This window comes from Emydura macquarii, unplaced genomic scaffold, assembly GCF_026122565.2.
Source record: "Emydura macquarii macquarii isolate MOO-44397 ecotype Brisbane River unplaced genomic scaffold, CSIRO-AGI_Emac_v2 contig_1781, whole genome shotgun sequence".
Classification (NCBI taxonomy): Eukaryota; Metazoa; Chordata; order Testudines; family Chelidae; genus Emydura; species Emydura macquarii.
Genome location: NW_027131918.1, coordinates 55,273 through 195,797, shown reverse-complemented (window position 1 = coordinate 195,797; position 140,525 = coordinate 55,273). Strand labels below are relative to the sequence as shown.

The window sequence follows — 140,525 nt, the reverse complement described above, 5'->3', positions numbered from 1 at the left end:
TGCAGTAGACTTGTCTAGAGCACAGCCCTTTAATCTTCCTTGCTCATTGCCACCACGGGCAATCTCTACTTCATTTACGTCTTCACGGTCTGCACTGTTCCCCAAGAAGAATTTCTTCTCTGTGAGGGTCCTCTGAATCTCCTAGATTGTGACCAGTGTCCTTTGGCGTCTTCTGCCAAGCTCCTCACGGGTTCGCTCTCTTTTCGCTTCCCTCTCAAGTCGTATTTTCTCTTGCATTTGTTGGGCTGCGCCTGCCACATACAGCCATATTCCAGGCATTTCTTTACTTGGCCAAGGCCCTGCTCAAAAAGGGGCCGGAGCCATGAGGCAGAGAGTCACAACTAGAACAGGACGGCTCTACACGCGACTTCCAAACAAAGGTGTTTAAATATAAAGAACATAAGAACGGGCCAACTGGGTCAGACCAATGGGTCCACCTAGCCCAGCATCCTGTCTTCCCACAGCGACTGATGCTGGATGCTTCAGTGGGGGTGAACTGAACAAGGCAATTATCGAGCGATCCATCCCGTCATCCAGTCCCAACATCTGTCAGTCAGACGTGTGGGACACCCGGCGCATCTTAGCTAATCACCATTGGTGGGCCTATCCTCCATGAACTGCCCGAATTATTTTTTGAACCCGGTTATGCTTTTGGCCTTTGCAGCATCCCCCGGCAAGGAGTTCCACAAGTTGATTGTGTGTGTTGGGTGAAGAAGTATTTCCTTCTTTTTGCTTTAAATCTGCTGCCTGTTCATTTCATCGGACGACCCCTGGTTCTTGTGTTACGGGAAGGGGTAAATAACACATCCCTACCTACTTTCTCCACGCCATTCGTGACTTCATAGGCCTCTATCACACACCCCTCTCCCCCCCATCATCTCTTTTCTGTGGCCTGGTCTACACTTACCGGCAAATTCAGCGGCAGTCGAGGAGATACGCAAGTCACGTAGAGTAACTTGCATATCTCCTGTCGACTTCCTAACGTCCATTCTGTGCACCGTCTCCGCTATCCCGTGCCGACAGGAAATGTATCCCCATCGGCGCAGTGTTACTCTTTTTCCAGAGGTGGTTTTATTAAGTAGACTTCAGGGTCTTCACTTCCGCTCAGTTGATCCCGAGAAATCGAGCTGAAGATAACAATCCCAGCCTTTCGAATCTCTCCTCATCCGGAAGCTGTTAATAGCTGTTGCCCTCCTCTGCCCTTCTCTCCTTTGAGAGATGGGGGCGCCCAGATCTGCACGCAGTATTCAAGGTGTGGGCATAGTATGACATTATGATATTTTCTGTCTTATTATCTATCCCTTTTCTCCTGGTTCCTAACATTCAGCTTTTTTGAGAGCAGACATTTCCATAAAACTATCTGCAATGATGCCCAGATCGTTTTCCTGAGTGGGAACAGCTCAAGCCGGAAAAAGAGAAACGTAAGTGAGAGCGTCTGAGCAATGAATTCGGGGCTGACTGACAAAAAACCTCTGCCCATAACACAGCAGCGACGACGCAAGACACAGAGCAGCGCATCGGGGCTGAGGGGGAAAACGCACGCCACACCGAGCGAGACAATGCAGTGACTCATGCCCCCTGTGCTGCTTTTTTATTGCATAATAGCACAACGCCAACGCTGCTGACGCCACACAGCGCCTGTGTTGGGCCAAGAAGACGGGTTAGACTCAGGGGTGGAAGTACCGTCCCAATTCAGGGGGCTCCCCAAGGGGTTTGCGGTGGCCAAGGGGGGGCGGATGGGTCATAAGAACGGCCGTACTGGATCAGACCCATGGTCCATCTAGCCCAGTGTCCTGTCTTCCACCGGTGGCTAATGCCAAGGGCTTCAGAGGGAATGGACAAAACAGTCCATCATCGTGTGATCTCTCTTGTCTGCTCCCAGTTTCTGGCAATCAGAGATTTAGGGCCAGCAGGAGCATGGGGTTGCATCCCTGATCTTCTGGGCGAATAGCCATGGATGGACCTATCCTGCAAGAACGTCTCTCCTTTTTTGGACCCAGTTGTGCTTCTGGACCCTCGCAACATCCCCGGGCGAGGAGTTCCCCAGATACTGTGCATTGAGTGAAGACAACCTTCCTTCTGTTTGCTTTAAACCTGCCGCCTGTTTCATGTTGTTGGGTGACCCCTGGTTCTTGCGTTATGGGAAGGGGCAAACAATGCTTCATTCTCTGCACTTGTCACAGTTTTATAGACGTCTATCACATCTGCTTTTCCAAGCGGGGAAAAGCCCCTGTCTTTTTAATTTCTCCTCCTCCGGACACTGTTCAGGGCTGCAGGGGTGGGATGTGAGGCTCTGCCCAGTGTACAGGTCCTGGTCTGGCAACGGCCCTCGCCCGGCTGGTACCTGTGCTCAGCCTGGATGTTTGACGTCAAGCCCTGATGCCCAGGGCCGGGACTGTGGGATCTGGGCCTGGCTTCCTGCTCTATTGATGCCACACCTGTGACCCCGTCTTGGAGCCTTTCACTCAAATTTGGCCTGGCCGCCACCCTCTGTCATTTCAGGGGCTCTCGGGAACTGGGGCAAATTGCCCCCCGCCCCATCTCAGCCCTGATGGTCTCTGATCATTGGCGCTGTCCGTGTCCCGTTATTGTGCTGCCATTTGGTGCTGCTTTGTGCTGACGGTTTCTTTCTCCAAAAGGTCTCAGTCGTCCGTCCCCCCTGCACCCTTGGGGGGGCTGGCCTGGCTTCCAGGCACAATGTCCCCCGGGGGGGGCACAGAGGATGGCAGCAAAATCTCAGAATACAGTGACAGGTGTGCACTGAAGGCAGAAATCTGGGACAAGTGGAGAACGGGGAGGGGGCGGGTGTGGAACCAGCTCAATGAGTAGGGCTGGGGCATATACTGCACCAGCTGTAGCATTGGTGGTTCAGTGGTAGAATTCTCGCCTGCCACGCGGGAGGCCCGGGTTCGATTCCCGGCCAATGCAAGAGTAGAGTTTTTTTTTTAAATTTTCCCACTGAAAGTGACAGGGTTGCTCAGAAGCGGCTCCTTGCATCAGTTCAGAAAAAAATTCCTGGGGGGGCGCAAAGTTGTGTGAGTGCTTAAACTATTATAGGGGGTATAGTGCATCCTATAAAGACTTGGCGAGGGAGAGACAAAAAGTGGAAGATATAGAAGCATAAAACGTTTTTTTTTTTGGGGGGGGGGGGGAGGGATAAACCAAGGAGGGGGGGTCAATTTCCCCCCTTGCTCCTCAGCAAATGATACCCTTGTCCCCCCACCTTGGGGGCTTCAGGTGTCAAAATTGGGTCACTGTGGAGCAATCTTATCACTTTCCACAGCGGCTGAATCAAAGGGGTTGGGGGAGGGGGGAGAAATTGACACACAAGTGTTTGGCAGACTTTCCCAGGTTCACACTGCTGGGGCTTGGGGCGGGGAGGAATCTGGAAACTGGTGCTGGGATGTTGCATATAAGATTGTCTATTTATAGGGTACCCCCTACCCCATGGGAATCCAGCCTTGCCCCACAAGGATAGATCCCACCACAGGGATACATCTGCAACTTGGTCCACAGGGTTTGGCTGTAGAAACTTTACCTGGGGTATTGGTTGCCCCTTGCAGTCTCTCTCCTGGTGAAAGCTGGCACCCTCTGGTGTTATTACCATGGGGAAATGAGATGATCAAGGGAACACGGGGTTGGGAAAGAAAGTGAAAAGTTAAGAAAGAAAAATAAAAAAGCAGGAAAGGAAGACAAATACAAACAGGAAAGAGAGAGGGAAAGAAAAAATCAAGGAAAACAGAGAAAATAATTGGAAGGAAAGCAAGAAAGAGAAATTAAAAGAAAGAAAGAAAGGGGGACAATAAGAAAGAAAAACAAGAAAAAAACATAAGAAAAGGAAAGAACCTCTGGGATAAGTGGAAACAGCCAGTGAGATTTAAACGGCCTTTGTAACTACTGAAATGTGTTTCCTGTCATTTGGTGTGGAAACGTTTTTCAACTCTTCCGGGGAGCGATGACTTTAGGAGGGAAAAGAAATGAGAAAATGACAGCGAGGCGTTGAACAAGAGGCAAGAATTGTGCTCCTGGGCACCAGTTCTTCTTTAGCCGGGCCCCTTTGTAAATGAACACAGCTCAGATGTGCGCCTTGCAACCCATCTTTGTAATGCTACCAAACCATTCTAGCTTCAACCTGAGCTCCTTCCACGGGTGTTAGGCCCAGAAATACCATCCCGGGTATTATCTTCTTCTCCCAAAGGGCTTCTTTGCACCAGAGAAAAGATTTTTTTCCTCGGGTTTCCCTCCTGTACTGGGGAGGCCGGTGTCACTGGTATCAACTGGGGTTAGGTTCGCCAGGGGAAAGGCGTTTGATGTATCAGCGCAGGTGGATGATAATCGGATGAAATCTGGTGTGGGAGCTGATTTTCCTTCTAAGTTTTCTTCAGGAAGCAATTGATGGGTGGGATGCAGGGCCGGCCTTAGGGGAAACGGTGCCCTGGGTGAGCTTGTATTTTGGTGCCCCTGGCCTCCCCACCCATCCCCCCTGCACCCATTTCTCCCACCCGTGGGGTGGGAGATTTTAGACCTGATAGATCTTTCAGTGCATTTTCATTGGTTTGGGGCAGTGATGAGAGAAATAGGGGCCAAGGGAGGCGAGTAGCGTTCACTGAAATCACTTAGGCCCCCCACCCCAAGGAATAATAATCATAAGAGACAAACCCTGCAGCAGCAAGGTGAGAAGCACTGAAAAGTAGGACCTACGGAGAGGCTAGAGGGTGGAGGGCCCCTGATCATGTGTCATTAAGAAAGGGAAAATAAAAGAGTGAGATGAACATAGGGGGCAGAGCTATTGTCAGGCCACAAACTTATCTAGTTCTTTTTTGAGCCCCGTTATAGTCTTGGCCGTCACACCATCCTCTGGCGAGGAGTTCCCCAGGTTGACTGTGAAGAAATACTTCCCTTTAGGCCTGCTACCCCCTGAATTGCCTTGGGTGACCTCTAGCTCCTGTGTAAGGAACACGGCCTGCTTTACTTCCTCCACACTGGTGGAGGAAACCGTAGCCTCCTCACCTTATGTCGGACTCTCTGGAAGTGAATAAAATAAACCAAAATTAAAAAAAAAAATGAGATCCTTGATGCATTGGCCGGGAATCGAACCCGGGCCTCCCGCGTGGCAGGCGAGAATTCTACCACTGAACCACCAATGCGCTGAGGATACCGTTGTGTTGGCTGTTCTGTCCCCTTACAGATGTGGAACACATCTGGCTGGCCACCCTTACTCTGGCTCTGTTTTTTGCTGGGAAACACGGGGGCTGAGCCCCGGGCAACAGGCGCAGGGCAAAGAGTGAGGCCAGGCTAAGGCCCACGTGTCCCCCCCCACGAGTTAGCGAGGGAGGCGAGTCTTGCGGGGGGGCGGGGTTATAACCTGGCCCCCGCCAAGAACATTTTCTCTCTTTCCATGTCTTTTTTCCCCATCTGCCAGCTAATTTCTGCCCCATAATCATCGATGTGATCCCGGCCCATCCATCCACCCCTTCCCCACATACCGCCTCTATTTACCCACCCCTACACTTCCCCTTCCTCCATCCAGCCCCCAGCCCCCCCGCACCTCATCTCTCTAGCTCTGGCCGTTCCAAACTTTCCCTGCTCCCTTCTGGTCTCCAGGTGTCAGAGCTGGGGGGGAACCAGCCCCCCCCCTCCCCGCCCCATCCATCAGTTTCAGCCACGTTAGTTCCGGGCGGCTGGGATTTCTCAAGCCATAAAAACCCAAATGGCATAACTCCAGCTTGGAGCGGAGGGGTGAGAACTTCCCCCGACACCAACAGGGCCGGCGCAGCCGGTTGTCCCAGCCCCTCATAAACTCATCAGGAAGCCACAGGTGAGAAAGAAAAGGGATTTTCCCAGGAGAGTGTTTTTTGTGTGTGTCACATCCAGCCAGCGAGCGAGCTGCCGCCCCCACCGCTGCCCCCAGCATCCCGCCAGCTGCCGCCCCCACCGCTGCCCCCAGCATCCCGCGAGCTGGCCATCCAGCCCCGCGCCCCCCGCCCCCGATGTCACTGATGTCTGCTCGAAGGACCAAATCTGCGCGCCTATTTCCCCTGCCTGTTTGATCGCCCTGTCTGATCAGTTTCTCTAGTGTTGTTTTTTAAGCAGAAGGAACCAAAGGCTGGATTCCAGATGGTGACGCCCCCCCCCGCCCCCCTCCCCATCCTCTCCAGCAGGGGGAAGCGCTCCCCCCCCCACACACACACACAAGAGAAACTTTGCGCATCCATTGGGGAAACACATTTCCCCCCCCCCGCAATCCCTTCGTCTCTGCCTCCCCGCCCCCGACGCACCCCATCTCTGCCTATCGACCCCACCCCCCAGGCGCCCGCTTCACCCCTGCCGACCCCATCTTCCCCCCCACCCACGCACCCCATCCCCGTGTGGCTGCCTCTTCTCGCTCCGGGGAGCCCTCCAGGCCAGCCCCTCTGGACCGGGATTCTCCCGTGTCCCTTCCCTACTCAGAACACCCCCCCACACCCATCGACTCCGGTGTGGCGCCAGCTGTGCCCCTCCCAGAGCAGCCACATCTGTCCCGTGCGCTCCGGCGCTTGGCACCGCCATTCTGGACAATGCGCTTTCTGGTGACATAAGGATCCCCCCCTCCCCCTCCTCCTCCTCCTCCAGGCCCCAGCCCTGAGTCACTATGGGGCGGGGGGGCGGGACCCGGCCCGTGCCGGACTCGGGATCAGTTTGCTCTTCACACCCCCCGGGGGGATTTTAACACTTGGAGCCCAAACAACAACAAACCAGCAAAGGGACGGTGGTGAGGGGGCAGGGGGCAGGTGTCTGGTGCCGATGCGGGGGGGGGGGGAGGGAAGGGAGGGGTCTGGCCGGCTCGCTGGGCACCTGGGGGGTGGGGAGGGGTGGGGGGTATAAAAGAGGGGCTGGCAGCGCGGTACCGCCTTTGTTTCCCCCAGAGAAGGAGCCGGGCCATGGTCACCAAAAGCGCCTCGGAACCGGCCGCGCTGCGGAAGGTGCGCTGGGGGGGGGCAGGGATGGAGATGGGGGGTGCCGGGGGGGGGGATGAGGCACGCAGCGGGAGGAGGGGTGCGGGGTGCCGGGGGGGGAATCTCCGGGGTGGGGGTATTTGGGGAAGTTAACGGGGGGGTGAAGTTGGGCACTGGAGGGGCAGAGGCGGGAGGCAGATCTCGGGTGGGGTGCTGGGGAGCTGTGGGGGGCAGGTCCAGGGTGGGATACCCGGGGGGGGGTGCGGCGTGTGTGCGGGTCTACGGTGGGACAGTGAGGCGCGGAGGGAGCGCAGCGGTTTGCCCCTGGGGGCGCAGCCGGGTGGCGAGGCGCACGGTGGGGGGCTGGAGAGCTCCGGGACAAAGGGGGGGGGAGGGATCCGGGCGCCCCCGTGCCGCGCGGGGGGGCTGAGTGGTTTTGCACCCTCCCTTGGGGCCTCTCTGCCAGATGCTGAAGCCTCTGGCGGAGAAGCGGAGGCGGGAGAGGATCAACCGGAGCCTGGAGGATCTGCGCCTGCTGCTGCTGGACCGGACCCGCCAGCAGGTCAGTGCGCCCCGGCCCCGGCGCGCCCCCAGCCCCTGCCCCCGGCGCCAACCCAGGGTCCCCCCAGCCCCCGTCCTGAGCCCTCTACCCTGCCCGGACACCCCCTGTCCTGAGACTCCTAACCCCCCCAGACACCCCCCCAGAGCCCCCGACCCCCTCCTGACACCCCCACCCCGAGCCCCCAGACACCCCCTACCCTCAGCGCCCCCTCCCAGAGCCGGTCCCCCTCAGGCCCCCCCCCCCCGCCCGTCCCTCCCCCTCGGTGCCTTCCCCCCCCCCTCCCCCGGTCGCCTCAGCCCCGTCTGTGGCCTCTTGTGTTGCAGACGCTGCAGAGCCGCAAGGCGGAGAAGGCGGAGATCCTGGAGCAGGCGGTGCGCTACCTGCGGGGTAGGGCCGGGGGGCTCCGCGCGCGTGGGCGTCCCGTGCACCCCCCCGCCCCTGGGGGTGTGTGTCTCGGCCCCCCATCCGTGCACCCCCACCCCGGTGTGTGTGTCCCGGCCCCCCCGTGCATCCCACCCCCCCGTGTGTGTGTCTGCCCCCCGTGCATCCCAACCCCCCGTGTGTGTGTCTGCCCCCCACCCGTGCACCCCCCGTGTGTGTGTCTCTGCCCCCCGTGCACCCCCTGCCCTGGGGGTGGGTGTCTCGGCCCCCCCGTGAGCCCCCTCAGGTGTGTGTGTCTCTGCCTCCCCGGAAACACCCCCCACCTCTGGGTGTGTGCGTCTGCCCCACTCGTGCACCCCCCTGCCCTGGGTGTGCGTCTGCCCCCCACCCGTGCATCCCCCTGGGTGTGAGTGTCTCTGCCCCTCCCATGCACCCCCCAGCCCCGAGTGTGTCTCCGCCCCCCGTGCATCCCCCCCATCCTGGGTGTGTGTGTCTCTGCTCCCCTTGTACACCCTCTTGCCCCTGGTGTGTGTGTCTCTGCCCCCCCCTTGCAGAGGACTACCCACCCTCTCCCCTGTGTGTGTGTGTCTCTGCCCCCCCGTACAGGGCTACCCACCCCCTCCCCCATGCATGGGTCTCTGCCCTCCTTATGCCCGGTGCTGACCCCCCCTTCCCTGCTGTCTCCCTCCCCCCCCAGGAGCCGACCCGGCAGGGGAGGGAGACCCCCTCCAGCGCTGCTACCTGCTGGGCTTCCGGGAATGCCTGCTGCGCCTGTCTGCCTTCCTCCGCCACACTCAGCCCTGCCTGCAGGGTCGCCTCCTGGACGCCCTGCACCGCTACCTGGCTGCCAAGTTGCACCCGGCGCCGGAGCCCAGCCCACCGGAGCCGGGCTGCAGGCTCCGGCCTGGCCCCCCGCCAGCCGCCTGCCCCTCTTCGCCCCTGGAGCCACGCCATGAACCCTTCCGCCAGGCCGGGGCCCCGGAGACGCCGCGGAGTCCGAAGGCCGAGGTCGCTGCTTCGAAACGGGAGTCCCCGCCACCGGCCTTCTGGAGACCTTGGCCGTAGGCCTGGCCACGCAGACACTGTACATAGCTCTGTGTATAGCCGTGACCCTGTCCTTCCGGCCTGTATATAATATAAAGTTTATCTATATTGCCCGTTGCGTGCCAGTCCTCTGCCCCCGCAGGCCCTATTTCCTGGTCCCTTTCAGTGCCAGCTTTTCTGTCTTTTCGGTAGAGCCAGGGGAAACTTTTTCATCCGCCACATCTTTCCAGGGAAAAAAATGCAGATTCAGTGACACCAAAACTTTCTGGAGCAAAATGCAGCTTTGGTGACACCAAAACAGCTCGTGAGTCTGTAGCGGTGTCGGTGAATTATTCGTTTCAGAGGGTGTGTGCATGCTTTTGGGGGGGCAGCGGGGCTGAATCTGAAAGCAGCAAAATGTTTCATTTTGCCGTTCTCAAAATGCAGCATTTTGATTTTCCCCGGAGAACCGACTTTCTGTTTTGACCTGTCCTTTGATTTTATTTCAGAAAAGAAATCCCCCAAATGTTTCAATCGGGTTGAACATTCTAAAAATGGAGCAATGTTGAATTGTGATATCTTCGAAACAAAGCCTTTCCAGTCACTTTGCCTTTGGAAAGTTGCTTTGGTTTGATTTTTAAAAAATTCCCTCCCCATGGGGTCAAAATTCTGAAAACGGGGAAACGCGTTTCCTGGCAGCGTTTCGAATCTGGCAAGAACCAGCTTTTCGCTTTGAAATTTGCTTTCCTCCCTCAGTGTTTAAACAACATTAAATTAACGTGAAATGTGATTTTGTCAAAACAAAAATTCTTTTGATTCCCTGAAAATTTCACAAATTTTCATTGTTACTCTGACCCCAAATGATTGGGTTATTTTTTTTTTTTGGTTGGACTTTTTGAAATTGCTAAGGAACTGAAAAAAATCCATTCTTAGCAAGGCCCCAATGAGCAATCTCCATCTTTTTCTACTTATTACCACTTCGCCTCAATTAGTACTGCATGCCGCTTTTGTTAAAATCCAGTTTTGCATGTAGACGCTCTGGGCGTCTCTTCCAAATTGTGCTGCTTTTGCTGTCGTTTGTTGATGCACAGACGCTAGCTGGAAGCCAGGTTTGAACTGAAAGGCGTTTCTACCTTTCCTCCATCGCTGGCAATTTGAATTTTTCCATCCATCAAGATGGGCTGTTCTGCTAAGTGAGCTGCTCTGATTCAGCCAGGAATGAATTCAGGAGCTGTGCTATACCGTAGGTCAGATTAGACGCTTTCCACCACCGTGTCTGAGTTCACGTCCCCCAGGTGGAATACACTCTGTTGGTGTAAGCACTTTTATACCGGTATTAAACTGTCTACCTTGGAAGGGGTTCGTTAAACCAGAGCACATTTGTCGGCCGACCCTGTCCCGATAGTTTAAGCCTGGCTGACAGCAATGTGTGTGCAGCAATCTGTGTGCAGCCATGTGGCAAATTCAACTTTTTTTGGCCCAGATCAAGCCTAAATAGATCAGAAGGAATTATTATCCTGGCTTTACAGTGGACAAACTGGGACACCGAATGTAGCAGCTTGTGTCTGGCCTACATTTAAAAGTTGGGGCGACACAGCTACCGTGCCCTGGTAGACGTGGCTAAGTGGGCAGCAGAATTCTTCCATGGGTCTAGCTACCACCATAGTCATGCCAAGGGAGTCTTGGCAGACGTGAGAATTGAACGCAGATTTTTTGAACATCGTATTGTCATTGCTGTGTGGTGCTAGATGTTGGAGGAACACCTCTGCAAAGACACCTCTGCAAAAAGCCCATCTTTGATGGTTAGCGACAACCCCACCTAGTCCAGATGTCCTCCCAGCGTGGATACTTAGGCAAGATTTGCACAAGTGACTCGCCGGTACCATCTTAATTGGACCAAATTTTCAGATGGCGTTTTCTGCAAATGAGGCGTTTTGGGAGGTGAATCAAATTGGGCTCTCCAAAAATGTAGTAACAATCGGCAAAAGGAATATTCTTAAAATGACCAGCTGCTTTTGAAAATCAGAGCCCGGATCTTAGGGCGGTTCTGAATGGAGCGGCGTGATTTACAGATTTTCCCGTTAGCCGGCCAGACTGAAAAATTGGGGCGAATAATCATCATGAGCTGTCCCCGTATGATTTTTTTATTTGTTGTTGTTTTTTTTTTTAAATTTCAGCCAACCGAAAGCAGAAAGAAACCAACCAACCAAATTATTTCAGGTCCAGTGAAACCTTTTGTTCAGCTCGGTTCATTTTGGAGTTTTTTTAAAAAATAAAATAGATGTAAAATTCGAAATGAAAAGTGGATTTGAATGGAACTGTTTTGTTTTCACACCATTGCCATGAAATGTTTTGATTCCCCCTCCCCCCCCAATCAAAACAATTTGTTGAATTCGGCATAAATTCGCCAAAATGTTTCACTCGACCCTGAGCTGCATTTTTCCGTGGAAAAAAGTGTCATCTGAAGAATTTCTCTTAATGTTGCTCCATTTGCCCACTTGACGTTTGCCAGAGAATTCCAACTCCTGGCACCCACAAAATGCCATGTTTGCCCAGTATCTTTAAAGCTAAGAAAATCTTGGGTTCTTTAGGAATCTCAGTGGTTCTTTTTACAGGTAAGTAACAAAGATACCCTTGAAAACTGACTCTGGTGTGATTTGAACCCACAACCTTTGTGTGGCTGTTGTGTAGTCTAGAAGGCCAATGCACTATCCATTGCACTACAGAGCCAATGATTGTGTTAATTCAGAGGGGTAGCTGTGTTAGTCTGTATACAGCAAAACCAACGAGAGTCCTTGTGTTAATTCAGCTTTCGCCCACTGGATACAGGCTTTCTCTGACCTTTGATCCCTGCATGTGTGTCTTACATCAGACTCTATTAAAAGATCCGTGTTTTATAAACTATCATCTTGAATTCTATCTGTGTAAACCACCCAAAAGTTGTCTGCTTGTCGTGCGAGGCCGAAGCTTGAAGGAAATTGTCACGTTCCTGTAAAAGAGGAATATTTCCTCCAAATATTCTCCCATCCCTATGTTGTGCATGAAGAAGAGGTGCATGTACTGTCGTGTGTGTTAGCACGTGTGTGTGTTTTACATCCACGTGTGATGTGTGTGGGAGCCAGTATTTCTGTTTTGTCAGAAATTCTGCAAGTTCAGGGGGGGAAACATTCATTCCGAAGGGGAAAAACAACCGCAACAACTAGAAATTCCCCGTTTTAAAAGAAATGTTCAGGGGAAAATAAAATCCTTTTGGAGCGCTCAGAATGTTTCATTCTGGTTTCACCGCTTACAATAGATCCTGGTAAATTAAAGTTCAAACTGAAATACATTTTGAAACACAAAGTCACCCCAGAATTAAAAATCGAAACTTTCCAGGCTGATGATGAATGAAACTGATGATTTTGATTGTCTCGCCCAAGCAAAACGTCACCCAAACGGCCGTGTTCCCGTGAAACGTTTCGCTTTTGATGAATTGGCCATTTTCCAGGGGCAAACTGCTAGGTGTCCTTTGTGTGTGTGTGTGTCTCTCTCTGCAGTTGTGTCTTTCTAGGTGTCCTTTGTGTGTGTGTGTCTCTCTCTGCAGTTGTGTCTTTCTAGGTGTCCTTTGTGTGTGTGTGTCTCTCTCTGCAGTTGTGTCTTTCTAGGTGTCCTTTGTGTGTGTGTGTCTCTCTCTATGCAGTTTTGTCTTTATCTCTATATTTGAGTCTTTGTTGGCATGTTTCTGTGTGTGTGTGTGTGTGCTTTTAACTTACTGAGTGCCCAGTATGGGAAAATGGTGCTGTATTAACGAAACTGATGATTTCAGTCTTTTATGGCCCCATTTATTCCACTCCAGCCGGTTCTGAGACCCCCAACACCTCATGTCCCTTGGGAAGCAATCTTTAGGCCTGGTTTACAATAGAAAATTAGGTCAGCGTAACAGTGAAAAAATCCACCCTGTCCTTGTGCAGACAGTGCTAGGAATTTTTCCTTTGACCTAGCTGGGTGAATTACCTACGCCGATGGGGGAATCTCTCCGGTCAGCGTAGGCAGCTGCTTCTCTGTAGCATGTTAAGTGCAGACAAGCCTCCGGTCACGTAAGTCGTATCATTCACAAAAGCACTACAGAAGATTCCTGCTTCGGTCCAATCACCAACTCCAGCTGTGACTGGTGAGATCGAAGAAAGGCTGAGGCAGATTCTTGAATTTTGTGAAGGTTGGGCTGGGTGAAATTTTTCAGCTGAAACAGTTTTTTTTGACATGGGGGAGGGAAGGGTGAAAAATATCATGACCTTGTGTCCGTTTCGCCCACTTGTTCATTGAGGGACAAGACAAACAAAAGTGGAAATGATCAAAATAAAACATTTTGATGGTTTGAATCGAAACATTTCGATTTCTCCCATGGAACCGGCTTTTCCATCGGCACATTGCCTTGTCATTTATTTGTTTTCAAAAAAAAAATGTGAAAAATGTTACTGCTCAAAGTCAAAATTGAAATGTTTTGTGTCAGGCTGAACAAAACATTTCATCCAGGCTGAATCAAACCGGTTTTTCTTGTTTTGATTCGCCGCAGCTTGACCCAAAACAAATTTTTTCCCCCTAGTTTTTGGAATTGCCACTGAATCAAAATTTCTATTATTCACCCAGTTCTGCTCTACCCTGATGGGATATAAGGGCCTGTGTGTTTGTGACCATCATGTACTTTGTATAATTAATGGTTCTATTTACTAATAAACATAATCGATGAAAAGTTGACAGAACTGAATCACATTATTTTCCTGTTCCTCCACTTCCACTTCGCTTTTGGGGGTAGGGGTGGGAAAAAGACTGTGAAATTTCAGCCCCATGCCTGGTTTGTGTGTGTGTTAGTCTGTATGTACGTGTGTGAATGCATGCGTGTGTCTTTGTGAGTGTAGGCGTTTGTGCATGTCTGTGCACTGTTGTTGTTTTTTAAAAGTGGCTGGTGGGGAAATCTAAGACGGCTGGATTAGATCCTGCCAGCCCTCCCGGCTGTCCTGCTGGTCACAACCATGGGTCTTTCAGCCTTTCAAATCAGAGCCGCTAGGCCAAGCGTGAACTGGGGCAAACACTCTGCAGCTGCGTGCGTGTCACAGGAAGACCACGTGTCCCCCCCCTCACCGGGGATGAGATCCACAACTCAGACCCTTCCGTGCGAGCTCCGTGTGAGCCCCTGGACTAAATCACCCCAGCCAGGGCTTTGTCAAGCTGCACCTTAAAAACCTCTAAGGATGGAGATTCCACCACCTCCCTAGGTAACCCATTCCTATATGAACCGTCTGCTAAAAGTTTTTTTTGGAGGGGGGGTGGAACAAAGAATCAAAATCCCCGGAAGATACTTGGTTCTACCATGATCTGGACTCAGACCAACAGATTCAAAGTCCAGAGCATTAAACATTACATAATAGAACCACTTAGTAAGTAAATGATTCGGGGCACGGAACCACTTCTAAGTGGGGAGAGGTTAAAAAGATCGGGACTGTTAGCTTAGAAAGGAGACGACTGAGGGGGGGATATGAGAGAGGCCCATAAAATCAGGACCGGTTGGATAAAGTAAATAAGGAAATGTTATTTACCCCTTCCCATAACACGAGAGCCAAGGGTCGTCCAATGAAATGAACAGGCAGCAGGTTTAAAGCAAAGAGGAGGATGTTCTTCTGCAGCCAACGCACCATTAACCTGGGGAACTCCTTGCCAGGGGATGTTGTGAAGGCCGAAGGTATAAGTGAGTGCAAAAAAGAATGAGCTGAGTTCCTGGAGGATAGGTCCATCCATGGCTATTAGCCAAGATGGTCGGGGAAGCAACCCCATGTTTTGGGTGTCCCTTAACCTCTGACTCCCAGGAGCTGTGACTGGCAGATGGGGTGGATCACACACCTGTTGTTGTCCTGGTCTGTTCATTCTCTCTGAAGCACCTGGCACCAGCCAGCATCAGAAAACAGGGCACTGGGCTAGGTGGACCCTTGGTCTGATCCAGTGTGGCTGTTCTTATGATGTTTCCAGGCCAAACTGAATTAAAAGGTCATAATATCGCCAAATAAATTGGGGGTCTAGGTCTGGGGCTCCGTCAGAGTGCGTTGTTTGGCGGCCCTGGTGGGATGCCGTCGACACGTTGAAAACAAAGCCCTCCCCCGCGATGGAGAGCGGGGGAAATTGTTCCCCCATCGTCGTTCCGGGTCAAAAGGCAATTTGGGATTCCAGCGTGTGACCCCTGTGTCCGCAGGGGTTCCGTGGCCAGAAGCGACCTGCACGGTCAGTCTGACCGCCTTGCAACAATCATGGAGGGGTGCGTGTGTGTGTGTTTAAATCATGGCACGGGGCGAATATCCTGGTTGCTGTGCAGGCGTGATTTACGCAGAGCAACCTTTCGTATGGCACAGGTCCTGGGCGTGCCCTGAACTGGTGCCTGTTTGTAGCCATGCACGTGGGAGATTTGAAACCCCTGACGGTGGGCACGGACCGATAGGCTGTCTGGCCTACGCCCCAGCCCCTTGGAGCGACCCCTTTAGTGCATCAGGCTTTAAGGACCCATACAGCTCCTGCAAGACTCTGACTCTGGGCCTTCAGACAATCCCTCTCTGGCTCCTGGTGTGTGTGTGTGTGTGTGTGTGTGTCGTATACGAGTCGGTGTGAGCCAGTCCTCAATGACCCACTCATACCACCCCAGACAGGCAGGCGCCCCCTTCCACCCGTCTTCTGCCACAACAGTGGTTTTTAACCCTTTACGCTCCTGTGCACAGCCACGCGCCACGCAAAGGGAAACTGAGGCGCGTGCCGGCTTCAGAAAAACATTAGCCAAATGCCCAGGATTCAAAGGTCAGAAGGGGCCCGTTGTGAGACTCTAGCCCGACTGCCTGTCTCACACGGGCCGCGGGGCTTTCCCCGATGAATCCCTGCTTGCGCTGGCGCAGAGCATTTGCACCAGGAAAAAAAAAATTGCATCTTGATTTCAAAACTCCACCCCAGCGTCTGGGACACTGGGCCGGTGGGTCCATCCCGCGGGTTTTGCAGCGTGCGCTCTGCGTCCCGTCTGCACGTGTCTAGCCTCGACTTCCGAAGGCTGCCTCCTGCTGGCGAGCGCTTGGCTGGGCGGCGCAGCGATCCGCCTAGGGGCGCCTCGTCACCGGGCAGGTCAGGTCAGCCTTCGCCGTCTCTTTGTGACGCTCGCGGATCGAGCTCCTGGGTTCTCCCCCCCCCCAATGTAAGCATTCCCATGGACACCCTCCAACCTGCCCTCAGATGGGGCGACGGGCTGTACTGAGCATGCGCAGAAGAACGGAGCATGCTCAGTAACATTTTCTGAAGCCACTGCCCTCACCCTGCCCTCGCTCGGAGTCAGACTGCTGCCCGCTGTTCAGAGGGGCTAGACAGGGGCGAAGGGGCACCCTGGAGGGGGATGGGCAGGGTGTAATCGGGGACACAAGGTTACTGGTCTGTGCGGTGCAGCCCATGGAGGCGGGAGTAGGAGGGGAATCAGCCGGGGTTAGCCCGGGGGGGGGGGGGCATTGTCAGCCTTGCAGAGGCAAAACCCCCGCCCAGTGAGGGGCAGAGGGGGTCACAGTGACCCCCTGGGATGGGCCACCTGTGACCTGCCCTGTCTGAAAACTAGAGCGGGGGCTGGGGGCTGTTTTGTTTCTGCTCTCACCCGCGGCTCTGTCTCAGGGAGACTCCGCTCTGAAAGGCCCAGGCATCCCGATCCTAGACACATCGCGCTGCAGGGGGACTGATTCCGTGAACCAGTGCCGCACCTTCGCCGTGTGCTCTTTTGGGGATGTTCTGTTGTATCGTTCCTCCTCATACCGTCACCACGTCAGCATTTACCCGTGGCATCGCTCTGTGGGTGCATGTCAGCGAGCCATGCGTTACTTCTTTTCATTGCAAATACTTCTCCTGAATATATGTCTTTAAAGAAGTGCTATCATTTTTGCAAGGATATCTCTCTTTTTATTATTGTACTCTTGTTCTTACTGTGACTTTTCATTCTACTTTTCTTAACTCACTTTTGTAGCGCAAGATTCTCCTGTTGGATCATGTTCCAGGATGACTGACTTCCAGTCCTGCTGCCAACACTTCTTCTGCCATCCTTCCAGCAATGGGGATTGCCTTTTGCAGCTGTTTATTTTATTACTGCTTTTTCGCATACTTTTGACTGCGAGCCAAACTTAATGATCAAATATTCCAGAAGTATAGTATTGTGATAGCTTGTGGACTATCAATGACCATGTGTAATCTTACTGAACCCATATTCTTGACTTACAGTAAATATCATATGAAATCTGACATGCAAAGTCTCTCTTGTACAGTCCTGGTTTGCGACGATAGATAACAATGTGTATATGTCTGTGTCAGCTTTCTATGGTGAGTTATAAACATGTCTGAGTAACCCCCAAGGACATCACTTACATTCCTGTCGCCCTAACCCTAAGCCATGCTTATTTCTAACTTGGTGTGAGCTGCAGGGAGCTGCCCCTGAATGACAGACACTTCATGCTCACTACTATTCCCAGTGAATGGCAGATTTGTCCCTCCTTGTAGTGACTCTCCACTGATTTATGCAAGATTGAGATAAAGAAGCCTGGAAGGTGACCATACTGGCAAAATCACTGTTTCCCTTCCTGTTTTCTTCTCCATCTGCACTGTGTCGAAGGGGGGGAGGAGAACGTTACAAGAATTGACCAAAATATTTAAAAATCATATTAATGCATCTCGGATATGCCACGTCAGGTACTGTTAGAAAGCATGTACTGCGCTGATAACGATGGTAATAGTTTTGTCCATGTGTTAGATCTGTCATGCAAGTTATGTACGTATTTGATGTACCTGTGGTTCTTATTATGCTGTCTAAGACACACCCCAGACGGAGACGCAGCAGGACAATACCCCACCTCATGGCCCATCAAAACCTTTGCAGAAGCAAAGGGCCCAGGAAGAAAGGAAAGCCATACCTGAAGACTGACCAGGATTGGCCCATGTGACTCTGCACTCAGTTGCAGTTCTTGTACCATTGAACAAGACAGCCTGAGGGAGGGCATATAAGCCCAATCAGCAGCGACCATTTCCTCTTTCTTCCTGTCCATCTGCAGGCACACACCTCCCTTGGGATCAGGTAATGCATGTATACTAGAGAAATCATATGAGCTTTCAGCTGCACAATTCTCCCATAGGTTTTCTGTACATGGACTTAAAATAGTCTTTCTGGTTTTTATTTGCTTTAATCCTTTCTCATTTCTCTCATGGTTTCTTTCTTTCTTTTTACAGTACATCTTTTCCTTTAGTTACTAAAGGATTGGCTGGCAGCGTGTATTTTAGGAAAGATCCAAAGTTATATTTAAATGGTGCTGGGACTGACCCCTTCAGGTCACAGGGATCCTTGTTATTAAACTGCATGGACTGCATAGACTTTCATGACCTGCATAGACTTTCATGACCTTGTCTCTGCCCTGCTGTCAGTCTTTTCTGGAGCTGGGGTGGAGACTAAAGTTTGTATTTTTGCTGGCCTTTGTTAATGTGCACATTGACCATTGCACCCTTTTCTGTTGAGGAGGAAATCCTGGTTCTAGAAGGCACCTGACGACTGCATGAAGAAGATCCCTTCCAGCACACACCAGCCCCTCTGAATTGACTGAGGACTCCACAGTCAGCTCTCATCGTCAGGATCAATCCCGGCGTTTGTGAGTGCACCACCACGTAAATGCATTTAAAATAATTATTTAAGAAGATTCGCCATGCTCAGTGGTTGGCGATAATCCTTAAGAACCACGGCCTGCCCAAAACAACCTGAAACCATATAGGCATTCATGAGTAGACGACATTGAAGTGGGCACCACACATGGAATGCCTGTCTTTCAAAAATCTGGTTTGTTTGTGGGTGACATCCCCAGTGTCAGGGGGGAACCATCCCTCTGGACCATCAGTGCTCCACAGAAGCAGGTTCCAAAAGCCCCCATAACCTAGGTTTTCTGTATGGTTTCAGTATTGCGTTGTAAGCATGCAATAGAACATATGTAAGGAAGATTCTTACATTTAAAAAACCTATTTTGCTGAACAGATGTGTTTATCATTAATGCATTTTCAGCTGTGAGACTTATAGTGTTGCATATTTAGCTGTTCTGTTGTATGCTCACTACGTTTTGTACGAAGGCAGCTGTCAGTGCACAATGTGCTCCTCAGAGACTATTTTCCTCCAAGGGACTGTTAGCAGTGCTATTACCAATGACACCAATTACAACTATGACACTTGCGCTAGCACCGTGCAGGGCAACTACGCAGCCTGGTGTTTTGAGCCACAGCCCACCTATTTGAACAGGCCTCTTTGCCACACGTCCACAAGATCGCGATGAATGGACAGAGACTGCTTCCCGGTCTTCACTGTTTATCCTCCCACCACCGATGAGAAAAGGTATGCCGAAGCTGCAAAGCATACACCACCACAAGGAAGCGGATCCACGCTTCAGTAACAAGTTGGGCACAGAGAACTATAACATACACTGTGTTTTATGTTGATGCTTCCCTCAGTTACTTAGCATTCTCCACTTAAATAAGTATCCTGGCATGCCTAGTTCTCATCAGCACTGTGCCCTCTCCATTCCTGGACCTTCACAGAAACTTAATGGTTCCTTTATGCTTTCAAAACAGCTCCCAGGCCTCTGTTCATTTGTATGCTGACCTTTGTATGTAACACTGGGTTTCCTTTTCACAGATTCTGTACCACTGACGGCAATTGTTATCTTCAAACCAGCTGTCCAAGGCAGAACAAAGTTACTCTGCTCAACATCAATATGGCAGGTAAGAAGAGGGTTTACTGTACAGATGTGACAGGATAAATGTTGTGGTGGTGACCTGCACTCTCCACATTTTACTAACTAATGTAAGGTTGAAATGAGGGGTAGTGGACTACATGCTCATAGAATCATAGAATCTTACAGTTGGAAGGGACCGGACGAGTTCAGCTACTCCATCCCCCAGATCAAAGCAGGACTGACCTCAGATAAATAATCAAAGCAAGGGTTTTGTCAAACCGAAGGTTAAAAACATGTAGAGATGGAGATTCTACCACCTCCCTAGGTAACCCACTGCAGTGCTCCACCACCCTCCTGTTGAGAAACTTTTACCTAATGTCCAATCTAGATCTCCCCCACTGCAACTTGAGACCGTTACTCCTTGTTCTGTCATCTGCCACCAGTGAGAACAGCCTAGCTCCATCCTCCCTGGAACCCCCTGTCAGGTACTAAAATCAACCATCACATCAGCCAAATCCCTGAGCACCATCAGGTGCATTGATTCTGGCACCATGACCAATCTTTCGGAATAGTGTTGGACCTCTGCCTTCAGCACTGCGGGATGTTCACCTCCTTCCCATTCTGTGTCGCCCCGTGCAGTGGTGTGTGACCTGACCTTGGCTTTGAAGACAGAGGCAAAGAAGGCATTGAGTACCTCAGCTTTATACACATCCTCTCTCACTAGGTTGCCTCCCCCATTCAGTTATGGGCCCAAACTTTCCCTAATCTTCCTCTTCTTGGTAACATTTCTGTACAAAGCCTTCTTCTACCCTTCACGTCCCTTGCAAGCTGAATCTGTAATTTTGCCTTGCCCTTCCTGATTTCCTTTCTCCATGTTCGAGCAATATCTTTAAAATTTCTCCAGCCATCGGACCAAGCTTCCACTTCTTGTCAGCTTCTTCTTGGAGTTTCAGTCAACCTAACTGTTACAGGGCAAGCAACTCTGAACGCCTCCCATATTTGCTGTTCTTTCTAAACATCTGGATTCTTTTCTCAGGTGTCCTCAATAAGGTTTCTTTCCAATACAGCCAGCTGTGTTGGATTCCTTTCCCCCTCATATTAGCCTCCAAGGACATAATACTAGCCTCCCAGGGGATCCTAATTACAAATCATAGAGTAACTGACTCTACAGTCAGAAGGCAACAGTACGATCATGTACTATGACCCCCGTCACTGAGCAGGCCACAGCACCTCAGCCACCCATTGTCAGAAACATCTAACCCATGAATGTTCTCTTACAGTGCTTAAATCAATGTTGTCAGGCCGTAAGGTACAGGGAAACCAACAGCCTATGATACCTGTGTACGATACAGAGGAAGGAAAAGAAAGACACAGTGTTTGTCACTCTGATGGTTACAAGTCTGTCTGTAACTTAAAGTCTACAGGTTCCCATGCCCACTGTACACAGATGTCACTCTAACCAAAGTTTCACATCACTACTTTCCAATTATGTCTCTGTTTCTGTTTAATACATAACATATTCCTTTCTAACACAGCAAGATTCGTTGCCTGTTCTGTTTCATATACCGATATACTGTGACCGTATTTGCTGAGCATCTTATAGCTCACCTCAGCATTGGGAATGAAATATCATCTGTACTGATCAAATACAGCCTTACTGTGTATCACGCCAAAGCTTGAACTTTATGGAAATTATTCCCTTCTGCATGTGGTTCCAGAGGGGTAGCCGTGTTACTCTGTATACAGCAAAAACCACGAGAGTTCTGTGGCTATGTAAATACTAAGTAATTTCATAATAGCTGACATAAGCTTCCTAGAGACTTCAGCTTTCTTTCTCAGCTGCAGTAATATATCAAATAGGTAACAGAGATGCATCATATAGTAATCAAAGCACAGTGAGAAGAATGGGGGAGAGAAAAGGGGAGAAACGGGGGGGGGGGGTGGTACTTGAGGACTGAGGACGACTATTGAGTAGGAGGTAAGAATAGGTGAGAAAAGGAATTTCCTCCGATACTGAGACAGCCACTCAAGGGCTCTGTTTAAACACAGTTTGAATGTGTCAATGTTGCGGATCATTTCTAACTCAGCAGTTTCTCTTGGAATTCTGCTTTTCTAGGTTTTTGGAAGAAGTACAGCCACTTTCCGGTCAGACACAGAATGTCCTTGGGAATTGAAATGGTCTCCCACTGATTTATGGTTGTTTTCATTTCTCATGTCTGATTTGTGTCCATTTATCCTTCTGCGTAGTGACAGTCCAGTTTGGCCAATGTACATGGCAGAGGGACATTGCTGGCACACGATGGCATATATAACATTAGTGGATGTGAAGGTGAATGAGCCCCTTATGGTGTGATTGAGGTGGTTAGGACCTGTGATGGTGTCACTAGAGTTGATGTGTGGGCAGAGCTGGCAATGGGGTTTGTTGCAGGGACAGGTACCTGGGTTAGTATTCTTGTATGGTGTACAGTTGCTGGTGAGTATTTGCTTCAGGTTGAGTGGATGTCTGCAAGCCAGGATGGGTCTGCCGCCCACTGCGTAGGGGAGAGCCGGATCATCTGCTCGGATAGTTGCAGATCTTTCATGATGTGTTGGAGAGATTTTACGTGGGGACTGTAGGTGATGGCCAGTGGTGTTCTGTTCTTTTCTTTGTTGGGTCTGTTCTGTAGTAGCTGACTTTTGTGTACCTGTCTGGCTCTGTCAAGATGTTTCTTGATTTTTCTACGTGGGTATTGTAGTTTTACTAATGTTTCATACAGATCCTGTATGTGTTTGTGTCTGTCTAACGGTTCAGACCAAATCCGGTTCTGTCTTAAGGCTTGACTCTACACAATGTATCGTGTTCTGTGTTTTGGTTGAAAACCGGAGGCATGAAGATATGTATTGCGGTCACCTGGGTTTCGGTATAGGGTGGTATTAATGTGCACATCCATTTCTTTTTTTTTTTGTCTCCATGAAGTGGTTTTCTTGTCTGGACTGGTCCACGCTGAGGTTGATAGTGTGATGGAAATCACTAAAATCCCCGTGAAAATCTTCAAGTGACTCTTTTCCGTGTGTCCAGATGAGCAAAACGTCATCAATGTAGCATAGGTAAAGAAGAGGTGTTAGGGGACGAGTTTTGAGGATGCATTGTTCAAGGTCAGCCATACAAATGGTGGCATACTACGGGGTCATGCGGGTGCCCATAGCTGTGTCACTGACTTGGAGGTTCCAAATTTGAAGTCGTTGTGGGTCAGGACCAAGTCTCTAGGTTCAGCTGTCAGGTGTCACATATCATTATCTGGGACACTGTTTGGGATGGCTTGAAGTCCATCTTCATGTGGAATCTTACTGTAGAGAGCTTCCACATCCATAGTGGCTAGTATGGTATTTTATGGGAGATCCGTGATGGATTGTAGTTTCCTCAGGACCTCAGTGGTATAAGGAAGATAGCTAGGAGTGCTGGTGGCAGAGAGTCAATTTAGCCTGATAGACCTGCATTGAGAGTGCCAATGCCTGAGATGATGGGGTGTCCAGGATTCCCAGGTTTCTGGATCTTGGGTAGCAGATAGAATTACCCTGTTCTGGGCTCAGGGGGTGTGTCATCGTAGATTTTATCCCTCTTTCTTTAATAAGTTTATGAAGTACATGTTTTAGTTTATGTTGGTATTCTTCAGTGGCATCGAACAGTAGTGGCTTGTAGATAATGGTGTTTGAAAGTTGTTTGGCTGCCTCCTGTTCATAATCAAATCTATTCATGATGACAACGGCGCATCTTTTGTCGGCCTCTTTGATTTTAATGTCAGAGTTTTCTTTTCGGCTGTGGGTGCCTTTGCGTTCAGCAAGGCAGAGGTGATGGGAGAAGTGGTGTAGTTTGTCGAGCCGTTTGAAATGTAAATCCACAAACTCCATGGAAAAACTTGCACAGATACAGACAGACATACAGATACTATCCAAGTGCAAAGAAATGGACATCATATCAATCCATACCATATTGTCATCAGGCCTCAAATGCCAGACTCAAGCCGCCCCCCGTTTCCCCCTCACCTCTCCACCACTGTTCTCAATGTGCTTGGATTTCTATAAGATGCCTCCCTGTTACCTACTCTGTGTATTACGGCATCTGAGGAAGAGAGCTGAAGTCTATGGAAACCTTATGTCCGTTATTATTAAATTAGTTATCTGTATCTGTTATCATTGTCCAAGCATTGTACAATGTGCCTTCCCTTGCTTATATGTCAGTACTGTACATGTCATTCATAATAGCACAAGTCTGCTGATGAGATGGATAGATCATAGATTTAATACAATATGCACCTGTTCACAATTTAATCCTTTATTTCAATGAACACTCAGGAACATCCTTTGAGGAAAAAATTGCGAAGGTTTTCGCATATAAGACCACTAAGAAATACCCAGAAGGGATGAGTAAAGGACAACGATTTTGTCTGCGTAGACTTGGTGCAAAGTTCTCCTTGGAAGGCAAGTAATAAGTTCTCATGTGTACTACACATACCTCTGACAGGCCAATCATTGTTCAACATACATTCCCGGTACATGTACCTGAATACCTATGTAGGGGATGGAAAGAAATATGTGTTAACTGCATCATCTATTCTCCATCACTGCTACGCATACCCACATGAAACACTCAGGGGTCATCCGCTGACAACGAGACTTCAGGGGGATGCGGGTGGCGGATATCAACTTCTTGGAAAGCGTTGTGGCAGCAGCCCACTGCCCAGCCGGCCCAGCTCACAGCTTTGTGGCGTGTGGCAGCAGCCAGCTTCTGTGGAAGGCGTGCGCCGCCATTTCACTCACTGTTTCTTCTCCCAGCTGTGATGCGGGTGGTAGGCGCCCTCTTCTGTGGGAGCTGAGCTGTATCCACCCGCTTGATGCACTGTCCCAGGTACCATTTGTTAGCTCAATCTTATCCTCTTCTGTTTAGATAAAACGTTTGCTGTGATGATGCTACATTCACTGCAGCACTAACAGGTCTATGTTTGTTGATTAACAGGAGGAACCCTTTTTCATTCCTCAAAAGGAAGAAAGGTAGTTGTTGTCCACACCAGGAAGGAAGCGTTTGATCTTTTTACCCAGTATCATGACAGTCCACATGGTGGACATCAAGGAATTCACAAAACTAGACTTGCTATGGGCTCCAGATACTACTGGCCAGGGATGACCAATGACATAGCAGAATGGGTATGTTCTATAATATCTCAGAAATATGAGTTATGGAATTAGAGCGAAAAATGCAAACTGTTTCTGTACATGGGAAATGAGGTTACTGTCATCATACTATTCGATCTATGTAGGTTGCACAGTGTCCGGATTGCCAGAGACTGGGAAAGGTACTGACTGTTGATACCACCCTGAAAAGCATTAAGGTAAATCTTTCAGAGTGCTCATTCTGTGGATAACAATTGTTATATGGCCTTTCATTGTCATTCTGGAACTAAGATTATTTATGACAACAGGCTCTCTGGGATATACATTCCTGTCCATGTCCCTTAATAATCATTCTCACATCCTTTCTTAACAGTGTCCGACAGTACTCGGTATCATGAGTCCTGTTCCACATTTGTGTCCGAAAACACCTTGTTTATTATGCAACGTGTGCTATGAATATGGATAGCGCAGATAAATATAATTTTTTTTTATAAGCTGTCATGGGATCCCTGTTACACTGGGTTTTATTATCTTTTCTCTTCTCCCATTCATGCCTTCGTTTCCGTTTTCCCACATCTCATATCTTTCCTTCCTGCTTTCTCTTTATGTTGTCACAGTGGTACAGAACATTACGCTTGAGTGGCTCTTTGAACCACATAACTGTGTTCAAGGAGCATAGTGAAAATGGGCTTCTCCAAAACGGTCTGTACCATACATAAAAAGTCTGACTCACACCTGTTCCTTTGCACATAGGTTACTCGTCAGTGGGAAATGCTTGGAATGGATTTAATAGGGCCAATGCCTGAGACAAAGAGAGGATACAAATATATTCTGACAGTGGTCGATTATTTCTCAAAATGGGTGGAAGCATTTCCACTTCGAAATAAGTCTTCTTCTGTGGTGGCAAGGAAGATATGGAAATTGTGCCTTAAATATGGATGTCCTCGTCGGATTCTGACAGATCGCGGATCAGAGTTTAATAATACGGTACAGATATCTTTCAGGAGCTCTTCTTACTGTGTATTAAAACAGTCTTCCATGTCTCTGATGCTTGATGATGAAGAATACTTTTGTTTCCCTGATAATATTTATGGAATGTGGATTGGTCATTGAAAGATTGCGTAACCAGCCACCTTTTCTTGGGCAGGCAACGGTGTGGGTAAAGACATTCCCTGTTCTCAGCACGTTCTGAGTTCTACTTCCAGGGCGAGCTCATATCCATTGCAAAGTACTTGACAGTATGCCAACGTTCAGCGCTAACCGCAACTTTTCTCTACGTATCAGACCACATACTCTGGAAAGAACTTTCAGTTTTTACATCTTAGCTGTGATTATTTGTGCGTACTTAGTTACTTGTCCTATACTGTGCACTGTTGAATACTGACGTGCAGTATTTCACACTGTAATATTATGTATCATTTCGGTTTTACTTTCCATGCCATGCAAGGTTTCTCTGCCTTTAATCCTTGCGCCATGCATGACAGGGTCCCTAAGCTGGCGAAGGCCGTGCGGGAACCGCTGGTCTCAGTCGCACAGAGTTCCTGGGGAGCAGAAAATAAATCTTACGTCCCAGAGTAAGGGTTCCATATGCACCCTCTGTCCCCACAGTTGGTGTTGGCCTCATGAAGTGCCTGAGGGTAATTAGGGTCTCCGTTGCCACAATCAGCTGCATTGGACTCCATATCTGAAACACATCTCGAAGACATTCAGTTCCTGGGAGGTAACCATGATCTTTTATATCCTGTGACAGAAAGTTATTTATCCACAACATGTTATTGCCAGATATACTTTTGACAGCACGAATAGGACAGCTAAGCAGTAGCAGATAACAGCTATGCGTACTAGGAAAAGTAGCATTCCTTGCAGTGGGTGTATATTTACATAGATTTGTTTAATATTTCTCTTACAGTTGAACCTTGAACTTTGCAATAGATTTAACATTCAGCGTAGCTTCACCAGCCCCTATCACCTTCAAACAAATGGACTTGCTGAACGCACGAACAATTCCATCAAAACGTAAGTTTAGGGAATGTAAGCAAGAACAGTGCCAAAGGGAAGTCGGACGGACCATGCGAGAAGGTGAATCGCACCATTCAACATTTACACAGTCTATCTACTGTGTCCCAATGCTGTAAGGCAAACACTGCACAGCAGCTGTGTCCTGACAGTTCCTCGGGAAACATCTCGGCTAGCACACCCATAAAGCACATTCGGTTATTGTGTACAGTAATGATGTTCTTATAATGTATCCTTCGTGCACCACTTCGGTTATGTATACATTGAATCCAAAAACAGTGATTTAACCCTTGCTTTATCTGACAAATACATCAAACACCTTTCTTAACAGAGGACTGGCGAAGTGTGTTGGCGATAAACTTAATACTTGGGATGAGTATCTTCCGCCCGTTCTGTTTTCACTGCGCTCCAAACCCAACATGAGTACCCAAATGTCACCAATGCTAGTAATGATGGGACGGGAAGCGCTATTTCCAGACCAAGTTCCAGATAATTTTACGGTACGTGTATTTGATATCCGTAACTTTTCTTTCAAAAATGTTACTGTGTGACTATGTGTCTTAGTAATAGAACACCATGACCCTTATTTTTAAAAGGTGCCCGACGTCATTGAACCCAGTGAAGAAGAGATACGGCAGTCCATGAAAGATTTTCTATCCCGAAAAGAAGCGGATGCTGCACTGTGCTTGAAAAATATTTCGAAAGCACAGGAAAGACAACAAAGGCAGTATAGTAAAAGACAAATTTCAAAATTCGGAAAAACAACATTTGAGGTTGGGCAGAGTGTTCTGTTGCAGAATGCAGGAAGGAAAACAAGAAAGGGAGGGTCGCTGGAACCTACCTATCGGGGACCATACAAACTTACCGGTGTAGTGGGTAAAAGAGTGACACTGGAAACCATGTTTGGGAAACGTTTAGGAACCATGTACAGTATATGCCACTTGAAAGCCTTTAAAGGACCTGCACAAGTAGTCTCAGAGAACATTTCAGAGGACAACGTCGAAATACAAACTGCTGTTGATGGCATTCCAAAAAACAGTCCCCCACAAAACTTGGTTGAAAACAGTGATGATGAATGTCACAGCAGTGCTGACTGCTTCAAAAGAAGCATTGATGTACTCAAGATGGAAGAAGACGAATGTGGAGTGAAAACAGTTCAAATGGAGGAGGGCTGTGATGGAGATGAACCATCTATGGAGGTTTGGAAGACAGAGAATGGTTTCAGAAAGGTAAGAACTGGAACCAATAGTTGAAAAGTATTTTAAAGTGAGCTTGATTGTGTGGCGGGTGGTGTACGGAGCTGAATTCAGGGTGGCTTCTGAGCTGTGGCCGTTGTGGATTTCATGGGGGGGTTCCCTTCCACAGCTCAATGTCTAAATGACCTAAATATTACGGACGCCTCAGAGACACACACACACAGACACACACCCCATGTTGGAGCAAATATGTAAGTTACGTTCGGTTTTTTGGAAAACACGAACTAAGATGATGGAGCAATCTCACAAGACTTGCACACACACCCCACCCAATCCCCTACCTCAGGCTCAGTATTCTTGTATTAATTCGAGTACAGGACTCTGTCACCAGTGATGAGAGCAATCTCCTCAGTAACAATTACACCTATAATAAATATTGTTTAGGGAGTAGTACCAGTCAAGAGAAATTACATTTATCATTATCTGGTCAGTGATTTCATATTCTCATTATTACTTATCACAGGTCCAGTGTGACTCTTGTAAGAGGTGGGCACATATTCCCTGCATTCCTGGAGGAATAAATGAAGAAATCCTACATGATGAGCACAAGGAGTACAAGCGCAAAAAGTGTGCATAGTTCAGATGTTTAAAAGAATATTACATTGTATAGCTGTTGTTTTAAAATACATTTTTGAGTTCTGTAAGAGTGACATCTCTGGCATATCAATGGAGAATAGGAAAGTTTGATGTTACTGTCCAAGCCAGTAGAGGAAGGAAGATGTTCATAACTCTGATTCATATGTTTACGTACCTGTTTTTGAATACTTTTTTAAGAACTCATTGTTCTTGATTCTATACAGTTGTGTACAATAATAAAGTTTAAAAAAAAAAATTCTTGCTACTATAGGGGAAACTGAAACTTCGACATGGGATAAAGAAATAACAGGGAATAAAAGAATTGTAATAAGACAAAAGGTCGGCTGGGGGGGGGGGGAGAGGACTCTACTGGAAAGAAAGCATGTAACACAATCAAGGAAAACTTTACAATTAACAAAATATACAATAGAATGTCTCTGGATGGCAACTCCGCGCTTCATTAATGGCAATATAGCGGTAGGGATATACTCCCACCCACCAGACACTATAAAAGTAAAGAACGTGATAAAACTTTTGGATTACAAGTACCCACATATTGCGTTTCTATGGGATACATAGATAAGATTTCCATAAACCTTACATGTAAGCTTCTTGTGGCAGGTAGTCGTGAAACACACTAGAGGAGGCAAAATCTGTGCTCTAATAGTAAGTGGAGCACTGATGTGGAACAAGAAGTTAATATAGACGAACTGCTTGGAAATAGGGGCCAGAGCATCATAACATGAAACACCCCTGTGCGAATTAAAGACACCGTAACAGAGGATCAAGGTAAATACATACCACAAATGCAAATACAAAGAAAAGGGAAAACTGAAATCCTATTGAGGAAAATGGAAAGGAGCTTACACGGGGGCAAGTGACGTGTACAAATACAATTGGGAAGGAGAAATAGGAATCTGAAGAATAGGTCAAATAAAAAGAGAAGAAAGGAAAAAATTATAAAGGCTAATATCAGAAGCGGGGGCACATCTTTTCTGTAATTGTGTGTGTCATCGCTTGCTGAATGCGGTGCTCACAGGTTTACTCGTCCTGTTGTGGGAAAAAGTGTGTGCGCTCAGATTGGGTGACGGGCTGTACTGAGCGTGCGCACAATGCGGTGCTCACAGGTTTACTCGTCTGCCCTCTAAATGCCAGAAAGAGCGGGGGCACCCAATCTGAGGGCACACACTTTCACCTGACATTTCCAGCGTTGCCCTTTTCACAGAGTTGCCGCTTTGTTGGCTTAAAAAGCCAAACCCTGGCAAAACACCCCAGAGGCCTTCATAGCAGGGGTGTGAGGTGCACTCTGAGAGATTCATCCAGCCCTTGTAAATGCTGTGCAGAGCCACTGATCAGGTGGTTCCATGGTGTAATGGTTAGCACTCTGGACTCTGAATCCAGCGATCCGAGTTCAAATCTCGGTGGAACCTGGCCAGGCCTTGCTTTTGTTCTAAGAATTCATGTTTTGTCTCTAGCTTTTGTTCTAAGAATTCATGTTTTGTCTCCTTTTGGGCAAACCTTTCTTTGCTTCCACGAGTCAGTCTCTTCCCTCCAAAGTTCACTGCCTCGCACTTCTAGTCCCTTGGATTTTCTCTCCCCTGCTTTCATTTTCCTTTCTCTTTTTTTTTAATCTTATAGCCAGACGACAACAGTTTTTCTCAATTATATTAATTTTTTCTCAATTATGTGCATCCTAAAGCGACTAAAACCAACGAGAGTCCTGTAGCACTTTAAAGACTAACAAATTTAATTTCTGCAGGCATAAGCTTTCGTGGGCTGCAACCCAGCGATGAATATATCAGAAATTGATAGCTATAGAAGATGCCATCAGAAATAGATTGATAGATGCAAAGAAAGAAAGAAAGAATCCCCCCCCCCCTGAAGAGATGCATTAGATGCTGATGGACAGAATAGATGTAATTAGAAAAAGGTTAAGGGCATAGATTGATAGATAACCGTACCATCAGAAATAGAGAGATCTATGCCGCCAGAGACAGACAGACAGATAGAAAATTAAAATATAGAATAGATGCTGACAGAATAGATGCCATTAGAAAAGATAGATAATGAGATAAAATATCATCAAAGCAGATTGATATATGACATGAAAGAAAGAAAGAAATATTGAGAAAGAGAAAATTGAAGAAAGTAAGGACAGATTATATGCTGATAAATAAAATAAACATTAGGAAAAGGCAATTAGAATAAATGCCATTAGAAAAGGGTAGACAGATTTCATCGGAAAAAGACAGACCATAGGCCATCAGGAGAGAAAATGGAGAGATTAGCTGCAGATAGAGAAGTTGTCTTTAGGTGAGGATCGCTGGAGGGGTAAGTCACTAGCTACGCCTAGATCTAGACAAGAGAGATTAGACAGACCAGGAGTGCGCTACCTTTCCAGACTACGGGGCCCCTTTCGGAGGCTGATTTCTCTTGTGTATCCCTCCACCTTTTGCCTGGCTTAAAAACAACTAGCATACAAAAATCGGACGTAAAAAATGCAAAAGTGTCCCAGCGTGCTAGTGCTGACAAAATTGCATGCTTTGTCTGCAGGACATTTGACACTTTGGAATTAATTCTCAGCAGCTACTGCCTGAATCATTCCTCTGCTAATCTTCCAGCAGCTTTATCTTTGTGAGCCCGGATAGCTCAGTCGGTAGAGCATCAGACTTTTAATCTGAGGGTCCAGGGTTCAAGTCCCTGTTCGGGCGCTTGCTTTTTTTTTTTTAAATTCCTTTTCATCAGCCACATGCTGACCCCCTCCCCATAACTGCGGCATTTTGGGTTGTGTGTGAGGAAGAAGCCACTTAGTTGCTAGAAATGGCTGCTTATCCCTGTGACTGATCACAAGGTGTGTGTTGCAGACAAAATAGGGAGGTGATAATATATTTTATTGGAACAACTTCTGCTGGTGAGAGAGAGATGCTTTGGCTCTAAACAGAGCTCTTCTTCCGGCTGGTGTGGTGAAATAAGACGGAGGTCTGGGGTATGCATGATACGACCTATGTCGGTTTCCACATGCTTGCAGTAACTCAAACAGGAAGCCATGCAAATGATCACAGAATCTATGAATTCTAAGAGGCACAGTTAAGTCACCATAGGTATCAAGTCTCTGCGGCCTGGTATTATTTTAACATGGGCCTAGGAGGATTATTCTGGTTGGAGAATGCCACTTCCATCCCATGGGAAATGCTGTGATATCAAAATTTGCTTTTGGCCTGAAGCACAGATAAAAAGTTGATTTTTTATTTTTGCAGAAGGGAAATTCTGGGGGGAAGAACCAGAACAACCGGTTTAGAGATAATGAATGCAGAGCTGTGCAAATGACTGATTTTTTTCCCTTCACTAGGTGCACCGAAAAGAAAAATAGGTTTGGATCAGCCCAAAATGAAAAGTTTTGGAATTTTTGTGGATCCCGCCCAAAAAAACCCCCAACAAATTGTGTTGTGTCAAACATTTCGTTTCTGAGTTTTTAAAAATGTGTTTATATGTTTTTAAAAAGAATCTTGGAGTAAATGCAGAAAGGAAAACTCATGCTGAATACAAAAAATATCAAACCATTTCCTTTGCAAAACAGTGAAACTGATTTTGTTTTTAACCAAAAACTAACCCAACAGGGCGAACTCTGTTGGTGGACCCAAATCTGCATTTTTTTTCAGTGAAAAAAAGATACGGCTGAAAATTGTTGCCCAGCTATAGCTGATCAAAACTAACGTATTGCCAGTTTCGTTTTATACACGGCATTTAATGTTTTATATTAGAATGTTTTGCCATTTCAGTTTGATAACAGCAAACTATTATAATATAATTTTAAAATATTAAATAAAACATATGAAGAATATAAGTGTTAACATTAACAAATATATATAAACACACTAATATATAGTCTATAGTATATATGAATGTAGTAATATGCATCAATATTAAAATTAATTATTATTTAAATTAAAATTAATTAAAACATTAAAATTAATATTGTTTTTAATATTATACTAAACAAGGGTCTGAACAAAATACAAGTTTCCAGTTTTTTCCCAGTTGAAACTGACACATTCCCACTAAACGGTTCGATTTCCCCAAAACAGCATTTTCCATTAGAAAAATCTTCAAACTGTTTGACCACTGTATTTTTCCACCAGGGCAGGTCAGAATCAGCCCAGGAGGTTCAGCCTCCTGGGTCTGTGGAGCACTTCAGATCCACGTAGCTCTTAAGCAAACGCAGTAACTCAGGAAGCAAACCCACTTTCCAGGTCTGCTTGAATCAATTCCACTAGTCACGGCCTGTGTCAGGGCACAAGGTGGTCACCCAAGACAGGGAACCCATAGTCGGTAATAACTTTGCTGTGAGGGACTAAGGCACCTAAATCACTACTTCCCAGAGAGGCGCAGACCTCCCCATTTATCTCAGTGGGGTGTTAACCCTGGACCCTAATGATGACAATTTCTTAGATTGCTGAATTTTTGCATATGACCTGTCAAAAGGGGGCCTGACCCGACCGGGGGCTTTCCGCGCATGACGAGGAGAATTACTGATAATGATGACGGACATGTCTTTGTGGTTTAACTGGCCTGTTGCTGGCCATTTTGGAAGAGATGCCAGCTCATGGGTATTTCTGGGGCTGGCAAATGGCTGCAGATTGGGGTTTGTCCAGCACCTAGCACAATAAGGTCTTGATGTCAGACAGCGTGTGCAATGAGGTGTGCCTTGGCCTATAAATCAAAAGACTCCTGGTTCAAATCTGAAGGTACACGAAGCACTTTGACCCTTCCTGACTTCTATGACCCCATGATCTACCACCAGCTCTGCTTAGGAGGTGGACTGCCTTTCCCCCCCCCTGCATGGTCACATCCCATCTCAGAACAGGGCTTGAGGGACAGGCACATTCAGAGCCCCTTGCTGGAGCAGTAGTATGGGCCTTTTCCCCCACAACCTCTCCTGGCTTAACCGTTGCATCAAAGTGATTTATCGCCAAGCCTGTTTGCCTTGTCCTCTTCCTTCCCCCCTTGTCATAAATGTCAGTACGGGAATGATTTCCCCAGCCACCCCTTATCTCAAGTCAGCTGGCCTGGGACCGCCGCGGGCTTTTAACTGCAGCGGAGACGACATAACCTGGCATGCTAAAAATTCTTGCCATTGTGGGTCTGGCACTGTTACGTGACATTTAAAAACAGGGCCACTGTATCTCAACAAATTCTCACGAGCCCAATTTCTAACACCGACATGGCATGATCAGTGCAATAGGGGAAAGAAATCTAGCTAGCTTCAAGACTGAGCTTGATGAGTTTTGGAGGGGATGCTATGATGGGACAGCCTGATTTGGCAATTAACCGATCTTTGATGCCTGGGGGTAAATATGCCCAATGGGCTGTGACAGGATGTTAGATGGGGTGGACTCTGAGTTACTGTGATAATTCTTTCCGGGTGTCTGGCTGGTGAGTTTTGCCCACCTGCTCAGGGTTTAGCTGATTGCTGGGTTTGGGGTCGGGAAGGAATTTCCCCCCAGGGCAGATTGGCAGAGGCCCTGTGGTTTTTTTTTTTCCTTCCTCTGCAGCATCGGGCATGGCTCACTTGCCGGTGGATTCTCTGTACCTTGAAGTCTTTAAAGCATGATTTGAGGACGTCAATAACTCAGTCATAGGTGAGGGGTCTATTACAGCAGTGGGTGGGCGAGGTTTTGTGGCCTGTGTTGTGCAGGGGGTCAGACTAGATGATCATATTGGTCCCATCTGACCTTAGTCTATGAGTCTATAAACAGAGCAAAGGCCTGCCGGTGACTGGTCCCAGTCTATACCCCCAGCTCCCCAAAGGCCTTTTGAAAATCAGTGGGCATCAGGACCCTCAATAATTTTGAGGATCTGGGTCTAAGTACCCACCTGGCGATAACAGAGGGCTCCCCAACGTACCAATCAGCGGTTTATCAGTATCCAAGGGCTAGACGTTGAAGCTGGACGAATTCAGAGTGGGAAGAAGGCGCAAAGTTTCAGCCAGCGGGACAACTTCCCAAGGGGGATCTCCAACACAAGCGATTTTCAAATCAAGGCGAGATGGTTTTGTCCTGGCGGATCTGCCCTCGTCCGACCAGGAATGAATTTAGAAAAGTCCCATGGTCTGGATTATATAGGAGATCAGACCACTAGATGATCACTTGTAATCTAGGTGGTCCCTTCTCACCTTAGCTAGCGCGTGGCTGGCTCTCTCTGCTATGACTCTGTGCTGTTGAGAATGTACGGCTTTGACCCAGACCTTTGTTTCCTGCCGCGCTGGCTATTGTCTCTGTGATGCAAATTAAAAACGACTGGGAACGGGGGAGGCGTTGGAGTGGTGTTGGCACTGGGCCCATTCTGCTATTCAAGTGGCAGGTCCGGCGATATTAACAAGAAGCTGAGCAAGTTTTTCCACCTCGCTAACCATGACACTTGTTAATAGAGAGTGGCCGTCCAGTGCAAAGAGCGCTGGACTCAGAAGGGCTGAGTTTTTATTCTTGGCTTTGCTGAGTGACTTGGGAAAAAGACTCCCCACCCCATGTCTCACTTTTCCCATCTGTGAAATGGGGATCAGGATATGTGTTTTGAGATCTTTGGATAAACCTTGGTGCTGTTATAATCCCTGTTAATTGGTGAGGTTCTGGGGGATTCTAGAGGAGGTGTGTGTGTGTGGGGGGGCCTAACAACCTCACTTGCTTGAAGATAAAGTTTGAAAAGTTCAGCAGGGGGATCACCTGTGATGATCCAGGAGATCTCTTGCAGTTCTATGTCTTTGCCAGAAACAGTGAAAACACACTGAAAAAAATCCCAATTTTCTTGAAAACTTTTGATTGGGAGCCCATCCCCCCAGACATTTTAGTTTCTGAACAGTTTTTTCATTTTCTAAGTCATTCCCCCTCCCCCCACACACTTTGCCACTGGGAAAAGAAGAAACAAACAAACAACAAAATCATCAATGAAACACTGGAAAATGTTCACTTGCAATTTTAAAAAAGCAATGACATTTTAATTTTTTAGACAATCCCTCTCCCCCTGCAAAAAAAAAAAATTCCCCTGAAAATTTGTACTCCTGAAAAAAAGACTGTTTTTCATTTAAAAAAAAAAAAAAGTTTTAAACAAATAAACAGAAAAATTCTACTGGTGCTATTATTTTGGTAAAAGCCGCTCTGAAACGCAGAGCTATGAGGGCAAAGAGAGAGCGAAAAGAACAGCAGTGCCAGAGGGAAAGGAAAATAAAATCTGGGAAAGAAAAGGAGAAGTAAGTGAGATGGGGGAAAAAAGGCTGCCCCACGCTTTTGAAGTGATACTATTGGAATCCAAATGTTTTCACCTTTGAAATAACTCAGCCTTCTCTGGTCATCATCAGCTGGCTGTGTTTGCCACCTGAAATTTATTTCCATAAGTGACTGGGATAGAGATATGAAAAATGGTGCAAGTCCTGGATTAGGGAGAAGGGTAGGATGGAGAAAGGGTGAGGGGCGTGAAAGTTTTGGAAGTGATTCTCTCATACAGCGAGCAAGGCTCCCGCTAACCCAAACCGCAGCGAGTTAGAGGTGTATTGGGGGCAGATAAACAGACAGATTTGCCTTGCGAGAGGACGACACACACCCTTGAAATGAAAGGCCTGGTGGCGAGCTCCCTGGTTGGGTAAGGTTGAGCCAGTGGGAAACAGCTTGGTAAAGCAAGAGCGTCTTGGCGAGGGTTATGATAAATCAATAGATGCCACGCACCCCGACTGGACTGAACGACACCAAGCTCCAGTCTGTAATTACATGGAGCGCTCCGAGTCCAGAGCGACACCTGGATCCGAAACACAATGGGCAATGCTGGTCCCCAAACCAACCTCTCCACACTGCCAGCCCAGGGCTTTATCGGGGTCATTGCGATATTTGCTCTCATCCGGAAAGCACCAACTGAGCGTAACTGGAGTCAACAGGGCCAGATCCCAGTTGGTGTAAAAGGGTCTCGCTCCATTCGAGTCAATGGGGCCAGATCCTGGCTGGTGTCAATGGGTGTCTCTCCAGTGAAGTCACTGGGGCCAGATTCCAGCTGGTGTAAATTGACCCCAGCTCCATTAGGGTAAAAGGAGCCAGATCCCATTGAAGTGCCACCAACTGATCCTAGCGCAGTGCTCACCCCAGCATCCCGAGCCGCCTTTAGGCCTGGCTCTCCAGGTAGGTGCACAGCGCATCCCTGATCTGGGCAGCCGCCCCGCCAGCCTCCCCCTCCACCTCTGGCGTCTTCTCGGGCTGCTCAAAGCTGGCACCCAGCCGCCGGGCCTCAGCCCCCCAGGCCTCGTCGAAGACCTCGTCCTTGCGCTCACAGATGTTGTGGAGGATGCAGCAGGCCGAGATAAGACGGGGCAAGTTGTCCACCGCGCAGTCGTTGCGCGTGGTCAGGCAGCGCCAGCGTCCCTTCAGTCGGGCCACGGCCTGCTCCACCGGCTGCCGGCACTGGCTCAGGGCCTCATTGAACCGTTCTTGGGCCCCGCCCGCCTCCCTAGCGTAGGGCGTCATGAGCCAGGGCAGGAGAGGGTAGGCCACATCCCCCAGGACCACCAAGGGCACAGCCACCCCCTCGACATCCAGAGTCTCCAGGGGGAAAAGGGCCCCGTCCTGGCCTTTCTTGAAGAGGGTGGATTTCCGCAGGATCCGGGCCTCGTGGGCTTTTCCTGGCCAGCCAGTGCTGATGTTGGTGAAGCGGCCCCGGTGGTCCACCAGGACCTGCAATGCCATGGAATAGTAGCCCTTGCTGTTGATGTACTCCGAGGCCTGGTGCGGTGGACACTGGATGGGCATGTGGGTGAGGCCCAGGGCCCCGGCGCAGTGGGGGAAACCCAGGGCCGCGAAGCCGGCGGTGATCTCCCTGGTGTTGCCCACCTCCACCGTGCGGCGCAGGAGGACCCGCTGGATGGCCCGGCACACCTCCAGCACCACGGCCCCGGCCGTGGAGCGGCCCACCCCGAACTGGTTGCCCACCGAGCGGTAGCAGTCGGAGGTGGCCAGCTTCCAGAGGGTGATGGCCACCCGTTTCTCCACGCTGAGGGGGACCCGCATGCGGGTGCGCTGGCGCTGGAGAGCTGGCGCCAACTCAGCGCACAGCCCCACAAAGGTGGCCTTGCGCATACGGAAGTTCTCCAGCCACTGCTGGTCGGCCCAGGTCTCCAGCACGGTGCGGTCCCACCACTCGGTGCTGCGGGGCCGGACCCAGGGGCGGCGCCCGGCGGGTCGCTGGCGGGGCCGGGGCACTGGGACGGTGGCCCGGCTGTCCTCCTTGGGCGACTCGTTCCCCGACGCCTCCTCCGACTCTTCCTCCTCCTCGGCTTCCTTGAGTCTCCGCTCCAGCGCCTGCAGGAAGGCCCATCCCCGGCGGGCCGAGGCCGCTGCGGAGGCCTCGCTGCGAGCACGCAGGTAGCCCATCATGAGGGTGCCCGTCTGCACCAGGGAGAGAATCACTGCGCCCCTCCGTGAGGTCCCCATGCCGGGCAGGGAGGATCCTGGCTTGCCAGCGTCGGAGGGGGTGGCTTGGGCCCTGCTCGGTTCAGTTCAGTTAGGTTCCCCTCTCCTGCTTCCCCCCAGGCCGAGCAGGCGAGTTCCCACAATCCCCGAGCCGGGCCCACAATGCAGTAGGCCGGGGGTGTGGTGCCAGCAATCCCCGGCTCCACACACAGGCAGCCCGTTGGATGGAGCAACACGGCCCCAGTGTGGACACTTTGCAGAACTGCACCGACAGCCGGCGGCTTAGGGCAGCCCTGCACGGGCTGACGAGACGGTCCCAATATCAGGAGCTTTGTCTGATATATGCAACTATGCCTCCCCCTTTAAAAAAAAGCATCCTGATTTTTTCACGCTTGCCCAGGAACTCAACCTCATGCATATTAACATACCGGCTAGAGACCCAGAATTATCTCTCTTTCTGGGGGCCGTTAAGCTCGGCGAGTTTCCTGCCGCAATCCAGTGTCTCGTGCAAAGGTGTGTCCACACTGCAGGGAAAAAAAGGTGTGGTCTTAATCCAGATTTAAAACAGCAGCGAAGCCCCAGCACACCCCGCTGCTCTAGCGATTTCAACATGAGTTGAAAGCCGACTGTTCGTTGCTATTTTAACCCGAGTCGTCGCAGAGACTCCCCATTTCTTGCCCTTCAGAATGTACTCTCAGCGGGGGCTTGATTTCAGTCTGTACGGATCTTTGTGGGGGGCAAAAAATGTGTTAATTGAAGGATCCTGAGTCCCGTCTAACACCGTTTTTCTCGATCTTAGGAGATCAACTCATCCAGATATTTGCCCGGTTTTATAACCAGATACTTAAAAAGCCCTAGTGAAGTCAGTGCAAACTAAAATTTCATGCAGACGACGACTGGTTTCTCCTCTCTATATACTGTGCACTGAACTGTAAGTACAATATTGACCTCCCAGTTGATTTATTTGATAATGATATGGTACAAATGAGAAAGGCGGCAGTTTTTCCAGTCACCGCGAGCTGTGACACTTTTGTATTTTTGTGTTTGATTTTTGTAAGCAAGTTGTTTTTAAGTGAGGTGACACGGGGGAATGCAGGACAACTCAGACTCCTGAAAGGGCGAAAGTAGGAAAAGTTGACAGCGACTGATCTAACAGGATCGGATGGCCTGAAGTTGGAAGGAGACAAATTCAGACTGGAAATTAGGGTGACCAGATGTCCCCATTTTATAGGGACAGTCCTGATATTTCGGTGCTTTTACTTATATAGGCACCTATATCCCCCGTCCTGATTTTTCACACTTGCTGTCTGGTCACCCTACTGGAAATTAAGGGGCAAATTTCTAAAAGCCGGGAGAATTAACTCCTGGAATGCCTGATCAAGAGCTGAGAGTGATTCTCCAACCCTGGCAATTTTTCAATCCAGAGAGGATGTTTTTTCCCCCTAAAAGATTTGCTCTGGTTTCATCAGGAATTAATTCAGGCAAGCCCTGTGTTATACAGGAGATCAGACTAGATGATCCCAGGGGTCCAACTTCAGTTTATAATCTCCACATTTTTAAATCCTGGCACCTGGTTTCAAATCTGTTCTTTTCTCCTTTGCTTTTGAATTAACCCTCTTAATCTTATTTAATTGCAATCATTATGCAATTTTTCCCATATATTTAATAATATTTTAATCCCAAACTGGGCATCGGAGAATTATTGATGACAATTGTCCCCCAGTCACAGGCTAGGACAATCCTAGGAAGGATAAATTCATCAGTGTGGAGTTTCCGATGGTGTTTTTCAGTCAGACAAAAGGGCTCTGTGGGAAACCGATCGCAGCATTTTTATCCACTTCCTTTTCCGTGTTTATGGTCTGGCAGAGCAATTTGCTGGTCGGTTCTACTTCCTGCTACGCACTATTTGGTAGGGGTGGGGAAAGGGGCATAAGTTCTCATGTGCAAGAACTATCCAGTCGGATGTCCCCAGAATCCTTCTGTGGGAAGAGGCCCGCAGTCTCTGAGCATTAATTCAGGGATTTGCTCTCTGCCATAATCATCAGCATCCTGGTCTTTGAAGCCTGTATTCTGAGTCCAAGTCACAGTGCATGAACTGGGTTTTTCCCCCCCCAACAGCTCTGCTTTCACTCAGACGAAGTTACCCTTGATGCGGGGCTCATGGGGTAAAAGTGGGTTATGCAGGACGGCAGCCCAGATTTCCACCGCGGTCCCATCTGGCCTGAATATCAATGAATTTTGTAACTAAAAGAATCAACACATCGGACTATAATTTTGCCTTTCCCCCCCACCCCACAAGCGGTCACAGAGATGAAGGTATCTATGGCTGATGAAGGGCTAAAAATGATCATGCATGAAGAATACTGCTGCGTGACTTTATTGGGCTAATTTTTTTGGGGGGGGGATGGGGGGTGAAAAGAGCAGTTTCATCCACACTGAAATGTTTCATGAATTTGTGTTGATGCTGTCTGACTGTCCATTTGGGAGGGGGGATGTCCCACAATATTTTATTTCAACTAGCATGACCAGATAGCAAGTGTGAAAAATCGGGACAGAGGATCGGGGGTAAGAGACAACTATATAAGAAAAAGCCCCGAATACTGGGTCTGTCCCTATAAAACAGGGACATCTGCTCACCCTAATTTCAAGGCTTTTGCAATGAAACATTTCACTTTTTTCCTTTCAAAACGTTCCTTTGCTTTCATTTCATTTCTTTTTTTTTTTTTGCAAAAAAACCTCCAAAGACCGGTCCAGATGGAAACAAAACGTCACCAGTTTGTTGAAACGCAGCGTTTTCTTTGAGCCAAAAACAAACTTCCTTTTCTTTTTGATGCACCAAACAGGCTTGTTTTCAGTCCTGACGTAAAACCGATTTTTGTTGCTGACACGATCAATTCACAGAAGAACTAGTTGTGGAGTCACCTCTTCTCACCAGGTCTTCTGGGCAGGGAATACCCTTTTTGTTCTGGTTTTGTACCGCCACCAGCGCAACCGGGCTGGCCCAAGACCGGCTCCAGTAGCCCAGCGGTTCCCAAACATTTTCCCTGCATGACCCCGTTTTTCAGCTGCGTTGTTTCCCCCGGACCCCTAGACGGCATGGAAGTTGCTGTTGAAAAACGGTGCCCTCCCCGCCGTGTGACTGCACACGCACAGTATGTGCGAGACCACTCCCCACACGTGCGAGGTCACGCCCCGCCAGGAGACGGACGTTTCGCTTTCCAAAAACGGCGCCCGCTGGGCTGCCTCATCTCACACACGTGCGAGGTCACGCTGCCTGCAGGGTGCCGTTTTGTAGAGCAAAATCGCGTGCGAGGTCACGCTTTGTGCGGAGGAGGCCCGTTTGTAAAATGGCATTGTCTGCATGCTCAGGATGGCTGTGACCCCCAGCTGCTGATGAAGCGACCCCACGTACGGCCACAGCCCAAGTTTGGGAACAGCCCCAGTAGACGTTGCTGCGATAGAAATAAATACTAGTAACCAGCGGGATTAAACCCATTCTTCCAAACCTTTTCCCTAGCTAGCTGCATGTGTCTGGGTAACTCACTTCCTCGATCAGCACTTGTTTGTTCTGACAGTGCAGCCTTCAAGACTCCATTAGTACGTACGGGTTTTTAAAAATTTCTTTCAGAGACTCCAATGCCTGAAGGCACCATCATAATCATGCGCTTCAACCTCCTGCACATTGCAGGCTGCAGATCATCCCCCCCCCCCGCTCTGGTCATACACCCCTCATCTGCCTGAATTACTGATAGCCTCAAATCATGATTTGAGAATCCACCTGTGACCCGTCCGTGCCTAGGGCAGCCACCTGAAAATGCCGAGATCAGGGCAGGTTGCAAAAGGAGAGCAGATTCTCCTAACACTGGTGGGTGACACTGAATTTAGATTTCCCAACCAGCCACAAACAATGCTTTTGATTTCCTACACGGGTTATCAAGAAGCTAAAACAAAAATACACACAGCCCCTTTACTGCATTTCAGTTTCTGGCCCCCAATCAGCCACTAGGTCCAGTAAAGAGACCAGTTATTTAAACTCTCTGCTCTTTACCAAAAGGTTTCTCCTGACCCCAAAGGATCAGCCACAGCACCAGAGCAATGTAAGTTTGGATCTTACCCAAAATCCCACGCTGCCAGCCAATCCTTTAGTAACTAAAACTAAAGGTTTATTATACAAAGAAAGGAACAAACTGTAAGAGAAATGTTAAAGGATTAAAGCAATCAGACACATGCAATTGATTTGAAAGTCCATCTATATCAGGTTTTCAGTACAATTGAGTTTGCAGGCTTGTATAGTCCCTCTGGTGAACCTCCAGTACCTGGCTGGGTCTCGGTCCTTCATTTCACAGCTTCTGTTGCAGATGAGTTGATCCAGAGGTAGGTGAAGACTGAAGAGTGAATACAAAAAAAAAATGGACGTGGTGCAGCTGCCTTTTATGTCCCTTGGTCTGTGCCATGCTGCTTGTGGAAATTTCCAGGAATAAAATGGAGTCCAGGGTCACATGATTAAGTCCTGGTGACTCATCAGGTGTGTCCCTGGCTTCTCCCCCTGGGTCCATCGCACCTGTGCGGTTTCCTTAATGGGCCATTAAGCAGACTAGTGCTGCAGCCATCCTGTCTGGGGTGTCGCCCAGACACACAGCACAAGTTGACATACAGATACAGCAAACATGTCCCTAACTTCCAATACACACATAACACATGAGCAGAAACATCATCATCTTACTTTGCAGTCTAGCCTTCCTAGAGGTACCTGACACTGCCCATCTCCCAAGAGTTATGATGATTTTGACATATCGATGTTAAATAATATCCTAAATGTCCTCCTAATCCAGCCCGCGTCACACGATCCTGCATAGGGCTCAACGAGTAGTGATCAATGGCTCCATGTCTAGCTGGCAACCGGTCACAAGCGGAGTTCCCCAGGGGTCGGTCCTGGGACCGGTTTTGTTCAACATCTTCATTAATGATCTGGAGGATGGGGTAGATTGCACCCTCAGCAAGTTTGAGGACGACACTAAGCTGGGGGGAGTGGTAGATACCCTGCAAGGTAGGGATAGGATACAGAGTGACCTAAACAAACTGGAGGATTGGGCCAAAAGAAATCTAAGGAGGTTCAACAAAGAAAAGTGCAGAGTCCTCCACTTAGGAAGGAAGAATCCCATGCACAGCTATAGACTGGGGACCGACGAGCTAGGCAGCAGCTCTGCAGAAAAGGATCTGGGGGTAACAGTGGATAAAAAGCTGGAGATGAGTCAGCAGTGTGCCCTGGTTGTCAAGAAGGCTAATGGCATATTGGGCTGCATTAGGAGGGGCATTGCCAGCAGGTCACGGGAAGTGATTATTCCCCTCTATTTGGCATTGGTGAGGCTACATTTAGAATATTGTGCCCAGTTTTGGGCCCCCCACTACAAAAAGGATGTGGACAAGTTGGAGAGAGTCCAGCGGAGGGCAACAAAAATGATGAGGGGGCTGGAGCACAGGACTTATGAGGAGAGGCTGAGGGAACTGAGCTTGTTTAGTCTGCAAAAGAGAAGAATGAGGGGGATTTGATAGCGGCCTTTAACTACCTGAAAGGGGGTTCCAGGGAGGATGGGGCTAGGCTGTTCTCGGTGGTGGCAGATGACTGAACAAGGAGCAACGGTCTTGAGTTGCAGGGCGGGAGGTCAAGGTTGGACATTAGGAAAAAGTTTTTCACTAGACGGGTGGTGAAGCACTGGAATGGGTTACCTAGGGAGGTGGGGGAATCTCCATCCTTGGAGGTTTTTAAGCTGAGGATTGATAAAGCCCTGGCTGGGATGATATAGCTGAGGTTAGTCCTGCTTTGAGCAGGGGGTTGGACTAGATACCTCCTGAGGTCCCTTCCAGCTGTAATATTCTATGATTCTACACCGCCGTTTACTCTTCATTTAAACCAATGAACGACCTGCACCCCAGGCTGCAGAGGAAAGCAAAAAAAAAAACCAAAAAAACCCCAGGGTCTCTGCCCCTCTGATCTGGGGGGAAAAATTCCTTCCTGACCCCAAATATGATAATCAGTTCAATGCAGGCCAGCATTTTTTCAGATTCACAGAGCATCCCACTTCCTAGGTCGACAGGGCCCATAAGCCAGGCCAACTCGCCCTGAGCTGCCTGCATAGGTTGATGTCTTTATGAACTAAACGAACAGAGAGAGAGAGATGGGTTTCCTTCGGGGAGAGAGGGAGGGTGTTTCTGATCCGTGAGTGCAAGGAGACACTTGGAGATGTTAATCTTTCTCGCGCTGTCGGAGTCTGTGATGCCACTTGGTTTACCGAGCCATTAGCTCAGGCTGTCAGCAGACTCAGGCAGCATCGGTGCATCTGTTCCGCCTGGGTCACGTTTGCCAGCTTTCCTGTGGATCAACAAAGGCCAGAGACTTTCCTTTCCCCTTTTCAACAGCAACCTGAAACTCTAGCGAGCAAGACCAACAAACTACCACGAGCAGAGCTGGGCCCTGCTGGGTGATTTTGAACATGTCACTTTCTCCCCTCCCCTCCCCCCGTGCCTCAGTTTCCCCAGCTGTGAAAAAGGGCTATTGCTTCAGACCACCTTTTTAAAGTGCTTTGAGATTGGCTGCTGAAATGGGCTCACTACGTGTTAGGGATTATTAACATGGGCAGGAAAAATTGTTACTGGCCCAGATTACCCTCCGGTATTACCTCTCACCCCACTCAGAAAAGAGCCAACTGGACTAGAGAGGGGGCCAGAAATGATGAGACGCCTGTGTGACGACAGACAGAATAGGCCAAGGAGTAACATTTTCAAAGTGCCTAGGTGACTGAGGAGCCTACAGTCCATTTTCAAAAGAGACTTGGGCATCTCGGAGCCTAACTCCCATGGGCTTTTGATGTGTCAAGGATCAGGGTGGGGGCAATCATGCCTAGTGGTCAGAGTCCAGGAATGGAGCTGGAGGAAAGATACAGAGCCAATGGGCAAAGCCAGAGCTGGAGCAAGATCCTCGGAGTCCCGGCCAAAGGCTGCAGCGAGAGTCAAAGCTGAGGCAGGCGACCTTTGTACTTTTCTGTTGAAGCGTCGCCCATTCCCTTCAGAAACACAGTCTTCATTTTTGAAATGTCTTCCTCGAAGAAATGGCAGCCTCTGCGTATTTGCCCCACCGAGATTTGAACTCAGATTTTATGGGTCGGATGGCTAACCACTGCACCCTGGAAGCAGCTGTGGGTAGGTAATTGGGTCACATCTGATTTTCTGTGAGGGACAAAGGTGGGTTTAACCAACCACACAACTACCAAACTAGGATAGGCTCTTTTTGAGTCAAGAGGGGAGCCATACGGAGTTAGTAGGGCTGTTTGGAAATGGATTTCCCGTCACGAGAGGGTGGTTGAAGACCCAAGGAAACAAGAAAATGTTTCAGACCCTGAATTGTGGGGGGAGAAATTTGAATCTCCAAGTAGTTCACAAACAAAAGTCATCCTGGAGCCATCAAAACGAAACCCTTTCCTCGTGGCTTTTCTGGAGGAGGCTTTAGCTCAATACATCGATGGTCCTGTGGTGCAGAGGAACTCAGGCCAGGTGATTTAAGGGTCCCACCTAAGACAGTTCAATAAATATAAATCAATGTATCCACAAAGGTTGAGAAGTGCCTTTTTTTGGGATGTGGTCCTTCTCTCTGAATCACGTGACTCCGGGGTCTGAGGCTTTATGGAACCGTGCCTAACTTTGGGACAGGAAACTGTGACAGATTCCCAGGACTGGCTGGGTATTTGTATGAAGGGAGGCTCACCTCCCTTTGGGTGAAATGGATTTAAAAAGGGTCCTGCCAAAACCAGAGATCACCAGTATAACCAAAGCTTGAGATCGCTCATATAACATGCTCCCAACTGAACTATTTCAGCTAGCCTGTAAGTAGCATCTCAAGAGGCAATGGCTAAGAAAGAAAAATACCCCATCAGCTGTTCCTCTGGTGTTCTCTTTCCTTCTCCATGTTTATGTTCTCTGGTTCCCTCCTTCCTGTCTAGTTTCTATTTACTGTTGACTAAAATTAAAGGTCCTGCCCTTTATAATGGTTATTTGCATCTTTGTCTGTTCCCTCCAGAAACACTGAGCATAAAGTTTTGAATTTTCTTAATGGCAAAAAATTCAGCCTTTGGGAATTTCCCCCCTACCCAGTTTCTGTGAACTTGGAGAGTTGTGCAAATTCAGCCAGGTTTTTAAACCCCAAAAAAGGCACCTGTGAGGTTCCACTGAGATTTGAACTCAGATTGCTGGATTCAGAGTCCAGAGTGCTAACCATTACACCATGGAACCAACTACATAGAAGTGATTTCAGCATGGTCAATTTCCAGTGAGGTATCCCATGTGGTCACAGCCAGCTTCCAATGCAGCTAGATGGCATGTTTAACCACCACAGGTTGGTTCATCTGGAGTCAAGAGAGGAGCAATGGCGTGAAAGATGGTTGGCAAATGGTGTTTCTCTCCCAGGAAAAACATCTTTTCCCCTCCATTGTGAATTGGGATGAAAAACCCTTCCCAAAAAGTGTGTCGATCAAATAATTTTGCTTTGCTTTTCACCCCTTTTATTTTAAATGGTTTTTACTGAGTTGAATCCAGAGGGGAGCTGAGTAAAAATTGAATGGGAGAGGCCCGGGGTTTTCAGTTTGTTTAAAATTTCCTGAGAATTCATCAGTGTTCATGATAATTAATAATAATAGTAATAATAATAATAATAATCATCATAAGGATGAAAATCTGCAAATAATTAATGTCACACTTATTACAACAATAATAATTAAAAGAAGGATGAAAATCTGTGCAAATAATTCATGTCACAATCTTCTAGGCAAACACCGGGGTTCAGATGAGGGGACAGGAGGGTGGAAATAAAGCGACAAATAGAGAAAAGTGCGTGTTTTGAAAGTCAAAGCAGTTTAATGTTGTGGTTTATTTAACACGCTCACAGGTTTGCATGGATCTTCCACAAGGTTGTTTCACTTTGACAGTCTTGTATTTACACTTAGGCTAACTTCTTATAAACACAAACAATCTGCCACACCTTGTATTTAGCTACATCCGTCCTAGACCGGAAGAAGATCTCTGCGTCGCTTGAAAGCTGTCTCTTTGACCGCCACAAAATGGTCCAAGAAAAGAGGTTACCTTCCACTCCTTGTCTATTATCAGAAACCCAGCTGCCTACCGCCGTGTATCGGGTTTTCTGAATGTAATCAGCATTTTCATCCACTGGAGTGGGCCGAAATTCACATGACAATCAGAGGAAACTAAAAATGAAGGTTCTTAATATATAGGGCAGGTCAGATGAACCCAAGTCACCAGACTTTATAAACCTAACTCCGTCCCCCGCAATTTTTGTAGCAAATTTCAAACGACCAGGAGATTTTCCCCCCTGAACTTTTGTTACATTCCATTTTTTCCCTGTAGGTTTAGCCTCCCTCCCCCTCCCACCCCCAAAAAACCCAAAAAACAAAAACCCTGCCACTGCATTAATTAGTCTGAATTATTTAGAAACCCACAGAATCAGGAGGGGTGTTAACGGTACTCCAGACGTCGCTTGCACATATGCTGCGCCATGTGCCGAAATCACAGACGGGGTCATGAGGGCTGGATGGTGATAAATAATTCCTGGAGTCCCCCTCCAAAAAGAGATGAAAATGAAACATTTTCAGTTCTTCAGTGGAAGCCCCGAAATCATCGACAACAAATATCCAATGCCCCTCCACGAAGCACAGAACACTCAAAATTTACATTGAAACCTTTCACTGGCTCTCTCCTTTCGTAGGTATTGGTGCTTTTTTAACCCACCCCGAACCACCAATCAAATACATAAATAAACATATACACCCTGGTTTCGTTAGTAGGAAAAAGGATTTTTTTGTGCGGGGTGGCTAACAACATAACAAAACATAAACACGCATACAAAAACCAGCCAACCCAAAAGCCCCCCCCCCCCCGAGCCAAAAAAACCCAACTCCCCCCAACTCGCAAAGTTATTGGCTTTTTCCCCCCTCCCCACCAATGAAAACTTGAAAAATTCCCACCCTGTTGCTAAAACTGTTTTCAGTTGGGGAAAAAAAAGAAGTTTTGATGGGCGTGGCCTTACCTCCTGTGCTTTGGGTGGCTAGCTTGCGTGGAGGAAGATCGGGGCTAATTATTTGACAATGAAAATCCATAGATTCAAAATTGTGCTCTCAGACCTCCTGCGTAATGCAGGCCGGAGAACTGCCCCGAAGTAAAAGCTGAAGCAAATCTTTTAGAGAAACAACCAGTCTTGATCGACGAATTGTCAGTGATGGACGTACTGGGGACCAACGGGCTAGGCAGCAGTTCTGCAGAAAAGGACCTGGGGGTTACAGTGGATAAGAAGCTGGACAGGAGGCAGCAGTGTGCCCTGGTTGCCAAGAAGGCTAGCGGCATATTGGGCTGCATTAGTAGGAGCATTGCCAGCAGATGGAGGGCAGTGATTATTCCCCTCTATTCAGCACTGGTGGGGCTGCACCTGGAGTATTGTGTCCAGTTTTGGGCCCCCCACTACAAGAAGATGTGGACAAATTGGAAAGAGTCCAGCGGAGGGCAACAAAAATGATGAGGGGGCTGGAGCATAAGACTTATGAGGAGAGGCTGAGGGAACTGGGCTTGTTTAGTCTGCAAAAGAGAAGAATGAGGGGGGATTTGATAGCAGCCTTTAACTACCTGAAAGGGGGTTCCAGGGAGGATGGGGCTAGGCTGTTCTCGGTGGGGGCAGATGACAGAACTAGGAGCAATGGTCTCAGGTTGCAGTGGGGCAGGTCTAGGTTGGATATTAGGCAAAACTTTGTCCCTAGGAGGGTGGTGAGGCACTGGAATGGGTTACCTAGGGAGGTGGGGGAATCTCCATCTTTAGAGGTTTTTAAGCTGTGGCTTGACAAAGCCCTGGCTGGGATGGTTTAGGTGGGGTTGGTCATGCTTTGAGCAGGGGATGGACCAGATACCTCCTGAGGTCCCTTCCAACCCTCATCTTCTATGATTCTATGGAGAATTGACCATGACCTTTGGGGGAAATTGTTCCAGTGATTACATTTATTCTCACCGTTAAAAATGTATGCCTTATTTTCCGTCTGAATTTGCCTAGTTTCGGCTTCCTTCCAGCCCTGGGATCATGTTGGACCTTTGTCTGCTAGACTGAAGAGCCCGTTATCAGATACTTGTAGACATTTATAGACTTGGATCAAATCACCTCTTCACCTTCTCTTTATTAAGCTAAATAGATGGAGCTTTCTGACTCTACCACTCTGCGGCCGGTTTTCTAACCCTTTAATCGTTCTCATGGCTTTTCTCTGACCTCTCTCCAATTTATCTACCTCCTTCTTGAATTGGGGGCCCCAGGACTGGACCTAGGATCCCAGCAGTGGCTGTGATTAAGAGGTACAAAGTCCTCCTGGCTTCTACTCAAGATTCCCCTATTTATATTCCCCAGTATTGCGTTAGCTGTGTTGGTCCCGGCTCATGTTCCCACTGATTCTCCACGGCTGAAATGAAACAGGCTGGAAAGCAGCAGCAACATGGACCGGAAAAAGCGCCCCCAAAATGACAGCCAGGTTGCACTAGAATTCGACAGAAGATTGAAACCCCCCTGCAATGGTTTTCTTGCATTCCTGCACCAAACCACAGATGATCAGAACTTTCCCTTGGATCAGGCCAATTGGATCATAGTCCAGTAGCTTTTAAGGAGGTACGTGGGAAGCCGGGCTAGCCTGGGGCCCGTTTATGACTGGCCTCATGGGTTTTTCTGTTCTCCAGCTTGTTGGTGGTGGGAAGATGTCGGCTGAAATTTTTTTTTCTCCTTGGACGGCCACCCATGCAGTGATCTGGTAAACTAGCCGCGGCAGACATCAGGCGTGGGAAGCATTTCAGGCCCGGCCTGCTGAAACCACAGAGCCTGGGCTGGGACTCATCACCCAAGGGCAAGGCTGGTCAGGGGAAAAGCAGTCTGGAAGCAGGGCGGGGAGGGCAATCTGTGCCCCGTACCAGCCCTTTTCATGGCCCTGCATCGCCAAATCTGTTCCAGCTCCGGTGCCAGACACCTCCTTTCGTGCCGTCAGGGAAAGGGTAGGTCCGTCTTCCTCTGCAGCACACTTCTCCGTCCTCTTTCGCGCCTTTCCTCAGTTCATTGTTCAGATTTCACTGGCGCCCTCACCCCCCCTGTTTCCTCAGCTACTTGGCCAGCCTTACAGAGAAGAGTCATTCCCCATTCCTGCCCTTGAAATGCAGCTGTTTCTGGGGTGGGGCACGGGGGTGGTTTATACAGGGATCCCTCGCCCAACACCGAGATGCAGCCACCTCTGGGGCAGGACGGCTGTTTATACAAGGATTCCTTGCTCAGTGCTGAGATGCAGCTACCTCTGGGGTAGAGTGGCTGGTTACACAGGGAAGCCTCACCCGATACTGAGATGCAGCCACCTCTGGGGTGGGTTGGCTGTTTATACAGAGGTCCCTCGCCCAGTGCTGAGATGCAGCCACCTCTAGGGCGGGGCAGCTGGTTACACAAGAAACCCTCACCCAACACTGAGATGCAGCCACCTCTGGGATTGAACAAAGCAGCTTTTTAAAAAAGTTCACAGGAAAACCAAGTTCAGGCCTGAAAGAGGGTAAGAATATTTTGGGGGGGGGGGGGGGGGGGGCCTAAGTGAAAATGTGACCCACTGACTCGAACTGGAAATCCAGGAGGAATTCAGGGAGGCTGATGAGTGTCGCCACAACTGGAATCTGCCTCGCTCCCAGCAGCCCCGCACCCCCTAGCGCCACCCTGGGTCCTTGGGGCTGGCCCTGACTGCCAGGGGAGAGCGCTCCCGCCCCGCTCCCTGCAGCACAGCGCCCCCTAGAGCTCTGTGGGGATGGGGAGGGCGGGATGGGGGGACGTATTGCAGGGCTGGGCTTGCTAACACTGAACCGAGAGCAATGGGGCAGGCAGGGCAGTGGGGGGGGGGAGGAGAGAGGCATGCTGGAGGAGGCACAGGCTGAGTTCCTGGGGCCCTGCCTTTTCAGGGAGGGACAGGCAGCGTGTGGGGGGGGTGGGGAGGGAGAGCACGCCAGTGCGGTAACGGGGGGCGGGGTGGAGGGAAAGCCTCACAGCTCCTGCCCCGCCAGGCATGCCCCCCAGGCCCTGACTTTGGCACAGTAGGGCTGTGTCAGAGATTCCCCCCCCGCCCAGTGGGTTCCCTGGCGGGATTCAGATCTTGGTGTGTCCCCCCCCCCCCCCCCCGCAAGGCGATTCTTTTCTGGGTGTCCCCGGGAAAGTGGCTCCCTGCCTGCTCCCCCCACACACTTTTTTGGGGTGGGGGGAGCACTTGTCTTTTTGAAACAGGCAGGCCCATAGGAACGTGCAGCAAGCAGGCAGGGGCGGGGGAGGGGGGGACGTGAGCCAGGCACAGCATTGCTCCTTGGGGGGGAAAAGATGCCCTGTGCTTTACCCCACCTGGCCACCAGGTGTCCCTGCTGGGGAAGGGGGAGACACCCTGTGCATTACCCTACCTAGCCACCAGGTGTCCCTGCTGGGGGAGGGGGTGGGAATCCTTCTTTATGCTAATTGACTAGAAAGCGCAGGGGTTCGCGTAGCAAGAAGCAGGGGAACAGGCATGGGGTGCAAGGGCCTGGGGAGCAAGGATGGGGGGTGCAGGGGGCGGGAAGCCAGGGCTGGGGTGCAGGGCGTCCGGGACCCGGGAGGGGGGGCCCAGGAGAGTGGGAAGCCGGGATTCTATTTCACCCTCCTAGACGGGTGTTTATTCCGTGCTCTCTCGCAAAGCCCGTTTCCGTTGGGCCCGAAGCAGCGTGACTAACGCCGGTCACGAGTTGTTTGTTCTCTGCTCCTCTGCCCCTGGGGGGGTGGAGGGGGGGGGGGGCGGAAGCGCGTGCATCGCAACGTCTCCTTTGCATAGGTTTCCTTTTCTCCTGGTTATTTCTCTCCCGGTCCCTGTTGCTGTGTGGTTACGGCTTAGGAGGCAGGTCACAGAAATGGGCCCTGCCCGTGGAGTGGAAACCCAGGAGGGGTTTGTGACGGCCCTGAGTTTCTGGGGATGTGTGTGCGGAGGTCATTTCCAGGTCTCAGATTGGACCCGCAGAAGGGTCTGTCTGCGGCACAGACAAGCTTTACTCTTATCCTTGTGCGTCTCGCTGGTGACCACGCTCTTTGTCCCTGGTTTCTAAACTTTCCTTTAGGCATCCTTGGGTCTAAGCCATGGAGGATAAGGACAGAGACCTGGGGCTTGATTCGAAATTCGGTGGGGAGCCAATGCAGAGAGCGGAGGACGGGGGTGAGGGGCTCATGGGGAGCCTGGCGTGTGGAGGAGACATGCCGCACCGCTTTGTGCTCGCTCGAGGTTCCCAAGTGAAGTGGGAATTGTGTTGCTCTTCTCCAGCCCAGCGGCGATGAAGGCAGGCGTAACTGAGGCATGCACGTTGTTTACCACGATGGGACGAAGTCTCCGAGCGCAGTGGCTCTCAACCAGGGACCCACGTCCCCCTGGGGGTACGCAGAGATCTTCCAGGGGGCACACCAATTCATCTAGGCATTTGCTGAGTTTTACGGCTGGCTACATGAAAAACACGAGTGAAGTCAGCGCAAACTCAGATTTCACGCAGACCTGTAACTGGTTTCGACGGCTCTATATGCTGCCTGCCGAAATGAAAGTACAATATTTATATTCTGATTGATTTCTTTTATAATTAGGTGGTAAAAATGAGAAAGGAAGCCATTTTTCAATAATCGTGGCCTGTGACACTTTTGTATCTGATTTTTTTTAAAGCGAGTTGTTTTTAAGGGAGGCTAAATTTGAGGGATAGGGGACAAATCGGACCCCAGAAACGGCTCCGATAGTCTGGAAGGGTTGAGACGGTAGAAAGCCTCACCTAAACCTGCTGCCTGTTCATTTCCTTGGGTGACCCCTGCTTTGTGTGTCCAGCAACGGGGTAGAAATAACTCCACTTTCTCCGCCCCATTCAGCGTTTTACAGAGCTCTGTCCTAGCCGCACAGAAGAGCCCAGCCTCCGCGAGAAACCGAAGAGCGCCCCTAGACAGCGGGCTGAGCCGACCGGTCTGTGGCGCGAGAACCTTCCGCCCACGGAGACTTCCCTCCGCCCATCGGCCTCCCCTCTGCCTTGCCCGGGTCCAACGTCATCTGCCTTCGTTCATGGGTGGATTTCCCAGCACAGGGCTGCCTTGGTGGTGGTGGCGGTGCGGTGGCGAAGACAGCCAGAGCTGTGGGTCCCGTATGGGTCGGTTGGCGTTGGAGCCGGTTGCCGGAAAGGACCAGAGAGAGAACTGAGCCTTTTCCCCACCCCCATCGCTTGGTAGCCTGTTGTAGCTCATGCGCCTGGTCCCCTGACGCTCTCTCACGGCCAAGAGCGTCGGGCCCTGCAGCAGAGGGCTGGACCAACGGGACTGGACGTCTGGCTGTGCCGTACCCCGGCTGCCCCCCCAGCGGCCCCTCGTGGCCAGAGGACGCTCTGCAGCAACCCGCTCCCCTTGTCCCCTTCTTTAAGGACTTGCACGGTTCAAACCCTGTTCGAACCATCCCCGTAAGGGGTCCCGTTTATAGAGGCTCCTGGCCCCATCCAGTTTGCCTAAAATAACACAGAACAAACTCTCCCCACTGTCTCCCCCCAGTTTTGGCTGGGCACATCCCCCCTCGTCCCAGAGGCGCCGTCTGCTTCCCATGACCTCCTGGCTGCCTTTCAACCTCCTCCGTCAGCCTTGCTCGCTAGGCCCCTGCTCCTTGTGTTTTTCCCCTGCTGACTCAGGGCCCTGCAGACGCCTTCTTGCTCCTGGCAGCGCGGCTCCTGGCTCGCTGCTCTCTCCTGCGCTTCCCCCTTCGCTCCAGCGTCCTGGGATCAAACTTGTTCAGCCCAGGGGTGGCTTGTTCTCTAACCAGGACCGGCTTCGCCCCAGATGCTCCAGCCCCACTGAAGTCCTTGAGCCACTGACAGCCGGAGAGCGGCCGCCCGCGCCACGAAGGGCGTGTTCGCACCCCAAGAACTGCCTCGGCCTGAGTCACGCCGGCCAGGTCGCCGCTGGGGTGATGGCGTCGCTTTGGTGCGTCCGCCCAGCGCGCCTCGTCAGGCGTGCTGGTGTCGCTTATCGTGGCGGGGCAGGGCACGGTGGGCAGCTCCGGAGACAGTCGTCTGTCTGCCCCGACGCCCCCTCGATCTGGCTACGCTGACCCTTGATGCCACGCTGCGCGGGGAGGTGGAGTTCTTCAGTCTACAATGGTGTAGTTCAGACTCTGCCATGCTAGCTCTGTAGTGTAGACCGGGCCTAAAGCAGTTTCAATCCCGCGTCCTGCCAGAATCCAGATCATGCCGGCTCTAGGATTTGGGCTTCAGTTAGATGCCGTGTAGCTGGCTTAGCTCAGGAAAGCGAGGTTTGACCACAGGGATAATTGGCTGGGACTGAAGTATCCAAGGTTGGTTGGTGTGAGGGGGACGTCTGTATTGTCTGTGAAGGGGTTTAGGTGGCTCAGAAGGGCTAATTGAAAATGGAGCTCATCTGGGCAGGGATGTGTGACTCGTTCGTGCCCAGGGTAGCCACCTGAAAACGCCGAGGTCAGGGCAGGCTGTGAAAGCAGAGCAGATTCTCCCAGCACTGGTGGGTGACACTGAAGTCAGATTTCCCAACCAGCCACAAACAGTGCTTCTGATTCCCCACACTGGTTATCAAGAAGCTAACACAAAAATACACACAGCCCCTTTTACTGTATTTCAGTCTCCGACTCCCAATCAGCCACTAGGTCCAGTAAAGAGGCCAGTTATGTAAACTCTATGCTCTTTACTAAAAAGGTTCCTCCTGACCCCAAAGGATCAGCCACAGCACCAGATCAATGTAAGTTTGGATCTTACCCAAAATCCCATGCTGCCAGCCAATCCTTTAGTGACTAAAACTAAAGGTTTATTATAAAAAGAAAGGAACAAACGATAAGAGAAATGTTAAAGGATTAAAGCAATCAGACACATGCAATTGATTTGAAAGTCCAGATACATCAGGTTTCTAGAATTGTGGCGTTTGCAGGCTTGTACAGTCCCTCTGGTGACATCCAGTATCTGGATGAGTCTCGGTTCTTTGTTTCACAGCTTCAGTTGTAGATGACTTGATCCAGAGTTAGGTGAAGTTTGACGATTGAAGACAAAATGGATGTGGTTCTTTTGCAGCTGCCTTATGTCCCTTGGCCTTTGCCATGCTGCTGCCTGTGGAAATTTACAGGAATAAGATGGAGTCCAGGGTCACATAAGTAAGTCCTGGTGACTCATCAGGTATGTCCCTGGCTTCTCCCCTTGGGCCCATCCTACCTGTGAGTTTCCTCAATGGGCTATTAAGCAGGCTGGTGCTGCAGCCATCCTGTCTGGTGTGTCGCCCAGAAACACAGCACAAGTTGAAATACAGATACAAACATCTCCATAACTTCCATTACACATGTAACACATGAGCAGAAACATTATTATATTAGCACATTACAGCCTCTCTAATGGTACCTGACACGGCCCATCTCCTATCAATTATTATGATTTTGACATATTGATGTTAAATAATATAAGAAATGCCCCCCCAATCCAGCCAGCGTGACACCCCCAATGCGAGATTGATGTAGGAGGTTGTAGGAGCTCCCGAATACACCTCCAAGGTCACCCTAATCCAGCCAGTGTCACAGGGTAGACAGGGGTTGTATAAAGCCAGAAAGGGCGAGCAGAAGGGGCTGCAGAGAGGCGATCTGTGGGTCTACTGAGGGGAGAAGGAGAAAAGCCAGGAGAGAGCAGGAACCCCTGGGGTCTTGGCCCTGATGGATGGAGTTTACCCAGAGGCGAGGAGAGAAGAAAGCCAGTGGAGGGCAGAGTAGGAGGACATCCAGGGCGGAGTCCATGGTTGTTGCCCTTGGGTGCGGGTTGTTGCGTCCCGGCGCCGACACCAGATTAGTGGGAGGGCCTGGGTTCCCCGACCTGCCCTTGGGGAAGTGGCCCAGTCTTGAATAGGAGGACTGGCTGGAGTGGCACACGGACAGCTGTTCCAGTGAGACTTCGATTTGGCAGAAGGGAAAATTGGATAGCCACAGAGAGAAAGCACTGCGACTCCTGGAAAGCAAGAGGGGCTGTGGCATGAGGGGGTGAAGAAAGAAAGAGTCAGATCGGGCAGAGCTGAGCCCCCCCACCCCTCCCAACGGAGCCCCAAAGAAGCACCACGGCGGTGATGAGCCCTTGTGACAGTCAGACGGTTGCGGGGCTGTAGGGGGAAGAGACGATGCTGTCTCTGAAAGAAGCGGTGCCGCATCCGGATGGGTGAACGTCCCGCCCTGGGAGAAAGGCCGGCAGGGCCATTGGTCGGTGGCTGCAGGCAGAGCGGATCCAGGAGGCCTGAGCAGGCTTCGCGAATATGAAGCGAAGCAGGACAATGGTTCTCCAGTCCACCCGGCACTCGGCGCCGACGCGGGCTGCACCAATCCGATGGGATGAAGCCGTTAACCGTCCCGTGCCCCGACTCAGCCTTCGTCTACCCTTCCTTCTTCACCGCAGCCCAGATGCCAAGGCCAGCCTGACCAGTGCCACCTCCTGCCCGTCGCAGGCCACAGAACCTCGCCCCACCACTTTGTCCAGCTCCGGGAGGCAGGAAACCCAGGAGACCCACGTGGGTGAGGGGAAAGGCCGGAGCGCTTTGGGGACCGGTGTTTCCACGGCCGAAGCCAACGTTGAGTGGCCAGTACCTCAACGCCACGTCCTGCGGGCGGGGGACAGTTGTCCTTCAGCCAGCTTTGGGATTTGTTGGAGGCAATGAGACCAGTATTGTTGGTCTTTCCTGTGGCCCGAGCGCTGAACGGCCTCTGCACGCGGCTCTAACGCACCGTTCGAGACAGACGCTGGCTTGTGATGTTCTCTGCTGTGATATCTAGGCTGACGGTCCGGTCCAGGGTCTGACTGGCTAGGTGGGTTGGAGTGGAGGTGACCTGGGAAAATCCTAGGGCTTGCAGACACTTGAATGCTACGGCAGCCCAGCCGGTGCGTAGGTATTGCACCTCTCCAGGTCTAGGACCAGGTCTTGGCAACACAGACAGTGTCAGGTGCTTTGACACAGACGAAGGGCTGGATTGTTTGCTGCTTGTTAGCAGCTGAGCGGGTGATGACCCGCATCTGCTTTAATTTGCTCTGCTGCCGGCCCACGTGGGTCATGAACTCAGGCCGTGTTTTGATGGGTTCTCCCCCATCCCTGCTCCCCAGACGCCATAGGATCATAGAAACGTAGGCCCGGAAGGGACCTCACTAGGTCATCTCATCCAGTCCCCTGAACACAAGGCGGGACTGAGTAATTACTAACCGTCCCTGCCTGTCTCTGCTCCCCAGCCTCCGTCACCACCGTCGCAGCTCAGCTGTGCCACGTGGCTGCATGTCTGTCTCGTGGTGCGTGTTCTCCCCAGAGGGAGACGCGGGAAGCGCGGCCTCTTTGGGTAGGTGGCTTTTTTTTTTTTTTTTAAATAATAATATACCGGTTGCCCTGTGTTTATATAAGAAATGGCTGGGAAATAGGGGAGAGGCTGAGAGAGTAACCAGCCCGGGGCAGAGGTGGACCATGGTGCTTAACGCTTGGCTGGAATGTGCCCAGACGCCATGGTGATAGGCGTGGCAGACAAATGTATAAATAGACTAGAACAGTAGGTTGGGGGAGAAGCGATGAGGGTGCAGGGACAGGAATTGAGGTGTCGGGGGTCGGGGACCAGGGATGGGGGGGTGCAGGGGAAAGGGATGGGGGTGCAGAAACGGGGTGCAGGAGGGTGGAGGGGGCTGGATTCAGTACATGCTACACAGAGACACTTGCAGTTTCCCTGCTAGACACCCGCAGATGACTCTACGCACTGCTAGACGCACACACCATGACTCAATACCCACACTGGCACACTCAGCCCTGTGTCTGCACATCCACCTCATTGCACCATGTGTGCACACACTGCTGCATGCTCTCGCACACCAGCCAAATCAGCTGGGAGGAAGAATTTAATCAGAAAAATGTCCATGATAACTGAGAATCACTTAAGAATGCCTTAGCAGATGTCTCAAAAGACACAATCAAAGAAGAAGTCCGTACTGGTTAAAAAACCTAACGTGTTTAAGAAGGGAAGTGAAGGCACTATAAAAAAATAAAACAATATATACAACAAATGAAAGAAAGGAGAAGTTGATGTAATGAATATAAACCAGAAGTTATTAATGGTAGAAAATTGATAAGGGAAGCAAAGGGCACAAGGAGAGCTCTGTGGCCAGTAGAGTTAAGGACGATAAGGAGTTTTAAAAATATATTAGGAACAAAAAGAATCCGAACAATGGTACTGGTCCATTACTAGAGGGGAAAGGTAGAATTATTAATGATAATGCAGAAAAGGCAGAAGTGCTCAATAAATATTTCTGTTCTGTATTTGGGGAAAAAAGATGATCTAATCTCATCTAATGAAGATGATAACACTCTTTCCACTCCACTAGCATCTCTGGAGGATGTTAAACAGGAGCTACTAAATTTAGACATTTTTAAAATCAGCAAGTCCAGAGAACTTGCATCCAAGAGTTTTAAAAGAGCTGGCTGAGGAGCTGATAGTGGTTAATATTGATTATCAATAGACCTTGGAGCAGTGGAGACGTTCCTGAAGACTGGAAGACAGTGAATGTTGTGCCAATATTTAAAAAAGGTAAACAGGATGACCTGGGCCTGTCAGGCTGACACAGATCCCAGGCAAGATAATGGAGCAGCTGATACAGGATCTAATGAATAAAGAATGAAAGGCAGGTGAGATAATCAGTGAAAATCTATGTGGGTTTATGGAACATAGATTTTGCCAAACTAATTTGCTAGAGATTACAAATTTGGCTGATAAAGGTAACAATTTTGCCATAATATACTTAACTTAGTCTTTGGAAGGTGTTTAAGTTGGTAGCGCAGGACCTTTTGATTAAAAAATTAGAATGATACAAAATGAACATGGTGCCTGTTAAATGGATTAAACTTTGGCTGATGGGTAGGTTTCAAAAATTGAATTGTATATGGTGAATTGTCAGCGAGCAGGTCTCGTTCCGGTGGAGTCCTCCAGGGGCTGGTTCTTGGCCCTACACTATCTCACATTTTTATCAAGGCCCTGGAAGAAAACATAAAATCAGCCCTGAAAAAGTTGGCAGATAGGATGAAAATGGGGAGAATGATACATAACAACAAGGACGGATGCAGAGCGAGCTACACGGCTCGGGAAACTGGGCGCAAGCAAAGAAGACGCGTTTTAATAAGGCTAAATGTAAATGTAGACATCTAGGAACAAAGGACGTCAGCCAGATGGGAGAATCTGTCCTGGGAAGCTGGGACTCTTGCCAAGATTCGGCGCATCGGGGTGGATAATCCGCTGAATGCGAGTTCCCAGTGCGTAAGGGCTAATGTGATCCCAGGATGCACAAACAGAGGAATCTCGAGTAGGAGCCGAGGGGTTATTTCACCTCCGTATTTGGCACAGGTGCAACCATTGCTGGAATCCGGGGTCCAGGTCTGGCACCCCCCGATTCAAACGGGATCTTGAGAAATTAGAGAAGGTTCAGAGAAGAGCCACGGGACTGATCAAAGGCTTAGAAAAGCTGCCTGGTCATGACAGACGCAAAGAGCTCGACCTACGGAGCTTAATGAAGAGAAGGTGAAGGGTGACTTGATCCCCGTCTGTAAGTATCTACACGGGGACAAATATTTGATGCCTGGCTCTTCCATCTAGCAGGCAAATGTCTAACATGCTCCAACGGCTGGAAGCTGAAGCGAAACAAATTCGGACTGGAAATAAGATAATGATTTTAACAGCGAGCGTAATTAACCATTGGAAGAATTCGCCAAAGGTTGTGCTAGATTCTCCACTGCTGCCCATGTCCCAGTCAAGATTGGCTGGTTTTCTAACAGATCCGCTTTAGGCTTTATCTGGGGCAAGTTCTCCAGCCTGTGTTAGACGAGAACATCACATGGGGCCCTTCTGGCCCCTATGAATCGATGACCCTCGAACTCTCCACACACGCCCAGACCCGGAGCAGCCATTCAGAAAAGCTCAAGGGGAGTGTGGGACGTGGTGTTAGCGCAGGGCGCATCGCCTGTGATTGTTTTATACCCTACAAAGCTGGGTGGGGGAAGCCAGTGGAGCGTACAGAGCTTGGAACGGCGAGGGGGGAGGGAATGGCACCCGTCTCGTCCCCCCAGCGCCTTTCCTTTTCCAGCCTTCCCAAACTGAAGAATCACCGGCCAGCCCCTGTCCTATGCCGGCCCCCTGGGCTGGCAGAGCTTGTATCCAGAGCTTTCATCCCTTCAGGATGCAGGCGGATAAGGGCCGGGCTTCTCCGACCCAAATAAAGGCGAGGACCATCCAGCCCCCTGCCCGGAGAGTCGCTATTCCCACCCGGGGCTAGGAGAACAGCAGGAGATAGTTGGGGTCCCCGTTGTGCACAGATGCCCTGAGTGTGATTGAGACTCCCACGGTGACAGGTGCTGTACAAACCCTGCCTGAGACTGGGGCCCCTGTTGGGTCAGACGCAGCCCAGACCCAGCTGAGATCACGGCCCCCCCTTGGCTGACTCTGTCCATCCATCCCCTGCTCTGTAGCATGCCCTGCGCTCTAGGTTTCCCCACGCAGACTCTTTGGGCGCAGGTCAGCTCGCTGTCTGTCCCGGGGTAGGGGAAGGTGCCCGGCCTTCGTCATGGGTGCAGCAGGTGGTTTGGGTGGCGTGGAAATGACAGGCGGGGTCAGCCCGGGGCACGCTGCTCCCCGCCTCCTCCACTCACGCCCGGGACCCATCCCCAGCCAGCCGGTGAATAAGCAGAGCTCACCCAGCCACGTCCCGGGGCAGGCCAGGACAGGCTCACACAGACACCGTCGAGACAGGCTCCCCCCGACTCTTCGCCCCTCTGTGGGTTGCCTGGCGGCACGTCCGGGATCCCACTCCGCACTCGGGAGCAGCCCAGCTCCCTCCAGCCCCTGATGGCCGTCTACAAAGTCCAGGTGGCCACCGGCCGGGAACCGATTGCCGGCACCTTTGACTCCATCTCCATCACCCTGGTGGGCAGCTGCGGGGAAAGCCCCAAACATGGGCTGGACCGATTCGGGGTCGACTTTCAGCCGGGATCCGTGAGTATTTGCGGGAGGGGTTGGGGGGGGTCCATGCTGCAGGAGTGCAGGGGAGGGGGGAATGGGGAGCCCATCAGAAACTCCCCCTCCCTGGTTCTGTATGGACTCAGGGAGACAGAAGCAATGCTTTGGGGGCTGGGCCGGGGCTCAGGATGCCTGGGTTCTTTTCTTGTCTCGGGCCCGGCAGCCCAGGAGAGGCTTGCTGAATCTCTCAGGCCTCAGTTTCCCCCTGTGTACAATGGGGCAGGAGAATAACCCTGCTCTCGGCTCCTCTGGTTTGAACCATGCTTGAGTCATAAAACGAGACGTGCTGGAGCCCCCGTCTCCATTTGAGCCCGGCTGATGAGGGTCCAGAAAGCACCAAAAGAGAAAAGGAAGAAAGGGAAAGGGGGGAGGCAGCGCCCCAACAACAAGGGAGGCAGGGACAGGAGGTAACGGGCTGTGGTGCCTGCACCCCAGCTTGACGGGGGAGCCCCTGCTGGAGTCCTGGTGCTGCCGGCTGGGAGGGGAGGGCCTCTGTGGGAGATTGGGGGGCAGGGGATGCAGGCTGGATGTTGGGGCTTTCTGTGGGGCGGTCTGGGGCCCGCAGGGCTGAATGATACCAGCTGGCCCTGTGGTCTCCAGGCTGCATCCTGACCTGGCACCGGGGGCCTAGACTTTGGGACTGTCTCTCATTGTACGTTTGTGCAGCCTCTGGCGCAATGGGGGACCCCGATCTCCGTCAGTGTCTGTGCAGAGCCTGGCGCAACGGGAACCCTGATCTCGGGCAGGGTTTGTGCATCCCCTGGCCCAACGGGAGCCCTGATCTCGGGCAGGGTCTGTCCAGTTTCAGATGCAAAGCAGAAGCCAACCTTTCCTTGATGGCTTTTCCACAAGGTGGCGCTGCCGGCCTCTCAGATCTGGTGTATTAATGTAGCTTCAACAATTGGGCTAAAGTTATTAACATAACCTCATCATTATCTAATATTAAACCACGTTAAACGAGGTCCCAGGTTTACAGAGACCTTGGCCTGCTCAGTGCGACAGCAAATGCACTCTTATTTCTTTTTTTAACCTGATATTAAAGATACAGCAAAGAAGGAAAAAAACCCATGAAAGCGACTGAATTGTAAAGTATTAAGTCAGGCCTTGATTCTGACGCTGTTTCTTGTCCCTTTTTGCCTTCAGCTGGAGAGAGCATTAGAAGGAAAAGTCCTGCTCCTTTCACGGTCTCTCCAAGGAGGTGATAACCGTCCTTTTGGGGAGAAGAGAATTGAGATGGGCTGGTGCTGTTGTTAGACTCTGTTTCCTCCCAGGTGGAGGTTGGGCTTCAGCTGGAGCCGGTAGAATTGGGGATACCAGCTGGGTCCCTCTCTCTGGCCCAGTCTGGTCAGGTCATTTTTCAGGGACAGGAGGATAAAGACCCGAGATCCCCGGTGACTGTGGGGGTGGTGGTCACCCCCAAATCTCATTCTCCAGGACCCAAGGAAGGAGCGATGGGTGGAATCATCCATCCCCTCGTTATTTCGTCCCCCAGTTAGGGCCGAAGTTTCGACACACCACTTGTGCTTCATTAATTTCCGGCTCCACATCAGCTGTGTTTAACAAGCATAAGTTCAACCCGTTGTGGGTTATATCAAGGGTTTGGGGGTTTCGACTCATGCAACTTCTCGGTCTGGTTTTCTTGCACCTGTTCCCAGCCCTGGCTGTTGTTCCAGGTGACAGTGTGTGACCCGTCCCGTGCCCAGGGCAGCCACCTGATAATGCCAAGGTCAGGGCAGGCTGTAAAAAGGGAACAGATTCTCCCAGCATTGGTGGGTGACACTGAAGTCAGGCTTCCCAACCAGCCACAAACTGCGCTTCTGAATCCCCACAGAAGCCAGTGCACAAATACACACAGCCCCTTCACTGCATTTCAGCCTCTGGCTCCCAAATCAGCACTAGGTCCAGTAAAGAGACCAGTTATTTAAACTCTATGCTCTTTACCAAAAAGGTTCCCTCTGACCCCAAGGGGTCAGCCACAGCACCAGATCAATATAAGCTTGCATCTTACCCAAAATCCCACGCTGCCAGCCAATCCTTCAGTAACTAAACTAAAGGTTTATTGTAAAAAGAAAGGAAGAAACCATGAGAGAAATGTTAAAGGGTCAAAGCAAATCAGATACATACAGATGATTGAAAGTCCAGATACATCCAGTTTCTGGGAGAATTGTGGAGTTGCAGGCTTGTACAGTTCCTCTGGTGTGCACCCAGTACCTGGATGGGTCTAAGTCCTTCGGTTCCGTTGCAAAATGAATTGATCCAGAGGTAGGTGTGTGTCTGTAGCTGAACAGGAACAAAGACAAAATGGTTTCTGTGACCTGGCCTTATATACCTCCTGGCCCTGGCCATGCTGCCTGTGGAGTTTTACAGGAATCAAAATGGAGACCAGAGTCACATGGGCAAATCCTGGTGACTCACTAGGTGATGTTGCTTGTGGAATTTCACAGGAACCAAAATGGAGTCCAGAGTCACATGAGCAGGTTCTGGCGACTCATTGGTGATGCTGGCTTCTCCCCCTGGGTCCCTTGCACCTGGGAATGTCTTAATGGGCCATTAAAGAGGCTATTGCTGCAGCCATCCTGTCTCAGGTGTGTCCCAGGCAGCACAATCTGAAATACAGATATCTCAAATAAATCCATAACTTCCATTTCACATATTACACATGAACATGATCATCTTACTTAGCACACTATAGTCTTTCTAACAGTGCCTGACACGGCATATCCCCCATGAATTATTATGATTTTGAAATATTGATGTCAAACAATATAACAAATGCCCTCCCCCCCAATCTAACCAGCATGACACCCCCAATGCAAGACTGGTGTAGAAGGGAGAAATCAGAGCTCCTGAATACACCCCAAGGGCCCCCTCATTCAGACAGCGTGACAGGTGACATCGGATGAACTCACATTCTCTTCTTTAGTTAAAACTCGCAATGAGGGACAATTGGCCGGCCCTGTTACCACCACGGGCCCCCAATAGGCTTGGAGAAGCTCTAAGCCAGCTCTGATTGGCCGGAGACTTCACGTAAATATATCCGGAGTACCCGTTGTGAGAGAAGTCGCGTGGGATGGGAAGGCGGAGGGAACGAAGAGCTCTTGGCTGTCACGCCTGGTTGTTTCTTTCACACACTGAGTGCCAGGCTGGGTGGTATTTATCTGCATCAAGCTTGCCTCCACACAGCGATAGGGTTTATCAGAATGGATCAGCTGCGATTCTGGGAGGGCTGGCAAAGAACTTAGTTAACACCAGGGCAATAATTGCAACATAGGGGATCGGGTCACCAGCCGGCATCAATGGGTGTTTCTCCATTGGAGTCAATGGGGTCAGATCCCAGCCGGTGTCAATGGGCGTCTCTCCATTGGAGTCAACGGGGCCAGATCCCGGCTGGTGTCAATGGGCGTCTCTCCGTTGGAGTCAATGGGGCCAGACCCCAACTGGGTTAAATGGGGCTGAGGATCTGGCCCCATTGGCTCCAGTGGAGAGACACCCGTTTACACTAGCTGGGTCTCCGGCCACAGCAAAGAAGAAGCTGTCCCCATAGCCGTGCCTGAGCAATGCTGTCCATCCCGAGTGGCTGGGACAGGCAGCAAACGCACACGCCATGCACGGCGCTCTAACCCTCCCTGTGCTCTGTCTCCCCAGCTGGGGGAATACGAGGTGCCCTGCGCACGATCCCTGGGGCCGATCGTGCTGGTCCGACTCCACAAGGAGCCCTATTCCTTCTTTCCCGAGAACATCTGGTTCTGCAACTCTGTCCGGGTGACGTCCCCCGAGGGCGAGACCTACCACTTCCCTTGCTACCAGTGGATTCATGGCTACTGCACCGTGGAGCTGCCGGAGAGCACAGGTGTGACCCACTGGGGTGCGCCCGGATTCCTGGGTTCTCTTTCTGCTACTTGCTGACCACAGGCAACTTACCGGCCCCCAGCAGAACATCTGGGGTGGCTCCTTGATCTATCCCAGGCCTGGTGCCAGCTGGTGCCATCAGGAGAAACCCACTGGCCAGTTTATCTGAAGCCTGGTCTGCACCCAAGTCAAGTGGGTGATTTTCAATCCAGTTTAGCTACGCTGGTGCCTCTTTGTGTGTGGACACACGTCAGCCGGTGTCACCCTGCCTCTGACAGGTTTAGCTAATGGCTAATTAGCTAATTTCCAGATGGCTGGTGTCACAGGGCCATGAGAGGGGTCATTGACTGAGCAAAGCTAAATTTTTGTATCAGTGACAATTGGGAAGGGGTGAAAGGTACCACAGCCATTAACTAGCTAGCGAGATGGGTGTGTATGGGGTTACATAGATAGATAGATAGGTAGGTAGATAGATAGGTAGATAGATAGATAGATAGATGAGGGGGTGTATGGGGATAAAAAGAAAGAGGGTGTCTGGGGTCAGACAGGCAGATAGAAGTTGGCACCGAAGGGCCCTGTAGGGTCAGAGGGTTTGGGACACATACCCCAAACCGGGGTGTGTTCAGATTTCAGAGTCTCTCTCCCTTGTCTCCAGCCAAAACCCCTTGTGACGACGCCCATCCCCTGCTCCAGAAGCAGCGGCGGGAGGAGCTGGTGCTGCGCCAGGACAAATATCGGTGAGTTGGGGAGAGGCTTAGGGCAGCCCCGCCTCCCAGAGCAATGAGCCCAGGCTCTCAGCAAACTCAGGCAGCAGCGCGTTGCCGGTTACAATCGGGGCAGCTCCCCCCCAGAGTGTTGGGCTCAGGCTCTCGGCTAACTCAGGCAGGAGTTGCTGCATCCCTTACACCTAGCTCATGTTTTCAAGCCATTCTGTGCACCCTAAGGGTTAGAAACGAATGAACCTGTACCTGTTCCTGAAGCAATGGGTGAGCTCACGGGGCCCTGAGTCTCTAGGCTTGTTGCTCTCATGGTTCTGCCATGGCTCACTTCCCATCACTCTGTGCCTCAGTTTCCCCACCTGTCAAATGAGACTAATGATGCCCGCCTCTTTGTTAAAATGCCGTGAGATCTGCTGGAGATGCTCGCTATTCCTGGCTCTCTCCCCCTGAGCAGGTGGAAGGAATACATCCCTGGCACCCCCTGGTGTGCCGACGTCGACAGCGCCATGACTGCCGAGTTCCACCTCCAGTATTCGGTCCCCAAGGCCAACGCTTTCTTCGGGCGTGGGGCGACGGCGTAAGTGTCCGTGTGTGGGGGTGGGGTCGTGTCTGATAGTCCACTTCCTAGGGAGCTGGACTGGCTCACCAAAGGGATGTAGGTGCCTAAATCCCTTCGGAGTCAAGGGGAGTTGGGCACCTGCGTATTTTTCAGACACTGAGCTTTTGTGTCTGTCATTAGGAGGTCCAGAGATTATCTAATTAGCTGTAACTCTGCCCCAGCCTCCACCTGACCCTAGTGTCACTGAAGGGGAGTGTTTCTATCTATCTGTCTGTCTGTCTGTCTATCTGTCTATTTAGTAGCGACAGGGCCAAGGACACTCTTACGGCACTTGCTGGATCCCCGGATCAGCTGGGCCCATGCCCATGAAATGTCTTTTAATGCAGGCCCATGAGTCTAGGCGCAAGAGAGGCGGGGCAGCCCAAGAGAACTGGGGGCGGGACCCGGAAAGCAGGGAGCCTGCACAGGGACTAGGGGGGGTCTCCCGACGCGAGGTCCTGGCCATGCTGAGGTTAAAGGCTGATGTAATCTGTGGGTGTGGAACCAGACAGTCGGAGCCGGGAAGGGATTTGCTCCGTCCCTGGCACTGGCGAGCGGGATCTGGGGGCCAGGCTGGAAAGAGGGGTGGATGCACAGATAGAGAGACAGATGGATGGGGTGTGTGGGGCTGGAGACCCATAGGGGGGCATGTGCGGAGAGGCAGACAGTGAAGGGGGGACAGACAGAGGGGTGTGCGAGGGGATGGATGGACAGGGGGTGCACATTGGGATGGACAGACAGAGGGGCGTGTAGGGGACAGATGGAGGGGGTACATGGGGACAGACAGAGGGAAGTGTATGGGACAGAGGGGAAAGTATGGGAATAGACAGACAGAGGGATGTGTAAGGGGCCAGACAGACGGAGGAGGTACATGGGGGTCAGATCCAGAGAGTGGGGTGTATGGGGACAGACAGATAGCTGTGTGTGGGGATGGAGAGACAGAGGGTGCACATGGGAACAGACAGACAGAGGGGAATGAAGTGGAAATGGACAGACAGACAGAGGGGTGCATGGGAATGGACAGACATAGGGGGGTGCCAGACAGATGTGATGGGGCAGACGGACAGACCGAAGGGGGCGCATGGGGCTGGAAAGGGATGATGGGGGCAGACGGACAGACAGAGCACGGTGTCTGGCCCAGGCAGAGGGTGCCCGTGGGGCAGACAGCGGGAGCCCCAGTCCCCCGGTCTCCGAGCGCGGCTCCCTGTCCCCGCAGGCTGCTGGAGAGCAAGGTGAAGGGGTTCCTGGACCGGCCGTTCTCCTGGGAGAAGCTGGCCGACATCCTGAAGGTTTTCTGGTTCTACCACAGCCCGGTCTCAGGTCCGTGCTGCCCCACAGCTCTGGGGTCTCCTTCTCCGGTCCTCCCCGCCCTTCCTCACCCGTGGGGTGGTGGGCCCATGCCCCCCATCCCATGCCAACTGGCCCTGCCAGCCTCTGCCCCACCCCAGGGCTCCTCTCAGGACTAGGGGCACAGGGCCAGGGGGGGAGGGGTGTGGCTGGGAGCCCACGGGGGAGAGCATATGGGGGGGGGGGGTCAGACACTGCGGAGGAAAAGCCCAGCTGACCCACAGCTCCCCCCAACCCACCAGCCCCTGCTCCCCTCCCAGAGCTGGGGAGAGAACCCAGGAGTCCTGGCTCCCAACACCCCCTGCTCTAACCACCAGACCCTGCTCCCTTCCCGAGGCGCTAGGGTACAATTTAAAGGACCAGCGTGTGTCTGCTGCGTCCCCAGAGTACGTCACTGAGCACTGGCAGGAAGATGCGTTCTTCGGGTACCAGTATCTGAATGGGGTCAACCCGGTTCTGATCCGGAAATGCACGGAGCTCCCACACAACTTCCCCGTGACGCAGGAGATGGTGGCCGGCTTCCTGGGGGAATCCACCAGCCTCCACAAGGAGCTGCAGGTAACACCCTGCGTCCCCACCCCACAAATAAACCCATTTCACTCCTGCAACCTCTCAGCTCCCTTGGGGCCTGGCTGCTTCCCAGCCCCGCAGAGTCCAGCCTGCCTCCCCGAAGCCCTGAGCGCCTGCTGGTGGGAGCCTGGTGTTCGCTTCCCAACCGAAATTGTTTGTAGCATGGCTGGGTGTGAATAAACAGCCCCCCTTGTCCACCCCAGAGCTGGCTGCATCTCGGCGCCGGGCGAGGGGTCTCTGTATAACTGGCTGCCCCACCCCAGAGGTGGCTGCATCTGCACAGTGGGTAAGTGAGCCCCGCACAGCGCTCTGCGTGCTGAGGGCTGGGGCACGGCTGAAGGGAAGCTCGCAGCACTGGGCGGGCACTGACCGCGCCCTGCTCTGCCTGGCAGAGAGGGAGCCTCTATGTGGCCGATTACAAGCTCCTGGACGACATTCCTGCCACCAAGGTGAATGGGCGGCAGCAGCACATCTCAGCGCCCCTGTGCCTGCTGCACCAGAGACCCTGCGGGGAGCTCGTCCCCTTGGCCATCCAGGTGAGGAGCCTCCCCCCATTACCCTAACCCGGGGGGACCGGGCTGGACGGGCCCATTGTTTTGACGCCGGTGGGGGAGGTACGGGGCTGGATGGGACCATCAGTCTGACTTGGGGGAAGGGGGAGCCGGGCTGGATGGGCCCATTGCTCTGACCCGGGGACGGGGGAGGGGGCGCGGGTACTGGGCCAGACGGGCCCATTGCTCTGAACCTGGAGGGGGATACCAGGTTGGATGGGCCCATTGCTTTGATCTGCAGGAGGGGGTTCCAGGCTGGATGGGACCATCACTCTGACCCGAGGGGGGATACCGGACCCATTGCTCTGACCCAATTCCCCCACAGCTCAGCCAGCGCCCAGGCCCCGACAGCCCCATCTTCCTGCCCAGTGATTCCGAGTGGCTCTGGACCCTGGTGAAGACCTGGGTGCGCAACGCCGAGTTCCTCCTCCATGAGGTCACCTCCCACCTTCTCCGGGCCCACCTGCTGGCCGAGGTCTTCACCGTGGCCACCCAGCGCCAGCTGGCCCTGTGCCACCCCTTGTACAAGGTGAGGGGGCGGGTCATGGGTGGTGGGGGCGGGTCATGGGTGGTCGGGTGGGTCCCTGATTGACTGGAAGCATCGACCAATGGGACGGCGGGGACCCGGGGTAGCCCCATGTCCGCAGATGCTGGTGAGTAGATCAAGGGTGCCCAGCGCTTGCTGTGCCCGGCTGGGGCGTATGCCCGAGTAGTGCCCAGTGTATGTCCGCTGTGCCCGGTGTGTGCTCCAGATGTGCGCGGCTACACACCTGTGTGTCTCTCACATGCCTGGCTGCATGTGTGTGTGTGTGTTCCAGACATGCCCGGCTGTGTATGTGTGCGTATATTGCAGTCGTGTCCACCTGTGTACATTTGTGTGGTCCAGAGGTAGCCAGCTATTTGCACATGTTCCTGAGCTGTCCAGCTGTGCACTGTGCATGTGTGTGAATTCCAGAGGTGCCCAGCAGAGTGTGTCTGTGAGCTCCAGAGGTGCCCAGCGGTATGTGTGCGGACCCCAGCTCTTTGCTCAGATCTCTGCTGCCTCCTGCCCCCAGGCTCCATGGCCAGGATGGATCAGATGCAGGATGCAGTGTCTCTTCTCCACTCACTCGAGTAGGGACCATGGGGCGGGGCAGGGTGGGAGGACCTGGCCCCTCCTCCCCAGCAGTTTCATCCCCCACGCCTCTTCTTTTCCAGCTCCTGATCCCTCACCTCCGCTTCTCCATCCACATCGACGTCCTGGCCAGGACTTTTCTCGTCAGCCCCGGGGGCGTATTTGATCGGGTAAAAGGGCGATTATTATCTCCTACCAAGACTCTGAGCCCTCGCTCGCCTCCGCTGCTTTTCACCAGTAGATCTCAAAGCACTTTCCAAAGGGCAGCAGGGGCGTGCGTGTCATTTCAGAGATGGGGAAACTGAGGCAGAAAAGGCGGGGACTACTTTGCGCAGCACGCCTTTGGTAGAACCAGGGCTAGAACTGAGGATAGCTGGGCACTAGCCCCTAGGCCAAACTGGCCTGGGTAGCCCCCACTCTGAGAAATAACAAACCACTTTTTATGAGGAGCTCAAATCAACTACATGAGCAAACGGCAGAGGGCAGCTCCCCCATGGCCCCCCCCCCCCCCCGCCCCAGCATGCTCAGCCAATCAAACATGCTGCCGTTTCTGGCCTTTTAATCAGGGCGTGACACATCAATGAAAAGTTTTGGGATTTTTTTCCACTGAGAAATGGCTATTTGGTGAAAAAAGATTTGCACCTAAAATGGACTATTTTCAAAAAAGTGTTTGTGACGTTTTCATGGCATTTTCCCTGCAGTTTTCCCTCCCTAGGTTTCATTTTTTGCGCTTTCTTTCTTGTCACTGTTTCCTTTCGCTTGTTTTTCCTGAGTATCCCCCCATCTTTTTCTTACTTTTCCTTATTTTCCCATCTTCCCTCTTCATTTTTCTTGATTTTTTCCCTTTTCTCTTGTTTCTTGTTTTCCTTTTTTTCTTAGATTGTCTGGGTTTTTTTTCTTGTTTTTCCCATTTTTTCTTGGGTTTCCCCTTTTTTTCTTGTTTTTTTTTGTCTTTTCATTGCATTTTTCTTGTTTTTTCTGTTTTTTTCTTGTTCCCCTCCCCGTTTTTCTTGTTTTTCCCATTATTCATCTTGCTTTGTTTCTCCTTTTTTCCTCCCTTTTTTTCCTTCTCTCCTCCTTTCCCCCAGTTTCCTTTTACTTTCCCTTTTACTTTTTTGGAGGAAAAAGAAATTCAGTCTCCACAAGATATTGAAGGTTTGATTCCCAGCACCCGGGGAATTAATGCCACCCCAGTGTATTGCACCCTCCCATGGGGCGTGCAGTTCCGTGGTAATGACTCCCAAGGGGCCTGGTCTGGGTCTATATTCCACAGGCCATAGCGACCGGGCGTCAGGGACTGGCCGAACTGCTCCGCAAGGGCTTGGAGAACCTGACCTACACCACACTCTGCCTTCCCGACGACATCCAGGAACGCGGCGTCGCCTCCGTACAGAACTACTACTACAGGGATGATGGGCTGAAGATCTGGGCCGCCATAGAGAAGTGAGCGGGATGCTGTGTGGGGCAGGAGGAGGACGGGATGGGGTGGGGGGTGCTGTGAGGAGAGAGGTGAAAGTGGGGTGGCGGTGCTGTGTGTGGTTGGGTTGTGTGCAGGTAGGGAGAGGTGGGAGCAGTTTGGATGCAGGGGATGGGGTTAACCATTAGACCTAGTGGAATCATAGGGGCAGGGGAAAAAGTGATGGGGCTCTGAGCGTGTGGAGTGGGTCAGGGGGCAGAGCCCCCTGAGAATCCAAGTCTCGTATGGAAGGGAGCCCGTGGCAGAACATCCTTTTCCACCCGGCAAAGATGGGCCCATTGACAACTGAAATAAGATTTCAATCTGGTTTAGTGGCAACCCCCCTACCCCCACCCCGCCATGTGGACGCTCTTAATTCACTTTCACTGAATCTTCTTTAACGCGAGCCCAGTTGAAGAACAGCCAAAATGAGGCCGTAACTCCAGGCTTTGTTGTCACTTCAATGGACTTGCTTTAAATTCACGGCTGTGGTTAATACGGGGCAAGTCTCCATCTAGAGGTTGAGATAACATTTCCCAAAGCGCCCGCACGGTCAAATAAATCAGGGGTTTTTCAGTGGGTTGGCAATTTTGGAAAGTTAAGGTTGGCCCAAAACCAACAATTGTCAAAATGTTCAGCCCATTGAAAAATCACAAGAAAAGAAACTCATTGCAGGTCAAACGAAACATTTTGTTTGGTGTAAATCGACCCGTTTTGTTTCCATGGGGAGCATCCTGAAACAGTTTTGATTTTTTGGAAATTAATTTCAATGACACTTGGAACAATAAATAAATAACATTTTTGCGGCGGTTTCCAGATATTTTGTGGTGGTGTTTGATTTTCAGAACAAAATTCGGCAAAACCGAATTCTTGCGTGAAATATTTCAGGGTCGCTGCAACTCCACTTTTGACCCCAGAAAGTTTCAGCCCAAACCAGGAGTGCTAGAAGGTCCCTAGAAGTGGGGGCCCCCCTCCCTGCTCCACCTTTCCCCTCAGGCCCCACCCTGCTCCGCCTCTTCCCCTGAGGCTCCGCCCCCACTCGCTCATCTCTGCCCCCTCCCTTTGCTTACCCTTAAAGTCCCCATATTGCAGTGCTAAATATCGTTCTTAATTTAACCCCTTGTGTGCCAAAGTCACTTTAGAGAACGGCTCCTAAATCATTGAGGTGCTTGGAAACATTTGGCCTGAACTCTAAAACAAATCTCTGAGGTTGAAGTGTAACAGACAAGGTTGGCTCCCCGGCACGTCTACAGGTAGGAAGAATAGCACTGGGAGGAAAATGCCCAAGGAGCCCAGGACTGGTCAGCGACTGGGTATGAGAGGAAACTTCCACGTGGCAATTGGAGGGAGGAGACTCCTCCCGCCTGTCCTAGCGGACAGCGTCTCACTGTGGACCCCGGCATCCCTGGCTGACCAGATTCCACTTCCCCTCTCCCAGCTTTGTCTCCGGCATCGTGGCGATCTACTACCGGACCGACCTCTCAGTGCAGAGAGACCACGAGCTGCAGGCCTGGGTGGACGAGATATTCACCAAGGGATTCCTCGGCCGACGGGCATCGGGTGAGAGCGCACGGGGGCCCGGGGCGGCTAGCTGCCGGCCAGCTCGGGGCCTCGGGTCACGGCCCAGGAGCCCCGGCCCCTTTCCAAAACCAGCCTTCATTCAGGTGTCTCCAAAACACTTGTGAAAATATCAGCCATGGTCCCCGTGGGACCCCTGCCGGGCAACCATTGTGCAAGAAAATTAGTGACGCTGGCGTTGCACTGAAAGGCGTCACCCCCTGCCAGAGGGTTGGAGGCCTTCCCAGAGGAGCCCAGGAAGGGATGGGGGAGAAGGGGCAGCTGTTCCATGCTCACCCGTCCATCCCTCCCCGGCAGGCGTACCCTCTGCTCTGAGCACCGCCGCGGAGCTGACCAAGTACCTGACCATGGTGATCTTCACCTGCTCTGCCTATCACGCCGCTGTCAACGCCGGGCAGGTGGGTGAGGGCCGCCCGCCCTGCGCTCTCTTGGAGGGGTGTCCCTGTCCTTCCCCCTTTCCCTCTTCTTACACCAGTGCCCCCTCCTCTGGGTCAGAGCCTGTCTTCTTTGACCCTACTGGGTACACCCCATACTTTGGGGGCAGAGCTGGATCTGGGATGGGGTGGCTCACGACGAGGTGTTACAGTGAAGTAAAAGGAGCTGGGAGCCAGGACTCCTGGGTTCTTTCCCTGGCTCTGTTGTGCACTTTGCCAATGTCCCTTCCACTCCGCGACATTTTTTTGGAACATTTTCGTTTCCTTTGTAATTTTCCCAATTTGGAACAAAATGAATCAAAATGAAAATCCCTGACAGAGCTCAGGGCCCTGTAATGCCGGGCGCTGCACATACCCCCGCCAAGATCAGGGCTCCCATTGTGCCGGGCGCTGCACCGGCTCCGACCGTGATCGGTGCCTGCATCATGCCTGGTGCTGCATGGTCCCATCGTGAGAGATGGTCCCTGCCCCCTGGACCTCACCATTGAAATAGACAAAAGAGAAAATGCGAAACATTATCACCTCCCTTGGGTGGGTGGGGAAACTGAGGCACGGCGCCATGTGGTGCCTGGCCCATGTTCACATGGGGGCGTTCGTGGAGGTGCAGGGATGAGAAGGTAGGTTTGAGTCCCAGCCACATGTCCCCGCTGCCTCTGCCACCCCCTGCATGGGGCCCGGGTGATGGGCAGGACTCCTGGGTCCTCTCGTGACTTTGCTGGATGAGCTCCCAGGCGGGATCTAACCTCCGGCTTCCCCTTTGCCCAGTTCGAGCTGGCACTCTTCATGCCCAACTCTCCGTCATCCATGCGGAAGCCACCGCCCCAGACCAAAGCCCAGGTTACCCTGGAGGAGTTCCTGGACACCATCCCTGAAATGAACACCACCAGCCTCATCCTCTCTGTCCTCTGGGTGCTGCGAAATGAGGATCAAGACATGGTGAGAGCGGGGCTGGCGGAGCAAGGGGGGGACACCCTGCATAGGGGGTGTCTTTCGCATTCGATTGGGGGGGTGTCCTCCCCTACCTGTGAAACACCCATGGAGGGGACAGATCCCAGCTGGTGTCAATGGGCGTCTCTCCACTGGAGTCAATGGTGCCAGATCCCAGCTGGTGTCAATGGGCATCTCTCTGTTGGAGGCAATGGGGCCAGATCCCAGCTGGTGTCAATGGGCATCTCTCTGTTGGAGGCAATGGGTCCAGATTCTCCGCGTGTGTTTATCAGGAGGATGTCCACTGGAACTGCTGCTGATTCACACTAACTGAGGACGTGGACCCAGGAATTTAAGCCCCTGTTCCTCTTACCCCATCGGGGGGCAGTGGGACATGTTCAGGGTGATGGCAGCTGTGTGGGCGGGGAGCAAATGCCCCCAAAGTGACACAGTGGGATTATTGTTTAGAGGCTGGAGGCCTTTTCAGAAGAGGTGGGGAGAGGTCCTTCCCCATTGGTCCAGGTTCAGTCACCATTCACACATAAAGTACTCTTCATTTGTATCCGTAGACCCTGAGTATGGTTATCCCTTTCTGACCTGAGTGGTCTAGCCCAAATTTGGGACTCTGCCATTAAAATAATAGAATCGTAGGACTGGAAGAGACCATGAGAGGTCATCTGGAGGTCATGAGAGGTGTCTGTCCAAGCTACGCTTAAAAATCTCCAATCACAGAGATGGGTGAAGCATGTGACTTTCTGGTTTGCTAGAGAGACAAGGCGGGTGACTATATTTAATTGGGCCAACTTCTGCTGGTGAGAGAGACAGGCTTTTTGAGCTCCCTTACCGACAGATGTTGGTCCATTAAAAGATAGTCCCTCACCCGGCTTGTCTCCCTCATCTCCTGGGACTGACCCAGCGACAACACTGCCTACAGTTTTTGTAGGTTGGCGATTTAAAAAAGCTGATAAAAAAAAATTCATTTTGGGTCCAACGAAACATTTTGTTTAACCCGAAAGTACACACCGCATTTTGATTCTGAGCATTTTTTTGATTGTTCGACACAAAAAGCCACTTGGAACCGAAACATCAAAATGGGTTGAATTTTCTTTTTTTTAGTTAACCATTTGGCAAAATGGATAATTCTCAAAACAAAGGGAGAAAAATAGTTTTGGTCAAAAATTTTTACTCCACATCTGGTGTGGGTTGTTTCCTCGAGGAAGAGAAATTGGTGACGGATCCAGATGTTCCTTTGCCGCATCCTGTTTATTTGCAAAGTCTGTAGGATTCAAACAACCGGAGGCAATTTAGTTGCTTGCAGTCCCAAGCCTCCTTTCAGCTAGCACTCAGCCCAAAAGCTCTCTCTCTCCAGGCTTTGTCTTGGGCCCACACCCCCAAAGCTCGTTCTAGCTGTCTGCTTGGCTTTCTTCTCCTTCGGTGTCTGTTTCTGTGGTGTTTGTCTCACACGCCCAGCTCCACCAAACTGTGCCCCAGCTCTTGGCTTTGCTGTCTCAATGCCCAGGGAAATCTTCTGATCTCTGCTCCAGTCTTGGAGTAATAATCAGGCAGCCCTGCAGCTGTTCCCATGTTGAGGGGGCCCGGCGAGTTTGATGCCTCCATATTCACCACTCTGCCCCCATTCCCTTCCAGAGACCGCTGGGGACATTCCCTGAGGATCACTTCACCGAAGACGGGCCCATGCAGCTCATGGCTGCCTTCCAGGATCGCCTTGCCGAGATCTCCCGGGAAATCGAGGAGAGGAACCGGTCGCTGACTCTGAGCTACAACTATCTGTATCCCCCTAACATAGAGAACAGCACAGCCATATAACACCCAGAGACACCGTAAGAAAGCTGATTTCCTCAAAGTACCATGTTCTGCTCAAAACCAGGGGGCCTCTTTAAGGTGCATCAGAAAGAGAGGCCCCAGTAGGTTTTCCAAGTCTTAGAGTCATAGATTCCACGTTGCGATCACCTACTCTGACCCTCTGTATAGCATGACAGAAAACTTTCCCCGAACAATTCCCCTTTGAACTAGAGCATCCCGGTCTCATTTCTCTGCGCCTCGTTTTGCTTGAGAACGCGGCTGCTTGGAAAAGCGCTACAAGAACGATTCAAAGGCTAGAAAGTCTGCCTTGAGCTCAGGAACTAAATAACGAGACAGTTCAGCGTGGACTTGTTTATGGACAACAAGTAGCTATGCAGGGAAGAAATTTCTAATTGCAGAGGGCTCTTTAATGGAACAGGCGAAGGCAGAAAGGCAGACAAATTCAGACTAGAAATAAGGCTCCGCCTCTTCCCCCAAGGCCCCGCCCCTGCTCTGCCTCTTTCTCTGAGGCCCTGCCCCTCCGCTCGCTCCTCCCACTTGTGAAAGTGATGGGGACCTGGTCCCACCCCTGTTCCAGCACCTCTGGCTACAGTTGGCCCCGCCATTATACAGGAAAGCAAAATGAGATGGGCCACAGAATTCTTCACTTCCCGTTGTGTGACGAGACTGATTGCTCTCAAGGATGTAGTTGGAGCTTTGTAGTTTAAAAGCTGCTGTGTGCTCTAGTACAGAGGCTCGCAACCTTTCCAGGCTACTGTGCCCCTTTCGGGAAGCTGATTTGTCTTGTGTGCCCCAAGTTTCCCCTTGCTTGAAAATTACTCGCTTACAAAATCAGACATAAAAATACAAAAGTTTCCCAGCATCACGCTATTGCTGAAAAATGGCTGACTTTCTTTCTTTCTTTCTTTCTTTCTTTCTTTCTTTCTTTCTTTCTTTCTTTTTCTTACTTTCACTATATATAATTATAAAATAAATCAATTGGAATACAAGTATTGTACTTACATTTCAGTGTGTAATATATAGAGCAAGATAAACAAGTCATTGTCTATATGAAATTTTAGTTTGTACTGACTTTGCTAATGCTTTTTATGCAGCCTGTTGTAAAACCAGGCAACTATCTAGATGAGTTGATGTACCTCTTGGAAGACCTCTGTGTACCTGCATGTATCCCTGGTTGAGAGACACTGCTTTAATGGATAAAGCAGTCTCCTGGGACACAGGCATGCTGTGGTCTGTTCCTGGCTGTGAACGTGGGCCAGTGGTTTCACCCTCTCTGTGACTCGGTTTCCCCATCTGTAAAATGGGGATTATGAGCCGGAGGTTCTTTGTGAAGCCCCTTGAGATGTTGGGATGAAACGTGCTATAGAAGAGTGTGATATTATTAAATCAATTGCTCAAAGCGAGAAGCTGCCCACGTGGGTTACAGAGAGCTGGGGAGGTGCCGCTACTGAAGTTTTATCAGGGACCGGGACGTGGGCGATCATATCTAGTGGCTGGCGCCAGTGTCAGTTGCCAGGAATCAGACTAGGAGTCGGAGGCCAGATTTTCAGGCCAGATGGGACCATTATGATTATCTAGTCTGACCTGTCGAGCACAAGCCATGGAACATCCCAGATATAATTCCCAGAGCAGATCTCTTAGAAAAACATCCAATCTTCGGTTAAACATTGTCACTGATGGAGAATTCTCCATAACCCTTGGTAAATTGCTCCAATGGTTAATTACACTTTCCATTAAAAATGTATGTCTCATCTCCTGTCTCAATTTGTCTAGCTTAACTTCTAGCCATGGGGTCACATTAGACCTTTCTGTACTAGACTGCAGAGCCCATTCTTAAATATCTGTTCCCCGTCTAGGTGCTTATAGACTGTGACCAAGTCACCTCTTAATGCTAGAGCCGAGGCTCAGAGCTGAAGGTAGAAATTGGAGCTGAGGATCCGAGCTGCGTGACCCAGAGCGACGCAAGGCTCAGGCTGAGACAGGAGCAGGGCTTGGTCCGATGCATGAACAGGGTTGGAGCAGGACTGGAATGAGGCAGGAGCAAGCAACTGCTGCAGTCGGGGCGAGTGCATTGAGCAGCCATTACCCTGCTGTGATTGGTCTTAACAGCAGGCCTGCTGATCCCCTCAGCCAATCAGGCAGTTGGCCAATCCAATGGCTCAACTGGGGCCTGTCTCGGTCCATGGTGGTTACGTTAGCAATCTGGCTGCAGGCGTTACTGCTGACAGATGCACCGGTCACTAGCGGGGCAGCATTGCGCACCAGCTATATATGTTCTAGATTGTAGATGGCCTTGCGGTAACCCACGCTGGCGGCCCGGCCTGTGGGAACGAGGTACTAGAAATGGCATGTAATGGCGGCTGTCCAGCTTGAAAGACAACGATGGAAGAGCCGGGGCAGTTCAGCAATTGCGTGTTGTCATAGGGGCCCTAAAAAGTCCAATTCTCAAGTGAGAGTCCTTCTCGTGGAAATGCGGGGCTGGAATAGACCTTGAGAAGTCGTCAAGTCCAGCCCCCTGCACTGAGGCAGGACCAAGTCAAACTAGTACATCCCTGACAGGTGTTGGTTCAACCTCTTCTTACAACCCAGCAATGACAGGGATTCCACAACTTCCCGTGGATGCCTATTGCAGAGATTAACTACTCTCAGAGTTAGCTTAGCTACCCTTAGAGTTAGAAAGTTTCTCCTAATATCTCACCTAAATCTCCCTTGCTGGAGATCCAGCCCATTGCTTCTTGTCCTACCTTCAGCCGACATGGCGAACAATTGATCACGGGCCTCTTTAGAACAGCCCTTAATATATTTGAAGACTGTGATCAGGTCCCCCCTTCAGTCATCTTTTCTCAGGATTAAACATGCCCTGATTTTTTAACTTTTCCTCCTATGTCAGGTTTTCTATACCCTTTTATCAGGCTGGTTCATAGAATCATAGAAGATTTGGGTTGGAAGGGACCTTGGGAGGACACCAAGTCCAACCCCCCTGCTCAAAGCAGCGCTAACCCCCAAGCAACTGCTTGCTTGTCTCTGGCTTCTCTCCAATCCATACACATCTTTCCTAACGTGGGACACCCAGATTTGGACAGAATACTCCAGCTGACGGCTCCGCAGCGCTGAGGAGAGCGGGACAATTACCTCCCATGTCTTTCATACGACACTCCTGTTAATATACCCCTGAATGAGATCAGCCTTTTTCGTAACTACCCCAAGCTGTCGACTCATATTTAATTTGTGATCCAGTATAACTCCCAGATCCGTTTCAGCAGGACTGTCACCTAGTCAGTTACTGTAAAGTTAGTGAGCTTTCTCAAGCACGCTGGTTTCAGGAACTTTGGTTTCCTGCTTGATATTCAGAACATGGCGAAGACAGCGGTAATGGAGGTGTTGGTCCAGGTCTCCCACCGAGACAGAACTCACATTTGCTAGGCCCGTATCGTGGTGTTCATCTTAGTTTCTCGTTATTCCACATGCACTCGGGAGCTGGCTGAATGTGGCAGCTGCCTTTGCATGGCGAGAATTATGCTTGTCATCTAAGTTATCCGATACTCACCCTCTAGTTGGCGTTCACAAACTGCAACGCATCTTTGCCGGCATAAAGCATCAGCTCGGGTCAGTTTCCCTTATGGAACAGCAGCAGCAAGTCCCCATGAGATGGGAGACCATGCTGAAAGGTTGGCTGCCCAGACACAGTGGCGTGGATCATGACAGAAAGAGCTTAACCAGCCGTCGTGGCTGCTATTCCAGCCCCTCCGACGCCCAACTGTTCAAAACAGAGAAAGTAGATAGTAGAACCACTGTTCTCAGCACTTCAGAGAGCAGTCATGTTCAAATCCCCAGTCAGTTTCCAGTGTTCTCACCCTGTCCTTTACCCCAATCCATGAACATAAATGCTCGCCCTAAGCCTTAAAACATTCACCCCAACCCCAAACCTTGCACCCTAGCCCTGAATCCAAACCTGAATCCTCAGCCCTAGGCGGTTTACGTCGACCTAACTCTGGGAGCATCGACACCAAAGTTTTGCTCTCGCCGACAGAACTCGCCCACCGCACCAACTTAATGACTCCACCTCCCCGAGCGGCGTAGAGTCAACCTCAGGAGGCCCACACAGGGTCAGTGCAGACACAGCATTGCTGATTTTGCTGGGGGGGCCGTCCAACCAGTGCCCTACCGATTGGAGCAAGCGCTTCTGGCGAGGACGGCGTCACAATGGGTAGACGCATGCAAACGTCATAATCACTGCGGTGGCTGTGTGCCATCATCAATTAGGTCAGCTGAATTTTGTAGAGTAGACATGGCCTAGCCCCTAAGTCCTACACATAAACCTTAAAACTAGAACCTAATAGTAACTCTAAACACTAAACCTCATCCCTTAAACTTAAAGCCTAAATTAAAACCCGGACCCCAAATCCTAACCATACAATTGAACTGCCAACCCAAATCCCCTAACCTGAACTATGCCCGGAAATCTTCACTCCAAACCCTGTTCTTAAAGACCAGCTCACGACTTCAAGCCATTTTCTATGGCAAACTTCCCCGCACTGCAGCGCCAAGTCTGGCAACCAGCCATGGCATGGGTGGCTCATTGGCTGGAAAAGAATAGGCTTGTTGGTTTGCATTCCTTTCATCTTGACAATCGGGAAGAGTGAAGCGTTGGCGGCATCCTCGTTAATTGCTTTGTTGGCCTGGAGCTTCCCGTGAGAATTTGGTAGAAGGCAAAGGAATGACATTGCCTCTTTATAAATCCACGGCACGCCCACATCTAGAATCCTGCATGCGGATCTGGTCTCAAAAAAAAAAAGATATGTTGGAATGGGAAAAGGTACAGAAAAGGACAGCAAAAATGATTAGGGGTAGGGTTGAGAAATGCAAAGTAATGCACATCGGAAAAAGTAATCCCAACTATACGTATAAAATGATGGGGTCTAAATTAGCTGTTACCACTCAAGAAAGATCTTGGAGACAGCGTGAATAGTTCTCTGAAAACATCCACTCAATGTTCAGCGACAGTCAAAAAAGCTACCAGAACGTTGAGACTCATTTGGAAAGGGATAGAAAATCAGACAGAAAATATTGTATTGCCTCTTTATAAATCCATAGTACAACCACATCTTGAATATTGCATGCAGATCTGGTCGCCCTACCTCAAAAAAGATTTATCAGGATTGGAAAAGGTACAGAAAAGGGCAACAAAAATGATGAGGGGTATGGAAAAGCTTCCATATAAGGAGAGATTAATCAGACGGGGACCTTTCAGCTTTGAAAAGAGATGACTAAATGGGGGGATATGATAGAGGTCTATAAAATCATGACTGGTGTGGAAAAAGTAAATAAGGAAGTGTTATTTACTCCTTCTATTAACACAAGAATTAGGAGTCACCAAATGTAATGAATAATAGGCATCAGATTTAAAACAAACAAAAGGAAGTATTTCTTCACCCAACGCAAAGTCAACCTGTGGAACTCCTTGTCGGATGATGTTATGAAGGCCAAGGCTATAACAGGGTTCAAAAAAGAAGAAGATACGTTCCTGGAGGATAGGTCCATCAATGGCTATTAGCCAGGATGGGCAGGGAGGTAAAACCATGCTCTGAAATGTCCCTAGCCTCTCTTTGCCAGAAGCTGGAATGGGTGGTGGGATGGATCATTTGACAATTTCCTGGTCTGTTCATTCCCTCTGGCACTGGCCACTGTCGGAAGACAGGACACTGGGCTAGATGGGCCATTGGTCTGACCCAGTCTGGCCGTTCTTATGGTCTCATGACATCCCTGCTTGAATAAACTGACCCTAATACATAAAAATGTAGGGCCGGGAGGGACCTGTAGAAGACATCTAGTTCATCCCTCTGGGCCGAGGCAGGGCCAAATATACCTGCACCGTTCCTGACAGGTGTTTGCCCAACCTGTTCATTAAAATCTTCCAATGACGGGGATTCGACTTGGCAACTCGTTCCAGAACTTCATTAGAAAGCTTTTCCTAACATCTACCCCGTATCAACCTTGCCGCTGATTAAGCCATCTGACCTTCAGTGGAGAACAATGGATCACCGTCTCTTTTACATATTGAAAGATTCGTCAGGTCCTCCAGCAGCCGTCTCTTCGCAAGACTAACATTATGTTCACACTGACACTAATTTGAATTAATAAATTTGAATTAGGCGCTACGCCACTTGCAGAGGTGGTTTTATTAATTCGATTTTACAGGCACCTTAATTCGAATTTACAGTGGCGCCAGTGTAAACGCGGGAGTAATTAATTCAAATTAAGGGACTTTAAATCGAACTATGTCCCCAGTGTGAACTAGGCCTAAGCACGTCCGATTTTTTAAGCTTTCCTTGTAGATCAGGTTATTTAAGCCTCTTGACATTTTTATTGCTCTCCGCTCAACGGTCTCCAAATGGGCCATATCTTTCTTAAAGATCTGGACACAATGCTCCAGATGAGGCCTCACCAGAGCTGGATCATTACCTTCCGGGTCTTACATATGACACTCCTGTTAATACACCCCGGAATGACACATCTTTTTCACGATAGCATCAGACCATCGACTCATATTCAGCGCGAAGTCTACGCCAGTCTCCCAGTATTTCTCCGCAGTACGGCAGCCAAGCCAGTTATTTGCCGTTTTATATTCGTGACGTTGGTTTTTTGTCTTCCCAAGTGGTACTTTGCACTTGTCTTTATTCCGTTTCATCACCCTGATTTCGGACCCATTCTTCCGTGTGTCACGGCTGTTTTGAATTCTAATCCTGGCCTCCCAAAGCACTGGCAGCTCCTTCCAGCGTGGTGGCGTTTGCAAACTTTAGGAGCGTCCTCTCCCTCATCCAATTCATTAACAGAAAATATTGAATAGTACCGGACCCAGGACAGACCGCTGAGGGGCCCCACTTGATACATCCTCCCGTGAACCATTGGTTGCTGCTCTTGGAGTGTAGTCTTTCAAGCAGTTTCGTGCAACCTTATGGGAATTTCTGTGACAGATGCGGCAGCATCCTTGTGGAGGTATTTGGGGGTTTTCTCTGAGTGCTGTGTGTGCGTGCCTCAGTTTCCCCCACATGTTACTCATGTATTTCAGTGATGGGAGCCGGCTGTGTGATCATTGCAGAGGCCACTGGAGGGCAGATGGGCCTTCCTCAGCTGCACGTCCGCCGAGCAGACCCATTGGCCCTGCAGAGTCAGCCAGCTGCAATATGTTGCGGCTGGCAGAGACCAGGAGGAGTGGCTACCTTGCCCGGGAAGGAGACAAAGGACTGGGGAGGGGCCGGGAAACGGGCCTGGGGGATGGCTGGGGGAAAGAGGCCAGTCCCCCATGAGGGGTCGGTGAGGAGGGGGCCCGAGAACGAGGCTCTCCAGATGGTCGCTCTTGTAACTTCTAATCAAGCTGCCAATAAAGTCTTGTCACGCTGTGATCCTGAAAACGAATAAACACATCTGACTCCCACGCTGGCTGTGAATTGCTTCCGTCTGCCAGGCAAGGGGCCCGGCCCCTTTAGGGGGCATGGAGGAGCTCCCCAGGGTCCCGGCCAAGCGGGCTCCCCGGGGGAGTTGTGGTGGAGCAGGGATGCTGGTCCCTCTGAGGCCAGATACAGGAGGCGGCAGCGCTGGTGTGTGGAGACCCGAGTGGCGGGGGCAGACTTTGAACACACTAGAGTCCTGACTGGCTGCGCCCCGGGTGGTTCTAGCGCACCGATTCTGGGGGCTCCGTCAAAATCCTCCTATGGCCTTATGGAATGAAGTTAAGCCTTGATTCCTTTGGGGTCTGTTGCGTGGAAAATGCAAATGTTTGTTTGCTTTTGTGGGATTTCCTGGGGATCCCTCCCGCCCCGTCTCATAAATCAAGAGACAATCTCTTAAAAATCCAGAGATTTGGTATATAAATCCCGAGCTGCTGTTTTTTTCAAACATAAACCAATGTAGGTATGTGGACAGTGGGTTTACAAATGTCATTAGCGGCTTATTGAATTTCTAACAGGTCAGAGGTCTTTACAAAAGCTATATTACTGCATCTGAAAACACTTCACACAATCTGTTTTGATCGTTTTTTGTAACCTGTTCTCACCAGGTGGCAATGCATCCCGGTTTAAGGTGACTGTGATTAGGCCGACATTTCATGTTTAGCAATTTCCAGTGGCTGTTGGGGAGTTTTTAATTCACAGCAGGCCGGACCATTCGTTTTTGTTACGTGTGCTGCGGATAAAGCTTTGCCGCACATCCTGGTTCCGAAAGTGGTTTTCTTTCTTCGCAGTAGGGAGAAAACGTGCTGTGCTCTAGCCTCATCATGAAGGAGAATCAGAAATACAGCAGTCGGGGCTGGCAATCGCCATGAACTCAAGCGACAAATTCAAAAACAGATGAACTCGATTAAAAAAAGAATCACGATTCATCGCAGTTTTAATGGCACTGCTACACAGTAAGAGAATACCATTTCTTTAAATGTCTTTGGACGTTTTTCTACCTATTCAAATATATTGATTTCAATTACAGCACCGTGCTTACTTGATCTTATTTTTGATTACATAATTCTGCATTTGTAAGGTTCAATTCCACGATAAAGCGCTTGCACTACAGTACTTGCAGGGGGTGAACTGCAACATACTGTTTCTGTCATTTATCTTTTTTACGGTGCAAATATTTGAACTAAAAGATAATAACGTAACGCGAGCACTACACACTTTGTAGTCTGCGTTGTAATTGAAATCACTATATTTGAAAACGTAGAACTGTTTAAATACATGGTGTTCTATTATTGTTTAATGGCATGATTAAAATCGCGAGTATTGTTTTTAATCTCGTGGTTAATCACGATTAACTTTTAAAATCATTGCCCTGTTTGCAATCAAATTTGAAACAGCGGGATACGGCTTTTCTTGTGTCTCCTTTTTGTTAAGATCCAGGACTTGGCCCCACCACACATCCAGTTTTGTTATCCCTGGCTAGAAATCAGGCAGGGAGAGGATACAGAGTGACCTAGACAAATTGGAGGATTGGGCCAAAAGAAATCTGATGAGGTTCAACAAGGACAAGTGCAGAGTCCTGCACTAAAGACGGAAGAATCTTATGCACAGCTACAGACTGGGGACCAACGCGCTAGGCAGCAGTTCTGCAGAAAAGGACCTGGGGGTTACAGTAGATAAGAAGCTGGAGATGAGTCAGCAGTGTGCCCTGGTTGCCAAGAAGGCTAGCGGCATATTGGGCTGCATTAGTAGGAGCATTGCCAGCAGATTGCGGGAAGTGATCATTCCCCTCTATTCGGCACTGGGGAGGCCGCATTTGGAGTATTGTGTCCAGTTTTGGGCCCCCCACTACAGGAAGGATGTGGACAAATTGGAGAGAGTCCAGCAGAGGGCAACAAAAATGGTTAGGGGGCTGGAGCACAAGACTTCTGAGGAGAGGCTGAGGGAGCTGGGCTTGTTTAGTCGGCAGAAGAGAAGAGTGAGGGGGGATTTGATAGTAGCCTTCAAAGACCTAAAAGAGAGTTTCCAGGGAGGATGGAGCTAGGCTGTTTTCAGTGGTGGCAGATGACAGAACTAGGAGCAATGGTCTCAAGTTGCAGTGGGGGAGGTTTAGGTTGGATATTAGGAAAAACTTTCCCCCTAGGAGGGTGGTGAAGCACTGGGATGGGTCACGTAGGGAGGTGGTGGGCACATGTGAATTTTTGCAAAGAGCTGCATAACACGGCGTCGGTGGAAAAGACGCCGCTCTCCCAGTCCGCCGTTTGCTCAGAGCCTTCACCTGAGTGTGGGGCTTGCGTGACTGCAATGAGCATCAATCCAAGAGCTCGGCTTGGGTGAGTCTTTTCACAGGTGTGTGGGAGTGAGGAGGGATGCCCTGGGGCTGGTTGGCGCCTGGCCCCAGCCTGGATGCAACAATGCAGGAGCAAATCAGCAAGCCTGCCGTGGCCCCTAGGGCTGACCTGCCGAGGAACGAATCCTCACTTGCCGGCGTGGCTAGGAACCACTGGGAGCAGCTCTTTGTGCCCCGACCCACCGGCTGGAGGAGCAAGGACGACCCGCTGACATTGCCCGCATGGCCACCTACGTAGTCCAGGTGACCACCGGGCAGGGTCTGGCAGCCAGCACCTGCAGCGCTATCTCCATCACACTGGTGGGAGTACAGGCGGAGAGCCCCAAGCAGCGGCTGGATCATCAAGGCAAGGACTTCGCTCCGGGTTCTGTGAGTATGAATTCTTCCTCTCCGACAGAGACTGAGGATCTGAGATGAAGATCAGACAAAGAATTCTCTGTATTCAGGCCACGGCTTTAATTCAGTCTCATGCTTCAGGGTTTCACCTGGGTTCTGCAGGGGTCAGGAAGGATTCCCCTCCCCCCATCCCTGATAAACAACCAGTCAGTTGCATTCTGATTTTTTTTTTTTAGTTCCCCACCTTTTAGTTCTGGGCTCCTTGAGTGGGTCACGTCCTCGTTCCATGCCTCAGTTTCCCCATTGGAAAGGGAGGATAATAATTTGCTGGTTTAGATTGTGGTGCTTTTTTTGCTGATGCTCGGCACGTGTCCGTGCAGCTCCGGACGCAAAGGGAGGGGGAACTTGCAGCACCCGGCACCCTGGGGGCCTGACGCTTGATTGGGTCTCTCCGTGCTACCGTAATCCCCCTAAAAGTGCTTCCCTATGACTCCCGTTCTCTGGAGGGGTGAGGCCGATCATCCCCCCTCACATCTGGAGCAGAGGGGTGGGGGGGCTGTAACAATCTTCATGCTCCCTTGGCTGGGTGAGACCTGGCAATATTTCTGCACCGACCCCCCCACCCCGATCTCTGGGCTCAGCGTGAGTGGTGCCCCCCCTGGAGGTCACCACTGGCATTTCCCCCCCACCAGCCAGGGCAGATCCCATTTGCCCCAGAAGCCGGTGTGGAAGTGCAATGCGAAATGTCCAGCAATGGAGAGGAGTTGGCTTTTCTCAACTCTGTAGGGGCGGGGGCTCTAACCCTGCCCCCCCCATCCGTCGTGCTGTCTCCCCCCGCCAGGTGGATGTGTACCAGGTGCCCTGCACGCGATCCCTGGGACCGATCGTGCTGATCCGCCTCTACAAGGAGCCCTATTCCTTCTTCCCCTCGGACAGCTGGCTCTGTGACTGCGTCCAGGTGACGTCGCCCGAGGGGGCGACCTACCACTTCCCCTGCTACCAGTGGATCGAGGGCTACCGCACAGTGGAGCTGCGGGAAGGGGCAGGTAGGCTTCCCTGCCCCCCCAGCCACATCCCCCGGCTTCACACGAGGGACGGTCAGGGCTCATGATCTTTCAAGAGCTGAATCTCGCAGGCACGGTTTCATGGACAGCTTCCCATGGAGAGGCTGGGCCCTCAGTTTCCGGCTGAAAATTTCAGACTTAAGCCTCCTTTTTCAAAGACTTTCCCTCCCTTTTCTGCCCTAGTGATTCATGGTGATTCGGGGCAGGACGGGTGGGATGGGAAATTCCCTTTTGACTTGTTCGCCAGGATGCCTCGATGTCTTCTATGAACTCTGACGGATCCTGATCAGTGACTGGTTCAAGGGTAGAAAATGGGGCTGGAATCAATGGGCTGTTTTCACAGTGGGGAGACGGTAAATAGCGGGGTCCCCCGATGGTCTGGAGCAGGACCAGTGCTGTGCAATATATACTTAAATGATTTAGAAAAGGGGGCGAGCGGGGAGGCGGCAAAGTTGGCGGGTGACACTGAATTACTCATGATACTCAGTTCAAAGCAGACTGCGAGGCGTTAGAAAGGGAGCTCACAAAACTGGTTGAGTGGATGACAATACGGCAGGTGAAATATAACGTTGGTACGTGCAAAGAAATGCAGATTAGAAAACACCGTCTCAGCGACACATATAAAAATGACGGGGTCTAAATTAGCTACTAGCATTCATGAAAGAGATCTTAGACTCATTGTGGAAAGTTCTCAGAAAACATCCGCTCAAGGTGTAGCGGTAGTCAAAAAAGCTACCAGAACGCTGGCAACTGTTAGGAAAGGGGGCAGATGAATCCAGAAATGATCCAATGGCTTCTTTCTAAATCCACGGCACGCCCACATCTTGAATTCTGCATGCAGCTCTGGTCGCCCCGGCTCAAAAAAGATTTCTTAGAATTGGAAAAAGTACAGAGAAGGGCAACAAAAATGGTTAGAGGGGATGGAACAGCTTCTGTGTGAGGAAAGATTAAAACGACTGGGAGTGTGAGAAAAGAGACAGCTAAGGGGGGTATGATAGAGGTTTATAAAGCCAGGAATGGTGTGGAGAAAGTGAGTAGGGAAGTGTTATTTAGCCCTTCACGTAACACAAAAAGCAGGGGTCGCCCAATGAAATGAATTGGCAGCAGGTTTAAATGGAACAAAAGGAAGTATTTCTTCATACGACACACAGCCAACCTGTGGAACTCCTCGCCAGGGGATGTTGTGAAGGCCTGATGTATAACAGGGCTCAAAAAGAACTAGATACATTCCTGGAGGATGGGCCCCTCTGTTAGCCAAGATGGGCAGGGAGGCAACCCTAAGTTCTGGGTGTCCCTAAACCTCTGATTTTTAGAAGTTGGGCCTGGACGGCAGGGGATGGGTCACTTGATAAATTGCCTGGTTCTGTTCACTCCGTCTGAAGCAGCTGGCCCCGGCCACTGTGGGAAGACAGGACACTGGGTTAGATGGACCATTGTTGATCCAGTCTGGCCGTTCTTATGTTCCTGTGTAATAGCCTGTCATTGTCTGGGCTGGCTAATAGATGGTTACTTGGAACTGGTTTCATGTAAACACCCGACTTGGCAGGTGGCCCTTCCTGGCCTAATTGCTTCACTGTCCTTGGGTGAGGTGCTGCTAAAGTTGCTTCACAAGGTCACAATTTGCACATCTCTATATGGACACCTACACCCATTCATAACCACAGGCTGCATTGCGTCGCTCAGGGTGGCCACTCAGTTCAGAACATCACACGCTTACGTCATATATTTTTACAGTAAAACAACACCTTATACAGTTAGTCGGTTTAACTGCTTATTTGAGGGGGGTTCAAACCTTCTGTTCTCCCCCTGGGGATGCCTGGATCCTGATTCTCACACCCCGTCACAGCTTTGCCACACGCCCATCAGTCCTTAGTTTTGCCATGCGCACATCTGTCCACATCTGCCCTTCACGAGATTAGCCACATTTACCTCTGCCCACGTCTGCTTATTCGCAGGTTGGCCCCAGGCATGTCGGTCCTTCAGAAAGTTTTCACCATGAACGTCTGTCTGCATCTGCTCCGAGGCACCTTTTCCACATGCACAGTTGTCTACATCTGAACTTCAGGAGGTTTATCACATGCACATCTGTCTGCATCTGCCCCAGGGCTGGTTTCCCACACGCACATTTGTCCTCATCTGTCCTGAGCCTGGGCTGCCCCATAAACATCTGTCCATGTCTGTCCTTCATGAAATTTCCTACACGGACATCTGTCCTGGGCCTTGTTTGCTGCAGAAACATCTGTCCACATCTGTCCTGGGTGACATTTCCCACGTACACACCTATTCACATCTGTCTTTCATGAGGTTTTCCACATGCACATCTGTCCACATCTGCCCTTCTCCTTCCAGCCAAAACCGCTGCAGATGATGCCCAGCACCCCTTACTGCTGCAGCACCGGCAGGAGGAATTGAGGGCACGGCAGGAGGCCTATCGGTGAGCTGGGCAGGGCCAGCGGGGCTGGTGAAGGGGAGTGGGATGGGGAAAGGGTCTTTTCCTTCGGTCTCCACCAGGAAGTGGCCGGCCTGTCCAACCCGGGCAGGCCTTACCACCCCTTCCTCCCCCCGCATCAGCCTCCCGCTCCTGCTCTGGCGAGGCGGCGAAAGAGTTAACGAGGCCGCAACAGCAGCTTGGTGCTTCACTGCAAGCCCCAGCTCCTGGAGTCACGGGGGTTCGGACGGGAAAAACTCAGCTTCCATCGAAAAATGCAGTGTGGGTGTGTGGGGGAGAAACGCGCAGAAATGGGACCCCACCTACAAGCCTTGAGGCCAAACAGTGAGCAAGACCCCAAAGGTTATTTAGTGAAACCTCAGGATTTTGAAGCCAAGCCTGTGATTTGGGGGAGGGTGGGGGGCTGGCGCATGATCTCTGAACCCTTGGGGTTCACAAAACTGTATTTAAATGGAGCTTTTTAGGGCGTTTGGAAGGGAATAGGGGCAGTTCTTTAGAGCAATCGGCTCAGACTCTCGGCAAACTCTGGCAGCGTCGCTGCAGCGGTCACACGCGCTGCATGTTTGGGATGTTTCCTCTGTAACTACAACAGCTAGAGACACTTATTTTTGATTGGAAGCTGAGCAGGCAAGGGACTTATTTTTTTTTTGCCCCTCGAGAATCGTCCAGCCACGGACGAGGGGCTACACCAGGATCTGCGGCCTGAGGTGCGTTGGCGTGGCTGGCTGATGCGCTCCCAGGCGTCTCGCTGAGCTGGGGCTGGTGTGTCTCCCCGCAGCTGGAAGGAATACCTCCCCGGGTGGCCGAGGTGCCTGGACGCGGAGAGCGTGGACAAGCTGAACTCTGACATCAAGTACAGCATGACCAAGAGCACCATCTTCACGCTGCGCACCATTAAAACGTGAGTGGGTGGGGGCACTTGCTCGGGGGCTAGCCCCGAGGGAGAGGGGGCGCTGGAGGGCAGCCTGGGGTAGTGGTGGTGTGTGGTTGTGAGGAGGGTGTCATGGGAGAGCACAAAGTGAATCACCCCCAGCGGGGATGGGTTGAACTGAGGGTCACTCCGAAGAGGCGATCTCTATCTCAGATCCCGTGCCCAGGGCAGGGTTCATGCCCGCCACCCTCCCTGACACCCCCTCTCTGTCTCTGTGTTATGCCAGGCGCAGGAGACCCTCTACGAGCGACTGCGCCTGCCCCAAAGTCCTCATGGGCTCAGCAAAGGGTGTGTGGGGGGGAAACTAAGTCACAGAGGAGAGAAGAGAGACTCACCCGAGGTTACCCAGCTGTACAGTGGTGGGAATAGAGATCATGGCTTCCAACTGACCAGTCGACTGAAAACCCATCTATCTATCTATCTGGGAGATCGGGGCATGGTCATATAGCTCGGTGCCTATAGGGGGCAGATTGGGGGGCGTGTCTAGGGTGCTTTGCGCTGGGGCTATTCCCTGCCCTCCAGGGCCCATAGGAGGTGGATTGGGGCCAGGGTCGGGGAACACTGTGCTGGGACTATGGGGTCTTGGCAGTGCTCTCCCTTCCATTGGGTGCCTGGCCACGCCCCCTGCCTGGGGATGAGGCTCTGGCCACGCCCCCTTCTTCCTGGCTATCTGGGTGAATGGGTCTCTCCTCCAAGCGTCTCTCTTGCCCCCCAGGGAGCTGGAGCTGAAGCTGAAGGGGTTCTCCCTATGTGCAGCCTCCTGGGAGAAGCTGGACGACATCCAGAAGATATTCTGGTGTAGCAGGACCCCCATTTCAGGTCTGGGCCTCCCCGGGGTACCTGGGCACGCCGCTCCCAACCCAGTCTGACCCTGGGCCCACAGACCTCAGGGGAGATGACCCTGCTGCTCTCCCCAGCCTGCGGCCTGGTCTGTGGGCCCAGGGTCCGTGTTCCACCTGGGGTGGAGCTCAGCGGTGGGGCTGGAGGGTGAAGGACAAAGTGGTTTTGTGACCCTTCTGCAGCCTCTCCGGTTCCATCCCCGTGGGAAGCTAGAGAGTAGCTTGGGGTTGCATCAGCACGTGCCCCCCACACCCTGTCACAATTCCCATAGCTAGGTGGGGGGCTCCCCCATCTTTGGACACTAATGGAGAGACGTTCATTGACACCTGCCAGGATCTCCCATAGACGCCCATTGACACCAGCTGGGATCTGGTCCCGTTGACTCCCACGATGATGTCTCTGTCCTCAGAGTACGTCTCCGAGCACTGGCAGGAAGATGCGTTCTTTGGGTACCAGTTCCTGAACGGGGTCAACCCGGTTCTGATCCGGAAATGCACGGAGCTCCCGGAAAACTTCCCCGTGACCCAGGAGATGGTGGCCGGCTCCCTGGGGAAGGGCACCACCCTGCGGGATGAGCTCAAGGTAACCCGATCCTGCCGGGCTACTGGAAGCCATCTGCGGGGCTCGGTTCTGGGGGTCCTGCTCGGAGAAAACCCAGCCTGCTTTGTGCTGGAGATGAACCCCACTTTGTGCCTTGCAGAGAGGGAACATCTTCCTGACGGATTACCGCATCATGGAGGGGATCCCCACCACCCAACTCAATGGGAAACAGCAGTACGTGGCCGCGCCGCTCTGCCTATTGTACCTGACACCAGCCGGGCAGATTGTGCCTTTAGCCATCCAGGTAATGAGCGTGCCCAGCCTCTGCCCGGTGCTCAGAACTGCCCGGGGAGCCTTTTGCTCCCATCAGGCTAATCCAGAACAGAGGAATTGCCAACCTGGTCCGTATCAATGGGCCCATCTAACCTGGTACCCCGTCTCCTCCATGCCGCCCTGGTTCAGACGAATGGGCCATCTAGTCCGCTATGTCTCGGAGAGTTGTCAGCACCAGCTGCATCAGAGAAAGGGCAACAGCCCTTCCACTAAGGCACCTCAAAATTTGGGGGTGGGGGGGGTTGAAACACTTCCCCATGCGAAATAGATCCTCCCATGCAGGGACATGGCCATTTCGACCGAGCGTTTCTGTTACCAGCCGGGGGAAGGATCCATATTGAAAGTTTGATTGGACTCGACTTAAAATGTTGGGTTCTGGGGGGTTTCAGGAACTGAAAAATATTGGGTTTGCAGGAATTTTTGCCCCCCCCCCTTTTTCCTATTTACTCTTTATCTTTCGCTTTCCTCTGTATTTTTCACCCCTGGAAGGTTAAAAAAAAGCCTCAAGAAGTGGAGCAGGGGAAGGAGAAAAATCCACTTTTCACACATTTGGAAAAAAGTTGTTTTGCAACTGGGCAGGCATGGCTGAAGGATGGATGGGCTGAGTAGACGGGAGGGACAGACGGATGAACGGGGGGATGGATGGACCGAGTAGACCAGAGGGATGGAAGGAATAGTGGGAGGGATGGACCAGACGGATGGTAGGGACAGATGGATGGACCGAAGGATTGGACAGAAGGGCTCTGATTCCCCCCAGCTCCAAGCATTCATTCAGGGGTCCTTCTGGGTGGGGCTGCTCCCCCCGTTCCCACCCGCTGGGTGCCTCCAGATGTCAAAGCCCCCAGCAGCAGTGGGCTCTGTCCAGTCCTGCGCTGCCTCCTTGCTGGCAAATCCCCGCACGGCAGCCGTGACGCAGGCTGCTTTCTCCTCATCACCTCTCCCCGCCCTTGCAGCTCAGCCAGCGCCCGGGCCCCGACAGCCCCATCTTCCTGCCCAGCGACCCCGAGTGGGACTGGACCCTGGCCAAGATCTGGGTGCGGCTGGCCAACTTCCAGGTCCATGAGGTCAACACCCACCTGCTGGAGGCGCATTTCCTCTGTGAGGTCTATTGCCTGGCCACACTGCGCCAGCTGCCCATGTGCCACCCCGCCTACAAGGTGAAGGGCGCAAGGGACCGGGCGAGGGGGGGCACCCCTCTCATGTCCTTTATGTGGCTTTGGCCAGCAAACAGCTGTGTCCCATCTGTGCCCAGCTGGGCCTGTGCCTCAGACGAACCCAGCTGTGTGCCCCAGATGTGCCCAGCTGCATCTATGCCCCAGATATGCACAGCTGTGTGCCCCCCAGATGTGTGCGGCGGTGTGCCCCAGCTGTGCCCAGCTGTGTCTATACCTCAGTTGTGCCCTGCTGCATCTATACCCCAGATGTGCCCTGCTGCATCTATACCCCAGATGTGCACAGCTGTGTGGCCCCAGATGTGCACAGCTGCACGCTCCTGATGTGCCCAGCCACATCTGTGACCCAGATGTGCGCAGCGGCATCTGTGCCCCAGATGTGCACAGCTGCATGCCTCGGATGGGCCCAGCTGCGCCCAGCTATGCCCAGCTGTGTGTGTGTCTGTGCCGGTGCAGATGTGCCATCTCCGGCTGAGCCTGTGTCCAGCTGTGTCTGCAGCCAAATGTGGCCATGCCCCAGCTGTGCCCATCAGCGGCATGCCACTTTGCCCAGCTGTGTGTGTGTATCTCCATTTCACACAGCCACGTGAGTCCCAGTCCCTCCCCCCCGCGACGTGCTCTCTGCGTGCCCCGAATCCCCTGCACAGGGGGTCCCCAGGCGGAAGGTGCCCAGGACCTGTGTCACTGGGTTGGGGGGGAGGGGTTGGACCTCGCATCTGGCTCCCGTCTCAGCCTCGCATCTCTCCACTCCCCCCACAGCTCCTGATCCCCCACACCCGCTACACCTTGCACATCAACACCTTGGTCAGGACCAACCTCATACAGCCGGGAGGGATCTTGGATAAGGTGAGAGGTGACTCGCCCCCTGACCCTCCCATTTCCCTGGTTAGAGCGGGGTGGGGTCAGGGCTGGGAGCCAGGACTCCTGGGTTTCATCCTTGGCTCTGGGAGGGGAGTGCGATCTAGTGGTTAGTGCATGGGGGGGTGGTGGTGGGTTTCAGGATGCTTCAGATCAATTTGCAGCTCAGCTACTTGCTTGTGAAGTGACTGCAGAAAAGTCCCTTTCCTTCTGTGTGACTCTTTTTCCTCATCCATATAATGGGTAATATTGTGAGGCTGCTCCAGGCATTCCTCCAGCAGGCCTGGGCGGGGGAAACATGACGCTAGAATTGGACCTTCTAGGATAAGACAGCGGCTGAAAGGGCTATCGCCTCCCTGGCCTGCATGAGGAGCGGATTGTGGAGCAACCAGAGGGAGAAGGCAGCTTTAGTGACGCTGAAATGGGCCGCAAATTGGTGTCAATTTCGCTGCCTCCTTTCGGTGAAACAAACGACTCTTTGTTTAAAGCCCTTTTTACCATGGTCGAGATCAAAAAGAAACGTTGGGCTCGCGCTGTGATTTTGCTGAGCGGAGCCGTTTCTCTTTTGGGCCGGAGCAAAGACATTTTTCTTTATGTCTTCAATTCACCAAACCTTTCCAGCGCCTTCGGTTTGACCTGGAACGATTTTTTTTTCTTTATGTTTTTGGATATTGTCAGGGAGCCGAAAAAAGAAACCCCCTGTTACTCGGCCAGCTGTACCAGGCTACGTCTGGACATGGCTCTGGTGACATCATGTCTGGGATGGGGCACCCAGTTGCAGTGTTTCCATCTTATTGACACGCAAAGAGCCATGCGGTTGATTTGTTGTCTGGACAACCCGCCTCACGGTGAGACATTGAACAGAGAAACTGTATTGCCGATGAGAGAAGGAGAAAAGGAGGTTTGGTCTCTCTAGAAGTACCTGCATAGGGAGATTTCTGGTGACAGAGGGCTCTTTAATTCAGCAGAGCAAGACCTGGCGGCTGGGAGTTGAAGCTGGATCTCGTCATGGTGGGAAATGAGAGGCAGCTGCCTCCCAAGTTTGAGAAGAAGCATTAGAAGCAGCTTCCCAAGGGGGTGGGGGACTGTCGCTCAGGGATGATTTATTAACCCCAGCGGCCATCAATCAGCACCGAGTCCAATGGAGCTGGAGGCGTGGGGCCCTCCCTCCCGGTCAATCTCCGAGGAAGGCCACAGTGTCTTTGAACGACGGTCTGTCGGCAGGGAAAGTTAGTGATTGTTGTCAGTTGTTGGCTACATGTGTGTTCTCCCGGTGCGTATGCTGTCTCAGCCAGTGGGATATGTCTGTTCTCCTCGACAGCTCCCCCACAGGGCCTGCCCTTAGTACTTCCTATTTCGGTCCCGCCTCTCTGCTTCCAGTGTGGTGGGTGTGGCTTCCCTGGTTCCGCCCACCACGGGGCCTCTGGCCCTCCCTGGCTATAAACCTCTGACAGAGGCCACGCCTCTTTGCTACAGACTCCAATGAAGCAACACCCATTGACACCAACCAGGTGGGATCGGGCCCCACTGACACCCGCTGGGGAATCTGACCTCTCATGATCACTAAATTCTCGCCTCCAGGCCAGCGCGACAGGTCGGCACGGGATGCTGAAGTTGCTGGCCAAGGGCATGGAGAATGTGACCTACGAGTCACTTTGTCTGCCAGATGACCTGGAAGCCCGCGGCGTCACTTCACTCCCCCAATACTACTACCGTGACGATGGCCTGAGGATCTGGACAGCGGTGGAAAGGTGAATCTAAAAGGGGTGGGAACCGGTGCCGCCTTGGAGGTGGGGGTTGGAGAAGCCACAGCAGAACTAGGGAGGACCCGTGAATCTGTAGGGGAGGAGAGAGGAAGTGCTCTTCCAAGCCCTGCCCACAGACCAAGCCCCACCCACTCATTCCTCTCCAATGAGGTTCTGCTCCTAGTTGATCTGTAACATGCTTTCATCAACAGAGTAGACATCAGGAGCTGGAAATTGTCCTGAAGTCTCAGAGTTAATAGCCCTGTTGTAAGGTATGGGTGGCAACACACCACCCCACTCTCAGAGCAATGGGTCAGGCTCTCGGCAGCCTCAGGCAATGTCGCTGCCTCAGTTTACATCCAGGTCATAATCTGAAGGTTTTCTTCATGTTCCTGAGGCCTGGAGATTTGGGGCTAGCTCTACAGCTGATGTAAAGCCGTGAGACTTCAATACATCTGTGCTTATTTACCCCCGCCGAGGATCTGGTCCTGTCATTTTCATTTCTTAGATTCTAAGGCCAGAAGGGAGCCTTCTGCTCATCTACTCTGACCTGCTGTAATGTGGGCCATTGCCCCTCCCTAAAATAATTTCTTGATTTAAAAATGGTCAGGGATGCCACGACCCTTGGTAAATTGTTCTCTCACCTTTAACAATTGACACCTTATTTCCTGTTTGAATTTGTCCAGCCTCAACTTCCAGCCCAATCTATCTTCTATCTATCTATCTATCTTAAGTTTTGGGTAATAATATTCCATCTGGGATCTGGTCTGCTCCTCCGTCTTTCATAGCTCCTAGTGCATGGATAGGTTACGAGTCAGGACTGCAGTTTAGAAAAGGGTTCAAGCTCTTTCCTCAAGGTGCAGAGACATGGACAAGTTACCATTAGCATCTGGGAAAATGCAAACAGGTCGGGCTAAACATCCCTAAAAGGGCTCGATGGAGGCTTTCGGAAGCTAGTTGATCCACCAATGGTCAATGCAAATTTGGAAAGAGAGTTTGGCCAACAGAACTGGCACACACTGGGGAATTTGTTGCAGGGGACGAAGGACAGAAAAAATATGGCCCAAGTGAAATTTTCCTCGGCTGACAGCTTGTGAAAGGGACAGGTGTGTTGACAGGGTGGGATGTCACCCTGCTGGCTGGGCAGGAGCCTGGGAATGTTTGCCAGCAATAGATATTAAGTGTGCTTTTTCCTTATCAGATCTCAAAGGGCTTTGCAAAGGCAGGTCAGCGTCATTAGCCTCCTTTGACAGAAATTGAGAAGGGATCGACTCACAAGGATACTTTGGCACCTGCCTCACAGGGCAAATCTCAGCTCTGAAGTTAGACTCCCAAAAGAACCTCCGGGGAGAGTTAGGCACCAAAAAAAAACTATGAGCCAGGTGGCACTAGGCAGAGCTTGGAGGGGACCTGATTCATAGCCACAAACCCTCTCCTGAAATTAGGCACTTAAACCAGGTCAGCCCCTTCCTCCTGGGAAACACCTCCTGCCATCGCCCAGGGGTGAGAGCACACAACCAAGCATCAGACTCACTGGGTGCACCAAATCAGGGATTCAAACCTTGGTCTGCTACATTATGGGCCTGTGCACAAACCACCAGGCCATTGGGAGACACAAAGGGTTCTGAATTGGTTGCTATCTTTAGTGTGAGGCCTGATCCCATGGTCAGCTTTCTTGTGCTGACCAGAACCCAGCTGGTGTCAATGGGCGTCTCTCCACTGGAGTCAAGGGGCCAGATCCCAGCTGGTGTCAATGGGCGTCTCTCCACTGGAGTCAAGGGGCCAGATCCCAGCTGGTGTCAATGGGCGTCTCTCCACTGGAGTCAAGGGGCCAGATCCCAGCTGGTGTCAATGGGCGTCTCTCCATTGGAATCAATGGGGCCAGATCACCAGAAGGTGTAAATCAACATTGTTCTATTGGAGGCAGTGCAGGCGTGACATCTTGATCAGGACACCCAGAACCATGAGCCGCCGTGTTACCCCTCTGCCCCAGCAAGAGTGAGAGTGTTCCTGTGGGTAAGCTGCATGTCCGTTGCTTGACTGCCCTGCCAGCAAACTTGTCCAGACTCTGCCAGTCTAAACCTTGCCTTCTGGGAACAATCAGAGAACCCCAGCTTCCATTGCTTTGATTCCATAGTGTGTAATTTGCACTGGAGACAGGTAGCTTCCCTCCTGCCTGGGAGAAAACCCGCTTATCTCTTTGTTGGGTCGCAGACTTTAAAGCACAGTATCAGCAAGTATCCGTCATTCCTCATCCAGTGTTAATGCAGACGTTGCAGAATGAGAAACTAATCTCTCCTGTAAGCCTTAGGCCTTGTCTACGTTGGAACGCATCACTAGTTATTCCATTGTAATCATACATCTATGGTTATTCCAATACTACTGGCCATGTGGACATTCTTACTCCAGTATTAAAGTAGCTTCTGGTTGTTTAGTTCAATCCCCTTTCCAGGCAACGTAAAATTAAACCAGTCATGCTGGAATAAGAGTATCCACCCGGTGTGAGCGGATGAGGTCACATTCACACCTGAGCTATCCCAAGAAAATTGTTCTGTGTAGACAAGACCTCGGCTTAGATATGCCCGAGTTCAGCATCTGTCAGCTTCCATTCTGTGGTGTGAAGGTAGTGCCTCCTTTGTGGCTACATCAGGGGACCAACTCTTGCCCGACCTGGGGTCCTCTTCCTCAGTTTTTCATGCTGTCACTCCTCGTCCTCTCTTCACGATTCCAGGTGCTCCCTCTTCACAACGCGACGCTCTGGTCAGATCATATGATAGTCTTCCCCTTCTAGGTAACAAAGTCCCTTCAGACGAGTTGTCTGGTTGGCATTTCCAACAATCTTGGGCCACTCCCCAGGGGCTGGTAAGGGAACCTAGTTTTCCAGCCCAGGCAAAATTCTTTCACTTTTCCCTGATAGTTTCTGTAACGACCTCTGGCTTTTTTCTAACATTAGAAACGTCAGGTCCTAACTTTTCACTTTGTGCCATTTTGGCAGACTCGTCTGAAGGCTTGTTGTATTCTCCATTACTTGCAGGCTTAATAGATCAAGTCTGAATATGTTCTAAAAGAGATCAGATCTCCTGAACAGAAGTTCTGGGTTTGATGCAGATATTATTGGCTGTGGTTCTATGGCCTATGTTATACATAAGGTCAGCCTAGATGATCATGACCTGGAACCCTAAAAAATAAAACAAAACCCTCTTTACGGTCTCTAACTCTATGCATTCAGTGAGGCTGTACTACACAACTGAACCAAGTCACACATAACATTCATGAAATATTACAGGCATTTTCCCAGTTTGTCACAGGGGCCAGCGACCTAACAAATTTGAAGATGGAACTTGAACAGTTTGGAACTGGGATGATGTGATAGGGGGGCCTGGGAAAGAGGACTTTGGACTCCTTACCCAGGAGATCTCTGCCATGAAAAGCTGAAATGTCAAAATTCCCCACGCAATGAAAATTCCAAAATATTTCCCATCTGGGACCATTTTGTTTTTCAAATGGTTTTCTTTCCTTAACGATGAAATGTTTCATTTTGGATAATGCAGCAAAGTTGCATTCTGACTTCAGCTGCTCATTTTGCAGGAACGTGTCAATTGCGATGAAGTCACTAGAGGGAAAAGTCAAATTGAATCGACTTTCAACTTTCTCATTTCATTTGGACAAGGCCCAAATATTTTTTTTAAAACTTTTATATGATCTTAAAATATTAAAGACAACATATTATAAATAATATTAAATATATGGTACTTAATATATGCTGTATTTATACTTGCATATTATTTTCATATATACTATAATATTTAAATCAATGTCTTAATATAATATGAAAGTCAAATCAAAACATTTCTACTTTATTGAAACAAAACAAGATAGTTGATTTGTTTGGACTTTTCCCCATCGTTAATTTAATCAAAACGGACACATTCCCACCATAGGTTTTGATTAAGGTGAACCTAATTTTTTTGGATGGAAATCTGTTCCGTCAAAAATATTTTGAGCCTTCAAGATGGTAGGAGCCCCAGGATAGGTAGGGCTGAGGTTGAAATACTCCTTCCTTCGATCGGACAGACATTGATCCCATTTTCACTAAGCAGAATGGTCCTCAAGGTGTCACAGCTGACTAGGAAAAGGCTGAGTCAGCACAAGTAATATGGAGGGATGGCCTAGGCCCCTTAGAGCTGCCCCAGTGGGTTACTAGGAGTTGCTCTAAATTACGCCAGGGTCATTACCTCTCCTGGAGCAGCCCAGGTGCTGTAAAACCAGAGCAATGCACAGAATGAGACCAGGAGGCCCTTAGACTGAGGACACTGTATTGCAGAGCATCTGCATTCTCCCAGGCTGTGTGACAGCATGGGTCTGAAGCAAGGGCCAGTGGAGTTAAAAAGAGTAAGGCTAAAGGTTCAGTATATTGTGAAGAAAAGGGGTTAACGTTGAACCAGATTCCTCTTGGTCAGGATGTGCCCTGACTGGTCTGGTTTGTTGGAGTGTGCTCTGCAGGTTCATGTATGCAGATGAAACCTCAAGAAGGAGGGCGAGATACATATTTTTCCTTCAAGTGGGAATTAACCATTTTTAAACAGTTTCCCAAGTAATGTTGTGGATTTGCCATCACTTGGAGAATTTACCCAGAGCTGGTTGCTAACAGTTTCTCTTCCCCCCAGGGAAAATTTGGATGGAAATGATTTTTGGGGAGAGGAAGGGGTCCAAAATTTTCAGCAAATGTTTTTTGACTTCTTGTCCCCAAACTGAAATCCAAAGGTTTTTTTCTGGCCAAAAATCTTTCTAAAACCACAACGTTTTCAGCCAGAAACTGCTGCAAACCAGAAGAGTTTTGGCCAATCCTTCTGAGGAAAACTGCTCAAAACAAGAACATTTCTGGCAGAAAAGCAAAATGAAAACGGTTCTGTGTTCAGGTTCTAATTCTCCCGATGAAAAAATATTTTTTTTAGAAGAAAGCTGACATGTCCTGCAGACTTTTTCGTTTTGTCAAAAACCCAGATTTTTTTCCAAAAAAAAAAAAGTTTGGATGGAAAATGTCCAACCTGGCGTAACTTTTCCATCAAGTTAGGGTGTCGTTTTTAAAAAGGGACTCTTTAGCTCACATACAACTTTTGGTGCTCATTTTAGGACTCGCTGGGTGAGATTTTGATGCCCGGAGTGGCGTTAATTTCCAGGCATCGTGGAAATCACGAGTGCTATCAGTGGCATTCTGCCACGCATACAAACATATCTGCACTGGATCAATGTGTGTGGCAAACTGTTTGCAAGTGAAAACTATTCGAAAATTTAAAATATATATTCCTAATCCTGTGGTGCCATCTAGCGACTTTTCCATAAAATTTCAATCTCTGTAATTTATGATCTAATTGGGGCTTGACCCCACTTCTCTTCGCCTCCCCATGTAAATCAAGAATAAGTCACTGGTGTCACTTGGGAGGATTCCCCTCCCACTAACCCCAGTGTAAATCAGTTGTAACTCCACTGGCGGGCGATTTCTCCTCTCGCTCGCCCCAGTGTGACTCAGGAGCAAACCCACTGCAGTATAAATAGCTAACTGGTTTATTCCTTTAATTCCCACAGTTTTGTCTCTGGCATCATTCATTTGTACTACAAGAGAGACGCCGCTGTCCAGGATGACTCTGAACTGCAGGCCTGGGTGGCAGAGATCTTTGCTGAAGGATTCCTGGGCAGAAAGTCATCTGGTATTGTCCTCCACCCTCCTCGCTCCCCCTCTTGAGCGTAACTAGTGGGGTCTGGATTAGATTTCATTGAGGGCTGGGTGGGGCATAAAGGGCTGGGCATGTGGCTGCTTCACGCTGGAGAAGGAATTGTGCCGTTCTCTGTTTGCGGTCTCGCTGCTCCAGGTTGATGTCAAACCAGTTTATAAAGACGCACATGGGGAATAAAAATTGGATAATGGGCTCTTTGATCTAGCAGAGAAAGATCCAGCCAATGGCCAGAAGTTGAAACCAAACTGATTCCGCCAGGAATGAGGGTGTACATTTTTAACAGTGAGGGGAATTAACCATTTGGAACAATTTCCCAAGGGCAGTGGCGGATTCTCCACCCCTGGCAATTTTTAAATCAAGAGTGGATGTTTTTCTGAAAGCTTTGCTCTCGCTCAGTCAGGAATGAACTCAGGGAAGTTATACTGCTTAGCGTAGAATATCACGGTGGCCTCAGCACCTGTGAAATGCTCCGTTTCAACGTCACTGGAAATGAAATCTTTGGATTTTTCAGTTCCAAACAACAAGAAGTATTTCGTCAAAATCAGAACAAAACCTTTCTTGCCACCGCAAGGGAGTGTGCTGCCCGACCTGAAATGAAATGTTTTTGAGAAGTCTGTTTCGTAACGACAGTCCGAACACGTTGGCTTTGTCCTGCAAACAATTCTCAGATTTTTTTGGGGGGAAGGGAAATTCTGGTTTCTGCACAGCTGTAATGTGGGCTCAGGTCCTAGGGACAACAGCTTGGTAAGACGCCAGGTTAACTCAGCAATTAAGACGTGCCCACCATTTTGATGGCCCCACAGATTCCGAAATCATGGATCAGCCCCTCTCTCCTCCCCCCAAAATCACAAGTGGCTTAAAACTCGTGAGACTGAAAAACTGTTACACACAGGGTGACTTTTATTTGCCTTCTGGCTGTTTGAATCTTTACGGCTTGCTGGTCCTCAGCTTTGTAACTGTGAGGGTGTGACAGAGTCCCCCAGGAACCAGCCAGTCAGGACTCTAGTGATTCGGGGTCTGCCCACCCTCGGGTCTCCACACACCAGCGCTGCCGCCTCCTGAATCTGGCCTCGCAGCATTCAGCACCCCCTGCTCTGCGGGAGCTCGCTCTGTGGGTCCCCCTGGATGGGACTCTGGGGAGTCCTTCCACACCCCCAAAGGGGCCATGCACCCACTTTGCAGGCAGAAGCGATTCACAGCCCGTGTGGGAGTCGGACGGGTTTATTAACTCTCAGGATGACAGTGCAGAAAGACTTTGTTAGCAGCTTCATTAGAAGTTACAGCAGTGACCACCTGGAGACGCTCAGAGCCCCAACTCACGGACCCTACGGCTCCCGACCCCTCACAGGGGACTGGCCTCGTCCACCCAGTCACCTCCCCAGACCTGTCCTCTTACCCCTCCCCAGTACTTTGTCTCCTTCCTGGGCAAGGTGGTCTCCGCCTGCCGCAACCTGTTACAGCTGGCTGACTCAGGAGGACAATGGGGGCTGGTCCGCGGATGTGTGGCTGAGGAAGGCCCATCCGCCCCCCAGTGGCCTCTGCAATGATCACACCCCCGGCTCCCATCACCGAAATACATGAGCAACATTTGGGGGAAACTGAGGCACGCACACATAGCGTTCAGAGAAAACCTCCAAGAATATCTCCACTTCATCACAGAGGGTCAGAAACATCTTTTTTAAAAAATGTATTTAATGAAAGCTGAGATTCTGTTGTGTTCACCATAGGGCAGAACCTAGGAAATGATCAAACACCCTGAGACTCGCACTAACATTGTGCGAGTTGGTGATCTTGCCAGTCACAAGAGTACGCATACAGAGTGTTGCAACCATCAGTGCCCGTGTTTCACAGTGCAGGGGTTAACCGGTGGAGCAAACTCCCAAGGGAAGTGATTGTCCATCTCTTGTTGGCTTCAGGTAGGAGACCTTTCTGGAAGATATGCTAGATAAGAACCTAAAAGCAGCCAGACTGGCTCAGACCAACAGTCCATCTAGCCCAGTATCCTGTCTTCCGACAGTGGCTAATTCCAGGTGCTTCAGAGGGAAAGAACAGAACAGGTGATCATCAGGTGAACTGATGAACCAAGGAGTTCAAGGAGGAATTATTGTGGGGAAGATTTTGGCTTGTGTTATACAGGACATCAGCCTAGAAGAACATAGTGGTCCTTCTGGCCTTAAACTCTATGAATCTATGAAATAAAATCAGTGTAAAAGCCACACCTTCTGTTACTCCGAAGCCATTCTTCACGCAAATCAGGACTCAGATTCTCTCTGCTGAGTTGTGGGCGCAGAGCTGTGTGAATATTTTTTTGACCTCCCTTTTTTGGAGGGGGAGGCAAAAAAAAAAACAAACGCAGATTTGGTGACATCAAAATATTTCACAGATCTGTGTAAATTTCACTGAATTGTTTCAGGAGGGGAAAAAAAAAATCCAAATCAGGTCGACATTTTTTAAATGAAACATTTGGATTTTTCCATTTGCAACGACTTTTTGTTTAGAAAGTTCCCTTAATTGTATTTTTGAAAAGATGATAAAAGTTAAAAAATAGCTCAAAATCACGCTTTTTTTGGTCTTTTCAGTTCATGAAAAATTTCAGTTTTGGATAGACCTGAAATGATTTTTTTCCCCTCAGTATTGCAGGAGAACCAAAAAGTCCATTATTTTGCCCCACTTCTCGTGGGAGGGATTGCGGCAGCCGTGTGTATGTGTGAGGAGGTGTGTCATTCCCAAGGCCAGAGATGAGTTTGGGGGCACGTCTTCACTACCACGCTAAATTGGCACCACTGCTATCGATGCAGTGGCATCGATTTAGCGGGTCTGGTGAAGTCATGCTCAGTCGATGGGAGAGCGCTCTCCCATCGATGTCGTAATCCACCTCAACAAGAGGTGGAAGTCGTGTCAACGGAAAAGCGTCTCCCATCGATGTAGCATAGTATGGATGCTACTGAATGTGGATCTAAGGCACGTCAACTTAAGTTATGTTACTTAGGTAAAGTAACTAGGGTAACTTAGATCGACTTAGAGTGGTAGTGCAGATGTGCTTTTGGTGTTAGCTCACAACCTGCCTCATTTTCTTCACCCAACAGGTGTCCCCTCCACATTGCAGACTATGGCTGAGCTCATCAAATTCCTCACCATGATCATCTACTGCAGCTCGGCCCGGCATGCCGCTGTCAACAGCGGGCAGGTAGGAGGGAGTTTGGGAGAGCTTGGTTTGAATAGCCCTAAAATATGCTGCTTTGCATGTCCCCACCCCTCTTTTGCACCCTGGGAAGCTCAGCTGATTTGGTTGATGAATCTCTGTACTAGTACAGAGGGCATCTCTATGGCAAGGAAAATCAGTGCCCATCCATGACTCCAGTGGAGAGATGCCCATTGACACCAGCTGGGATCTGGCCCCATTGACTCCAATGGAGAGACGCCCATTGACGCCAGCCGGGATCTGGCCCCATTGACTCCAAACTGGAAATAAAGTGCCTAATTTCAGCAGGGAGGATAATTAAGGAATGGACCCTGAAGACCTTTACTTAGATCATGCATCTGCTTCTAGCCCCTCCAGAAGTTGTTGGGCTCAAATCAAGGATTACTGCCCTAGGCATGTCAGACAAGGGGTTCCCAATTGTCCTTTCTGGTCTTAAAAATCTATCAGCCCAATCTGTTTGGGGTGATCCCTCTGGGTAAAACACCAACCCAGCCCCTATCTAAATGATTTCCCCCGGTCGCATAGGAAGTCCCTGTGCATGGAACCACACCATCCTTTTTCTCCCGCTCTGGGCCCATTAAGATACCGGCGCTGCACGGCTAATGCTGGGTTCACACTGCTGCCCCTTTTTGATTGGAGCAGCTAGTCGAATTTCAGGACCCTCGGCTTCTTCCCGGTTGACACAGAAACGGATGGCATCTGGCGTCCTTTTTGACGCCGTCTTGTTTCTTCTCTGGGAGTGTAGAAAGGCCACCTCTCTGAACTCAGGAAGAACTAAGAACGAAAGGAGCTGCGGCTTAGCTTACAGACCCAATGCTCTCTCTCTGTCGCTTTTCCCAGGGACACACTGGGTGTGTCTACACCATACACTAAGCCCAGGTTCTGACTCAGGTTTGAGCCCCAGGCCCCCTTCTGTCCACACACAGTTCAGTCTGACTTGGGTCAGGAAGCACTTGGGACCCAGATCCTAGGACATGGCTGGTGAGGTAGGTCAGTGCCCGCCTCCTGCTGTGACTCAGGTCATTTGGCAGTGTGGATGCAGCTCAACCTGCAGATCTGACTCAGAGGGGCTGCAGAGTGTGGGATGGGCTGGAGGCTGGATAGCCATCTTGTCTTCAGAGATGTAGGCGCAACAAATCCCTCATCTCGTCAGGGGATTGGACTTGATGACGTTGATGCACTGCTACAGACTGGGGACTGATGGGCTTGGCAGCAGTTCTGCAGAAAAGGACCTGGGGGTTACAGTGGATAAGAAGCTGGAGATGAGTCAGCAGTGTGCCCTGGTTGCCAAGAAGGCTAATAGTATATTGGGCTGCATTAGTAGGAGCATTGCCAGCAGATCGAGGGAAGTGATTATTCCCCTCTATTCAGAACTGGTGAGGCCACGTTTGGAGTATTGTGTCCAGTTTTGGGCTCCCCAGTGGAGGGCAAGGAAAATGATGAGGGGGCTGGAGCACAAGACTTATGAGGAGAGGCTGAGGGAACTGGGCTTGTTTAGTCTGCAGAAGAGAAGAGTGAGGGGGGATTTGATAGCAGCCTTCAAATACCTGAAGGGGGATTCCAGGGAGAATGGAGCTAGGCTGTTCTCAGTGGTGGCAGATGACAGAACAAGGAGCAACGGTTTCAAGTTGCAGTGGGGGAGGTCTAGGTTGGATATTAGGAAAAAGTTTTCCCCTAGGAGGGTGGTGAAGCACTGGGATGGGTTACCTAGGGAGGTGGTGGAATCTCCATTTTTAGAGGTTTTTAAGCTGCAGCTTGACAAAGCCTGGCTGGGATGATATAACTGAGGTTAGTCCTGCTTTGAGCAGGGGGTTGGACTAGATATCTCCTGATGTCCCATCCAAACCTCATCTTCTATGATTCTATGATATTGGGGCTTAATAAATACTAATATAGATATGGTGCTAGTCAACATTGTAAAGCAGTCACACTCTAAGGACATGACTCCCCTGCAGTTTGCTGGGGTGCTGCTGGGCATCCTGGTAACCTAGCCAAGGTGTGAGTGGCAACACGGCAAAGCCAGCCCTGTGTTACTGGCACTTGTGTGCACCTCTAGGGCTTCTGGAATCCTCTCCCCCGGCTCTATGTGCTGTGCCATGCACGAGTCTGTCTCAGTGAACCACGGGAGAGCTTGTCTCTCCCGGATGGGCACCGGGAAGAGAAAAGGCATGATGGTGAAGCTTGCCTCCGGGGCACGGCCCTCATGGGGGCACCAGAGGTGGAAGAAAAAGAGGCCCCAGCGATGAGGGTGCAGGAGTGGGGGAGTCATGGGAAGGTGCTGGCGGGGGGCTGAGAGCCCCCCAGTGGTTTAGCTTGTGTCCTGACCACAAAAGTGTGTGGGGGGGAGAGTGCGTTTCTCAGGACTCCTGGGTTTTCTGGTGTAGCTGTCCCTCTCTGACCTGCTGGCATGTAACTATGTCATAGTTTGATTTTGCTGCCTGGATGCCTAACTCACCAGCAACTTTGAAAGCACCTCCGCCCACCACCAAGGGCACCGCGACCTTGCAAAGCGTCCTGGACACCTTGCCCGCAGTGAACGCCACCTGCGCCCTCCTCTCCCTCCTCGCCGTCGTGAGCTACGAGCCCGGAGACCTGGTGAGTGGGGCGGCCCCTTTCATGCTGGCTGAGAGCTGTGGGCAAGGCTGGGGGGAGACAGAGGAATGGATGTGTGTGGGGGGAGCTGGGAGGGAGACACAGCAGCTGGGGAATGGGGAGTGTCCGGGGGGGAGGGGAAGAAGGTATTTATGCAAATGAGACCATGCATATTCATCAGCTCTGCAAATTAGGGTGTCGCTAGTAGAGGCTACTCATCTTCCTAGTGGAGCTTGGATTTGCTCAGAAAAAGAAATCCAAGCTGAGTTTTCTCATGGGATGGAGAGTCTGAAAAAGCTTTGCTTGGGAAACATGGAAAAGTTTCATTCTGACGATGTCAAAGCTGGATCATATACTTGTTCTGGGGCACCCTCTCCCCACCAGCCTCTTTGCTTTGCACAGACAGCTTAATTCCACCCCTTCCACATACCAGGGCGTCCTGATAGTTACAACGTTCTCCAGTTTTCTACCCTTCTCCAAAGGTCAGGGGGAGAAAAGGCGTCTTCTCCCCAATACCTAGCCAGAAGGCATCCAAGGAGAAGGGGCCAGCTTGGCTTGGACCCTGGTTCTTCCCCTTTGCCAAGGGGGAATCTGAGAGTTCACTGCCTCCGTATTCAAGTCATTCTTTGCTGCCTTCCAGAGACCCCTGGGCTACTACCCCGACCAACACTTCACCGAGGAAGAACCCAAACAGCTTATCGCAACCTTCCAGGCGTGCCTGGCAGAGATCTCCAAGGAAATCCGGCAGAGGAACAAGTCACTGCCCATTAGCTACCCCTACCTGGACCCCGCTGAAGTCCAAAACAGCGTGTCCATATAATCCTGGAGGGTATCTCCCCCCAGAGTTTTTGCCTGATCTGAGAATGTCTTGATAGAGGTTTCGGGAGAGAATTGGCAGGAGTGGCTCAAAAGGCAATCCTCTAAGGGCCCCAAGACCGGAAAACAAATAAGGAGAACTTCACATTCATTATCATAGAATCATAGAATATTAGAGTTGGAAGGGACCTCAGGAGGTCATCTAGTCCAACCCCCTGCTCAAAGCAGGACTAACCTCAGCTAAATCATCCCAGCCAGGGCTTTGTCAAGCCTCAGCTTAAAAACCTCTAAAGATGGAGATTCCACCACCTCCCTAGATAACCCATTCCAGTGCTTCACCACCCTCCTAGTGAAAAACTTTTTCCTAATGTCCAACCTAGTCTTCCCCAACTGCAACTTGAGACCGTTGCTCCTTGTTCTGTCATCTGCCACCACCGAGAACAGCCTAGCCCCATCCTCCCTGGAACCCTCTTTCAGGTAGTTAAAGGCTGCTATCAAATCCCCCTCATTCTTCTCTTTTGCAGACTAAACAAGCCCAGTTTCCTCAGCCTCTCCTCATAAGTCCTGTGCTCCAGCCCCCTCATCATTTTGGTTGCCCTCCACTGGACTCTCTCCAACTTGTTTACATCCTTTTTGTAGTGGGGGGCCCAAAACTGGACACAATATCCTAAATGCGGCCTCACCAATGCCGAATAGAGGGGAATAATCACTTTCCGTGACCTGCTGGCAATGCCCCTCCTGATGCAGCCCAATATGCTATTAGCCTTCTTGACAACCAGGGCACACTGCTGACTCATATCCAGCTTTTTATCCACTGTTACCCCCAGGTCCTTTTCTGCAGAGCTGCTGCCTAGCTCGTCGGTCCCCAGTCTGTAGCTGTGCATGGGATTCTTCCTTCCTAAGTGGAGGATTCTGCACTTTTCTTTGTTGAACCTCATTAGATTTCTTTTGGCCCAATCTTCCAGTTTGTTTAGGTCCTTCTGTATCCTATCCCTACCTTTCAGGATATCTACCACTCCCCACAGCTTAGTGTTGTCCGCAAACTTGCTGAAGGTGCAATCTACCCCATCCTCCAGATCATTAATAAAGATGTTGAACAAAACCGGTCCCAGGACCGACCCCTGGGGACCTCCACTTGTGACCAGTTGCCAGCTAGACATGGAGCTATTGATCACTACTCGTTGAGCCCTATGCTCTAGCCAGTTCTCTATCCATTTTATAGTCCATTCATCCAACCCATACTTCTTTAACTTGCTGATAAGAATACTGTGAGAGACAGTATCAAAAGCTTTGCTAAAGTCAAGGTAGACCACATCCACCGCCTTCCCTACATCCACAGAGCCAGTCACCTCATCATAGAAAGCAATCAGGTTGGTCAGGCATGACTTTCCTTTGGTGAATCCGTGTTGACTGTTCCTGATCACCTTCCTCTCTTCCAAGTGCCTTAAAATGGATTCCTTAAGGACCTGCTCCATGATCTTTCCAGGGATTGAGGTGAGGCTGACTGGTCTGTAGTTCCCTGCATCCTCTTTCCTCCCTTTTTCGAAGATGGGCACTATATTTGCTTTTTTCCAGTCCTCAGGGACCTCCCCCAATTGCCACGAGCTTTCAAAGATAATAGCCAATGGCTCTGAAATCACCTCAGCCAACTCCCTCAGCACCCTGGGGTGCATTGCATCCGGCCCCATGGACTTGTGTATGTCTAAGCCTTCTAAATAGTCTTGGACCTGTTCCTTCAGCACTGCGGGATGTTCGCCTCCTTCCCATTCTGTGCCACCCAGTGCAGCTGTCTGGGAGCTGACCTTGTCTGTGAAGACAGAGGCAAAAAAGGCATTGAGTACCTCAGCTTTCTCCACATCCTCTGTCACTAGGTTGCCTCTCTTGTTCTCTAAGGGGCCCACACTTTCCCGAATCTTCCTCTTGTTGGCAACATACCTGTAGAAACCCTTCTTGTTCCCCTTCACGTCCCTTGCTAGCTGCAACTCCAATTGTGCTTTGGCCTTCCTGATTTCATTCCTGCATGTTCGAGCAGTGTTTTTATAAGCCTCCCTAGTCATCTGACCAAGCTTCCACTTCTTGTCAGCTTCCTTTTTGTGTTTAAATTCGTCAAAGACTTCTTTGTTAAGCCAAGCTGGACGCCTACCATATTTGCTATTCTTTCTGCACATCGGGATGGTTTGTTCCTGTGCCCTCAATAAGGTCTCTTTAAAATACAGCCAGCTCTCTTGGATTCCTTTCCCCCTCATATTAGCCTCCCAGGGAATCCTGCCCATCAGTTCCCCGAGGGAGTCAAAGTCCGCTTTTCTGAAGTCCATGGTCCGTATCCTGCTGTTCTCCTTTCTTCCTTTCGTCAGGATCCTGAACTCGACCATCTCATGGTCACTGCTGCCTAGGTTGCCACCCACTTCTACTTCCCCTACCAAATCTTCCCTGTTTGTGAGCAGCAGGTCAAGAGAAGCACGGCCCCTATGATTCATCTCATTCTTTTTGAGCCGGTCTCGTGATTTTGGAGGGCCTGGCTCATGGATTTGGAGCATTGGGTGTTGGCCAGACGTCCTGGAGAGCTGAATTAGTGCCCGCTGCTGTGAATTTGGGCTGATACTAAATGACTATGAATCACGGTGGTTGACATATGTCTGGTGAAGCTCGGTAAGTGCCAATTTGCCAGAGGATTCTGGGTTCAAGGACTCTTGGCATTAGCTGAAAACTTACCAAGACTGTTAAAACTGCACTTGGATGCAGACATAGACTGTGGACCAGGAGCATTTAATCAGGGGCCCTGTGTGCGTATTGGTGCTGATCTGGAAGACCTATGGTGATGGCCAGCCAAGAGCCAGTTCACCCAGTGTACACACAGTAAAAACATAAATGGTGGACCTGGAACTAACGAACCTGGGCCAACTGACCATTTAGGAGAGCACAACATCAGGTGCCTGTTACCCGGGGTTCTGCCAACCCAAAGGTCATGGTAGCTTTACTTTGTGCGAGGTGGTGTCAGGAATTAAGTCAAATGGAGACCCGGCCGTCCAGCCGATAGATGGGCTGGTAGAAACAGTGTAACACAACAGTGCATTTCCTACAAAGCTGTACCTTTACTTAGGCTCAAGCACTTACACACGTCTGCAATAGGTTAGTAAACATACTCCAACCCTTAATAATTACTGAAGTCTGGGGCGACTTTCGAGCGGGAATAGCGATGGCTTCCCGATTGGCCAGATCTTCCAGCGGTCATTGTAGGATCCAAAAAAACACACTCACTCACTGCGTCTAAACAGAGATCCGCCCCACCCCCCGCATTTATCCTGGTTAGTAGACAATCACACGTCAAGGAACAAGAAAAAAAAAAAGTCAAAAGCTAGACCTAAGTTTACCAGAGTACTTAATGAGCGAGGTGTGTCCTGACAGAATTTGCATATCTTGAGGCCGGGACAAACATCTTCCGCAGTTGATTGGGCTTTGCCTGGAACACAGATCCCAGCATGTCCACCAGAGCATCAGGGAGGGAGAACAGGGTCAGGCAACACTTGATAAAGGGACTCTCCTGCCCTCCTGGCTTAGCCATGCCAAGGCTGCACAGGCCTGTTGAAAGGCCTATCAATTTTGGCTGCTGTTCGCCGCAAAGTGTGATACACTATCACGTGGTCCTTGGCCCTTTTACTGGTCTGTTCAAAATCTCCCTGTACAGTGCCCAGATAAACAGTTGATGAAAAAGAAAATGTCAGCTGACCCCCAGTCTATCCCTGTCATCCCGCCCAAAAGTAATTAGAAAAACGAGTTAACAGGGCATATTTCGGGGACAGGTGACTCCTTTAGAAAAAAGGTAGAAGTTCTGGGGAATATCACATGCCACACACCCCAATTAATGTCTGAAGAGGCCTGTAACGTTGGAAGACGGAAAAGCCGGGCCCAGGCCGCCAACACTTCTCTCCGAGAGACATCTGAGCCAGAGGACTTCGGGGTCACCAACACCCTGTCCCGGGAGAACCTCGAACAAACCAATTGCTCAAGAAGAAGAAAAATGGCTTCCACCTAGAAGTTGAGGGAACTAGGCTTGTTTAGTCTGCAAAAGAGAAGAGTGAGGGGGGATTTGATAGCAGTTTTCAACTGCCTGAAAGGGGTTCCAGGGAGGATGGAGCTAGGCTGTTCTCGGGGGTGGCAGATGACAGAACTAGGCGCAATGGTCTCAAGTTGCAGTGGGGGAGGTCTAGGTTGGGTATCAGGCAAAACTTTTTCCCTAGGAGGGTGGTGAAGCACTGGAATGGGTTACCTAGGGAGGTGGTGGAATCTCCATCTTTAGAAATTTTCAAGGCCTGTCTTGACAAAGCCCTGGCTGGGGTAATTTAGTTGGGGTTGGTCCTGCTTTGAGCAGAGGGTGGGACTAGATACCTCCTGAGGTCCCTTCCAACCCGAATCTTCTATGAGTCTATGGACTGGTAGCAATACCTGCTTTGTTTGCCAGCCAGGTTGCTGCTTGGGGCCAGCATAGTTACTGATGTTTTATGCTTGGGGAATTGAGGCTTATTAAAAAGACGCCTTGTATAACCGTTTGCTGCCTGCTTGGGATGCTTTCAAATAAATATAGCATTGCATTGAACAAAACTGAATCTGGGTTTTCACTGACACTAATACGGTGTGCTTTGCCCAGCTGTGGGCCTATGAAAGGTCTGGCTCAACAAACCCATTCTCAGGGTGATGGTCTTAGGCTCTCAGCAAACTCAGGCAGCATTGCTGCGTCAGTTACTGCGACGGAGTCCCACAGGAACCGGGCTCTAGAACTACCCAGGGTGCAGCCAGTCAGGACTCTAGTGATTCGGAGTCTGTCCCCCCTTGGGTCTCCACACACCAGCGCCGGCACTTCCTGAATCTGGCCTCACAGCGTTCAGCCTCCCTGCTCTGCCGGGACTATGGGGAGCCCAACAGGCCCCAAAAGGGGCCATGCCCCCCACCTCGCAGTCAGAAGCAATTCACAGCCAGCGTGTGAGTTGGAAGGGTTTATTAGTTCTCAGGATCAGAGCACAGAAAGACTTTGTTAGCAGCTTAATTACAAAAGGGTCTGCTCAGTGGATGTGCGGCTGGGGAAGGCCTTTCCGCCCTCTAGTGGCCTCTGCAATGATCACACCCCTGGGACACATCACTGAAATACAGGAGTAACATACGGGGGAAACTGAGGCACACACGCACGGCACTCAGAGAAAACCCCCAAACACCTCCACTGCATCACAGTTACACTAGGGGCAGCTGCCCCTGCTCAGCGCCATCAGCACAGGCTCTCTGCTTACTCAGGCAGTTACACCTGAGGCAGGTCCCCTTCTCAGAACAATTAGGACAAGCTTCCTGCAGACTCAGCCCAATGTTGCTGCATCGGTTACCCCCGAGGTCATTTCTCCCCTTTCAGATTGACTCGTTCAGGCTCACTGGCGACTCAAGCAGACTTCAATGAGACATCAAAGACCGCTTTCATCTCAGGCTGTCTGAAGACTCAGACAGGTCTGCCAACAGCACTTCTGGGCCCCAGGGCAGAACAGTGAGTAGCCCAAGCCCACACAAAAAGCAATGGCTGAGGTTTAAAACCCCAATTAGATCATAAATTACAGAGATTGAAATTTTATGGAAAAGTCACTAGATGGCACCACAGGACGAGGAATATACATTTTAAATTTTCTAAGAGTTTCAAATGTTTTGCTGTTTGTATTTATACTTATATATTATTTTTGCATATAATATAATATTTAAACCAATGTTTCAATATACTATAAAAGTCAAAACAAAACATTCCAAAGTTAATGAAACAAAACAGGAAACTTTGACTTTTTCCCATCGTTAATTTCATCGAAATTGACAAAATCGAAATGCTGCTAACAGCATTGACCTGATTTTGATGGTTCCTGGAGGTTAATGCCACTCCAGTCATTAAAATTTCCCCTAGCAATTCCTGCACTGAGCAACGGAAGTTGTACATGAGCTAAAGAGTTGATTTTTTTAACGAGACAGACTAACTCAATGGAAAGCCTATGACAGGTTGGATATTTTCCATTCAAACTTTTTTTTTTTGACAAAAATCTGGGAAAAGTCTGTGGGACATGTCAGCTTTCTTCTAAAAAAAATTATTTTTTCATCTAGAAAATAAGAACCTGTACACAGAACATTTTCCATTTTGCTTTTTTTTCTCGTTCTGTGCAGTTTTCCTCAGAAGGTTTGGCCAAAACTCTTCTGGTTTGCGGCAGTTTCCAGCTGAAAATGATTCCAAGATTTTTGGCCAAAACACCTTTGGATTTCAGTTTGGGAAAAACAAATCAAAAACTTTTGCTGAAAATTTTGACACCCCTCTCCCCCCGCCCCGCAAAAATCATTTCCATCCAAATTTTCCCTGCGGGGGGTGGGGAAGAAACATTTTGCGACTAGCTCTGGATAAATTCTCCAAGTGACAGCACATCCACAGCATCACTTGGGAAACTGTTTAAAAATGGTTAATTCCCACCTGTGGGAAAAAATATGTACCTACACTCCTTCTCAATATTGTCAGTTGTTGGCTGCATGTGTGTTCTCCCAGTGTGTATGCTCTCCACGTAACCGAGACACTAAGCCATGATTGGATTATCCAATAAGGCCACAGATCCATTTCAGTAACGAAGGCACCTGCCCAGGTTTATTGCCAATCGAGCACGGTAAAAAGTGTCTTATATGTGCAGAGGGCTGGACTAGATGAGGTCCCTTCCAACTCTAATATTCTATGATTCGATGTTTGCTACTACCTTGTTCTCACAGGCCGGGCCGCCAGCATGGGTTACCGCAAGGCCATCTACAATCTAGAACATATATAGCTGGTGCGCAATGCTGCCCCGCTAGTGACCGGTGCATCTGTCAGCAGTAACGCCTGCAGCCAGATTGCTAACGTAACCTCCATGGACCGAGACAGGCCCCAGTTGAGCCATTGGATTGGCCAACTGCCTGATTGGCTGAGGGGATCAGCAGGCCTGCTGTTAAGACCAATCACAGCAGGGTAATGGCTGCTCAATGCACTCGCCCCGACTGCAGCAGTTGCTTGCTCCTGCCTCATTCCAGTCCTGCTCCAACCCTGTTCATGCATCGGACCAAGCCCTGCTCCTGTCTCAGCCTGAGCCTTGCGTCGCTCTGGGTCACGCAGCTCGGATCCTCAGCTCCAATTTCTACCTTCAGCTCTGAGCCTCGGCTCTAGCATTAAGAGGTGACTTGGTCACAGTCTATAAGCACCTAGACGGGGAACAGATATTTAAGAATGGGCTCTGCAGTCTAGTACAGAAAGGTCTAATGTGACCCCATGGCTAGAAGTTAAGCTAGACAAATTGAGACAGGAGATGAGACATACATTTTTAATGGAAAGCGTAATTAACCATTGGAGCAATTTACCAAGGGTTGTGGAGGATTCTCCATCAGTGACAACGTTTAACCGAAGATTGGATGTTTTTCTACATCTGCTCTGGGAATTATATATGGGACATTCCATGGCTTGTGCTCGCCCCAAACACACAGAGCACAAGCTGGAGGAAGCAGAGGTGTTGTGCTGTGCAGAGTGGAGCGGAGCGAAGTAGCAGACTGGAGTAGTGAAGTGTGGGAGAGCGGAGGAACCCCACAGGGAGGTACTGAGCCCAGCAAGGGGCAGCAAGGACAGAGGGCCTGAGAGGCCAGAAGGACTGAGGGGGGAAAGTAGCCCAGGGGAAGAGGCTGCAGCTCCAAAATACAGAGCCAGCAGTCTACAGCTGCTGTTCATAGGGCCCCTGGGCTGGGACCCGGAGGAGCAGGTGGGCCTGAGTCTCTCCCCCCTCCCCCAGGGAAGACAGGGTGACGGGCAACTTCCTGGCCCACTACGGGAGCAAAGCACGAGACCCACTAGAGGGAAGCCGGCCGTATACGACAATACACAGAGGCGAATTCAGTACAAACTAAAATTTCATACAGACAATGACTGTTTATATTGCTCCATATATTACGCACTGAGATGTAAGTACAATATTTATATCCCAATTGATTTATTTTATATTCATATATCATAAAAAGGAGAAAGTCAGCCATTTTTCAGCAATAGCATGCAGGGAAACGTCTGTATTTTTATGTCTGATTTTTGTAAGCGAGTAGTTTTCAAGCAAGGGGAAACTTGGGGCACACAAGACAAATCAGCCTCCCGAAAGGGGCACAGTAGCCTGGACAGGTTGCGAGCCACTGCACTAGAGCACACGGCGGCTTTTAAACTACAAAGCTCCAACTACATCCTTGAGAGCAATCAGTCTCGTCACACAACAGGAAGTGAAGAATTCTGTGGCCCATCTCATTTTGCTTTCCTGTATAATGGCGGGGCCAACTGTAGCCAGGGGCGCTGGAACAGGGGTGGGACCAGGTCCCCATCACTTTCAAAAGTGGGAGGAGCAAGTGGGGGGTGGGGTCTCAGAGAAAGAGGCAGAGCAGGGGCGGGGCCTTGGGGAAAGAGGCGGAGCCTTATTTATAGTCTGAATTTGTCAGTTTCCCTTTCTGCCTCCCCCTGCTGCATTAAAGAGCCTTCTGTGATCAGAAATCTCTTCCCTCATGAAGGTGCTTGTGGGCTATAGATGAGTCGCCTCTGAACTGTCTCTTTGGCAAGCTCTTGAACTTAAGGCAGACTTTCTAATCTTTGAATCGTCCCTGTAGCTCTTTTCCAAGCTGTCGTGTTCTCTTGACAGTCTCAGGCTAAACAAGGCGCAGAGAAATGAGACCAGGATACTCTAGTTCAAAGGAGAATTGCTCGAGGGAAGGTTTCTGTCCTTCTATACAAGGGGTGAGAGTAGGTGATCACAATTTTCCCTTCTGGCCTTAGAATCTATGACTCTAAGACTTGGAAAATCTACTGGGGCCTCTCTTTTTGATGCATCTTAAAGAGGCCCCTTGGTTTTGAGCAGAACATGGTACTTTGAGGAAATGAGCTTTCTCACAGCGTCCCACATCTCTGCTGAAGGAGTCTTGGGCTGGGTCGCCAGAATTTCAACCCACTTTTGCAAATATGGGATGCAATGACGGAAGCGCGGCCCACCTTTGCCCAGCAATGTTCTCCCATGGGGGGCTCTGTTCAGAATACACCCGATCACAAGGGGACGGAGACCGTGGTCCAGCATGCCCACATCACCCACCAGAGTGATAAGCTGCCAAGTCAAGGCACCATTCCGGGAAAGGGGGTGTGGAATGGAAGGAAAGGATAATGAGGCCTCTGGGGGGGGGGGGGGGATCAATGTCCTAATAGGAAGAGTGGGACCCTTGTGATTCAGAAATGACAACACCGCCCTATGGGATCTGCTCGAGTACATCAGGCAAAGTCAACACCTGCTCCGTTACTGGTGTGAAATCCAGAGGTGAGGGACCCCTATGAGAAAGCTAAGAAACTAAAAACTTATGAAGGCCCTGGGCCAGATCCCCAGCAATGTACAATGAATTGCTCCGATGAACTCAATGGACCTAATCCCCAGCTGGTGTCAATGGGCTTCCCTCCACTGCAGTCAATGGGGCCAGATCCCGGCTGGTGTCAACGGGCGTCTCTCCACTGGAGTCAATGGGGCCAGATCCCGCCTGGTGTGATCCAGCATTGCTCTGTCAGACTGGGTGTATGTTCTCAGCACGCCGAGTAACATTTGGTGGTGTGCTGTGGAGACGCGGGGGTATTGAATAGACGGTGTCTGCGTGAGGGGCCCCACTCCTGGTTCTCCGTCATGGGGCAGATGAAGGGTGTCACTTCCAGGTATTATGTGGCTGTGCTGTTCTCTATGTTAGGGGGATACAGATAGTTGTAGCTCAGAGTCAGCGACCGGTTCCTCTCCTCGATTTCCCGGGAGATCTCGGCGAGGCGATCCTGGAAGGGCAGCCGTGAGCTACATAGGCCCGTCTTTGGTGAAGTGATCCTCAGGGAATGTCCCCAGCGGTCTCCGGAAGGGAACGGGGGCAGAGTGGTGAATATGGAGGCATCAAACTCGCCGGGCCCCCTCAACATGGGAACAGCTGCAGGGCTGACTGATTATTACTCCAAGACTGGAGCAGAGATCAGAAGGTTTCCCTGGGCATTGAGACAGCAAAGCCAAGAGCTGGGGCACAGTGTGGTGGAGCTGGGCGTGTGAGACAAACACCACAGAAACAGACACCGAAGGAGAAGAAAGCCAAGCAGACAGCTAGAACGAGTTTTGGGGGTGTGGGCCCAAGACAAAGCCTGGAGAGAGAGAGCTTTTGGGCTGAGTGCTAGCTGAAAGGAGGCTTGGGACTGCAAGCAACTAAATTGCCTCCGGTTGTTTGAGTCCTACAGACTTTGCAAATAAACAGGATTGCGGCAAAGGAACACCTGGATCCGTCACCAATTTCTCCGATCCCATTGACTCCAGTGGAGAGACACCCATTGACCCCAGCTGGGGATCTGGCCCCTCTGTGGGAGTTTCGCAGGTAGAGGAGGACACCTCCCAATCGAATGCGAAAGACACCCCCTATGCAGGGTGTCCCCCCCTTGCTCCGCCAGCCCCGCTGCCCTGCTCTCACTCTGTCCCGATCCTCATTTCACAGCACCCAGAGGACAGAGAGGATGAGGCTGGTGGTGTTCATTTCAGGGATGGTGTCCAGGAACTCCTCCAGGGTCACCTGGGCTTTGGTCTGGGGCAGTGGCTTCCGCATGGATGACGGAGAGTTGGGCATGAAGACTGCCAGCTCGAACTGGGTGAAGGGGAAGCCGGAGGTTAGATCCTGCCTGGGAGCTCATCCAGCAAAGTCACGAGAGGACCCAAGAGTCCTGCCCATCACCCGGGCCCCATGCAGTGGGTGGCAGAGGCAGCGGGGACATGTGGCTGGGACTCAGACCTGCCTTCTGATCCCTGCACCTCCACGAACGCCCCCATGTGACCCTGGGCCAGGCACCACATCGCGCCGTGCCTCAGTTTCCCCACCCACCCAAGGGAGGTGATAATGTTTCGCATTTTCTCTTTTGTCTATTTCAATGGTGAGGTCCTGGGAGCAGGGACCATCTCTCACGATGGGACCATGCAGCACCAGGCATGATGCAGGCACCGATCACGGTCGGAGCCGGTGCAGCGCCCGGCACAATGGAAGCCCTGATCTCATTCGAGCTCCGGGTAGCACCTGGCACAATGGGGGCCCTGATCTTGGCGGGGATATGAGCAGAACCCGGCATTACAGGGCCCTGAGCTCTGTTGGGGATTTTCATTTTGATTCATTTTGTTCCAAATTGGGAAAATTACAAAGGAAACGAAAATGTTCCAAAAAAAAAAAAATTGTCACAGGGAGGGGAAGGGACATGGACAAAGTTCTCAACAAAGCGAGAGAAAGAACCCAGGAGTCCTGGCTGCCAGACCCCCCCCCTCCTCTAACCACTAGCCCCCACTCCCCATCCAGAACAAGGGAGAGAACCCAGGAGTCCTGGCTCCCTGTTCCTCTGAATAGGCTAGGCTGAATTTTACTTCATTGTAACACCTCGTCGTGAGCCATCCCATCCCAGATCCAGCTCTGCCCCCAAAGTATGGGGTGTACCCAGTAGGGTCAAAGAAGACAGGCTCTGACCCAAAGGAGGGGGCACTGGTGTAAGAAGAGGGAAAGGGGGAAGAACAGGGACACCCCTCCAAGAGAGGGCAGGGCGGGCGGCCCTCACCCACCTGCCCGGCGTTGACAGTGGCGTGATAGGCAGAACAGGTGAAGATCACCATGGTCAGGTACTTGGTCAGCTCCGCGGTGGTGCTCAGAGCAGAGGGTACGCCTGCCGGGGAGGGATGGACGGGTGAGCATGGAACAGCTGCCCCCTCTCCTCCTCCCCTTCCTGGGCCCCTCTGGGAAGGCCCCCCGCCCTCTGGCAGGGGGTGACGCTGTTCGGTGCAACGCCAGTGTCACTAATTTTCATGCACAATGGTTGCCCGGCAGGGGTCCCACGGGGACCATGGCTGACGTTTTCACAAGTGTTTTGGAGACACCTTAACGGAGGCTGGTTTTGGAAGGGGGCCGGGGGTCCTGGGCCATGACCCCGGGCCCCGAGCCAGCCGGCAGCTAGCCGCCTCTACCCCCGTGTGCTCTCTCCTGATGCCCGTCGGCCGAGGAATCCCTTGGTGAATATCTCGCCCACCCAGGCCTGCAGCTCGTGGTCTCTCTGCACTGAGAGGTCGGTCTGGTAGTAGATCGCCACGATGCCGGAGACAAAGCTGGGAGAGGGGAAGTGGAATCTGGTCAGCCAGGGATGCCGGGGTCCACAGTGAGACGCTGTCCGCTAGGACAGGCGGGAGGAGTCTCCTCCCTCCAATTGCCACATGGAAGTTTCCTCTCACACCCAGTCACCGACCAGTCTTGGGCTCCTTGGGCATTTTCCTCCCAGTGCTATTCTTCCTACCCATAGACTTGCCTTCTAGGTGGTCCCATTTCCCCTCCGTCCCCCATGCTGGGGAACCAACCGCGTCCATGACACTTTGACCTCGGAGATTGGTTTTAGAGTTCGGGCCCAATGTTTCCAAGCACCTCGGTGATTTAGGAGCCGTTCTCCAAAGTGACTTTGGCACATGATGCGGTTAAATTTTGAATGGTATTTAGCTGACTAACGCTGCAGATGGGTCACAAGGTCAAGCAAAGGGAGGGGGCGGAGAGGAGCGAGTGGGGGCAGGGCCTTGGAGGAAGAGGCGGAGCATCGAGGGGGTCCCCACTTCTAGGGACCTTCTGATGCTCCTGGTTTGGGCTGAAACTTTCTGGGGGTCCAAAGTGGAGTTGCAACGACCCTGAAATATTTCATGAAAGAATTCGGTTTTGCCGAATTTTGCTCTGAAAAATAAACAACCTCCCCAAAATATCTGGAAATCACCACGAAAATTTTACTATTATTTTGTCCCAAGTGTCCTGGAAATTAATTTCCAAAAAGATCAAAACTGTTTCAGGATGCTCCCAATGGAAACAAAATGGGTCGATTTACACCAAACAAAATGTTTCATTTGATCTGCAATGAATTTCTTTTCTTGTGATTTTTCAACGGGCTCAAAATTTTGATAATTATTGGTTCTGGGCCAACCTGAAACTACTTTTTTTTTTAACTTTCCAAAAGTGCCAACCCACTGAAAAACCCCTGATTCACTTGACCGTGCGGGCGCTTTGGGAAATGTTACCTCACTTCTATATGGAGACTTGCCCCGTATTAACCACAGCCGTGAATTTAAAGCAAGTTCATTGGAACTACAACAGAGCCTGAGGTTACAGCCTCATTTTGGCTGTTCTTCATCTGGGCTCACGTTGAAGAAGATTCAGTGAAAGTGAATTAAGAGCATCCACATGGGGCTGTTTTGTCACTAAATCAGATTGAAATCTTATTTCAGTTGTCAATGGGCCCATCTTTGCCTGGTGGAAAAGGATGTTCTGCCACGGGCTCCCTTCCATACAAGACCTGGATTCCCAGAGGGGCTCTGCCCCCTGGCCCACTCTACACGCTCAGAGCCCCATCACTTTGCCCCCTGCTCCTATGATTTCACTAGGTCTAACTGTTAACCCCGTCCCCTGCATCCAAACTGCCCCCACCTCTCCCTATCTGCACACAGCCTAACCACACACAGCACCGCCACCTCGCTTTCACCTCTCCCCTCACAGTGCCCTCCCCCACCCCATTCCCCCTCCTCCTGCCCCACACAGCACCCACCTCACCTTTCTATGGCTGTCCAGATCTTCAGCCCGTCATCCCTGTAGTAGTAGTTCTGTAGGGAGGCAACGCCGCGTTCCTGGATGTCGTTGGGAAGGCAGAGAGTGGTGTAGGTCAGGTTCTCCAAGCCCTTGCAGAGCAGTTCGGCCAGTCCCTGACGCCCGGTCGCTATGGCCTATGGAATATAGACCCAGACCAGGCCCCCTGGGAGTCATTACCACGGAACTGCACGCCCCATGGGAGGGTGCAATACACTGGGGTGGCATTAATTCCCCGGGTGCTGGGAATCAAACCTTCAAAATCTTGTGGAGACTGAATTTCTTTTCCCTCCAAAAAAGTAAAAGGGAAAGTAAAAGGAAACTGGGGGGAGGTAGGGGGAAAAAGGAGAGAAGGAAAAAAAGGGAGGAAAAAAGGAGAAACAAAGCAAGGTGAATAATAGGAAAAACAAGAAAAAACGGGGGGGGGGGGGGGCGACACAAGAAAAAAACAGAAAATCCAAGGAACAACGGGGGGGGGGGGGGGAGCAGGACAAGAAAAAACCAGAAAAGTCAAGAAAAAGGCAATGGAAAGAAAAAAATAAGAAAAAAAAGGGAAAACCCAAGAAAAAATGGGAAAAACAGGGAAAAAAACCCAGACAAACTAAGAAAAAAAGGGAAAAAAGAAACAAGAGAAAAGGGAAAAATCAAGAAAAATGTAGAGGGAAAACAAGAAAATAAGGGAAAGTAAGAAAAAGACAGGGGGATACTCAGGAAAAACAAGCAAAAGAAAACAGGGACAAGAAAGGAAGCGCAAAATATGAAATCTAGGGAGGGAAAGACTGCAGGGAAAATGCCATGAAAACGTCACAAATGCTTTTTTGAAAATAGCCCATTTTAGGGGCAAATCTTTTGTCACCAAATGGTCATTTCTCAGTGGAAACGCCCTCCGCCCCCCTCCCCCGCCCCGCCCAAGACTTTTCATCGACGTGTCATGCCCTGATTAAAAGGCTGCAAATTCCAGCGTGTTTGATTGGCTGAGCACGCTGGGGGCGGGGCTGTGTGGGAGGAGCTTGGGAGTGACCGTTGCAGCCACCCTCTGCCGTTTGCTCGTGTAGTTGATTTGAGCTCCTCATAAAAAGTGGTTTGTTATTTCTCAGAGTGGGGGCTACCCAGGCCAGTTTGGCCTAGGGGCTAGTGCCCAGCTATCCTCAGTTCTAGCCCTGGTTCTACCAAAGGCGTGATGTGCAAAGTAGTCCCCGCCTTTTCTCCCTCAGTTTCCCCATCTCTGAAATGACACGCACGCTCTTGCTGCCCTTTGGAAAGTGCTTTGAGATCTACTGGTGAAAAGCAGCGGAGGCGAGCGAGGGCTCGGAGTCTTGATAGGAGATAATAATCGCCCTTTTACCCGATCGAATATGCCCCCGGGGCTGACGAGAAAAGTCCTGGCTAGGACGTCGATGTGGATGGAGAAGCGGAGGTGAGGGATCAGGAGCTGGAAGAGAAGAGGCGTGGGGGATGAAGCTGCTGGGGAGGAGGGGCCAGGTCCCCCCACCCTGCCCTGCCCCACGGTTCCTACTCGAGTGAGTGGAGAAGAGACGCTGCAGGGGGCCAGTGGTTTTGTTCTCTCTGATCCATCCTGGCCGTGGAGCCTGGGGGCAGGAGACAGCAGAGATCTGAGCAAAGAGCTGGGGTCCACACACATACCGCTGGGCACCTCTGGAGCTCACACACACACGCACAGCTGGGTACCTCTGGAATTCACACACGCACAGCTGGGCACCTCTGGAATTCACACACATGAACAGTGCACAGCTGTGCATCTCAGGAACACACGCGACTAGCTGGCCACCTCTGGAGTACACAAATGTACACAGCTGGACATGCCTGCAATACACACACATGTGGACGCAGCTGGGCCCATCCGGAACACACGCACGTACACAACTGGGCATGCAAGAGACACACATGAATGGAGCCGGGCATGTGATAGACACACACGTGTGCACCTGGGCACATCTGGGGCACAGATACATACACAGCTGGGTATGAGAGAGACACACCGGTGTGGAGCCGCGCACATCTGGAGCACACACCCGGCACAGTGGGCACACACTGTGCACCGCTCGGGCATACACCCCAGCTGGGCACAGCAAGCGCTGGGCACCCTTGATCTACTCACCAGCATCTGCGGGGAGGGTCGGGCGAGTCCGAGTGGGTAGCCGGGAATGGGACGCCCCCACCAGCAGGCACCAGCTGTTTGCTTTGTGCATAAGTCAATGCTCCCAGGCAATCAGGGTCCCACCCCGCACACATGCCCCACCCCCCAACCCATGCCCCACCTCCTCACCAGGGGGTGGCACAGGACCAGCTGGCGCTGGGTGGCCACAGTGAAGACCTTGGCCAGCAGGTGGGCTGGGAGAAGGTGGGAGGTGACCTCATGGAGGAGGAACTCAGCGTTGCGCACCCAGGTCTTCACCAGGGTCCAGAGCCACTCGGAATCGCTGGGCAGGAAGATGGGGCTGTCGGGGCCTGGGCGCTGGCTGAGCTGTGGGGGAATTGGGTCAGAGCAATGGGCCCGGTATCCCCTCCAAGGGTCAGAGTGATGGTCCCACCCAACCTGGAACCCCCTTCCACAGATCAAAGCAATGGGCCCATCCAACCTGGTATCCCCTGGATCAGTGAAATGGTCCCATCGAGCCCAGTATCCCCCCCAGATCAGAGCAATGGGCCCATCCAACCTGGTATCCCCCTCCAGGTTCAGAGCAATGGGCCCGTCTGGCCCAGTACCCGCGCCCCCTCCCCCGTCCCCGGGTCAGAGCAATGGGCCCATCCAGGGCCCCCCTCCCCCCAAGTCAGACTGATGGTCCCATCCAGGTCCCCCCCCCGGGTTAGGGTTATGGGGGGAGGTTCCTCACCTGGATGGCCAAGGGGACGAGCTCCCCGCAGGGTCTCTGGTGCAGCAGGCACAGGGGCGCTGAGATGTGCTGCTGCCGCCCATTCACCTTGGTGGCGGGAATGTCGTCCAGGAGCTTGTAATCGGCCACATAGAGGCTCCCTCTCTGCCAGGCAGAGCAGGGCGCGGTCAGTGCCCCTCCCAGTGCTGCGAGCTTCCCTTCAGCCGTGCCCCAGCCCTCAGCACGCAGAAGATGCAGCCACCTCTGGGGTGGGCTGGCTGGTTATACAGGGATCCCTCACCTGGCAGATGCGACCACCTCTGGGGTGGGGCAGCCAGTTATACAGAGACCCCTCGCCCAGCGCCGAGATGCAGCCAGCTCTGGGGTGGACAAGGGGGGCTGTTTATTCACACCCAGCCATGCTACAAACAATTTCAGTTGGGCAGCGAACACCAGGCTCCCACCAGCAGGCGCTCAGGGCTTTGGGGAGGCAGGCTGGACTCTGCGAGGCTGGGAAGCAGCCAGGCCCCAATGGATCTGAGAGCTTGCAGGAGTGAAATGGGTTTATTTGTGGGGTGGGGACGCAGGGTGTTACCTGCAGCTCCTTGTGGAGGCTGGTGGATTCCCCCAGGAAGCCGGCCACCATCTCCTGCGTCACGGGGAAGTTGTGTGGGAGCTCCGTGCATTTCCGGATCAGAACCGGGTTGACCCCATTCAGATACTGGTACCTGAAAAACGCATCTTCCTGCCAGTGCTCAGTGACGTACTCTAGGGACGCAGCAGACACACGCTGGTCCTTTAAATTGTACCCTAGCGCCTCGGGAAGGGAGCAGGGTCTGGTGGTTAGAGCAGGGGGTGTTGGGAGCCAGGACTCCTGGGTTCTCTCCCCAGCTCTGGGAGGGGAGCAGGGGCTGGTGGGTTGGGGGGAGCTGTGGGTCAGCTGGGCTTTTCCTCCGCAGTGTCTGACCCCCCCCATATATTCTCCCCCGTGGGCTCCCAGTCACACCCCTCCCCTCCTGGCCCTGTGCCCCTAGTCCTGAGAGGTGCCTTGGGGCGGGGCAGAGGCTGGCAGGACCAGTTGGCATGGGATGGGGGGCATGGGCCCAGCACCCCACAGGTGAGGAAGGGCGGGGAGGACCAGAGAAGGGGGCCGCAGGAAATTCTGGATGGCACAGACAATAATTGTTTCATGGCTGTATATGTTGAGATCCAAAAAGGCCAAGCTTTGGGATCATGAAAACAGAAATGATCAAAAATGTGCAGAGTAAATTCCTTAAAGCCAGCTCTAATAAATTCTCAAGCAGCATTTTTTCTGACTTTGCCTGTCTATTTTGATTATTATCAATGGAAACATTTTGCTAAAAGAGGCGGAGTATTGTGAATTTGTCAAAATAGAGAGAAATTAAAAACTGGGATTAACAAAACTTTAGCGGCAGACAAAGTTTATACTTAGGTGTGGCGAAATTTAATGTTTTTATATTATGCTGGACTATATCAATATTTCATTTTGAGCATTTTTTAGTTTGTAACAATTTAAATCATCACAGTTGGGCAAAATTTTAGATTTTAAGCATTTGTGTGTGTGTGTGTGTTTTTATCTTTACATTTTTGCAGTTTCGGGAAACTATAGGCGGGTCAGACAAAAGGTGGGGTGTCAAACAAGAGCTGGTGAATGGAAGTAGATGTGAAGATTTAAAAAGTTAACACTCAGCGACCAGGGAAGCAGAAACGGCCAACATTGCCCGTCAAAATGTATCGGGTAAAATTCCTTACATCCAACTCTGATCAATTCTCCAGCGGCAATTCTCTTCCTTGGCCCAGCTGTCTATTTCGATTATTGTTGATGGGAGCATTTTTCTCCCCTGGATTGTGCGTTTACGAAGAAACGGACCAAGAATAACGTGATTCTCCCACGCCTCTGTGTTCTGCAGTCGGTCAGTTTACAAGAGACGCATTTGTCTCTCCAGGCCCCAAACCCCCTTGGGCTCTCCATATTGCTTCCCAGGCAGCCGGGACTATTCCCTGGTCCCCTCTCCAGATTTCTGCTTCTCACCCCACTTCTGGGATCTCCCTCCCAGGAGGGTTCAACTCCCCTGCTGCAACGACCCCTCGCCTGTTCCTGTCAGGGCCTGCCTTCCCCTCTGACCAAAGGCGCTGTGCTATTCCCACACCAGGAGTTAAACCTGGGCTGCCTCGGTGAAAAGCAGGAATCCTCACCTCTAGACCGTATGGGACAGGTGCTAACTAGACCCCTCCCGCAGCCAACCCATCATGGGAATGGCCGCCCCAGCCTGCAGGGACAGTGGCCAATGCTGCCTTGACTCTTCAGGCCCTGCCCTGTGCCCCCCGATATCCCCAGAGTGGGTGATGAGGAAATCCTCCAGCCTCAGCTGGGGTGACTTGGCTCTGGACCCCCTGCCTCGCTCTGCTGCACAAACCCTGGGACCCCCCCATGGGGAACCTGAGCCTCTGCTGCCCCAATTCTCCTGACAACCTCCTGGTCAACCCACCCCCCAAACCCCCCCGCCTTTCCAACCACCCCTCCTTTCTCTGACCCCCCCCCCCAATTTGCTTTGCACATCCTGCACACACACCCTAGGCAGGGCTCAGAAACCGCAGCAGAGATGGGGGCAGCCCCCAAGGAGCGTTGCGGGGGAGGGGGGGTTGCAGGTCACAGGGAGGGGCTGGAGCCGGTGGGGGCCGGGCCGGGAGGCAGGAATTGGCTGAGAACAAAGCGCAGAGACTAGAGCGGCTCGGATTCGGATCGGATCCGGAGCAGCCAGTGGGTAGGGCTCTGTAACACACCAGCCGCTGCTGGATCCGGAAGCCCCCGCCCAGCCCCGGCGGCAGGGTCCCCAGCTGGATCCAGCCTCCCAGGGCAGCCCCGGGCCCCGCCGCCAGAGACCCCCGGGAAAGCGCTGGGCACGGGCAGGCAAGTGACTCTCGGCCCCGGGGATCGAGCGGCTCCGTCCTCGCTCCGCGTCTGCCGGGAGCTGGTGAGCTGCCCCGCCAGCGGGGGGGCTGCAGCGGGGATCTGCCCCGAGCACAGCTGGGATCTGGGGGGAGCCCAGGTTTCCCTTGGGGGTGGCGGGGTCAGGAAGGGACAGGAAACAGCCGGAGTTGCAGGGAGGGGAAAGACACTGTGACATGGGGGAGGTTGAATTGTGTGTGTGTATCTGAAATCCATGGAGATCACCCCCCCCTCCAATTATCCACTCTCTGCTCTGCTCTGCTCAGATTTTGCCCTGTTTTCTCCTTAATTCGCAAATGTCAATTTCAAATCTCAGGTTTTTGGGGGGCGTTTCCCACCCATTGTATCTGCAGCAGGAATTTGTCCTTGTTCAGGTGGGAAATCGTTGCCCAGGGTCATTCCCCAAAAGGGATCGGGGTGAGCGGGGGCTGTTTGGGGGAGCCCTGAGATGTGGCTGCCTCTGGGGTGGGGATGGGGATGGGGTGGCCGTTCTCTGCCAGCAACAGGGCCTGGAAGGGGCACAGGAGGGGGAGAGAGGAAGAAGTGTCCTCCATGGAGACTGGCCAGCCCCCGGTTACCCAGTCCCAGTTGCTGCCCCTCCACAATTGCCACCAGCTGCCAGTCACCTGCCCCTCCCCTGCTGTTGCCCCCTTCCCTCTTCCAGGGAGCCTTCTGGCTCCATCTCCCCCTTCCTTGCCCTCCTAAAGCAGGTTCTCAAGGGCTCCCTGCTGCCCATGTGAATGGTGGCGGTTGGACGGTCTGTTTATGTATTGGCCATTCATATCAAATCCCTTCCGACATTCCCCCTTTTCCCTCTAGTTATTTAATATCAATATAAAACCCGCTCAGATCTTGGTGTTTTCCTCTCATACTATCAAATATGTAGTTTGTGACCCGTTTTCTCCGCAAATCCCAAAGATTGATATAAAATACCCTAAAATCTTGTCTCACTTTCTGTCTGGTTATCTATTGCTAATTAAATATGCCCTGAGATTTCCCCTTGTCGCTCGATAAAAACCCTAACACAATCTCGGATTTCGCCCTACCCAAACCTGCCAGGACTTGTTGAATGTGCAGCTTAGATTCTAGGAACAGACCCAGGAGGCTGGGAGGGGGAAATGCCTTAATTGGTGGAAGAGGAAACAACCCACCCAAATGGGGCTGGGAAAACTGACCCGGGTCCCAGTTCTGGAGCCTGACCCGACTAACTAGGGGCTGCTATGAGATATGAAGGGGGGACCCAGCCGTGAGGCTCAGGGGAGCCGCCCCTCGCCTCAGACCCAGCTTCTCACAATGGGTGTTGGGCTTCCTACCCCGGAGCTCTCCTGGACTCTGCTACGGGCTCCCTCTCCTGTATCAGTTTCTGGCTAGTCGGTGTGGGATGGATCTGCTGGGACAGACAAGGGCCTATCTCCTGGTCCCCTCGCCCTGATGTTTCCTGGCTGCTTGGAGCGGTGTGGGGCTGGGACTCTGCTGACTGCGAACTGCCCAGAGCTTCCATTGGATCAGCTCCTTTCCCCCGGGAATCATAGGATCCTAGGGCTGGAAGGGACCTCGAGAGGTCATCTCGTCCAGTCCCCTGCTCTCATGGCAGGACTAAGTAATATCTAGACCATCCCTGGCAGGGGTTTGTCTAACCTGCTCTTAAAAATCTCCAACAATGGAGATTCCACGATCTGCCTACGTAATTTATTCCACTGATTAACCACCCTGACAGTTAGGAAGCTTTTCCTAACGTCCGACCTAAACCTCCCTGGCTGCAGTTTAAGCCCATTGCTTCTTGTCCTGTCCTCAGAGGTGAAGCAGAACAATTTCTCTCCCCCCTCCTTGTAACAACATTTTATGTACTTGAAAGCTGTTATCATGTCCCCTCTCCGTCTTCTCTTCTCTAGGCTAAATAAACCCAGTTCTTTCAGTCTTGCCTCATAGGTCATGTTTTCTAGACCTTGAATTATTTTTGTTGCTCTTCTCTGGACTTTCTCCAGTTTGTCCACAACTTTCCCGAAACATGCCACCCGGAACTGGACACAATCCTCCAGCTGAGGCCTGATCAGCGCGGAAGAATTACGAATTGTGTCTTACTTCCAACACTCCTGCTAACACAGCCCACAATCACGTTCGCTTTTTTCCCAGCAGCATTACACTGCTGACTCATATTGAGCGTGTGATCCACTGTGACCCCAGAGCCCTTTCCGCTGTACTCCTTCCTCGGCAGTCACTTCCCATTTCTTCCTAAGTGGAATACTTTGCATTTGTCCTTGTTGCATTTCATCCTATTTATCTCAGTCCAATTCTCCAGTTTGTACAGAGCGTTCTGAATTATAATCCTCTCCTCCAAGTGCTTGCAACCCCTCCCAGCTTGGTATCATCCGCAAACTTAATAAGTGTATTCTCTAGGCCGTTGTCTGATTGGAGAATAGCGGGGTGGTGACGGGGGGTAGCAGGTGCTGAGTGCTGGACTCTTGCTCTTTCAGGGGCCGGTGAACTTTGAGGAGGTGGCTGTGTGTTTCATCGAGGAGGAGTAGGCTCTGCTGGACCCCCATCAGAGACGTCATGCAGGAGAACTATGAGAACGTGACCTGGCTGGGGGAGGATCCCCATCACCTCTACTCTGCCCTGTCTCAGGATCACCCCAACATGACAGCTGCACACGTCCTAGTGCCTGTTCCAGATCACTCTGCAAGAAGGAGTGTTTGGAAAGGTGGTTTTTGGGGGGGGGATCCAGGAGAATTTGGGCAGCAGAAGCTCAGGGAAAAGGAGGCGATCCCCTGGCTGTCCCGGCGTTGGCCAGGGTTAGTGCAGCACCAAGCAGAATAGGACGTCCCGCGCCACGTCACAGTGTGTGGGGCCCCTGCCAGACCCGATCTGGGTGGGAGGCTGCGGGATTTCCTGGCCACCTACCCTAGGGACGGATGGAGGGCAAAGCACAAGACCTGAAGGGTCAATGCAACATTAGGCCCCTTCCCCTCTGGGTGGCGCTGCTGCTCCATAATGGATTAGCTTGGCTTGGAGGAGTAGCAGTAGGTATCCCATGTGGTCTAGCGGTTAGGATTCCTGGTTTTCACCCAGGCGGCCCGGGTTCAACTCCCGGTGTGGGAAAGGCATGGACGTTTTTGCTCACAGGAGAGGCAGGCCATGACAGGAAGGGGGAGAGGTCTTTGCAGCAGAGAAGTTGGACAGTGAGTTTGCAGCAGAGGAGTTGGACAGGAGTTGGAGCGACCCCCCCAGTCTCAAAAGCGGGGCGAGCGGCAGAAACCTTGGGGGAGATCAGGGGAGGAGCCCAGCAGCATGGGAAGGTGGCAGCGTGGAGAGTGTAGGGACTGGACAAACAAACGTGTCCCGTATTTCTCGGCAAACGTCCCGTTTCTCTATAAACGTGCAACCTGCCAGCGAAATGTTTCCAGCGACAATGATCAAAAGAGACGGACGGGCAAAGAAAGGAATATGCTGCTTGAGAATGTATTAAGCGTTGGCTTTTAAGGAATTTGCTCTGTACACTTTGGCATGTGAGGTGGATCATTTCTGTTTTCGCTGTCGCAAAGCGCTTCCTTTTCGTATCTCAACATCGACTGCCATGGAAGAATTCTTGTCTGAGCCCCGTCTTTTTTCTGGCCCTCCCCTCGCCCATCATTTCCTGACCCGGTGAAAACGTAAAAGATAAAAAATAGAAAAAAGTACTTAAAGCCCATAATTTTGCACAACTGAACATTTAAATTAATTTTAAAAATTCTTCAAAATAAACATTGATATTATTAGGCAAATTTATAAAATGAAATTCTGCCAATCCTAAACATACACTTTGCCTGCATCGAAATTTCTGTTAATCCCAGGTTATAATTTATCCCTAATTTGACAAATTCACAATACTCTGATGCCTTCGAAGATTCTGGTCACCGATTGAATATGCAAGTGGCTAAGTGTGCTAAGTGAATTGCTATAATACAGACTGATTGGCCATGGGGCAGGGGACTGCTTTATAAATAAAATAACAACCCTCGATCAAAAGATCTGTTACACATTCAAACCTCTTTTCATGGCACCGTCTTTTAATACGTCATTGGTTTTATAACGTTTAAACGCAGGGAAAAACAGCTGTTTAACGTTGGACATACGCCAGCACTCTCTTCCGATCAGCACTAGTCTTTGTAATGTCAGCAGCCTTAGAGCAGATTGTATCTGCATCTAACGCTGGCCCCACTAATGCTGATGCACGAGCGCTCGCCCGTTGGCGTAACAACGCCACCTCTGCAAGAGGCGGTCTCTCTGGAGGCAGGAGAGTTCCCACGCTGCCCACACCAGTGCATCAGTTGAGGTCACTCACGTCGCTTAGGGGTGTGGATTATTCACACCCCTGGCTGACACAAGTGGTACCAAAGTAAGGCGTAGTGTGGACCAGTGGTTCCCAATCTTTTTGAGTGAAAGCCCCGCTGGTGAACACTAAGCAAAACGCGTGCCTCTCCTCCACACTCCCAACCCACCCCCTCATCAGCTAGAAACACATATAACCCCTATAAACACATAATGATAATTATATTAATAACACTAAATTAAATTAATAATAATCAAGAATTATTCTTACCTGGGTAAGAAGCTAAGCCTTCCCGGGCACAGCCACCATTGATTTTATGTGAAATAGCTTTATTCTTTTGGTACGTGACAACCCACCACAGCCGTCTCTATGAGGCTTTGCATTTTGAGTACGTAGGGTGATCTGTTCACTATTGATAAGTTTGTTTGAATCCACCATCTGTTGGTCCAAAACTAACATCTGGTCACTGATTCTCCTGTTTGTAAAGTTACCAAAGATCATTCTGTAAAACTGTTGCTATTATTGAAGTACACGTATTTTAAGATCACTGCGTAAAGTAACATGCGCCAATGTTCTGAAACAGACAGATTCAGTGTTAAATGAGGCTGTTTTGTAATAGCAGCGACTGTTTTAGATAAAAAGAAACGGTGTCGTTTCTGAAGGACTCTTGTGTCACAAGTTTTAAGTAAATGTTAAGAGATTAGGGGGTGAATAGCTGAATGAGCGATGTGCATGTGTGAGACCAGGGAGTGATGGGGAAAGGCGCCAGCCTCGGCTGTTCGAGGGAGTGAAGATAACAACTTTGACGACCCAGCCCGCCGAAGACTGCCCACCCTGATGCCCCTGGGATCCACCTCGAAGGACGAAAACAAGATAAACTGTGATAAACAACAACAATGGTCATGCTTGCAAAACAGGGGTGATTGATAATCACAGGACGCAGCTGCAGCATGACCATGCAGAGCCCATAGAGTGGCATAAAAGCTACCCCTATGAGGCTGGGAACTAGACTCCATCTTTGTAGAACCCTCTGTGTGTGTGTGTGTGAGAGAAAGAGAGAGAGAAAGAGTTTATTCACAATAAACGTGGCGTGTTGCCTTGTCCCCCTGAGTAAGATCCTGCTGTTTATTTTCTAACACTACGCCTTGTGTGACCCCCGCCTTTTCCCGTCCCTCACAAACTGAGGGTAACAAAGGCAGGCTCCGGTGGGTTGGCTGGGGCTGCTTCAGGCCCCCACTGTCACAGGGCTCTTCCTCTCTGGCCAGGCGTCCTCTCTGGCTGGGGGGGCGTGGAGCTCAGGGCTGCTGCTCCTGTGGGGGGGCTGCTCCTCCACCCTGGCTTGGGGGGTGGGCTACAGCCGACGCGGAGCTCAATGACCTAAATATTACTAAAGTCTCATTAACCCCTTATAATCTTTGGCACCCCCTCCCTTCCCAAGGGGTCCCACTCCCCCAGTGGGGAACCGTTGGGGTAGACGAGGTCTTTAACTGCAGAGTGTGTCCGCAGGATAATTTCACATTCTTATTTCTCTGGCTTCACATTTTGGTTTGATTGAACACTAGGGTGAAAGGACCAGCGTGGTTAATTCCCCCCCCCCCCACACCCTCTTATTTCTTAAGGAACGTGACCCCTGAGCAAATTAATTTAAGCTCCCTGGAACAAAGACAAAAGCCAGCACTAGAACTGACTTGAAGCGACAAACACAAATGCGGGGTGGCTGGGCGGGAGCTGTTTTTAAACACTGGAGAAAAGGAGCCTCTGCACAGCCATTTAGCCTTTCGGGTCTACACAGCAAAGAAAAACCCATGGTTGGCCCGTGCCCAGGACTGATTCATTGCTGTGTAGACTTCCAGGCTTGTGAGTAACCTGAAGGGACACAGACGTGCAATCCCAAGAAGAAGAAGAAATGGTTGCTAACTTGACGCACTAGTCGTACGCAGATCCGAAGTGGAACGGAGACGTTTGACCGCATCTCAAAGAACAAGCATTACCGAACGGGTTAGTAGCCATTTCTTCCCCGTTGTTCTCACATTGCCCTTAGAATAAATCCCATAAAACCTTAGGGTTAGAAGCAAGTGCCTGGATCAACCACTCTTATCCCCAGCCAAGATAAAGGATTGTTGGGACTAAAAAACCATCCAAGACAGATGACTATCTCGCCTCCTTCTGAAAACCTTCCTAGGCCGTCTGTTCCGTTGTCCGGATGCTCTTACAGTTAGGAAAGTCTTTCTTGCGATTTAATCGAAATCTGCTAGGCTGTCGTTTGAACCCGTTGCCTCTCATCCTGCCCTCGGTGGCAAGGGAGAACAATTTTTTCTCCATCTTTTTCACGGCAGTCTGGCAAGTATTTGAAGACCGCTCTCATGTCTCCCCTTAAGCGCCTCTTTTCCAAACCAAACGCACCCAGTTCCTCCAGCTTTTGCTCAAGCGGCTTGCATTTTTCTGTCCCTTTGATCGTCTTTGTCGTTCACCTCCGGATCCTTCCCAATTTCTCTACAGCCTCTCTATACATTGGTGACCAAAACTGGACACAGTACTCCAGCTAAAGTAAAGTCAGAGCCTTGGTTTTGGCTAAGCAGTGACAGCCGTAAGATAAGCATTCTGGAGTCACACCTTCACATTCCTGAAATTACTTCAAAACAACCATAATATCAGGCTGTTAAAAAGGTGCCACTGTCTTCATAGTACCTACCACCCCCAGATATAGAAACTTCATTCAATAGCATTCTGTCTGGAAAGGAATCACTTCTCATCTGTTGTGGTTGTAAAATCTACACGTCCTACTGTTTTGTCTATCTGAATTTTATTTTGTTTATCTGAATGATTTCTGTCTCATTATTTAATCGTTTCTGTCTGTTGCATAATTAAGATAACTGGGTGTGATCTGCTAAGGTGGTCGGGTCTGATTGGTTAAAGGGTTATTTTGCCATATGTTAGGATTGGTCAAAGAATTATTTTGTAACATGATTGGACCGGGATTGGTGAACCTAGCCTTGTATACTTAGTATGTGTATTATGTTTGGTGATTGTTAATCAATAGAGGTTAAGGTTATTACTGTGTAAGACTCTCTCACTGGTAAAAGATCCTGCAAACCCACAGTAATATACACCCAGAGCCCTACGAATTTGGGAAAGGGGGTGGTACTTATATTAACCAGGTGAGTTTCACCTGGAGCCCGATGGAATGGGTGACCCTGAAAAAGTGTGAATTGAGTAAGGGTAGATGCCTCCACCCTGGAGCCCTACGGATTGGGAAAAGGTGGGTAACACTAAGGTCTAACCAGCGCCGAGCAGAGTGGTACTATCACCTCCCGTGATGTGCATGCTACGCCTCTGCTAACGCCCCTAAAATTGAATTTGCTTTTTTTTTTTGCAACAGCATTGCATTGCTGACTCCTGTGGAAGTTGTGATCCACCACAGCTCCCAGCTCCTTCTCAGTGGTGCGGCTGCCAAGCCAGTTATCCCGTTCTGTATTTGTGCACTTGGTTTTTCTTCCCTGAGTGCAGCGCCTTACACTTGTCGCTGCTGAATTTCATTTTGTGGTCTAGAGCCCCGTTCTCCAATTTATCAAGGTCCCTCTGAATTTTAGCTCTAGCCTCCGAAGTGTTGGCAACCCACCTTGGCTTTGTGTCATCTACAAATTTGATCAGGGTGCCCTCTATTCTGACATTCAGGTCATTAATAAAGATGTTAAACAACACCGGCCCTGGAGAAAATCCCTGTGGAACCCCACTTCAGACCCACCTCCAATTTGACATCATTCCCGTAATAAAAAAACGTTCTCTGTTTGCTGTTGTTTAACCAATTCTGTATCCACTTAATGGTACTTCTGCTGCACCTGCATTTCTCCAGCTTACTTCTTGGACTGTGTCAAAAGCCTAGCTGAAGTCCAGGTATATTATATGCAAAGCCACTTCTGGCCTCTTTCCTGCTGAGCTGGGATTGTTTGCGGACGGGAAGGTTGGCTGTTTTTCCCCCCATATGATGATGCTAAAACGTTTGTAAGCAACATGACAATAATAGGGAGATGGCACTGAGTGAAGCAGGTTTGAACAGGTCGGAGGAGAACACGCTGGGAGAATCTCTGGTCCTAATTCGGAGCTGTCAAATGTAAGCTGACAGCAGTTCTGCAGAAAAGGACCTGGGGGTTACAGTTGACAAGAAGCTGGAGATGAATCAGCACTGTGCCCTGGTTGCCAAGAAGGCTAACGACATATTAAGCTGCATTAGTAGGAGCAGTGCCAGCAGATCGCAGGAAGTGATTATTCCCCTCTATTCGGCTTTGGTGAGGCTGCATTTGGAGTATTGTGTCCAGTTTTGGGCCCCCCACTACAGGAAGGATGTGGACAAGTTGGAGAGAGTCCAGCGGAAGGTAATGAAAATGATTAGGGGGCTGGAGCACAAGACTTATGAGATGACGCTGAGGGAACTGGGCTTGTTTAGTCTGCAGAAGAGAAGAGTGAGGGGGGATTTGATAGCAGCCTTCAACTACATGAAGGGGAATTCCAGGGAGGATGGAGCTAGGCTGTTCTCTGGGGTGGCAGATGACAGAACTAGGAGCAATGGTCTCAAGTTGCAGTTGAGGAGGTCTAGGTTGGATATTAGGAAAAAGATTTTTCCCTAGGCGGGTGGTGAAGCACTGGAATGGGTTATCTAGGGAGGTGGTGGAATCTCCATCCTTAGAGGTTTTTAAACTGTGTCTTGACAAAGCCCTGGCTAGGATGATTTAGCTGAGGTTAGTCCTGCTTTGAGCAGGGGGTTGGACTAGATATCTTCTGAGGTCCCTTCCAACTCTAATCTTCTACGATTCTAAGCTGCTCTGCAGTTTCACCGAGAGTATCTTATCACTCTGTCCTGTGGGTTTTTCTCTCTTCCCTGAGGACTGGTTGGTCCCATAACTGGCTACTAATTTTGTTTAAGAGAATGCAACTCGAGTTTACTGGGGGGGAGAGGGGATTTGAAACAAATAACCCGTCCCAAAAATAGTCATTTCTTATGTTTGCTTTTCCCCCTGCCCCTCCATGATGACAAGGAGAAAATTCAAGTGTAGTTCAGTCAACAGGAGCGAATACTGCAAGCCATTGGCCATGCTGCAGGAAAAGAGGCTGGTTTTAAATCTCCACCTTGAAATGGTGGACAGCACACCCTTAGATGTGCAGCTGACTGAAGCAACTGGCTATGATCTGACTGTGGTGCAGTTGTTTAGATCAGTATCGTTTCAGATGATCTGGGGAGAGATTGCCACGGGAAGCAACTTGCAAATAGGCAAAATGCCCATGTGGTCGGTTCCCAAAGCGGTTGTCATCCAGACCGGACAGGCGGGTGACTCCTGAATCTCTTCTAGCTAATCCTATGGTATAGGAAATGCTGTCCCTAACAAAGCAGAGGTGAGGGAAATGCAAGTGATGCTTTCCTTGACCTCATACTCCGTAGGGGCTGTGTGATGAGATGGAGGTATTTTGGGGGGTTTCTCTGAGTGCCGTGCGTGTGCCTCAGTTTCCCCCACCCCTCCCATATGTTTCTTATGTTTTTCAGTGAGGGGACCCGGGGTGTGATCATTGCAGAGGCCACCAAACAGCAGAAGGGCCTTCCCCAATCACATGTCCCCCGGCCAGACCCCTTTGTCCTCCTGGATCAGCCAGCCGGAACAGGTTGTGACAGGTGGAGACCCAGAGGAGGGGCCCCCTTGCCCGGGAAGGAGGAGACAAAGGACTGGGGGAGGGGCTAGGGGACAGGACTGGAGGAAAGAGGCGAGTCCCAGGTGAAGTCCTAGTTAAGCTTTAAGCCCTAGTTAAGTTGCTAGCAAGCAAAGTCTTCTGCCCTGTGAGCCTGAGAACGAATAAACCCCTCTGACTTTCACTCTGGCTGGGAATCGCTTCTGAGGCGGGGGGGGACCCGGTCCCTTGGGCATGGAGGAACTGCTCCGGGACCCATCCCGCAGGGGAGTTCAGGCAGGGCCAGACAGGAGGCTACAGCACGGGTGCGTGGAGACCCGAGAGGCAGACTCGCCCGCATGGTTCAAGGGCCCGGTCCGTATGGGATTCTGTCCCAGGCTGCAAATGTGTACAAAATGCGGGCAGCATCGCACGAGAGATAGCTGCAGGGAAAGGAGTTATTTTTTACTCGAAACCCCGAGTCTGGTCGTTGACAGAGCTTCTGCTCCAGGCTTGCCACCGGGCCCCGATTCAGTGCCGGCAGATTAAAGAAATCAACTGATCGCGTTTGGGGGAAGCCTTTCCTAGTTAGCCCAGCTGAGTGTTTGCTTGGTGTTGTCAAAGGATTCTGCTTCAGAAAAATGTAAATTTCCCCTCCGCGAGGCCAAGGATTGGCCAAGAAGTGCAAATTGTACAGTCTCCATGTTATACCTGTAAAAGAAAAGGCGGCAGGTTCTTATTCAGGGGATCAGGCAATCTGCCACTTTATTGTAAATACAAAACATCTTTGTTTAAAAAAAGGGTGATCGTTGCAGCTGGTGTCTTTACACCTCTCTTTGTCGTCCAAACAGGTTGGGCTCGCGCCTTTCTGCTTAGCTATTCGCACCTGACACCCGCGTTCCTTGCTCAGTCCCGAAAAAGCCACTAATCGAAATATTTTTAGATTCAGAAAAACGAAGAACCAAGGTCACGTGAGCGAAGCAGGAAAGAGCTCCCTTAAACTATCGTCTTCCATAGACGTAGAAGGGATGATAACCATTAAACAAGAAATCGAGCTACCATTAATTTCCTTTGGCAGTTAAAACAGGAAATCTGTAGCCAATGGACTTCTATCACGGCCTCTTCTTTTGTGGCTTGTATTTTACAACTTGTAAACTGAGGCAGGCGCACACGCTTTGCCGAGGACGGGCCTGGGGAATAACGGTTGCCTGGGCCCGGCTGTCTGGTTTTGGACAAGTAACATCATGCAGGGAGGGGCCTTCCAGAACTCGATGGGTAATGTCGCCTCATGCATTTTCACTCTGATCTTATGGACCGGACGGTTGTTAGTTAGCTTTCCAGTGACACCTCACAAGGCATGAGTGTGTATGGATTATTACACTAGCCTGCGGGGAGTGGTGCAGGAAGGGGGAAATACAGGGTGCTTTGGCTCACACCCCTTCCCCCATTTCTCTCTCCACTAGCAGAGAGACTTGGTCACTTTCCTGATCCCAGAGATGATCATTCAGTCTCCAGAAACTGGATTAGCTCCTGGGGCTGGGTGTCTCTGTCACTGCAGAGGCTCTGGGATCTCACACATAGGCACAGGATCCCCACATGGGGCGGGGGGGGGGGAGAAGGGCCGGAGCCCCTGAGGGCCAACCCCTTATTTCCATGAGGAAAAAATGGAGGCTGAATTGTAGATCATGGCTGTGGATATTTATAGAAATGTATTTCCCTGTGTCTATTGTTCGGATCGTTTGGGATTTGCAAATCTTGTGGGATTCTTTGTGTTACAAGTTTGTATTGGGCCCGAAAAAATGAGACCTGGGTCCTGCCCACCCCTGATGAAGCACAGATGGGAGGCGACTTGCAGTCACACCGGAGGAGTGGAGACAGTCCCACCCTGGGAATGCTGCGCCAGCCCGGGGAGGGGGAGTTGGCAGGGCACAGGAAGGGGATGGGCTGGAGCCGCTGGCGGGGACCGGGAGGAAGAAGCAGAACAAAGCGCCGCAGAGATCGGATTCGGATCGGATCCGGAGCAGCCCATGGGCCGGGCTCTGTAACACTCCAGCCGCTGCTGCCCCAGGGTGCGGATCTGCGCTGGCTGAGGAGAGAGACAGACATTCATTAAAGCCCCTCTCTGCCTAGCTGGGGGTGGGGGAGGGCCCCCAGCTGGAACTAGCCCCCCCAGGACCCCGCCACCATCCGCCCAGCAGCCAGGGACGCCCGGGACCCGAGAGACCCCCGGGAAAACCCTGGGGACGGGCAGGCAAGTGACTCTGCCGCGGGGCATGGGTCAGCCCCTGGGCTCGGCTCCTTCCCATGGGGGAGGTGGAGCTGTCTGTGTGTGGTGGGGGGAGGTGAGTTAATTTCAAATATCTCAAATATTGACACCAATTCTCCCTACTGCTTCCCCTTCCATCTCCCCTCATCCCACCATGATAAGAAACCCAGGCAGATACCCCCCAATTATTGGCTCCCTAT

At 50.8% G+C, this 140,525-nt stretch overlaps 4 protein-coding genes and 6 non-coding genes across 11 annotated transcripts; 7 read left to right on the top strand and 3 right to left on the bottom strand.

The window, feature by feature from the left end:
• Positions 1-2,857: 2,857 nt before the first annotated feature.
• TRNAG-GCC (transfer RNA glycine (anticodon GCC)) lies at positions 2,858-2,928 on the top strand. Its single transcript has one exon. It is a non-coding gene; the product is annotated as a tRNA-Gly (tRNA).
• A 2,148-nt stretch (positions 2,929-5,076) lies between these two features.
• On the bottom strand, positions 5,077-5,147 carry TRNAG-GCC (transfer RNA glycine (anticodon GCC)). The gene has a single exon. It is a non-coding gene; the product is annotated as a tRNA-Gly (tRNA).
• A 1,498-nt stretch (positions 5,148-6,645) lies between these two features.
• Positions 6,646-9,267, top strand: HES7 (hes family bHLH transcription factor 7). 2 transcript variants are annotated; one of them, XM_067556460.1, is made up of 5 exons: positions 6,646-6,751; positions 6,906-6,962; positions 7,402-7,497; positions 7,821-7,884; positions 8,576-9,267. In XM_067556460.1, the coding sequence occupies exons 2-5, from the start codon at positions 6,921-6,923 to the stop codon at positions 8,941-8,943; spliced, it is 570 nt and encodes a 189-aa protein (XP_067412561.1). In that variant the 5' UTR covers positions 6,646-6,751; positions 6,906-6,920; the 3' UTR covers positions 8,944-9,267. The 2 variants fall into 2 exon arrangements, with proteins under 2 accessions (XP_067412561.1, XP_067412560.1); XM_067556459.1 differs by lacking the exon at positions 7,821-7,884.
• A 20,724-nt stretch (positions 9,268-29,991) lies between these two features.
• Positions 29,992-30,063, top strand: TRNAQ-CUG (transfer RNA glutamine (anticodon CUG)). The gene has a single exon. It is a non-coding gene; the product is annotated as a tRNA-Gln (tRNA).
• Positions 30,064-31,271: 1,208 nt separating this feature from the next.
• On the top strand, positions 31,272-31,344 carry TRNAK-UUU (transfer RNA lysine (anticodon UUU)). The gene has a single exon. It is a non-coding gene; the product is annotated as a tRNA-Lys (tRNA).
• Positions 31,345-46,287: 14,943 nt separating this feature from the next.
• TRNAQ-CUG (transfer RNA glutamine (anticodon CUG)) lies at positions 46,288-46,359 on the bottom strand. The gene has a single exon. It is a non-coding gene; the product is annotated as a tRNA-Gln (tRNA).
• A 14,696-nt stretch (positions 46,360-61,055) lies between these two features.
• On the top strand, positions 61,056-76,424 carry LOC137158651 (hydroperoxide isomerase ALOXE3-like). Its single transcript, XM_067556458.1, has 14 exons — positions 61,056-61,202; positions 64,872-65,076; positions 65,731-65,812; positions 66,249-66,371; positions 67,609-67,712; positions 68,125-68,297; positions 68,702-68,845; positions 69,186-69,389; positions 70,058-70,144; positions 71,248-71,417; positions 72,869-72,990; positions 73,306-73,406; positions 74,208-74,378; positions 76,017-76,424. Exons 1-14 carry the CDS (start codon positions 61,056-61,058, stop codon positions 76,194-76,196), a joined length of 2,013 nt encoding a protein of 670 aa, XP_067412559.1. The 3' UTR covers positions 76,197-76,424.
• Positions 76,425-86,213: 9,789 nt separating this feature from the next.
• On the top strand, positions 86,214-108,608 carry LOC137158650 (hydroperoxide isomerase ALOXE3-like). The gene is made up of 14 exons (XM_067556456.1): positions 86,214-86,360; positions 87,169-87,373; positions 89,741-89,825; positions 90,619-90,741; positions 91,487-91,590; positions 92,021-92,193; positions 92,312-92,455; positions 93,438-93,641; positions 94,416-94,502; positions 96,096-96,265; positions 101,846-101,967; positions 105,081-105,181; positions 107,621-107,791; positions 108,429-108,608. The coding sequence occupies exons 1-14, from the start codon at positions 86,214-86,216 to the stop codon at positions 108,606-108,608; spliced, it is 2,016 nt and encodes a 671-aa protein (XP_067412557.1).
• Positions 108,609-118,343: 9,735 nt separating this feature from the next.
• Positions 118,344-130,250, bottom strand: LOC137158649 (hydroperoxide isomerase ALOXE3-like). Its single transcript, XM_067556455.1, is given in 12 exon segments — positions 118,344-118,457; positions 118,459-118,528; positions 118,649-118,680; positions 119,159-119,293; positions 120,247-120,347; positions 120,656-120,783; positions 122,258-122,427; positions 123,636-123,722; positions 124,578-124,775; positions 125,146-125,289; positions 125,720-125,892; positions 130,178-130,250. Coding segments are annotated over 12 exon segments (1,425 nt in total).
• An 872-nt stretch (positions 130,251-131,122) lies between these two features.
• On the top strand, positions 131,123-131,194 carry TRNAE-UUC (transfer RNA glutamic acid (anticodon UUC)). Its single transcript has one exon. It is a non-coding gene; the product is annotated as a tRNA-Glu (tRNA).
• The last annotated feature ends 9,331 nt before the right edge of the window (positions 131,195-140,525 follow it).

What these genes read in the sequence shown, in the direction of transcription:
- LOC137158651 (XM_067556458.1), top strand. Translation starts at nt 61,056, where the DNA reads ATGGCCGTCTACAAAGTCCAGGTGGCCACCGGCCGGGAACCGATTGCC. An exon ending in TGTGCCACCCCTTGTACAAG is followed by an intron (nt 69,390 to 70,057) that starts GTGAGGGGGCGG and finishes CTTCTTTTCCAG; the next exon opens with CTCCTGATCCCTCACCTCCG. An exon ending in CCGGGGGCGTATTTGATCGG is followed by an intron (nt 70,145 to 71,247) that starts GTAAAAGGGCGA and finishes TATATTCCACAG; the next exon opens with GCCATAGCGACCGGGCGTCA.
- LOC137158650 (XM_067556456.1), top strand. Translation starts at nt 86,214, where the DNA reads ATGGCCACCTACGTAGTCCAGGTGACCACCGGGCAGGGTCTGGCAGCC. An exon ending in ACGCTGCGCACCATTAAAAC is followed by an intron (nt 90,742 to 91,486) that starts GTGAGTGGGTGG and finishes CTTGCCCCCCAG; the next exon opens with GGAGCTGGAGCTGAAGCTGA. An exon ending in TGTGCCACCCCGCCTACAAG is followed by an intron (nt 93,642 to 94,415) that starts GTGAAGGGCGCA and finishes CTCCCCCCACAG; the next exon opens with CTCCTGATCCCCCACACCCG.
- HES7 (XM_067556459.1), top strand. Translation starts at nt 6,921, where the DNA reads ATGGTCACCAAAAGCGCCTCGGAACCGGCCGCGCTGCGGAAG. An exon ending in AACCGGCCGCGCTGCGGAAG is followed by an intron (nt 6,963 to 7,401) that starts GTGCGCTGGGGG and finishes CCTCTCTGCCAG; the next exon opens with ATGCTGAAGCCTCTGGCGGA. An exon ending in TGGACCGGACCCGCCAGCAG is followed by an intron (nt 7,498 to 8,575) that starts GTCAGTGCGCCC and finishes CTCCCCCCCCAG; the next exon opens with GAGCCGACCCGGCAGGGGAG.